This window comes from Hyperolius riggenbachi, chromosome 5, assembly GCF_040937935.1.
Source record: "Hyperolius riggenbachi isolate aHypRig1 chromosome 5, aHypRig1.pri, whole genome shotgun sequence".
NCBI classification, from domain to species: Eukaryota; Metazoa; Chordata; class Amphibia; order Anura; family Hyperoliidae; genus Hyperolius; species Hyperolius riggenbachi.
Window position 1 is genome coordinate 233,022,644 of NC_090650.1, and position 144,179 is coordinate 233,166,822.

A 144,179-nucleotide genomic window follows, 5' to 3' on the forward strand; every position below is an offset into this window, starting at 1 on the left:
ATTTTGCGCTTTTGTTCAATAAGCTGTATAATGCATATTTCTGGGCCTCAGGGATGGTTGCTACAGACTGTATTGGTAAATATATGCAATGTGACCACACCCACTTTTGTTATAACTTCACCCACTTTTGTTATGGTCACACCTACTTTTAGCTGCATGTCAGCACAGGGGCCCACAGCTGGCAGTGTCTGCCACTGATATAGTTTGAATTAATGCTGGAGACCTATTACATTACACTGGCATAATGTACATATGTGTGGAGCTACTATTTAGCAAACTGACACAAATATAGCAGACCAGTACCAGGGAAATAACATTTAACACCTTCATGAAAGGATGCTGAGGACTGCCAAAACTTGTGAAAATATTCCAAACACCACAGACATACATTTACTGTACCTAAATCCCAAGGCCACATTCTCAGTGAGTGGTTGTGTTCCCTGTATGTCTATAAAAGCAACTGAATGAAGTTACAAAGCATGTTACAGCTGCGTTCAGTCGCAAACAGTCAATGAAAAGTATGCCTTGCTGCACCTGTTAGTGCCTGTTCACACCTAAGGTGTTTTGCGCTTTTTTTGAGTGCTGGCGACTTTGAAAAACGCCCCAAAATACCTTGTGCAGCGAATCCTTATGGGATAGTTCATATCAGCGGGTTTCATCTACTTTCCGTTCACAAAAGCACTGCATGTACCATTTTTAGGGCGATTTTGCTCCTATGGAAGGTATAGGGAAAACGCAAAATGCTCACAAATCGCTTTATCTGGCGTTTGTGTTAACGCTTTTAAGAATACGATACAAGAATACAATACATTGTATTTATTCTTTTCCGTGTCAAATAATTCACTTCCTGACTTGCGTCAGGGAGCGAATTAAAAAAATCACTCTGCAAAAGCGCTTTAAAAAAAACGCTTTAAAAAAAAGCTTTAAAAAATCGCAAAATGCTGACGTTTGCGATTTTGATTTTAGATGTGAATAAAGCCTCAGTGCGTGTTTGCAGTGCGTTAACATACTACAACACGTTATACAGCAACCCTACTGCTGCACTGAGAATGTCACATAGGTGGTGCATTGCAAGCAGTAAACCGCGTTACAAAGCAGCCATTGTGCCTCAACACTGTAATGTCTTCTTGGATATCCTCTCAAACCTTTGCCAGACTACCTGCGATCTGGCCCCTGGCCCCACTAAGTTCATGTTAAAATGCCCTGAACTATTTACACCGGCATTCCACAAAAATAGTCAACGGCTCCTTACAAGAAGGGTGGTTTCCCTCTACTTTGAAAGAAGCAATCGTCTGGCCTCTACTCAAGAAACCAGATGCTCTAAACAGCTACAGACCTGTCTCAAACCTCCCCTTTCTGGGAAAAGTTATTGAAAAGGCTGTCTACCTCCAACTTGAAGCCAGGCTCTCCAGAAACAACATTCTTGACCCTCTTCAATCTGGCTTCAGGAAATATCACAGCTGTGAAACAGCCCTCACCCAGATTTGCAATGATCTGCTCATTGCAAGAGACAATGGTCAATGTTCCATCCTGATTTTGCTCGACCTCTCAGCGGCTTTTGACACAGTCGATCATGAAATCTTGCTCAACAGGCTACAAGAGTACTGTGGCATAGATGGCATTGTTCTCTGGTGGTTCAACGCCTTCCTGGCTGGCAGAACACAAAGGGTAGCCTTAGGGCCCTTCCTCTCCAACCCTGTACCACTAAAATACGGTGTACCTCAGGGCGCAATATTATCCCCTTTACTTTTCACCATATACATGCTGCCACTTGGAAAAACCATACAAAAACATGGCCTGACATATCATTGCTATGCTGATGACACCCAGCAATATTTGTCATTCAAACCTGATGTCACAGACCCTACTCCACAAATAAACGCATGCTTAGCTGAGCTTCAGGAGTGGATGAATAATAATTGGCTAAAACTTAATGCTGACAAAACTGAGGTTCTTGTTATCGAGGGCCAGGGCTCAACAGCAAAGCAGCCCCAGTCTCAACCAACACCGCTAAGGATAGGGAGCTCAGACCTGAACAACTCAGACTGTGTGCGCAGCCTGGGAGTACTGATTGATGGGAAACTAAGCTTCAGGAATCAAATCTCAGCTGTTGTGAAACATTCCTTCTTTCACCTAAGGAATATTGCAAGGATTAAACACCTAATTCCTTCAGAGGATCTTCCAACCCTAGTTCATGTCTTCGTCACATCAAGGTTAGACTACTGCAACGTCCTCTACACAGGCCTGCATAAGAAAGACTTACGCCGCCTGCAATTAGTACAGAATGCCGCCGCAAGGCTGTTAACGAGCCATCCCCGCCATTGCCACATAACACCAACCCTTTGCTCACTCCACTGGCTACCGATAAAATGGAGAATTCTGTTTAAGATTGGCTTACTGACATTCAAATCCTTGCACAATCTGGGCCCTGGATACCTGAAGGACTTGTTGCAACTGCATCACACCCCCCACAATCTTAGATCAAAAGGATGTAACACCTTGGTCACCCCCAGAGTCCACCTCAAAACCTTTGGAGACAGAGCCTTTTGTCATGCTGCCCCTACACTTTGGAACTCCCTGCCACACCCAATCAGAACAGCTCCATCCCTGGAAGCATTTAAGTCTAAACTGAAAACCTACCTCTTCAGTCTGGCATTCATGAACATCTGACTATCTCCTCTGTAACACAACCCATACTGCAAACCTGTTTTAATCTGAGACACAACTATGCGCTTTGAGTCCTGTGGGAGAAAACCGCTTTTCAAATGTTATTGTTATTGTTAATGTGACAAATAGGCCTATGTTTTTTTTTTTAATGACTGAATCTTTTTCGGCTCCGTTTACAGTTGTGTGGTGCTGCATGATGACTGTTTTGTAACATCACCTATGTGAAGATCGGTGAGTGCATTGTGGTATAACAGCATGTGGCGTTATGTGTGGGTGTGTGTTGCCTAGGTACAGGGCCTAGCTGCTACAGCTGCAGCAGCACCAGTGACAGTCTCCCTCCCTAATCCCTAATCACACAAACTAAACTGCCTAAAATACAATCTATCTACAATACAAAGCAATACAGGTGAATATCAAGTGTTGGAGTGTAAAAACGCTAGGTGTTTTGAGCAATAAATGCACTTGCACAGACAAAAAGCACTGGAGCAGTCTCTCAGTACAGTCAGTCAGTAAGTCACAAGCAGGACGAGTGAGGCAACATGGCGCCCGCTATTTATAGAGGGGGGCTTGGCCAGGCTCCCCCTCTGTGATTGGCTGCAGTCAGAGGGCTGGGAGCCCTCTGATTCGCTTGTGAGGACTCGAGGTGACGTCTGAAGTGATGCTATCCGAGCTGATGACGTTATCCGAGCTCGGATAGCTAGGATATCTCCGGATAGCTGATTGCTATCCGAGTGCGCTCGGATAGCACAGCCCGGATAGCTAATACTATTCGAGCTCTAATAGTGAAAAAAGAGCTAGGATATCCAAGTATCTCGGATATCCTAGCTCGGATGAGCATCACTGCTCTGTGTCACAGTTGGAGAACGCGCATGTGTGTGTGTGTGTGTGTGTGTGTGTGCGCGCGTGCGCATGTGCGCATTTCTACAACACAAAAAACAAAGTTTATACATTGGTTCAAAACTGTAGAAGATGGTTTAAACAAGGACTCTAACTTCTTGTGCTGGTACGATGGGTTTTAAATGCCACAATTCTTTTAATTACAATTTTTCTATCTTTTCATTCATTTTGTGTGCCATATGCTGTGTAAGATGTAGAGTGGGGCCGAACCTCCGATTTTAGGTTCGCGAACCGGGTTCGCGAACTAAGGTTCGGTTCGCGTAAAAATTTGCAAACCGCAATAGACTTCAATGGGGATGCGAACTTTGAAAAAAAAAATTATGCTGGCCACAAAAGTGATGGAAAAGATGTTTCAAGGGGTCTAACACCTGGACCCCCAGGTGGAGGAGTGGGATACATGCCAAAAGTCCCCGGGAAAAATCTGGATTTGACGCAAAACAGCGTTTTAAAGAGACACTGTAACATCAAAAAGATCCCCTGGGGGGTACTCACCTCGGGTGGGGGAAGCCTCCGGATCCTAATGAGGCTTCCCACGCCGTCCTCTGTCCCACGGGGGTCTCGCCGCAGCCCTCCGAACAGCCGGCGACTGTGCCGACTGTCAGTTCAATATTTACCTTTGCTGGCTCCAGCGGGGGCGCTGTGGCGACTTTCGGCACGGAAATAGACGGAAATACCCGATCTCCGTCGGGTCCGCTCTACTGCACAGGCGCCGGAAACTTGCGCCTGCGCAGTAGAGCAGACCCGACGGAGATCGGGTATTTCCGCCTACTTCGGCGCCGACAGCCGTCAGAGCGCCTGCGCAGGAGCCAGGAAGGTAAATATTACGTCACCGCTGCACGGAGGGCTACAGCGAGACCCCTGACGGATGGAGGACGGCGTGGGAAGCCTCATTAGGATCCGGAGGCTTCCCCCACCCGAGGTGAGTACCCCCCAGGGGCCGTTTTGTCGTTACAGTTCCTCTTTAAGGGCAGAAATCACATTGAATGCTAAATGACAGGCCTAAAGTGCTTTAAAACATCTTGCATGTGTATACATCAATCAGGTAGTGTAATTAAGGTACTGCTTCACACTGACACACTAAACTCGCCGTGTAACGCACCGCAAACAGCTGTTTGTGTAGTGACGGCCGTGCTGGACTGGTGCGCACCATGGCGAGAACAGGTATGCAGTGGCGGGTTCACTGAACAGAACAGGTATGCAGTGGCGGGTTCACTGAACAGAACAGGTATGCAGTGGCGGGTTCACTGAACAGAACAGGTATACAGTGGCGGGTTCACAGAACAGGTATGCAGTGGCAGGTTCACTGAACAGGTATACAGTGGCGGGTTCACTGAACACAACAGGTATGCAGTGGCGGGTTCACTGAACAGTACAGGTATGCAGTGGCAGGTTCACTGAACAGGTATGCAGTGGTGGGTTCACTGAACAGGTATGCAGTGGTGGGTTCACTGAACAGGTATGCAGTGGTGGGTTCACTGAACAGAACAGGTATACAGTGGCGGGTTCACTGAACAGGTATACAGTGGCGGGTTCACTGAACACAACAGGTATGCAGTGGCGGGTTCACTGAACAGGAATACAGTGGTGGGTTCACTGAACAGAACAGGTATGCAGTGGCGGGTTCACTGAACAGTACAGGTATGCAGTGGCAGGTTCACTGAACAGGTATGCAGTGGCAGGTTCACTGAACAGGTATGCAGTGGTGGGTTCACTGAACAGGTATGCAGTGGTGGGTTCACTGAACAGGTATGCAGTGGTGGGTTCACTGAACAGGTATGCAGTGGTGGGTTCACAGTACAGGTATGCAGTGGTGGGTTCACAGAACAGGTATGCAGTGGTGGGTTCACTGAACAGGTATGCAGTGGTGGGTTCACAGAACAGGTATGCAGTGGTGGGTTCACTGAACAGGTATGCAGTGGTGGGTTCACTGAACAGGTATGCAGTGGTGGGTTCACAGAACAGGTATGCAGTGGTGGGTTCACTGAACAGGTATGCAGTGGTGGGTTCACTGAACAGGTATGCAGTGGTGGGTTCACAGAACAGGTATGCAGTGGTGGGTTCACAGAACAGGTATGCAGTGGTGGGTTCACAGAACAGGTATGCAGTGGTGGGTTCACAGAACAGGTATGCAGTGGTGGGTTCACTGAACAGGTATGCAGTGGCGGGTTCACAGAACAGGTATGCAGTGGTGGGTTCACTGAACAGGTATGCAGTGGTGGGTTCACTGAACACAACAGGTATGCAGTGGCGGGTTCACTGAACAGGAATACAGTGGTGGGTTCACTGAACAGGTATACAGTGGCGGGTTCACTGAACACAACAGGTATGCAGTGGCGGGTTCACTGAACAGGAATACAGTGGTGGGTTCACTGAACAGAACAGGTATGCAGTGGCGGGTTCACTGAACAGTACAGGTATGCAGTGGTGGGTTCACAGAACAAGTATGCAGTGGCGGGTTCACTGAACAGGTATGCAGTGGCGGGTTCACTGAACAGGTATGCAGTGGCGGGTTCACTGAACAGGTATGCAGTGGCGGGTTCACAGTACAGGTATGCAGTGGTGGGTTCACAGTACAGGTATGCAGTGGTGGGTTCACTGAACAGGTATGCAGTGGTGGGTTCACTGAACAGGTATGCAGTGGTGGGTTCACTGAACAGGTATGCAGTGGTGGGTTCACTGAACAGGTATGCAGTGGTGGGTTCACTGAACAGGTATGCAGTGGTGGGTTCACTGAACAGGTATGCAGTGGTGGGTTCACTGAACAGGTATGCAAGGTGGGTTCACAGTACAGGTATGCAGTGGTGCGTTCACAGAACAGGTATGCAGCCATGAACAAGCTAAGCCTAACTAATCTTTCCCTATGAGAGACAGTCTGCAGCAGCTCGCCCTACTCTCACTAACGCAGGCACACGAGTGAGCGTAATGGCCGCCGCTGCCTGCCTTTTATTAGGGGGGGGAGTGGCTATAGGGGCTAGTGTTGCCTAATTGGCTACACTGGGCCTGCTGACTGTGATGTAGAGGGTCAAAGTTGACCCTCATGGTGCATTATGGGGCGAACCGAACTTCCGCAAATGTTCGCCTGCGGGACGCGAACGCGAACCACTGAAGTTCGCATGGAACCGTTCGCAGGCGAACCGTTCGGCCCAACTCTAGTAAGATGGTGTTCACTGTCACTATCTATATATATAATAGAGTAAGTGCCTCAACCTTCAAACAAGAAGAAGTAGCGCCCTGCCCCCAGGGCCGGTCCAAGCAAGAAGAAGGGGCTGGTCCAAGCAAGAAAAAGTAGTGTCATATCAAACCAAGGGCAAAGAGGGATAATATGCATATTCAGTAGCAGTGCATTGTGGGTAACCACAAATGTTCACTTATATCTAAATTATTGCAGATTTGCTTCTGTTATAAGAAGGAAAATTACACCAAGCTTTGCTTTTTTTAGTAGGAGGGCGTTTTGGTCTCTTTTATCCTCCTATACACATTCCGAGTAGTTTGGGTCACCCTGAGCTGCTTGGTTACTCTGTTGTACTGGTCCAAGCCCTATCTCATACAGCCATATCAATCCCGGCTATGTACTGATGAGGACCAAAAGTCTGAACTAGGCTGTCACATGTGGGTTTGATATGACTATGTAAAATGTAAAGCTATAGGGCTTGATTCACAAAGCGGTGCAAACTGTTTAGCACGTGAAGTGCAGTTTGTGGACTTTTATGCGCGCAAAGGGCCTTGATTCGCGCCATTGCGGTCTTTTGCGTGTGCGATTTGTGCGATCACGGACTTTTGCGCGCGCAAAAGACCGTGATCGTGCAAATGGCGGCACTTTGCGCGTGCAAAAGTCTGCAAACGGTACTTCACATGCTAACTGTTTAGCACACCGTGCTTAAAGAGAGTCTGAAGCGAGAATAAATCTCGCTTCAGACCTCATAAATAGCAGGGGCACGTGTGCCCCTGCTAAACCGCCGCTATCCCGCGGCTTAACGGGGGTCCCTGATCCCCCAAATCCCCTCCGTAATGCGGGGGAGCGCTTCCTGGTTGGGGCTGCTAACTGCCGCAGCCCTGCCCCACGCGCGTCTGTCAGCACGTATCTCCGTCTTCCTTCACTGAGAGGGGCGGGGGAGAAGCGGCGATGCGCCGCTGACAGACGCGACTGGAGGCAGGGCTGCAGCCGTTAGCCCTGCCTCCAGGAACGACCAAGTCTGCGACCAAGTGTCGCAGTGGGGGGTTTGGGGGTGAAGGGACCCCCGTTTAGCGGCGGTTTAGCAGGGGCACGCGTGCCCCTGCTAACCATGAGCTCTGAAGCGAGATTTATTCTCGCTTCAGAGTCTCTTTAACAGTTTGCACAGCTTTGTGAATCAGGCCCATAGGCTTGCTTGAATTACCAAGGGTGAAAAGGAATAATTTGCATATTTAGTAGCGGTGCATTGTGGGTAACCACAAATGTTCACTTATAGCTGAATTATTGCAGATTTGCTTCTGTTTTAAGAAGGCAAATTACACCAAGCTTTGCTTTTTTTTAGTAGGAGGGCTTTTTGGTCTCTTTTATCCTCCTATACATTCCAAGTGGTTTGGGTCACCCTGAGCTGCTTGGTTACTCTGTTGTACTGGTCCAAGCCCTATCTCATACAGCCATATCAATCCTTGCCATGTACAGATGAAGACCAAAAGTCTGAAACAGGCTGTCTACATGTGGGTTTGATATGGCTGTGTAAAACTTAAAGCTACATGATTGCTATACAACAGTGGTTCTGGATGCTTGCTTGGGTTACTAAAGGTGAAAAAGAATAATTGGCATATTAAGTAGCAGTGCATTGTGGGTAACCACAAATGTTCACTTATAGCTGAATTATTGCAGATTTCCTTCTGTTTTAAAAAGGCAAATTACACCAATACAGTGGGTGGCATTGCAGGAAGTGACGACAGTGGAATGCACGCTGGAACACGGAAGAGGTGAGGCATCCCCGCCCGCTGCCTTTTACTAAGTGGCGGCTGCTACTGTGCTTAAGCAGGAGGTGGAGCACACATGGGGGACCCAGGTGAGGGGAGGGGGGTTCCTGCTGAGCTTAAGCAGGAGGGGGAGCGCACATGGGGGACCCAGATGAGGGAGGGAGTTCCTGCTGAGCTTAAGCTGGAGGTAGAGCACACATGGGGACCCAGATGAGGGGGGGAGTTCCTGCTGAGCTTAAGCTGGAGGGGGAGCACACATGAGGGACCCAGTTGAGGGGGGGACCGACCCCCCTCCCCGCCGCTGTGCCTAATACCCCCTTCCTGCCCTCTACCCCCTTATGCGGCGTATGCTACGCCGCGGGTCGGCTAGTTCATTTTATTTGCTTTCATGTGCTGATTTTAAATGCCACAATTCTCTTATGACCCATACTCACGGGCTACAATTGTCGCCGCAACACGCAGCGCGCGTGTTGCGGCAACAGGTCACCCGTGAGTATGAGGCGTTGCACGGGCGCGCACCCCGAACCGTCGCTCATCGCTGGTCATTGGCACGGTCAATCGCCTGGCGCCGCCGCAACTGTCACTTGTCCACGTGGGTACGCGGACTGGCGACAGCAACAAGCAGGAAATACATTGAGCTTCCGGCGGGGGGGGGGGAGGTGTGGAACAACAGCGACAGCTTCCGCCGCATCAGTTGCCAGGTCCCTCCGCCATGTGTATGCGGAGGGACCTGGCGACGAGCTGTCGCCGGCCTGTCGCGCACACGCTCCCGTGTGCTAGCGACAGGCCATAAATGTAGCCCGTGAGTATGGGCCATTAAGCTTAGAATTAATGGTGCATGTAACCAGCCCAGTTACAATTTAAACTCGGAATTTACGATGTCTCCCCATCACCAGAATCTGCTTCATGTCATGTTGAGGGAACTGTTGACCTTATCAATTTAGCCAATATGCCTGGGAAAGCCTCCTCAGTAACAGTTGAGGCATCTAATTACATGTATGGTTGCTAAAGAATATTTCTCCTATGTATGTCAGTGTATATAAGCTGTGTTTTTCAGTGTTTGTCAGGAACCAGTCCGACAAAGGCTTTTTATAAGCCGAAAGCTCACTGTTTATCCATCTCTAAAGGTGCGTACACACATGCGACTATAGTCGTTTGAAACGATCGTTCCCCGATCGTTTCAAACGACGATCGTTTAAAAAAAAGCAGCCAACGATCATTAAGTCTAACGACGGACGAGCTAGATTGTTAAAAACGAACGATCTAGCTTGGCGAATTTTTTCCAACGACGATCGTTTGCAAAAGTAGTACATCGTTGGAAACGATCGTTCATACTAGGCTTGACATGCGCATTTCGCTATTTCTCCATGAAACTTCTCATTTTTATGCGCAAGCGCAATAGTTGCTTTACGTAATGTAACGTTCGTTCTAACGATCAGATCGTTACACACATTTAAAAACTAACTTTACTTAGGTCGTTCTTTCATCAATTAAAAGTTCGTTCGTCGTTCTCAACGAACGATCGTTGTCGCATGTGTGTACGTAGCATTAGTGAGCCAATAAATGGTATCATCCTGATTCAAAACTCCTTGCTTTTACTCATGGCTAACAGGGTACAGTACACATTTTTTATTGCCTGTATTCTTTACTGTAACCAATACAATGCACAGGTAACCCTTTGCGTTACCGCTGTTACAGGGAATGCAACAACTCCTCCTGTGAACCTGGCCTTAAAGAGACTCTGTAACGTAAAAAAAAAAAAAAAATCAACCCTCCCCTGTAGCTTCAGGGTTTCCAGCGCTGGCTCTTGCGTATCCTGCCCTGACAAGTTTGCAAAGGCTTGATATTATTTACCTCTCCCGGATCCAGCACAGCCGCAGTAGCAGCTCTTCATTCGGGCTAGGCGGAAATAGTTGACCCCTTCGTATCTGCTCTACTGCGCAGGGACAAAAGTAGAGCGCATCAATCGGGTTCAGCTATTTCCACCTTAACCCAAATGAAGAGCAGCTAGTGCGCTTGCACAGGATCGCGGTAGGCAAATATTTACCGCGCTGCACTTCGGGGGACCCTGGCACTTGGACAGGGGAGGATTGGGAAGCCTTGTCAGGATCCAGTGGCTTCTACCTCCCGAGGTAAGTATCCCCTAGAGGGATTTTTTTTATGACTGGTTTTCTTTAAAATGTCTTTTCTAAAAATCCATAGTGCACCGTTAAAGTGAACCAGAGGTGAAACTAAACGAATGAGATAAACAATTGTATTAATGTCTCTACTCCTACAAATGACTTTATAGATATTCTATGGTTTTATTTTATATTTAAACAGATACAAACTAGATTTAATGTTTTGTTGCCTCTGCTCAGTGCGAGCCTAATAAGTGTCCCAGAGTTAGAAAAAAGTCAATAGTTCATGTATTTTATCTCCCTCTGCTCTCAGAAATTATACTCTGCCAGGAAAACATTTATGGCTGTCATTTGCTTATCAGTAATGTTTACTATGTTCCAACAAGACAGAAGATGTCACTTCCATGTCTAAAAATTAACTCTTTCAGGCAGCAAAATAGAACAAATAAAACAGCCTGGTTATTAATGTTTTGCACTGTACATAAGCATGTTAATCTCATCATGGTCACGTCACCTCTGGTACACTTTATGTTTGCTGTATTTAAGAAGGGGGCAATCTGACTTTTTCTGTGGTGACCATAAGCATCCTAAAAAAGACCATTGACTTCAACTTTGATCGCAAATCGCTTCTTTTGAAATAAATAGGGATGGTCAATGAAATGCAAGTAGTTCCCGAGTTGATGCAAGATTATGCAAATTTTGTATGCAGCTTTAAAATCGCCCAATTAATCCCTGCTCAGGTGGGATTCAGTTGATTTGTTTCAGGCTGCATAAGTTTGCATACAAAATTTTCAAAACTCAGCATCAACTCAGAATGATGTGCATCTTATTGACCAACCTTAGTAATCAGTAATAATTACATTAATATTATGTAGATATATTTATAAAAAATAACTCGGTACTTATCCGTTAGCCGGGCGCATCCTCTACGTGGCGACAAAACTCCACCAGAGTTACATCTTTCCCTACTATCCATGTCGGCCTGGAGGGGGAATAGTAATTAGCGCCACCTGCCGGATGCGCCCGGCTAACGGATAAGTACCAATAACTCTACCAAGTAGTCTGGTATTGCCTAGGAAGGCGAACATTCTCTTGCAAAACACCCTTGTCCACTTTCTAGGATAAGGGGCTTATCCACTGTTTTGGTATCAAGGAGGAAGTGGTGGAATCTGCCTTTGATAATGGGTCAAAAATATGTATCCCCTGCTTGGGAAATAAGTTTTCTACTTCGTACCTATTTGTACAAAGGAGGGGGCAACACTAAATCACTTTTAGGTTTTTTTTTTACACTGCAATTGGAAATTCCGATTTGCAATTTCTCACTGGATGCCAGCAACAGAAGTAGAAAAATGCAGCATGCAGAACTTTTTTGAAATTGCAGCAAAAATAGGAATATGAATCGCATTCAGTGGAAAGGAGCCCTTAAAATATTAAACTTAAAGGGACTCCGAGCAGTGAATAAAAACAAAATCTGAACTTACCTGGGGCTTTCTCCAGCCCACCACAGGTCGGGAGGTCCCTCGGCGTCCTTCTGGCTCCTCTCCTGGTCCCTCCGCAGAAATAACACCAGGCGGCTCCCGGCGACACTGGGACCAAGTGTCGGGCTCCCTCTTCCTGAAAGATGACGTTAGTCGTCATCACGCCAGCCGCCTCGCATCATCACTCAGCGCTCGGCCTGACAGTACTGCACATGCACAGTTTAATCGCGCATGCACAGTACTGTCACGCCGGCCGCCCTGATGACGCGAGGCGGCCGGCGTTATGACAACTAACGTCATCTTTCAGGAAGAGGGAGCTCGACACTCGGTCCCGGTGTCCCCGGGAGCCGCCGGTTGTCATTTCTGTGGAGGGACCGGGAGAGGAGCCAGAAGGACGCCAAGGGAAAGCCGCGCACATTACTGAACCTGGATTCAACCACTGGTGGACTCTGCACAGATGCCCACCAAGCTGGAAATATACACTTTTTAGGTATTAATTAATCATATGCGCTTTTTAGGTATGAATTAATCATATGCGCTTACATATTGTTGCATATACTGTCTGGTAAAATGAGCATGATTGTTTGCAGCTGAAGTAGCATAGGACTAAGTGGTCTGTTTTAATTGATTTTAATCCATTGAAATTCATTAATGTCATTATATTATATATGATTTACTGTATATATTTTTCGAATAAATCGTTATATTCTTGAGTGGTGCTGCTCATATGGGCCTTCTTTTTCTCAGCTGTGCATGTATATAATTTTGGGCTCTTGCACACTCTCATTTATATTGCCAAGTGTTGCGGACATACCTCTTGTTCCTATTTTATTATAAAATATGCATTGGTAGTCTCACTGGAAGGTTGTAAAGTAAGCGGTCTCTCCTTGCAGTGCTGGCTCCTCGGTTTGTATGTTCTCCCTGTGTCTGTGTGGGTTTCCTCTGTGCACTCTGGTTTCTTCCTACATACCAAAAACAAACATATGTGAATTGGCTTCCCCCAAAATTGGCCCTAGACTATGATACATGCACTACATGATACATACATAGACATATGACGATGGTAGGGGCTAAATTGTGATCCCCTCTGAAGGACAGTTGGTGACAGGACAATCTACTCTGTACAGCGCTGCGTAATATGTCTGCGCTATATACTGTAAATACTTAAACACTTCTTTAGATTTGGTTTATTTATTTAAGATCCTTTTTTTTTTTTTTTTTTTTTTTTTTACTTTTGACTAAATTATCACACGCTTGCTTGCTTTTACTACCCGCGATCTGACCCGCTGGCCACAACACGATCAGAATCAAAACAGGTACCCGGACCCGGCCTGCAATTCGGGTAACCTGCGGGTACCCAACCCAATGCAGGCCTCTAAGTACAGTTATCTAGTTCCAGCAGTCTTCTAAGAACAAAACTCTGGTATGAAAAAGTCATCATGCTTTGCCACAATAATGTACTAGAACAAGAACTACTAAGACCCATGTTTTCTATTTCAACCATTTTATTGAATGTAATTGTAACAAAAGTAGACCAGCATAGCATATTATTCCTTTACACACAACAGTCTAAGGCCCCTTTTTAAATTCACATTAGAGCATAATGGAATGAAACAAACTTGAAATGGCAGTGCAGAATATCTAAACTTCAGGTAATAACATGTTCAGTACCAAGTGGTCAGTATGAACAAATGAAATTGCTCAAACCAGTTTCGTGATTTAATAAATAAATAAATAAATAAAAAAATCAGTAGAATGCTCCTATAGTAGCTCAGCCATAGTAAATATCTGACTATAGTAAATTCTGTACCCTGGTCCTGACAATGCGTCTGTGTGTGGCTGTCATTTTCATGCATGGCCACATTTACAGTAGGTAGTAAAATCTGACAGCCAAGGCCAGTTCTAGGCACTACGGGGCCCTGGGTAAAAATCGAATGCCCCATGCAAGTCACCCCCCCGACTAACTTGTACCCTACGGAAACAGCATTGGGTGGACTTTTGTTCTTGACCCGCACCCCCTCCTCAGATAGTATTTGGTTGCTTCCTGGAGCCCCAGGGCTGCCTGGCGGTACCCACCACTTCCCCGTCCCCCCCCCCACCCCACCCCACCTTCCTCGGTTTCCTCACAAGTGACTAGTAGTCTCCAGGGCCTCTGCAAAGTATTTGCAGCAAAGAAAACTCATCTGTCCAGGCAGGGGGCTCATCCATCAGACTGCATGCACCAGGCAGGTAAGTTTGTTCCACTGCCAAGACTCTGCAGAGGGCACCTATTCACTTGCGGGGTGACCGGGGAGGGCCTGCCAGCTGGCTCTGGAGCACTGGGCAATTGCCTGACTTTTTGGACTAGCCAGTCTGATTCCTTTATGCTTTACTAAAGCACTTAATTGAAAAAAATCTTCCAGAGAAAAAAAAGTGTTGTATTTTAGTTCTTTGTTTCTAGCAAGCTAGCATGTGAGCTTACATCCCACTCAGTCGGGGAGCTGTTTTCTGAGTCTTGAACCTCTGGATAGTCCCTGTAGTTCTATACCCATATGTAGTGTGTTAGCAAGGGATACCTGTTAAGAGATTGTCTATAAAGGCAGTGGTAAGATGGTCTAAGCCATCATGTGCAAAGTACAGGGTATACTAGTTAACCACTTGAGGACCACAGTCTTTTCGCCTCTTAAAGCCAATGGGTACCACTGTAAAAATAAAAGTCAGATACTCACCTAAGGAGAGGGAAGGCAAGGTCCTAATGAGCCTTCCCTCTCCTCTCCCGGTGCCCTCGGTGCTGCGCTGGCTCCCCCGTTCGCGTCCGCCGCTGCAGGGACTTCGGAGGTCTTCAGGAGCACTCGGGCTTATACCCGGCAGTATAGGAACCCCACAAGTGACCCCATTTTAGAAAGAAGACACCCCAAGGTATTCTTTTAGGGGTATGGTGAGTTCATAGAAGATTTTATTTTTGTCACAAGTTGGTGGAAAGTGACACTTTGTGAAAAAAACAATAAAAATCAATTTCTGCTAACTTTTGACAAAAAGTAAAATCTTCTATGAATTTGTCATACACCAAACGGAATACCTTGGGGTGTCTTTTTTGCTAAAAGGGGGTCACTTGTGGGGTTCCTATACTGCCCTGGCATTTTAGGGGCCCAAAACCGTGAGGAGTATTATGGAAACCAAATGCCTCAAAATGACTGTTCAGGGGTATAAGCATCTGCAAATTTTGATGACAGGTGGTCTATGAGGGGGCGAATTTTGTGGAACTGGTCATAAGCAGGGTGGCCTCTTAAATGACAGGTTGTATTGGGCCTGATCTGATGGATAGGAGTGCTAGGGGGGTGACAGAAGGTGATTGATGGATGTCTCAGGGTGATTAGAGAGGAAAATAGATGCAATCCGTGCACTGGGGAGGTGATCGGAAGGGGTCTGAGGGGGATCTGAGGGTTTGGCTGAGTGAGTAGGAGCCCACACAGGGCAAATTAGGGCCTGATCTGATGGGTAGGTGTGCTAAGGGGTGACAGGTGGTGACAGGAGGTGATTGATGGGTGTCTCAAGGTGTGATTAGAAGGGGGAATAGATGCAAGCAATGCACTGGCGAGGTGATCAGGGCTGGGGTCTGAGGGCGTTCTGAGGTTGTGGGCGGGTGATTGGGTGCCCTAGGGGCAGATAGGGGTCTGATCTGATGGGTAGCAGTGACAGGGGGTGATTGACAGGTGATTACAGGGGAGGATAGATGTATACAGTACACAGGGGGGGGGGAGGTCTGAGAGTGTGTGGGGGGGTGATCAGGAGCCTCCAGGGGCAGTGTTAGTGGCGGGGTGATTGACGGGTGATTAGTGGGGTGAATAGATGTATACAGTACATGGGGGGGGCTGGGGAGGGGGTCTGCGGAGGATCTGCGAGTGTGGGGGGTGATCAGGAGCCCCCAGGGGGCAGTGTTAGTGACAGGGGGTGATTGACAGGTGATTGATGAGTTATTGACAGGTGATTAGTGGGGAGAATAGATGTATACAGTACACGGGGGGGGGGGGGTCTGGGGAGGATCTGAGAGTGTGGGGGGGTGATCAGTTGCCCCCGGGGCAGTGTTAGTGACACGGGGTGATTGACGGGTGATTGACAGGTGATTAGTGGGGAGAATAAATGTATACAGTACACAGGGGGGGGGGTCTAGGGAGGATCTGAGAGTGTGGGGGGGTGATCAGGATCCCCCGGGGGCAGTGTTAATGACGGGGGGTGATTGATGGGTGATTGACTGGGGATTGACAGGTGATTAGTGGGAAGAATAGATGTATACAATACACAGGGGGTGGGGGGTCTGTGGCGGATCTGAAAGTGTGGGGGGGGGTGACCAGAAGCCCCCAGGGGGCAGTGTTAGTGATGGGTGATTGACAGGTGATTAGTGGGGAGAATAGATGTATACAGTACACGGGGGGGGGGGGGTCTGGGGAGGATCTGAGAGTGGGGGGGGGGGTGATCAGGAGCCCCCAGAGGGCAGATGAATGTCAGTTAAATCATGTGTGTATGAGGATCTGCAGATCTCCTAGACTATCATTGAAATATGCAGGAATGGATTTTTGGCAGGAACAGATCTTTTGCAGATACTGATCTTTTGTGTCTGTACAGCATCTGTGTGTTCAGCATCTTGCAAAGATTTTTTTCTGATGTGGAGTTCAGCTCCATAGAAAAGACTGTGTAGGTATGGCTCTCATACTACATAAAGGGTGGTAAGATTGGAACTGTGATCTTTCATTTTCAAAAGACTATGGTCTGATGTGTGTAAGTGGCCTTAGGCTCTATTCATAAAACCTTACCGCAAGTTTTCCGCTCAAAACAGCGGATTTTCCCGTCCATTTAGCAAAGTGGGCATTCATAAAAGCTGTTCCCGCATGAAAATCTACAATCCCCCAGCAGAGCGAGAAATTTCCGCCCTCTCCAGTGTTTTTCTAGATTTATCTAGAAAAAAGTAACAAAATGGCCATTCATGAAGTTTAGAGGAAGCGGTATGTGGACGGGAAATATCGCTTCCTCTGATTTTGCGGATTACATACAAGTAAATGGGACAGACCTCCCAGAGAGAGCAGCGCACGGTGGGACTCTGCCAGCTGAAGTGTTTCCGCATGCCTTCCGACAGCTTACCGCCAGCTTTCAGCGGGAGATCTCCGCTCTTGCATCGCAGCTGGCAAGATTTTTTTGAATGACCACCCAGAAGTGTAAAATACCGCTGCGGTATTTTCCCTCCAGGAGTTTTCTCACCACAACTTTTTTATGAATAGAGCCCATTGTGGCGCAGTGTAACGGCTGCTTTGTAACACGGCTTACTGCTTTGCAATGCACCACCTATGCAACGTTCTCAATGCAGCAGTAGCATCGTGTTATAATGGTTTGCAGTATGGCAATGCACTGCATGCAGTGTGTCACCGCTAAATGCGTGCAATAACAGGTACAGTGTAGGATACTTTTCATTGACTGCATGCTTTCCTGTATGTGATGCAAACACTGCCATAACGCGCAGGAATACTTTTCTTTTTCCATTGCATTACGTTACTGTTATCCTGTTCCACTGTGAACCTAGCCTTACAGCTAATTGGCCCAAGCCTTGTAAGGGTTTTCCATCTTCCTCTGGATTAATATGTGAGAGTGCAGGCTAGTGCTTTACCATATTTTCTGGTTGTACTTGGCTGGATGCTTGTTGACCTGTCTATGTACAGAAACACCAGCCAATGGCTGAGGTGAGCTCATTCTTCCACCAGCAATATCACCGTTCTTATCCCAATTGAGTGTGTGCTCTCTCATCTTTGTGTTTTAGTGTATATGTTACGGCCAGAACCCGAAGTTTGGCCACTTCTAATTCTGGCCGGCCACTTCGGGTTCTGGCCGGCCAATGCGCGAAGTGGCCGCTGCGCTGCGGCCAATGTTAGAAATTGAATGATTCCTCTGACATTAATGTATCTTCTGGCCGCAGTGCAGCGGCCAAACGTAGAACAACTTAGTTCATTTAATGCAATTCAGCCGGCGGCAATGTAACAATTCAAGCCGCCGGCTTTTTCTCTGCCTCTCTCTCCTCCTCTTATGGGCAGCAGGCGGGGACACGCGTGTCCCCGGGAGTCGTTCGTCGCACCAGGAAAGCAGAGCGGGGAGGCTGCAGACATCGCTTCTGCCAGCACCCGCTCTGCAAGAACGGCAGGATTCCCCTGCCGCCACGAACGACTCCGGGGGGACACTCGTGTCCCCGCCCGGCTGCCCATAGGAGAGAGCGAGAGAGGCAGGCGGGGGGGGGGGAGAAGGGGAGAGAGGCAGAGGAGGAGAGAGAGATGCAGAGAAAAAGCCGGCGGCTTGAATTGTTACATTGCCGCCGGCTGAATTGCATTAAATGAACTAAGTTGTTCTACGTTTGGCCGCTGCGCTGCGGCCAGAAGATACATTAATGTCAGAGGAATCATTCCATTTCTAACATTGGCCGCAGCGCAGCGGCCACTTCGCGCATTGGCCGGCCAGAACCTGAAGTGGCCGGCCAGAACTAGAAGTGGCCAAACTTCGGGTTCTGGCCGTAACATATACATGTCCAATCATTGGTCTTCGGAGCAGCACCTCAAGGTTTACCTTCATCACACGCCATTCTCCAGTTTGGGTCCCACTAGTGTCTTTTAGACTGACCTTATCTGTTGGGTACACAAATGTGTTAGCTTCCTTGAGGCCAGTTTCACACTGCAAACTGGTGATAGCATTGCGCTGCCGCATGCCCGTATCACCAAAAACAGGCCTTCAGGGAACATTGCGTTAGTCCGCGGTGTTCCCTGTCTGGCCACCAGCGAAGCAGGAAGTGACGCACTTGTGGTCACTTCCTGCTTTGGGTATGCGGAATGGTATTGTAAAAATATGCTTCAGCGAATGCGTGCCGCAACTCCAACTATTTAAAATAGCCTTCATCGCCATAGAATAACATGACTTCCAGGCCGACACAGGTCGCTGCGGATCCCGCACAGTAAGGTAGTCCTGCGCTAGCGTTAGATTAGGCACTTCTATCACAACGTGGGGCGTATGAACTTCCCTATAGGGACACATTAGGCTGCGGTAGCAGTGCGGCAATTTGCTGCATCGGGCCAGTGTGAAAGGGCCCTTAATCTATTAGTGATATGATTTACTGTAGATAGTAAAATCCAAAAACATTTTGCAATTTTATGTTCAGGAATATTATTCTTAAATTGTTGCACTATTTTTGAAAGAACTTTTTAACAGTAGTTTATTACCCCTGTTCCAAAAGTTAAAATTTCTTTCTAATGCCTAGCCCACACACTCATCCCACCCCTCGCCCAGTGTACAAGGGAAGCCTCTGGATCCTAACCAGGCTTCCTCCGTCCTCCTCGGTCCTGGCAATCCGGTGCTGCGACCTGCCGAACAGCGGCGAGGTAAATATTTACCTGCTGTGATCTGGCCCAGTAGCAGCACTTTGTTCAGGCTAAGGTGGAAATACCCGAGCCCAATCGTCTCCGCTCTACTTTGCAGGCACAAGTCCTTTGCGCCCGCACAGTAGAGCGGATACAATGGGGCACCTCTATTTCTGCTTTAACCCACACAGAGAGCTGTTACTGCACCTGTGCAGCATTGCGGTAGGTACATATTGCCTGTCTCTTGTCAGCTTTGTTGAGGAGGTTTTGGGGGAGCAAGTGCTAAATTCCCCCAAGCTACAGATGACAGGGAAGCCTCATTGGGACCCTGAGGCTTCACCCTCCCAAGGTAAGTATCCCCCAGAGGGTTTTTTCTTTGTTACAGAGTCTCTTTAACCTAGCATATTATCACAAACTTACCTCGCTGATGTACCTGTGATAAGCTCAGCTCTGCTACCAGCCAGCTCTACAATGCTTGTTCGCATGGCATCACCAAAGGCCATACATGCACCCATTCATATCCTTCTAAGTGAGTGCAGGTGGCCACATTCCTGTCTTATTTCATCCGACAGTGTCAGTAGCTGCTGGAGGAGAGTATTTTATCACGGTTTTTCAGAGTGGCCAATAGGCTGTTGGGACTTGTAGTCCTGCTTGATATATACTTTAACCATGTTCCTGACATATCCCTAATTTTCTGTCTGGCTGTTTGATCATATGTGTTTGACCCCAGACTTGTCTCTGATTTCTGGTTTGCTTGACCCCTGGATTGACAGTCATCTGATTTCTGGTATTGACCTTTTGACTTGTTACTGGGCTTAAAGGAGAACTGAAGTGAGAAGAATATGGAGGCTTCCGTATGTATTTCCTTTAAAACAGAACCAGTTGCCTGGCAGCCCTGCAGATCTTTTTGGCTGCAGTAGTATCTAAACACCACCAAAAACAAGCATGCAGCTAATCTGGTCCGATCTGACAATAATGTCAGAAATGCCTGATCTGTATATGCTCGTTCAGGGTCTATGGCTAAAAGTATTAGAAAATATTAGAGGAAGATGATCAACAGGATAACCAGGCAACTAGTATTGCCTATAAGGAAATAAATATGACATCCTCTATCACTGGCGTATCCAGACGGGGGTTCTGGATGTATGGAACACCCCCCAGAGACTCCTGTACCATTAAAAAAAATTCCCTGAAATCGCTGAAGCAGACAAGCTGGTAAATATACAGAGGCTTGCCTGCAGGGTCTGTGGGAAAAACTCAGCTCTTTCCCTATTGTAAAGACTGCATGTAGACAGCTACATAAGGTATGTCACAGGTTGAAAGTTTTTGACAGTCCCTAAACTCCAGGAGGGCTGCCTGCAGCTTGTGTGAGAGGCTGACCATCCCTTACATTCTCCACACCCCTATGGACAGTATACCTATATCATTCCCCTATTCCCACAATCCTCCCCAGAGTCCCCACCATGTTGTTAATGTTTTGGTTTTTGCTTTGGCAATGCTAAATGTATTTGGTCCTGCCAATAAAGCTTTTTTGGATTTGACTGGCAGGGACAGGAGACACAGTACATGCAAGTAGCCTCTGTGTGATGAGCGGGACTGCAATACAGATACGCTATCTGCTCTATCTCAGTCTATCCACTCCACCTGGGGGGCAATCTCCCACGCCACCTTTCATTCAGTGATTTAGGGCTGGTGTCTGGTGTATTCAGGTTTGTTGTTGTAAGGCAATGCAAAATACAAGGCTAGCTGATAAAACTGCAATTAAAGGGCAGGCAAGCTGGTATATATACACAGCATGATGCAGAGCTTGCCTGGAGGGTCCGTGGGCAAAAATCTGTCTCTCCCCTATGTCATAATGACTGCATCTTGTTAAACAAGGTGAACATTTTTTGACAGTCCCTAGACTCCAGAAGGTCTGCTTTCTGACTTGTGTAAGAGACTGGCAGGGACAGGACTCCTATTACAGGCAAGTAGCCTCTGTGTAATGTGGGACTGCAATACAGATAATGCTCCATCTCAAGCTATTCTCAATTTCTCTCCACTCCTCTTCTCTCTGGGCTAGTGCATGCCAAAATCACAATAGCAATTGCTAGCAATTAGTGAGTGCGATTTTCAGAGCGATTTCTGAATGAATCACTCAAAAAATGCAGCAGCATGCGGTATACCTGCGATCTTGAAAAAATCACAACGCTGCTGTGGGAACACCCACATAGGGTAACATTAGCCAAGCACTTTTCAAATCAATGTTGATTTGAAAAACGCTCAGAAGCCCTCTTGGTGTGCACCAGCCCTCCCTCATTCACCTTTGTTTCCCTCTTCCCCTAGTGCTGGCTGGCTGTGTCTTCTTGTCATACAGGAAAGCTAAATAAAAGTGCAATCCTGGTGAGGCAAATTATTATTATTTAGTATTTATATAGCACCGCCATCTTCCGCAGATGCATATATCCCTGCATCATATGGGTATCGCTTGCGCTATGTGACATGTGACATATTCCATTGAATTGTCCAAACTAAGTCCATCTCCCGTTCCTCTCTCGGGGAGTTGTTCCAGCGCTGTCCCCTGTTCAAATTTGCTGCTTCCAGAAGCCCTCAGAAACACTTGTGTCCTTGAGTACTTCCAAAGATAGGCAGCTCCGTAATACGCCAGCGCACTTTTGTGCATGGGCAGTATGGAGCCACCTGTATTCGGATGCACTCGGGGACATAAGTGCTTCTGAACCTTTCAGGAACCCCCCCCCCCCCCCCTTAAAAATCCTGCGTTTGCCCCTGTCTATATCCCTCTCACTTTAGTTGTCTTTTAAAGTAAACCTGTAAAGAGAAAAAGTCTGTTACTAACCTAAGTAGTGGGAGGCCTCAGGATGCTCTAGATGCTTCTTAGATCTTCCACAAACCCACCTCTGCTGCCCGGGAGCCTCTTCACCTCCATGGTCACCCTCCCATTACTGTAGGCGCAGGCAAAAGTGTGGCTTATGCATGCCCAGCAGCACAAAGGTTCTCGTACACAAAGGGAAAAGCTGTGCAGGTGCTGCTTTCAGCTATTGACCAGCAGGGCCGGATTTGGACTTCCCAGTGCCCTAGGCCCGGTACCACCAACCCCCCCCCCCCCCCCCCCCCCCCCCCCCCCCCCCCCCCCCTCCCCCCCCCCACACACACACACACACACACACACACACACACACACACAACACACACACACACAGTGAATACACACATCAGACCATAGTCTTTGGAAAATGAAAGATCACAGACCAATTTTACCCATCTACTTCCATGTAGTGTGAGAGCCATACTCTACACAGTCTATTCTATGGAGCTGAACTCCCAATCAGACAGAAATGTTTGCAAGATGCTGCACACAAAGATGCTGTACACATTCAAAAGATCAATATCTGCAAAAGCTCTGTTGCTGCAAAAGATCCGTTCCTGCAAAATGCATTCATAGTCTATGAGATCTGCAGATCCTCATACACACCTTGTTAAACGGACATTCATCTGCAGATCAGACAATCATCTGCAGATCTGAAGATCCATCCTGGTGGATCTGATCTGCAGATGAATGTTTGTTAAACAATGTGTGTATGAGGATCTGCAGATATAGACTATGAATGCATTTTGCAGGAACGGATCTTTGGCAGGAACAGATCTTTTGCAGATACTGATCTTTTGAATGTGTACAGCATCTTTATCTGCAAAGGATCTGTCCCTGCCAAAGATCAGACCATAGCCTTTGGCCACATACACATAACACACATCAGACCATAGTCTTTGGCCACATACACATATCAGACCATAGTCTTTTGAAAATGAAAGATCACAGACCAATCTTACCACCCTTCATGTAGTATGAGAGCCATACTCTACACAGTCTTTTCTATGGAGCTGAACTCCACATCAGAAAAAAATCTTTGCAAGATGCTGCACACACAGATGCTGTACAGACACAAAAGATCAGTATCTGCAAAAGATCTGTTCCTGCCAAAGATCCATTCCTGCAAATTGCATTCTTAGGCCACATACAGACATCAGACCATAGTCTTTGGAAACTGAAAGATCACAGTAGATCTTTAGAGTATGGCTCTCATACTACATGAAGGGTGGTAAGATTGGTCTGTGATCTTTCAGTTTCCAAAGACTATAGTCTGATGTCTGTATGTGGCCATAGTCTATGAGATCTGCAGATCATCATACACACCTTGTTTAACTGACATTCATCTGCAGTCTTAGGCCACATACACACATCACACATTTTGAAAATGAAAGATCACAGACCAATCTTACCACCCTTCATGTAGTATGAGATCCATACCTTCACAGTCTATTCTATGGAGCTGAACTCCACAACAGAAAAAAATCTTTGCAAGATGCTTCACACACAGATGCTGTACAGACACAAAAGATCAGTATCTGCAAAAGATCTGTTCCTGCCAAGAATCCATTCCTGCAAATTGCAATGATAGTCTATGAGATCTGCAGATCATCATACACACATGATTTAACTGACATTCATCTGCAGATCAGATCCACCAGGATGGATTTTCAGATCTGCAGATGATTGTCAGTTAAATCATGTGTGTATGATGATCTGCAGATCTCATAGACTATCATTGCAATTTGCAGGAATGGATTTTTGTCAGGAACAGATCTTTTGCAGATACTGATCTTTTGTGTCTGTACAGCATCTGTGTGTGCAGCATCTTGCAAAGATTTTTTTCTGATGTGGAGTTCAGCTCCATAGAATAGACTGTGCAGAGTATGGCTCTTATACTACAGGAAGGGTGGTAAGATTGGTCTGTGATCTTTCATTTTCCAAAGACCATAGTCTGATGTGTGTATGAGCCTTTAGGCCACATACACACATCAGACCATAGTCTTTTGATCACAGACCAATTTTACCCCCTTCCATGTAGTATGAGAGCCATACCTTCTCAGTATTTTCTATGGAGCTGAACTCTCCATCAGAAAAAAATCTTTGCAAGATGCTGCACACAAAGATGCTGTACAGACACAACAGATCAGTATCTGCAAAAGATCTGTTCCTGCCAAAAATCCATTCCTGCAAATTGCAATGATAGTCTATGAGATCTGCAGATCATCATACACACATGATTTAACTGACATTCATCTGCAGATCAGATCCACCAGGATGGAATTTCAGATCTGCGGATCTGCAGATGAATGTCAGTTAAATCATGTGTGTATGATGATCTGCAGATCTCATAGACTATCATTGCAATTTGCAGGAATTGATTTTTGGCAGGAACAGATCTTTTGCAGATACTGATCTTTTGTGTCTGTACAGCATCTGTGTGTGCAGCATCTTGCAAAGATTTTTTTCTGATGTGGAGTTCAGCTCCATAGAAAAGACTGTGTAGAGTATGGCTCTCATACTACATGAAAGGTGGTAAGATTGGTCTGTGATCTTTCAGTTTCCAAAGACTATAGTCTGATGTGTGCATGAGCCTTAACGATCACTTGTTTGCAGGAGGAAATGCCTGTTTTAGTGACTCGTGTATACCTCGTGTTTTCTCTCTGAAAAATGATGAATGATTGTTTTTCCTGTTAGAGCAGTGAGTCCCTAATGTCTGGTACGCACCAGATAGATAGTTTGAATCAATTTTCCGATCACTTATACAAAGTCGATTAGAAAAATGATCAGAAATCAGATTAGATCTGTCAGAAATAATCAATTTGAACCCATCTATCTGTTGGCAAATTGCATGGTGTGTACCAGGCATGAAGTAGCAGAGCGGCGTTCATCTTCCTCTCTGCTCTTCTGTAATCACAGATCTGTTGCATTTATTTTATAGTATTTATTGTGCTGATTCTTTCACATGTGTTTTTTTACTGTTTGCCAACACGGTACAAATTTATATTTTTTTTAATGTTTAGTGCATGTTATTACTTTTGGTATACAAAACAGAATGTAACAATACAAAAGTATACAACAGCACATTTGCAATTATAATTATAGAGAAGTTGTCTATCTCATACTAGACTACTGCTGCCTTTAAAATGAGCCAGCAAGGGGTTAAGATTTAGCTTAGAAGGGGCTGTCATAAATCTCTCTAAGGAAAAACAAACCTTATCTTTCTGTTTAAGATTTACAAAATCTTAAAGCACTAAACTGAAGCCTGTATGTTCAGGAGATAGCACTGTCTCATCACACCAAGAAGTAAGGAAAATACTCAGAGCTCTGGAATTCTGACTGTGTGTGCAGCAAAGCCGGGGTGGCTTCGGAGCAGGAGAAATGATTTATTTTGACATGCAGCCTCTTATCTCTCTCAGGTCCTGCCGCCCTTTTATCCTTCTGATTTTTTTCGCCCTAGGCCGTGGCCTTTGCAGAAATCCGGCCCTGTTGACGAGAACGATCTCTCCCATACCACAACACGAGCATGGCCATGAAAGCATATTCCACACAATATAATTAGAGGGGTCTTGCGTTTGTGCGGTGTGGGCCCCAAGATGAACCAGAAAGCTTCTGAACTACTCAAAGGCTTCCCTCTACTGAAGTATGTATTTAATTTATTTTTAATTTTTCCCTGCTTCAGGGAATGCCCTGAATTCCTAGCTACCTTCAAATTGCCATGGATAGATTTTAATAACAATAAAATACAAAAAGGCATGTAATATTAATATATGCTTATTGGAATTCATGAAATAAAGTAGATTTGCCTTAAAGGTCACCTAAACCGAATAAAAAAAAAAGTTGGACAATATACAGTAATCACTTAGCAAAGGCTATACATTTTTATTGCTATGGTACATTCATATTGGCAAGTTAGTAGCAGTGTGGCGTAGTCCGTCGTAATATTGCAATAAATCATGTTTGTACTTCTCCTGAGTACGGCGATACCAGTACGGCGATAGCGGAAATTGATTTTTATAGTTTTTTTTCTCACAAAGTGTCATTTTCTGCTAACTTGTGACAAAAAATAAAATCTTCTATGAACTCACCATACTCCTAACGGAATACTTTGGGGTGTCTTCTTTCTAAAATGGGGTCACTTGTGGGGTTCCTATACTGCCCTGGCATTTTAAGGGCCCTAAACCGTGAGGAGTAGTCTGGAAACCAAATGCCTCAAAATGACTGTTCAGGGGTATAAGCATCTGCAAATTTTGATGACAGGTGGTCTATGAGGGGCCAAATTTTGTGGAACCGGTCATAAGCAGGGTGGCCTCTTAGATGACAGGTTGTATTGGCACTGAAGTGCAGGAAGAGCAGGATGTTAAAGAGGAACTCCAGTGAAAATAATGTAATTTAAAAAAGTGCTTCATTTTTACAATAATTATGTATAAATGATTTAGTCAGTGTTTGCCCATTGTAAAATATTTTAAATCCCTGATTTATATTCTGACATTTATTACATGGTGACATTTTTACTGCTGGCAAGTGATGTAACTGCTGCTTGCTGTTTTGGCAGTTGGAAACAGCTGTAAACGGCTATTTCCCACATGGTAACAGGGTTCACAGACAGGAAACTGCCATAAGTACCTCGGTATTCAGAGCTTCTTGTGGGAGGGGTTTCACCACAATGTCATTCATACAGCGCCCCCTGATGGTCTGTTTGTGAAAAGTAATAGATTTCTCATGTAAAAGGGGGTATCAGCTACTGATTGGGATAAAGTTCAATTCTTGGTCGGAGTTTCTCTTTAAGTTTGGAAACTTGGAGTGGTTTCCACCGAAAAGGCTGGGCATGGTAGCTTCTCGGATTGGCGGTTGCGTATTGTGTGGCATAATTGTTGGTCTCAGCCACAATTAAGTCGTAGAGATCCACGGTGCAGAACAGATAAGAAAAGTCTAGGGCCAATCCTAGATTATATGTCTCCATCTGGACTCCAGAGTGGATGGTAAAAGGGGGCAGTATGGGTGTGGCGGAACCAGGGGATTGCCAATTGGGATTTGCCAGCACCTCTGGGAGACTATAAGTAGTACGGGCCCATTTTGCTGGTGGCTGCGACGCGGGTCTTAATGTACGTGCCACCGAACCAGTTTCTACTACCATGCTGGTGCTCGCCACTTCACTAGGGCGTACGGTAGTACTGGTGCTAGGTGCAGGAGATTCTACACTGCTAGTGCACGCCTCACCAAGAAAACTCAGATCAGCGCTAGCACCACTCTGCTGCCCTTGAGTCTAATTCTGCGGTCCAGTGACATGGGGTGTGGTACGCCTGGCTCTAGCCAGGAACTCAACCTCGTCATTGCCATCTGTCAGAGAGCCACTGCTGTTGACCAGTTCGTATTCTGACCCGGATGATTAGTTGGATGAGGCTTCCCAATCGCACTCACCCCACTGGGCCAGAATTTCGGCGGCCTCTTCAGCGGAATACCCCTTTTTTGCCATGGTGGACTGCCAAATTTACGGGGTATTTCTCTGAGACTACCCAGGAAAAAGAGCACCTACCTAGCAAAAGGGAGTACTTGTGAAGCAAAAAGCTGTGGTCACTGAGTTTTGATTAAAAAAAAAAAATCAAAACTGATCTTTACAGTACCACAGTTATTGTAAAGTGTTTTTTGCAGTGATCAGGAAAAAATTCTGTCACTGCAGTGGGGCGAGTGAGGGTTTGACCAGGTGATCAGAAGCCCGCAGGGGGTAGATTAGGGCCTGATCTGTTGGGTAGGAGTGCTAGGGGGTGACAGGAGGTGATTGATGGGTGTCTCAGGGGTGATTAGAGGGGAGAATAGATGTAATCAATGCACTGGGGAGGTGATCAGAAGGGGGTTTGAGGGAGATCTGAGGGCTTGGCCGAGTGATCAGGAGCCCACACAGGGCAAATTAGGGCCTGATCTGATGGGTAGGTGTGCTAGGGGGTGACAGGAGGTGATTGATGGGTGTCTCAGGGTGGGATTAGAGGGGGAAATAGATGCAATCAATGCACTGGGGAGGTGATTAGGGGGGGTCTGAGGGCGATCTGAGAGTGTGGGCGAGTGATTGGGTGCCCGCAAGGGGCAGATGAGGGTCTGATCTGATGGGTATGATGGGTAGCAGTGACACGTGGTGACGGGGTTATTGATGGGTGATCAGTGGGTGATTAGAGGGGAGAATAGATGCAATCAATGCACTGGGGAGGTGATCAGGGGGGGACTGAGGGCGATCTGAGGGTGTGGGCGGGTAATTGGGTGCCCGCAAGGGGTAAGACTAGGGTCTGGCCTGATGGGTAGCAGTGACAGGGGGTGATTGATGGGTGATCAGTGGGTGATTAGAGGGAAAAACAGATGTAAACAATGCACTTGGGAGGTGATCTGAGGGTAGGTCTGCGGGTGATCTGAGGGTCTGGGCGGGTGATCAGGTGCCCGCAAGGGGCAGGTTAGGGTCTGATCTGATGGGTGGCAGTGACCGTTGGTGACAGGGAATGATTGATGGGTGATTGACAGGTGATCAGTGGGTGATTACAGGGGAGAATAGATGTATACAGTACATGGGGAGGGGGGGGTCTGGGGAGGATCTGAGGGTGTGGAGGTGATCAGGAGCCCCCAGGGGGCAGTTTAGGAACTAATCTAAAATATAGATAGTGACAGGGGTGATTTATGAGTGATTAGGGGGGTGATTGGGTGCAAACAGTGGTCTGAGGGGGTGATCAGGGGGGGTGCTGTGGGTGATCAGGAGGCAGGGGGGACAGGATCAGTGTGCTTGTGTCATTACTACAAAGGCTGCCTCCTCCCTTGGTGGTCGCTCGATCACTGGGACCACCAGGGGAGGAGGCAGCCTGTATAATACACTTTGTTAGCTTAACAAAGTGCATTATACACTTAGATCGGCGAGATCGGGGTGGTTACAACCCGCCGGCACTGCTAATTGGCCGGCGGGTTGACGTCACAGGTGGGTGGAGCCTAATGCCGGTGGATGCGCCACCTTGCCGATGCCCATAGGTAGTGGGCGGTCGGCAAGTGGTTAACCATAAGAATTATGTCCCTCTGCTCGTCCTGACAGTATGATTATTGTTTTCCCATTACTTATCCAATCTTTAAAAGCATAAGTAAAAATGAGATTCAATATAAGATCGTTAGGAAAAGTTTACTTCTTTGGGACTCTGAGAGAAGCATTAAAGCTTTTCTCCTCATTTTAAAGTGTTACTATTTACTTAGAGAAACAGTAATTATGATATATCTTGCATTGGCTAAATCTACCAGCAGAACGGAACAATTGTTGGCCGCAAGAAACATTCATTTAGAAAATGCTGCGTTCACACCAAGAATAACAATCACCATGCAAAGAATATAATAACAGTAAACTCTGGATTACAATAATAAATTTGTACTGAGAAAATGCCATGCAGGCTACAAAGAAACCATACATAAAATAATTGAAATGCACATACTTTTCAGCGCAGTGAAATAAATCCTAATTTCTGTCTTTGTCACCTGATTCACTCCATATGGCTGCAATTATATATTATGCTGGTTTATCCACTCAGATAGTCAGCTGTTTTTCTAATTTTCTCCCCCCAGAGATAGACAGACATATGGCTAGATAAGAAGAGTGGTTATAATAACGCTGGCTAACGGCGCTGTGCATTCCTTACTACTGTAATTCTCAGTAAAAACTGCTGCTTATATCTTGTGTACATTCACTTTATATACTGCTTTTTAAAGTAGATAATTTCTCTGATGCAAATGCAGTTGTATCTTTTCTCTCCCTGTGCGTCAGTTAACAAGCATATCCTGCAGGATTTTACTTCTAAGGGATTTTCACTAGTTGTACATATACGCTATAGCCTGGATATGAAAAGTATTTGTCTGGCATCTAGTTCAAGGTTCCTTGGCACTTCTGTCCCTCCAGAAACAGAAAAAGGGCCCTGTCTGATCTTAAGCTATGCCGGTGGAGCCAGATGGAAGAGGGCTCCTATGTCCATGTGTGGTGGGAATGTAAGAAGATAAAGATGGATAAAAACAGTGAAAATGGCATTATATGAGGCCGGCATGCATATGTTCCCCTATTTTATACCAAACTGGGATACAAGCCTTTAACAATGGGGAGGGGTTAGCTCACAAAGATGGGTATCCACTGTGTAAGCTAACTTGTCCAAATGGTGAGGACAAGGAACTTCTCTGTTTCTGATGTTCAGAAATATTGGTGGTATTCTTGACATTTTTGGTGGTTCACGTGCTTCCTTACTGGTTTTTAGAATGTTTCCTTGATTTATTTGTTTGTAAGATTGTTTATGCATGGTGGTCACTTGCTTTTTATGGTCTACTTAGAGGTTTTCACACTACTTCACTTTCTTTATTGTCTGTCCTCACTGTTTTGTCTTTTTGCATACTATTTTCTCCCTTGCTAGTGCCATTTACTTGTCATCTTACTGCTGTGATTGATTTTTTCACAAACGGAGTACTTTATGCACAAAGCTTCATTATTATGCCAATACATTCTGACTTGAAATGGGGGGGGGGGGGGGGGGCAATATTAACTAGTTAGCACATGTTTACATGCATCCTTGTACAAATACATTTTGTGTATTTTTAGCTTCTAGTAGTGCCATGCACAACTCATTCTACAAGTTATGGATCAGCAACCATACACCTGATAAGGTGAATATATACTGTACATGACTCCTAAATAAACTTTTCACAACTGAAATTGCAACACAATAAAGAAATGCATGTAGCCATATGCAAATCCCAGTATCGGATACAGAGGGTCATGTACAAATGATTACGTTTTCATGCATATTGGATCATGTGACACCCAATATTGGGTGATAAAGACCAGAAGACAGTTTGTTCAGTAAATGCTATTAGCCACAATTTGAAGCAGCCACATTTTTGAAAACATGTAGAAGCAATGCCTTGAAGAAGACAGCAAGCTGTATACCAGTATGTTACCTGTATATCAGCAGGTAATGGATGGGTAATGAGACTTTATCCTTAAGCTGTGGGACCTAAATTTGTCAATGTGTGCAATTGCCATGTGTGTTGGGAATGACACAATGACCATGCAGGGATGTGTGACACGATGGACGCTGGGACATGAGAGAACATGCTGAAGAGGGATTGGATTGAACAAGAGGCACAACAGAGTGCACAGACCAGCAGATTCACTGAATGGTTGTTGATCTCCCCAGAAGCACATAGTTGCGATACGCTTAAGCAGGCGCGGCAGTCGGTACGCGGAGTGTGACTTGGCTGATTCCTGGGTAAGTGACCATTTAGGTCCACTGCAATATTTGCTTCTATTATTACACACCCCTGTTTTTCAGTTGCACTGCAGCACTTTGTTGGCTGTTTAAAGGGAAGGTTATTTATACTTGGACTACAGTGTTTTTGTGGTTTCACTTGCTATCAGGCTACCAGCCAGTATTATTGACTCATGTGTATTTTCTACCAGCCAGTATTATTGACTCATGTGTATTTGCTACTTGTCACACTTGCGTGCTTACTGTCACCCCTATTTTTAATTGTTTTTAATATAACATATGTCTCTAAATAAAGAATGGTTGCATTATACAAGGATTTTCTTTGCATAGTGGTGCTGTTTTTTGGTTTATTTTGGTAGCCATGGATGTCTGGTTGATTTTATGGTGTTGCATCTCTATGGCTATGATTGTTGTTGGTTCATTTGTGCTCATTTGTTTATGTATCACTGAATGGCTCATCAAGACCCATTTGCAGTGGCAAAGTGAACTCTAAAACAGCCTGCCACCATCAACAGTTAATTTCTCCAGCTACAACCTATGGATGCTGACGTGCCGTGGTCACCCCTGGAGTCACAGGGAATCAATGTATAGATTGAAAGGATCCGCACCGTCTAAAAAAAGGGGGTTTTTAGATGGTGCGGCTCCTTTCAACCTAATCATCAACAGGTAAAACATGTGCAACCAAACACAACAGTGTGCATAAAGTACACCTGCTCTCATGGTGGCCAGCCACGGAGGTGCCATTAACCATTTACCGACAAGCATACGTATTAAAATGTCATGTTTTTGCCTATTAACGACAACATGACGTTTTAATACGTCACGCGATCCCGCCGCCGCTCCGCACGTGTGTGCGCCGCTACCGCTGCCGTTTCCGTCGGGATCCCCTGTTTAGTGATTGGGGAAGAGGACCGAGCGGTCCTCTACCCAATCGCAATGCCTGGAGTGAATGGACGTGACTGCGAACAGTGGCCACCTCCATTCACAAAACAGGAAACTGTTACAGTTAAAGTGTAAAAAAAAAAAAAAAGTGATCACTTCCTGTAACCGGAGTGTTCACTAGCGCCATCTTGTGGCCAAAAAGTATATTACACACACAAACACATACATATACAGGTACATACACATTATTAATAAAATTAATAAAATTACACTTCCAACTCTCTCCCCCCCTCCAAAAAAAAAAACACTTAAAAAAAAATAAGCTTAAAATAAATCAATAAATAGTTTCCTTAGGGACTCAGCTTTTTTAATCTGTATTTTATTAAGGAAAATGAATTTTAATTTATTACATAGGGGCTTGTAATTATGGCCAGAACAACAACAAAAAAAAAAAACCTATACTTCAAAATAATATATTGTCGCCGTACATTGTGATAGGGACATAATTTAAACTGTTTAATAATCGGGACAACTGGGTAAATAAAATGTGTTGGTTTTATCCAAAGGAGAATGTTTAATTTTAAACTATAATGGCTGAAAACTGAGAAGAAATGATTTTTTTCCCATTATTTTTGTATTTTTCCCATTAAAACGCATTTAGAATAAAAAAATTCTTAGCAAAATGTACTACCAACAGAAAGCCTAATTGGTGGTAAAAAAAAAATGAGGTATAGATCATTTTCTTGTGATAAGTAGTAATAAAGTTATTAGGGAATAAAAGGGAGGAGCACTGACAGGTGAAAATTGCTCTGGTCCGTTAGGGTAAAAACTGGGGGTGAACTGGATAACCCCTTAAAATAGGAATGCACATCTGGCATGGTGTTGCCAACATCACTACTTGGCCAATGAATGACATTGAGAACTGTTTTCAGATGAAAGTCATCTTTCATCCATAAGCCATACCCCATTATCCCACATTTGAAAACCACACCCATTATTATTATTGTTTTATTATTTAGTTGCAGGAATGTGGGTACTGTGCGAGACAAAGAACTAAACAACACAAAGAACAGAGCAAGAAGAACTGGAATTTATTTTAAAGCTAATTATGTTTATTTTACTAGCTTTGTATTCACAATGTAATCTATTAAGAATAAGATAGGGATCATACTCCTATGAACACTGTTTTCGTGTTGTGTGCTGCAGCACCCTCTGTATTTATATATTTCTTATGGAGATTGGGGTTCTCCAGTGCTGCGTGCATGCTTTGCATAGTACTGCATAAAATTCGGTTTGTGCTGCTCATCCCTTGGCTTATATTATAGATATATATAGATATATATAGATATAGATATATATATATATATAGATACTAGCTGGTCGCCCGGCGTTGCCCGGGTATGTAATTGGCTAGTGTTAGCTCTGCCCACTTTTTCTAATCCTAACACACAATTACTCAAGGATGACCTAGTTTGTGAGCTTTGCTGTCTTTGGCATCAATAATTGGCATTGAAATGAAATAAATCTAATTGGCTGTGGCTCCACTCCTTTGAAAATCAATAGGTGAATTTTGATTAGCTTTTGTAGGCTCCACCCACTTTTCTGAATATTAATCCCAGTCACCCAGTGACCAACTGTGCAAAGTTTAAGAACCCTGCCATTGACAGTGTAAGAAATACAAAAGTTTGCTTTCTTAAAACAGAAAGAATTTGCAATAATTCAGGCTGGAGTGAGCTTAAAATGTTGCCCTGTGCATCTCTGTTGAATATATGTAAATTAACCATTGTTACCCTTAAAAGCTAAACACACCTCCAGAACTGCTGGAATGCAATGATGTGTCAGTTTGTTAATTTGTACAGAGCCATAATAATCCAACATGCATACAGACTGTTTTGGATTGTTTGATCCTCATCAGTGCATGGCATGGATTAATTTGGCTCTATGAAGTAGGGCTTGTAACACCGAGAGGTACAGACTAACCAGCAAGCTCATGGTGACCCAGAACTCATTGGAGTGTGTAAGGGACTACAATGGTCCTAAAAGCCCCCTTACTAAGATGTTAAGAAAAATAAAAGTTTGCTTTCTTAAAACAGAAAGAATTTGCGATAATTCAGGTTGGAGTGAGCTTGAGATGTCTCCCAGGGCATCACTGCTGAATATATGCAAATTAACCATTGTGCCCTTAGAAGCTAAACACACCTCCAGTGTAACAATGTAAGAATGGCTGCAGTTTACATTTTCCAGTGAAATTTGTATTTGTCTCCGCCCTCTTTTTGGTTATGGGAATAAAAAGTATCCTATACTTTATTCCAAGTAATGTACTATGTGTGTGCCAAATTTAAGTTTACATTCTAGCAGTGAAATTTGTATTTTTCTCCACCCACTGATGTCCTAATGTTTCCCGGGTATGTATTTGGCTGCTGTTGGCTGTGGCCACTTTTTCTAACCCTAACACACAATTGTCAATAGTCAATTACCAAGTTTGTGAGATTTGTGGTCTTTGGCATGAATAATTTTCATTGAAATGACACATCTGATTCGCTGTTTGTGGCCCCACCCCTTTTCTAAATATTTAACCCCAGTCACCCAATGATCAACTGTACCAGGTTTGAGGCTTGTGCCATTAACAGTGCAAAAATGACAGCAATTAAATATTTGCCTTGAAAATCAATAGGTGAATTGTGATTGTTTTTTGTAGGCTCCACCCACTTTTCTGAATATTTAATCCCAGTCACCCAGTGACCAACTGTGCAAAGTTTTAGAACCCTACAATTAATAGTGTAAGAATGGCTGCAGTTTACATTTTGTTAGTGAAATTTGTGTTTGTCTCCGCCCACTGATGACTTGGCATTGCCCGATTATGTATTTGGCTGGTGTTGGCTGCGCCCACTTTTCCTAACCCTAACTCTAACACACAATTACTCAATGACTAAGTTTGTGAGCTTTGCGGTCTTTGGCATCAATAACCTGCATTAAAATGAAACAAATCAGATTAGCTGTTTGGGGCTCCACCCCCTTATATAAAACTGTACCAGGTTTGAGTCTTGTGCCATTAACAGTGCAAGAATGGCAGCAATGAAATAGTCCCCTGAAAAATCAATAGGTAATTTTTGATTGTTTTTTGTAGGCTCCACCCACTTTAATGAATATTAATCCCAGTCACCCAGTAACCAACTGTGCAAAGTTTGAGAACCCTACCATTAACAGTGTAAGAATGGCTGCTGTTTACATTTTCCCAGTAAAATTTGTATTTGTCTCCACCCACTTATGACCCTGCGTTGCCCCCTTATGTATTTGGCTGGTGTTGGCTGTGCCCACTTTCCTAACCCTAACACACAATTAATCAATTACTCAATTACCAAGTTTGTGAGCTTTGCGGTGTTTGGCAACAATAATTTGCATCGGAATGAAACAAATCTGATTGTCTATTTGTGGCTCCACCCCCTTTCTGAAATTGAACCCCAGTCACCCAATGATTAACTACACCAGGTTTGAGGCTTGTGCCATTAACAGTGCAAGAATGGCAGGTTTGAGGCTTGTGCCATTAACAGTGCAAGAATGGCAGAAATATTCCCCTTGAAAATCGACCAACTGTGCAAAGTTTGAGAACCCTACCATTAACAGTGTAAGAAAAACAAAAGTTTGCTTTCTTAACACAAAAAGAATTTGCGATAATTCAGGTTGGAGTGAGCTTGAGATGTCTCCCAGTGCATCACTGCTGAATATATGCAAATTAACCATTGTTACCCTTAGAAGCTAAACACACTTCCAGAACCGCTGGAATGCAATGATGTGTCAGCTTGCTAATTTGTACAGTGTTATCTTCCCACGGACACTGCGCTCACAATGGATTCCCAAGTATTCCAATCCTCTGTGCTTTTATGCTCCAATTCGTGAACATAGAAAAAATAAACAAATAAACATAGCGTGACTCTGTAATTAACATATGAATCCACCACGTGTTTTGAAATTCTCATGTGATGCCACCACAAACAGGTATCACAGCTCCTCACCCTCTATAGTGGCTGTCAACCCACAAACAGCTTAAGCGTTTAATTCTCCAGTGATTTTAATGCCTTTCACCTTCCACCGCTTTGTGCTGCATAAACATCACTAAGATCTCCAGCCGCTCACCTTATATAGTTGCTGCCAAACTATAGGTCAGCTATAGCGCTTAATGAGTTCCACTCCCGTTGTTTTCACACCAGTTTCTATCTCCTTTCCAACAGTAATCCATCAAGTTTACACCTATTGACTAAAAGGAGTCTCCATAGCGTAAAACTGTTTCTTTAATTTAAAAAGTTTAAAAACAATTGCACTCACATGCTCCCATAAAGTTATGCGCATATAAGATCCAAGACGAGCTGTAGTCCAGTCCACGTCCTTAAGCTCCGCCCAACGCGTTTCGTATCAAATACTCATCAGGGGCTGGAGACGTTGGACCAATGAATTCTTTTTATATACTCCAACTCCTACTAACTCCCATCTCCACCTTCAGACAGGCACCAATCATCGGCAGCTTCTGTCTGCCTCATAGAGAGCGTGGTGGAACTTCCGCTCGAGGACTTCCGCCCTCTGCGTTCCAGGCACGTCCCATAGTGGCTTGCGTTCCATACGTCCGCACATCAAAGACGTCATACCTCATGCGTCAATGCGGCCCCTCAAGCGTACCATCTCTCTTTACATAGCGGCTTGCGTTCCATGCTACAGTAACACCTCTTACGCGCCATTGCGGCCAATCAGGCGTATATTTCCGCCCCCTTAGCCAGCAATATCCCTCCCCCAACTTCTCTCCTCTCTGTTCCTACGGCTAATCACAAAACCACCACCATACCAGTTTAACACTTACAAGTCCACATCTCCAGACTGACTGATTTAATACCAAACACTTACATGGCTAGCACCATCCTATCTATACATAGACTTCTATCTACTCCCATGTCCCCCCCACCCCCACACCCCACAGGCCCCCACCCCCTCCCCTCTACACACACTCAATCCATGTACGGACCCACACATATATACCCCACCCACACCCACTCTCCATATCAGCCCCAATTTAGGTCCCATTACTAATCATTGGCAATGTAACAGTTAAGATCTATTTCCACATTTAAACCTGCAGGCTGCATAGTCTTTAGTTCAAAAATCCATCTAGTCTCTAACTTCGATATTTCTCTCACCCGGTTACACCCTCTCCATTTTACATTCAGTTTTTCAATCCCACAAAATTTCATATTCATAGGATCCCCTGCATGACAATTAAAGAAGTGTTTTGACAAATTATGTCCCATATTACCCTTTTTTATGTTTCTTACATGTTCCCCAATGCGTTCTTTTAAACGCCTAGTGGTTCTGCCAATATATTGGTACCCACACGGGCACCATGCCATATATACCACATAACTGCTATTGCAAGTAATACAGTCCTTGATTTTATACTCTTTTCCACTCACGAACCCCACAACCTGATCACCTCGAATTGGTTTGGCCTCCCGGCACCCCACACAATCTCTGCAAGGAAAAAAGCCTTTGTTCCCCAAAAAATCCCCTCTTTTGTTTCTAGGGCCATCAATAAAACTAGGAACCAAAATTTGTTGCAGATTTTTTGCTTTTTTATATATAAACTTAGGTCTTATCGGCAGTTTCTTACCCAGAATCCCATCCGCTCTCAGTACATTCCAATGTTTTTCTATTATTCTTTCCATTTCTTTATACTTTATATTATAATCCAGCACCATTGCATATTGATATTCATCACCTCTATTCTTATTCTGCCCACTGAATTGCAGTAGCTCCCCCCTATCCATTCTTCCAATGGCGTCACGCATCTCTCTAAGGGGCCCCCTCTGATATCCCTTCTCCTCAAACCTGTCCATAATCATGTCAGTTTGAGTTTTGAAATCCTCTACTTCAGAGCAATTCCTCCTAATCCGATACATCTGCCCCTTTGGAATATTTTTCAACCATTTCGCATGGTGGCAACTTGAGTGGGGGATATATCCATTTCTATCTGTTTTTTTTAAATGTGTTTTAGTGAGCAACCTATCTTCTTTTTTATATATATCCAGGTCAAGGAAGCAAACCCTGTTCATATCGCACTCAACCGTAAGCCTTATACCCCTCTCATTGTCATTTATCCATTCCATATATGTTTCCAACCCTTCCTCTCCCCCCGTCCATATTATGAACAGATCATCAAGAGGGGAAAAGAGGAATCGAAGAGGCTGCAGGGGAGGGAAAAGAGAAAAGAAGAAGAGTAACAGAGGAAAGGGTATCTTTAACATAAGTGGTGTTAGATTAAAACCAGAAGAAGAGGCAATCCTGGATAAGGGCTTAAAATACGCCCCAAAACAGGGACTGGACAAATTTGGAGCATATATCGATGTTCAAAAATATGTAAGGAAACTAAACATTAAAAAGTACTTTTTGACAAAAGAAGGTCCCACGAGCAGAGCCAATGCCATAAGAGACACAGAGTATGTACACGGAATTGAGGAACAAATCGGTGTTTAATCCTGGAGATAACAGTAAAGGTAATACAGTGGATATTTTCAGGAAACTAGTGACTGGAGATCTTGAAAAGATAACTGATGACCGGAAAAACAGAGAATTGATAACAGCATTTAAACTGGCAGAGCGGAAAGACCTTGTGATAAGACCTGCAGATAAAGGCGAGGGGGTGGTTGTAATGAGGAAAGATCAGTATACTGAGGAATTGGATAGAATAGTAGGAGATACTGAAACATACGAAAGATTAAGGGGAGATCCAACTAAGGCATATAAAGATGAGTTGCGGGGAATACTAAGGAGGGGATTAGATGAGGGGATTTTGAAGGATGGGGAGTTTAGATATTTGCTTATTGATGCACCCAGAATCCCAGTAATTTATCAGAATCCAAAAGTACATAAAAATATGGAGAAACCGCCTGGAAGGCCTATAATCAGTGGAATAGATGGATTAAATCAAAGAATTGGTGAGTACATAGACACATTTTTGCAGCCCATTGTAAAAAAATTGCCATATCTAATAAAGGATACAAAAGAGATGTTGCAGACATTGGAAACATTAAGAGTGGAAGAGGGAGACCTGCTGGCAACAGCAGATGTCTCCTCCCTATATACCATTATTCCGCATGGGATGGGAGTGGGAGCAGTGGAGAGGGCCATGAGGAGGGAGGGCCAGTTGAGAGAGAGGCAGATCCTGTTCATATTGGAATTATTGGAATATGCATTGAGCCATAATTTTTTTTGGTATGCAGGAGATTTCTACCGTCAGAAGACGGGATGTGCGATGGGGGCAAAGTTTGCCCCGAGCCTGGCAAATATATTTATGGACAACTGGGAATGTGAGGTATTAGAGAAAGAGATGAGTATTGGAGTAAAGAAATGGCTACGCTATATTGATGATCTGTTCATAATATGGACGGGGGGAGAGGAAGGGTTGGAAACATATATGGAATGGATAAATGACAATGAGAGGGGTATAAGGCTTACGGTTGAGTGCGATATGAACAGGGTTTGCTTCCTTGACCTGGATATATATAAAAAAGAAGATAGGTTGCTCACTAAAACACATTTAAAAAAAACGGATAGAAATGGATATATCCCCCACTCAAGTTGCCACCATGCGAAATGGTTGAAAAATATTCCAAAGGGGCAAATGTATCGGATTAGGAGGAATTGCTCTGAAGTAGAGGATTTCAAAACTCAAACTGACATGATTATGGACAGGTTTGAGGAGAAGGGATATCAGAGGGGGCCCCTTAGAGAGATGCGTGACGCCATTGGAAGAATGGATAGGGGGGAGCTACTGCAATTCAGTGGGCAGAATAAGAATAGAGGTGATGAATATCAATATGCAATGGTGCTGGATTATAATATAAAGTATAAAGAAATGGAAAGAATAATAGAAAAACATTGGAATGTACTGAGAGCGGATGGGATTCTGGGTAAGAAACTGCCGATAAGACCTAAGTTTATATATAAAAAAGCAAAAAATCTGCAACAAATTTTGGTTCCTAGTTTTATTGATGGCCCTAGAAACAAAAGAGGGGATTTTTTGGGGAACAAAGGCTTTTTTCCATGCAGAGATTGTGTGGGGTGCCGGGAGGCCAAACCAATTCGAGGTGATCAGGTTGTGGGGTTCGTGAGTGGAAAAGAGTATAAAATCAAGGACTGTATTACTTGCAATAGCAGTTATGTGGTATATATGGCATGGTGCCCGTGTGGGTACCAATATATTGGCAGAACCACTAGGCGTTTAAAAGAACGCATTGGGGAACATGTAAGAAACATAAAAAAGGGTAATATGGGACATAATTTGTCAAAACACTTCTTTAATTGTCATGCAGGGGATCCTATGAATATGAAATTTTGTGGGATTGAAAAACTGAATGTAAAATGGAGAGGGTGTAACCGGGTGAGAGAAATATCGAAGTTAGAGACTAGATGGATTTTTGAACTAAAGACTATGCAGCCTGCAGGTTTAAATGTGGAAATAGATCTTAACTGTTACATTGCCAATGATTAGTAATGGGACCTAAATTGGGGCTGATATGGAGAGTGGGTGTGGGTGGGGTATATATGTGTGGGTCCGTACATGGATTGAGTGTGTGTAGAGGGGAGGGGGTGGGGGCCTGTGGGGTGTGGGGGTGGGGGGGACATGGGAGTAGATAGAAGTCTATGTATAGATAGGATGGTGCTAGCCATGTAAGTGTTTGGTATTAAATCAGTCAGTCTGGAGATGTGGACTTGTAAGTGTTAAACTGGTATGGTGGTGGGAGGGGTGGTTTTGTGATTAGCCCGTAGGAACAGAGAGGAGAGAAGTTGGGGGAGGGATATTGCTGGCTAAGGGGGCGGAAATATACGCCTGATTGGCCGCAATGGCGCGTGAGAGGTGTTACTGTAGCATGGAACGCAAGCCGCTATGTAAAGAGAGATGGCACGCTTGAGGGGCCGCATTGACGCATGAGGTATGACGTCTTTGATGTGTGGAAGTATGGAACGCAAGCCACTATGGGACGTGCCTGGAACGCAGAGGGTGGAAGTCCTCGAGCAGAAGTTCCACCACGCTCTCTATGAGGCAGACGGAAGCTGCCGATGATTGGTGCCTGTCTGAAGGTGGAGATGGGAGTTAGTAGGAGTTGGAGTATATAAAAAGAATTCATTGGTCCAACGTCTCCAGCCCCTGATGAGTATTTGATACGAAACGCGTTGGGCGGAGCTTAAGGACGTGGACTGGACTACAGCTCGTCTTGGATCTTATATGCGCATAACTTTATGGGAGCATGTGAGTGCAATTGTTTTTAAACTTTTTAAATTAAAGAAACAGTTTTACGCTATGGAGACTCCTTTTAGTCAATAGGTGTAAACTTGATGGATTACTGTTGGAAAGGAGATAGAAACTGGTGTGAAAACAACGGGAGTGGAACTCATTAAGCGCTATAGCTGACCTATAGTTTGGCAGCAACTATATAAGGTGAGCAGCTGGAGATCTTAGTGATGTTTATGCAGCACAAAGCGGTGGAAGGTGAAAGGCTTTAAAATCACTGGAGAATTAAACGCTTAAGCTGTTTGTGGGTTGACAGCCACTATAGAGGGTGAGGAGCTGTGATACCTGTTTGTGGTGGCATCACATGAGAATTTCAAAACACGTGGTGGATTCATATGTTAATTACAGAGTCACGCTATGTTTATTTGTTTATTTTTTCTATGTTCACGAATTGGAGCATAAAAGCACAGAGGATTGGAATACTTGGGAATCCATTGTGAGCGCAGTGTCCGTGGGAAGATAAGATTGGTACACTTGTATGTTTGGTGCAAGAGGACTGCGATCCAATACAGGATTTTAATGTGGTTTTTTTCACAGGTGGACTTTATATCAGAGAATTTATTTACAGGTGGACATTTGACTGGAGGTGCACAGACACCTTAAGGGGGGTTTTTTGGTAATAGATATGATAAAAGGCCCTTGATTGAATAGAGGGCGGAATCATTGCACTATTGAGCGCACTTTTTTTGATTAGAGTAATTTGTACAGTGCCATAATAATCCAACATGCATACAGACTGTTTTGGATTGTTTGATCCTCATCAGTGCATGGCATGGATTAATTTGGCTCTATGCAGTAGGGCTTCTAACACCGAGAGGTACAGACTAACCAGCAAACTCATGGTGACCCAGAACTCATTAGAGTGTGTAAGGGACTACAATAGTCCTAAAAGCCCCCTTACTAAGATGCTAAGAAAAACAAAAGTTTGCTTTCTTAAAACAGAAAGAATTTGAGATAATTCAGGTTGGAGTGAGCTTGAGATGTCTCCCAGTGCAGCACTGCTGAATATATGCAAATTAACCATTCTACCCTCAGAAGCTAAACACACCTCCAGTGTAACAGTGTAAGAATGTCTGCAGTTTACATTTTCCAGTGAAATTTGTATTTCTCTCTTTTTGGTTATGGGAATAAAAAGTATCCTATACTTTATTCCAGGTAATGTACTATGTGTGTGCCAAATTTCATTCAAATCCGTTCAGCCGTTTTTGCGTGATCGAGTAACAAACATCCAAACATCCGAACTTTCCCATTTATTATATTAGTACGATATAGATATATATATATATATATATATATAGATAGATAGATAGATAGATAGATAGATAGATAGATAGATAGATAGATAGATAGATATACTGTATATAGTGGGATTCGAATGTTTGCGCATCATTATTAATCTTCATGATTTTCCTGTATAAATCGTTGGTTGTCATATATCATACAGGAGACACACACAGTAATATTTGAGAAGTGAAATGAAGTATATGAGATTTACAGAAAGTGCACAATAATTGATTAAAAACAATTAGTCAGGTGCATAAATTTAGGCACCACAAAAAATAAATTACCGTATTTTTCGGAATATAAGACGCACTTTTTCTTCCCCAAAACTAGGGGGGAAAAGTGGGTGCGTCTTATATTCTAAAGGTACGGTATTTGGGCCCCAAAACATACTTACCGGTTCCTGCTGCCGCGATCCTGTCCTCCTCCGTCTGACTGCCGCCATCCAAGGGTCATCCGAGGGTCCCAGCTGTGGTCATCTGAGGGTCCCAGCCATCCCATCCAGAATCCCGGCTCTTCAGTGTCCCAGTCGCCAGATCGTCTTCACTGCAGACAGCAGTCATGCGGTAATAGCGCTTCTGCCTCGCCGACATCCTCCATGGTAACGGCGTCCTCTTTCTAGTTACGGTGCCCCCTTCTGTGTGACGAGCGGCGCATGTGCGCCGGGGTCACGCATGACTTCAGGCGCACGTGCGCCGGGGTCACGCATGATGTCAGGCGCACATGCGCTGCTCGTCACACAGAAGGGGGCACCGTAACTAGGAAGAGGACGCCGTTACCATGGAGGATGTCGGCGAGGCAGCAGCGCGATTACCGCATGACTGCTGTCTGCAGTGAAGATGATCTGGCGACTGGGACACTGAAGAGCCGGGATTCTGGATGGGATGGCTGGGACCCTCAGATGACCACAGCTGGGACCCTCGGATGACCCTTGGAAGGCGGCAGTCAGGCGGAGGAGGACAGGATCGCGGCAGCAGGATCAGGTGAGATGCTGCAGGGGCAAAGTGTAGTGTAGTTTGTGTTGGGTGCAGGATTTAGTTAGTGTAGTGTAGTTTGAGTTGGCTGCAGGGGTTAGTTAGTGAAGTGTAGTGTAGTAGTGTAGTGTAGTTTGGGTTTCTACAGGGGTTACTTAGTGAAGTGTAGTGTAGTTTGGGTTGGCTGCAGGGGTTAGTTCGTGTAGTGTAGTGTAGTTGGTGGGGGCAGCAGGGGTAAGTGAAGTGTAGTGTAGCAGGATTTAGTGTAGATGAGCAGTTCAGCTTAGATAGAGACAGTTTTGGGGGGTTTAAAGGTCCATAAGACACCTCTGCACCATAGACGCACCTAGGTTTCGTTTTTTTTTTTTTCCTGATTTTTGCCTTCTAAATCTAGGTGCGTCTTATATGCCGGAGCGTCTTATATTCCGCAAAATACGGTAAATCTGTATTTAGTAGATCCTCATTTTGCAGAATTTACAGGGCCTAAATGCTTCCCGTACTTTCCAATGAGAGTGTGGATTCTGCTTGAAGGTATTTTGGACCATTCCTCTTTACAAAACATTTTTAGTTCATTCAGGTTTGATGGCTTCTGAGCATGGGCAGCTCTCTTTAACTCACACCACAGATGTTCAGTTATATTTAGGTATGGGGACTGAGATGGCCATTCCAGAATGTACTTGTTCCTCTGCATGAATGCCTTAGTGGATTTTCAGCAGTTTTTAGGGTCGTTGTCATGTTGAAAGATCCAGCCCCTGTGCAGCTTCAGCTTTGTCACTGATTCCTGGACATTGGTCTCCAGAATCTGCCGATACTGAGTGGAATCCATGCGTCCCTCAACTTTTAAAAGATTCCCAGTCCCTGCACTGGCCACACAGCCCCACAGCATGATGGAACCACCACCATATTTTACTGTAAGTAGCAGGTGCTTTTCTTGGAATGCTGTTTTATTTTTCCACCATGCATAATGCCCCTTGTTATGCCCAAATAACTCAATTTTAGTTTCATCAGTCCACAGCACCATATTCCAAAATTAAGCTGGCTTGTCCAAATGTGCTTTAGCATACCTCAAGTGACTCTGTTTGTGCTGTGGGTGGAGAAAAGGCTTCCTCTGCATCAGTCTCGCATACAGAATCTCCTTGTGTAAAGTGTGTCGAATGCTTGAATGATGCACAGTGACTCCATCTTCAGCAAGATGATGTTGTAGGTATGCTGGTCTGTGGGTTGACTCTGACTGTTCTTAACATTCGTCGCTTCTGTTTTCCAAAATTTTTCTTGGTCTGTCACTTCGAGCCTTAACTTGAACTGAGCCTGTGGTCTACCATTTCCTCAATATGTTCCTAAATGTGGAAACAGACAGCTGACATCTCTGAGACATCTTTTTGTTTCCTTACCCTAAACCATGATGGTGAACAATCCTTGTCTTCAGGTCATTTGAGAGTTGTTTAAGACCCCCATGTTGCTACTCTTCAGAGAAAATTAAAAGAGGAGGGAAACTTACAGTTAAGCTCCTTAAATACGCTTTCTCATAATTGGATTCACCTGTGTATGTAGGTCAGGGGTCACTGAGCTTAAAAAGCCAATTTGAGTTCCAATAATTAGTTCTACAGGTTTTGGAATCAATGAAATGACAATAGTGCCCAAATATATACACCTGCCTAATTTCATTTAAACAATTATTGCACACTTTCTGTAAATCCAATAAACTTAATTTCACTTCTCAAATATCACTGTGTGTGTCTCCTATATGATATATTTAACTGACATTTTTTATCGTAACAACCAACGATTTATACAGGAAAATCATGACGATTAACAAGGTTGCCCAAAGTTTCGCACCTCACTGTATACTTTTATATCATATGTCTTTCATTTCTATGATGTTGATACATTTTGTTTATTTCCATATTTGACTGTGAGTTAAGTCTCCCTATGGGTTTATACATAAACTACTATAATTTCCCTGAAGCTAGAGGTCTTAAAGCATTGGTTTTATTTCAATACAAATTATGCACCCAAGAGATTTTGAACCACATTACTAATTAGGTTTAAAACGTGATTATTTAATTAAAAACTCTTGCAATACATTAATGTCTAATTAGGTACCAAAGGAAATTCATGTTGCTTATAAGAATTTTCTATATATTTTTGATGACTACTCATCTTCTACATATTTAATTATTAGGACTCACATGCAAAAGTAATCCGATACTAGAATGTACATTTTGGAATACTTGAAAGAATACAGCTTTCGTTGATTCCAGTTATTTATTGCTCTGTACTTTTTTTTTTTTAAATGTCAGAACAATTTATCAATGTCTAATTTTTTGGCAGTCATATTGTAACGATCGGTGTAACAGAGAGGGTCTGATTACCGGTGAACTGCAGTATCACCGAGAATACAGAATATACCCGATTATTGGTGATCTGCAGTATCACCGATAATCAGATATATATTCTAACCTCTGGACACCTGAGGGATAAGAGTGTTTTTGGTGTAACAGTAATACTTTGAGTGTTGCACCTTAGGAGAAGGTACAGAAGCAGTAGGAGTACTGCACAGAAGGAAGTTCCTTCCGTATGCCTAGACTCTCCCGGGGGAGGAGCTAGGCTTAGGATAGGAAGGACAGAACGTGAGTGACACCAGAGAGAGAAGGTGTCACTAACAGGTCTGGGAACTGCCTCTAACAGTAAGGCCAGTTCTCGAGGTCGGGCAATCCAGGTCGTTAACAGACAGATACGGTACAGATTCAGGAGACAGATACAGAGTCCAATAAACAGGCAGGGTTTGGCAACGGAGTATCAGAATAGCGGGGTACAGAATTGAGAGGCTAATACAGAGTCCAGGAACGAGCAGAGTTTGGCAACAGGATATCAGACATAGCAAGGTTCAGAATCAGAGTTCAGCAGGATAGTCAGGCAGGCAGAAGGTCATAACAAATAATACAGTTCAATATTCCTAACGATAAGGTGTGAGGTCCGTGATCGTCAACACCTTTGGAAACTATGCTAGAACACAGATACAGACAAGACCTGAGTGCTACCACGTAGTGATCACAACGACAGACAATCAGAGAATGACCAGCACCCAGTATATATACACCTGTGCTCTCCAGCACCTCCCTCAAGTGCTGGACCAATGAAAGTTGCTGTGATTGTCAGCTGACCGGCCTGGTCAGCTGACCTTTCTCTGACTGCCATAAAGGTTCTGCCTCTCAGCGCGCACGCGCGTCATTCTGAACCTAGGTGGACTATCAGTCCCAGCCACACCAGTACTGTTTTGCAATGTCTCCGCTGACCCATGCGCGGGGTTGGTCGCACCGCTATCTGCACCGGCGGCTGCCTCCCCGCGCTGGGTCAAAGTGTCAGCAACAGAGCCATGCGTGCTAACCGCTGCGTCAGACGCGGCGGTTTTTCCGCGTTCCGCCATGCTCTCCATGGAAGCAGCCGCCTCACGCTGAGTGGAGGCGGCTGATTTTCCGCGTTTCCTTACACATATATTAAATGTACTGTACTGTATTCATTCAGTGTTCTTAAAGAGACTCCGTAACAAAAATTGCATCCTGTTTTTTATCATCCTACAAGTTCCAAAAGCTATTCTAATGTGTTCTGGCTTACTGCAGCACGTTCTACTATCACCATCTCTGTAATAAATCAACTTATCTCTCTCTTGTCAGACTTGTCAGCCTGTGTCTGGAAGGCTGCCAAGTTCTTCAGTGTTGTGGTTCTGTGATGCATCTCCCCCCTCCAGGCCCCTCTCTGCACACTGCCTGTGTATTATTTAGATTAAGGCAGCTTCTCTCTTCTCTCTTATCTTTTGCAAGCTGGATAAATCCTCCTCTGAGCTGGCTGGGCTTTCACATACTGAGGAATTACATACAGGCAGAGCTGTCTGCACTCTGCAGGAAGAAACAGCCTGACACTTCAGTGGAAGATAGCTGCAGGGGGAAAGAAACACACAAATGATCTCTTGAGATTCAAAAGGAAGGGTGTATACAGCCTGCTTGTGTATGGATGTATTTTCTATGTGTGGACATACTGTACATCAACCTACTTCCTGTTTTAGTGGCCATTTTGTTTGTTTATAAACAAACTTTTTAAAACTGTTTTTAACCACTTTTAATGCGGCGAGGAGCGGCGAAATTGTGACAGAGGGTAATAGGAGATGTCCCCTAACGCACTGGTATGTTTACTTTTGTGCGATTTTAACAATACAGATTCTCTTTAAAGATAAGTAATTACTAGTGATGGTTCCAGTTGCCCACAGTACTGTTACACTAATTTCATTGCAATAACCCCAAATGTTGACACAAATTCACATACAATTGAAATACATTTTTTTGCATTGAATTCTATGGCAGACATCCTGGTCACCCTCTTTGAGTAGATTACAAAGCTCCCAATCCTATTGTCCCAAAAATTAAAGTGTCCCTGAGCTGTGGATACAAATGCAATTTGGACTTACCTGTGGCTTCCTCCAGCCCCCTGTAGCCTACAAGGTCCCCCGGCATCCTCCTGGCTCCTTCTATGATCCTGGTCCGGGCTCCAGTAATAATGCGACTTCGGCTGAAGTCACCCGTACGCGTATGCCGGCCAGCATAAGAGTGCGCAGTTCTCGAAGACTGAGCCTCGCATGCGCAGGACTCTGACGCCGGCATGATGACGTACAAGGTGCGCTGCGGGGCACGCTTAGACTATTTTAACTGAAGTCACCAGAGAGGGGGAGGAGGTCCCATGTAAGTTCAAATTTCATTTCTATTTACAGCTTAGGGTCCCTTTAAGTCAGGAGCACAATTGAAAGTGCTCGTTAAGAAAATAAAAATATTAAACATAGAACAAACCCTTTGAGATCAAATATGGGAGGGGTGAGTCCTGATTGAATACAAATAAATTTGAAAAAATACAAAACTTTGTTTAACACTTGCAAATTTATACATAAAAACATCCATAGCGGTAAACTGCCCACATCCCACCCCACAACACTAGGCCCACCTCCCTCTCTAAACCACCTCACCTACTCTACTTGGACAGAAAAAAATCCCTGTGCACAGGGCTAAAAAGAAAGCTGCACAGCTCAAAAATGTAAGTTTTAAAGTCCACCTTCTATATGCAGGTTGCAGAAAAATGTGTTGTTGATTGTTGTGATATCTGCACCAATAGATAGGATAAGGGGAGGATTCAAAGAGGAAGAAGGACCAGACAAACTCAACTCCCAGCCAGAGAACCCTTGGTACTATGCAGGTTAGTATGTGACCCCAACACAGTTCATAAGCAATAGTGAATTGCGTGTCTGCTGTGACTTGGAAGCTGCAATGTAAATGTAAATTTTGTTGCACCGCCTAAGATGGCGTAGTCAGCTGCTTCAGAGTGTCTTAAAATGACAGTCACAGAGTTGCTCAGAAATTCATCTTCGGATAGCACATACTCAGAGAGAACAGGTTTTAGCAAAAGTCCATGCACACACGTCCAAATCACTTGTTAGCAAGAAACACAATCCTGTGTATATCCATTGTCAATTTAGCAGATCATGCAGTTGCAGCAGACAATATGAGCAATCAAGGCAAGAATTCAGCACATAAATCATCTGTAGCAGATTAGTAGATTCTCTTGTCAGCAGAAAGCAGACATATGTGAGTTCAAGTGATGCAACTGTGGCAGGCAATGTAGGCTTGTAAAGCTGTAACACAGTTGTTGGCATAGAGATCACTTGTATGGCATGATATATGCCCATCGGGCTCTTACTGTTCCCAAACGTCTGTTGGCTTGAAAGAGGAAGGGGTCACGGTGGTCCAGGGGTGGCCCAGTGTTCAGCAGGACGCCGCCATGTGTGAGGACGGCGTCCTCGATCGATTTCACCAGCAACTGTCGGCTTCTTCAGGAGGCGTCAATATTAAAAAACATTTTTTTTCTTAAAGGTAACATTTTCAACCCAGAATTTTTGTGTGGTGGGGGTTGAATTTGAGCATCTGTATCTCATTGGCTTCCCCATACTTAAATCAATAATAAATGTATTTACTTGTGTATGTTGTCTAGTTAGTCAGCCTCTAGTCTAGGCATGTGGCCTGTATGGGAAAAGGTAGGACAAGCCAGTTTAGTGTATCTGGTAGGTCTTAATGTAAATGGTTGCTCCCCCCACCAGAACAGTGGACTGATACTCCCAGTCTTTGCTTTTTTCCTTTATAACCTTCTGCGTTTTAGCTAATCCTGCCCCTAGTCTCCTTGTCCTGTTATACAGAATGGGGGCATCAGTGTTAAGATTAGCTATATGGGAGGTGCTGCAAAAATGTAAACAATTCAAAATAACAGCAAATAAGTCACCTTCTTAGTTATGTCGTCACCACATAGTTCATCTAAATATGAATCTAAGTGGTGTTGAGCAGTTCCACTATTTTTTATTTCATCGTTTTGCTGAATCTAACAGTTTTTCAATGTTCTGTATATGTGCCCCAGTATCAGGATCAACAGTTATATCAGTGATTTACTTTGAAATAATAAAACTGTGAAACTCTTAACTCATCAGTTTTATAGGCCATCCATTTCCGGTGCTTACACAAATGTGCAGAGTTCTACCTTAAGATCTGTAGGTGCTAAATCACATGTGATCTGCAGATGACACAAAGTCACATGGGGAGATAGCTAACTGAATACAATTGTAAAACACAGATCTCACTCACACCATTTGGTAAGAGTTAATAAACAATAGGATGTTACAGAGTTTTAATTTGCTATAAAATGTTTTCACATCCATCTCTAACAGTCCCCACCCTATCCCCACCTAGTTATTGATGTGACGTTCTACCCATCTATCTCTTGTTTTTATCCTTACTTTCTCCCATTAACCAAAAAAATAAGGCAAGTGGGTTGAAGCTACAATTCACTAACTAATTAGCTTAGCAGAGCAGGGATTGAAAGAGTTGATAAATAGGTGGGAAAATTAGGGGGGGAAAACAGTCAATTTCTTAGTGAACGTTTGGAACTTTTTTCTATTTAGGACAAGATCTTTGAGATGGAAAAGCCGGTAGGGGAACGTGGGTGGAAACCAAAAGCCAATATTGTGCAGTAAGTTTAAGACGCATGGGCCCATATGCAATTAACTTTTTCACCTGAGTTTTCTCCTAGGTGAGAATTTTAAACTTGTCAATAAAATGCCTTTTAAGCCACCGGAAAGCAAGAACATACTGAAAATAAATTTGATAGTACTTTTTTACCTACTTTTTGGTACTTTTTAAATTGAAAAGTGCTGGAAAGTTATTTTAAATTGAAGATGAAAAATGATCTCCTAGGAGAAAACTCAGGTGAAAAAGTGAATTGCATATGGCCCATGAACATAAACGATGTGAATAATTAGACTTAAGTTTGTGTGCCACAGGAGTAGCACGATAGAAGGCAGGTGGGGAGAGCAAATTTGACCCCACTCGGGTTAAAAAGTTGCTCTCTGCAGTTATGGACAAAACAACAAAAGGATATATCCTCTACACTTGGTGGTATGATTTTGTATGTGGTTCAGAAGTGCCAAAGCTAAATAAAATGTATAAAAACAGTTGAAAAATAGAGGCGATAAAGGTAAACCTACCTCCTATTACGAGGGAAAAAAAAAATTGGTAGGTTAACAAACTATAATTTTATTGATCCAAATAAACACATCTCTCATAGATTGCATAGAGTTTTGTTTATGTGGATCAGTAAAACCACAGTTCTTAACCTCACTATTAAATGTATTTCCTTAAGAGGAGGTAAGTTTACCTTTGCAACCTCTATTTTTATACTGCTTTAATAATTTTATTTTACTTTTTTGTGCCTCTAAATAGTGATACCCGAACTGTTCTGCCGGTGAATAGTTTGCAGTGAAAAAAGTGTGTTCGCATTCCCCTTGTACATTATAATGGAGCCAAACTTTGACCCCTCACTCCCAGAGTCAGCAGACACATGACAGCCAATCAGCTATCCCTCCCACCTGGACCGTACCCCCACCTATCAGAAAGCCAACACCGCAGCCATTTTGCAGTCTGTGTTTGACTTCTGTGCTAGGCAGATCAGGGAGAGTGTGCTGCAGATAGAGAAAGCGTTAGGCCTGTGTTCTGTGTCCCCAGTGGAGTTTCTTGCTGCTACAATACCAGCCCACCATCTGCATAACCCCTTAAGCCTCTAAAGGCTCTGTTTTGATCTTGTGATGTTGATGTTCAGTGTGTCCACACAGTGCACTTTAGCTGTTGCAGACCGGTGCAGTCAGTGCTTAGTGCTACACTAATTTACCCTTCTAAAGTCTGTTTTTCTTTTTATTGCTATTGTTATTGTGATAAAAGCGAAAAAGCCGCCATGTGTACTGGCGGCAAGGCGGCTGATTACGCGTCCGGCGCGGCGGTTTTCATGCAGCAGCGTGCGTCTGGTGTGGCTGGGCCTGTTAGTTCATACAGGCTGAGGAATACGCGCGCGCTGTGAGGCAGAACCTTTATGACAAACAAGGAGGGATCAGCTGACCAGGTCGGTCAGCTGACCTCAAAGCAAGTGGCTATTGGTTGATCGCGGATGGGGGCGCTGGAGAGCCCCGCGCTATATATAGTCACTGCTGGTCAGTCTCAAGTTGTCTGCCGTTGCCAACACTACGTGGAAGCTCTCAGACCTTAGTCAGATCCTACAGTGTGTTAGAACCAGGAGGACCTGGGAATTCACACTGAGCCAGATTACTTCTGTGTATTATTGTGTTATCATTCTGTTATACTTCAGACTATTTCCAGGGTGTCGAGACCACAGACCTCACACCCAAGATTAGGGACTCTGTGTTATCATTTTGTTATTCTCCAGACTAGTTCCAGGGTGTCGAGACCACGGACCACACACCCAAGTCTAGGCATTGTTGATATCTGTTATGACCTATTGCATTCCTGACTATCCCTCTGCTTTCTGATTCGGTACCTACGCATATCTGATTACCTGTTGCCAACCCTGCCTGCCTTTGGATACCGAATCAGCCTTCTGTCTATGTACCTTGTCTGTCTGTGTGTTGCCGACCCGGCTTGCCCGACCTTGACAGCTATCTCTCTCCTTAACCACCTTAGCGGTATGGACGAGCTCGGCTCGTCCATTACCGCCAGAGGGTGCCGCTCAGGCCCTGCTGGGCCGATTTTGATCAAATAAAGAGCAGCACACGCAGCCGGCACTTTGCCAGCCGCGTGTGCTGCCCGATCGCCGCCGCGAGCAGCGGCGAAAGAGGGTCCCCCCAGCCGCCTGAGCCCTGCGCAGCCGGAACAAATAGTTCCGGCCAGCGCTAAGGGCTGGATCGGAGGCGGCAGACGTCAGGACGTCGGCTGACGTCCATGACGTCACTCCGCTCGTCGCCATGGCGACGTAGTAAACAAAACACGGAAGGCCGCTCATTGCGGCCTTCCGTGTTACTTTTGGCCGCCGGAGGCGATCAGAAGAACGCCTCCGGAGCGCCATCTAGTGGGCTTTCATGCAGCCAACTTTCAGTTGGCTGCATGAAATAGTTTTTTTTTAATTTAAAAAAAACCCTCATGCAGCTGCCCTGGCGATCTTAATAGAACGCCAGGGTGGTTAAGAGATAGTCTCCAGACCTGCTAGTGACATCCACCTTTCAGGTGTCACTCACCCACAGGTTCTTCCTACCTTCAGCCTGGGACTCCACCCCTTTGGAGGTCTCAGGCTGTTGGACGGTTTTTGCACTTATCAAAGGCAGTATCGCCCATACTGCCTGAGACCACCTGCTCCTCGGGTGGTCTTACTCAAAGTCATTACTGTTGCACCAAACACTCACATTATAAAGGTGTCCAGAGGTTAGTTATACTTAGATTATCGGTGGTTCTGCAGATCATCAATAATCAGGTATAATCTGTATTCTTGGTGATACTGCAGATTAGTGTTGGGCGAACAGTGTTCGCCACTGTTCGGGTTCTGCAGAACATCACCCTGTTCGGGTGATGTTCGAGTTCGACCGAACACCTAATGGTGTTCGGCCAAACCGTTCGGCCATATGGCCGAACTGCGAGCGCATGGCCGAACGGTCCCCCGAACATTTGGCTAGCGCTGTGATTGGCCGAACGGGTCACGTGGTTCGGCCCGAACGCGCTCTGATTGGCCGAACGGGTCACGTGGGTCGGGTAAATAAATACCCGATCCGCGTCATTTCCCCGTCCTTTGTCTGTGGGATTAGCTTTGGGTAGGCAGGCGGGTTAGATAGAGTCTCTTTTGCTCTCCAGCCAGGCTAGCCAGGGTCCCCCCCAGTCAGTGTGTGTGTGCTGCTGCGTTCAGTAGTATACCGGCGCTCAGTCACCCCATTACTATTTAGCATTCTGTACTCTGCCAATCAGTGTATATATAGCTGGGATCTGTAGTACACCAACGCTCAGTCACCCCATTGCTATTTAGCATTCTGTACTCTGCCAATCAGTGTATATATAGCTGGGATCTGTAGTGCACCAACGCTCAGTCACTCCATTACTATATAAAGCATTGTGTACGCTGCCAATCAGTGTATATATATTACTGGGATCTGTAGTGCACCAACGCTCAGTCACTCCATTACTATATAAAGCATTGTGTACGCTGCCAATCAGTGTATATATATTACTGGGATCTGTAGTGCACCAACGCTCAGTCACTCCATTACTATATAAAGCATTGTGTACGCTGCCAATCAGTGTATATATATTACTGGGATCTGTAGTGCACCAACGCTCAGTCACTCCATTACTATATAAAGCATTGTGTACGCTGCCAATCAGTGTATATATATTACCGGGATCTGTAGTGCACCAACGCTCAGTCACTCCATTACTATATAAAGCATTGTGTACGCTGCCAATCAGTGTATATATATATATATTACTGGGATCTGTAGTACTTCACTCACCGTCAACCACTATATAGCATTGCGTACTCTGCCAGTCAGTGTGTATATTGCTGGGATCAGTAATACTACACTCACCATCAAAAACTATATGAGCTCACCATGAGTTCCTCAGAGACCTCCGCTGTGAGCAGCACTCCCAACAACAGCAACAGCCAACGCCCCACGCAAGCTATAACATCCACCCCAGCAGCCAGTGGTCAGCAGCAGCCCTCCCCGGAGGAGAACGTTGTGTCCATCGGTCCGGCGCCAGAGCGATTATTGAGGGCTGCCATTGAGGAGATGATGGGGCCTGATGTGGAGGAGGAGGTCGGGCTCAGGCCAGCATCCCAAGTTAATGTTGAGGACGATGAGGGATCTGTGTCTGGGGATGTTGGGGTGGCAGAGGTGGTGGGTGGGTCAGACTCAGGAGAAGAGTTGTATGATGAGGATGATGATTGGGACCATCTGTATGTGCCTCAGAGTCCGACCCCGGAAAACATGTTGTATCGTGTGTTTAGGTACTAAAATCTGCGTTCCCAGTACTGCCCGGGTCCACGGATCCATATACTGTAATTTTTTGGGCAGCACTATCAAACTGTGGTACTATGAGTGAGTTGCCATGGTCCTTCTGTGCTGTCACACTCACCGTCTGTCTGCAGATGGATTGTTCAACACAGCTACGCCATCTGACATGTAGTCCTTGACCATCTTCTCCAGGCGATCGGTGTTGGAGGACGTGGAACTGCCCGATTGCTGTTCTGTGTGCTGCTGCATGGGTGTCAGAAAATGTTCCCACTCCAAGGACACTGCCAATACCATTCCCTTTTGGGCACTAGCAGCAGCTTGTGTTCTTTGCTGCCCTCCTGGTCCTCCTGGGTTTGCTGAAGTCAGTCTGTCAGCGTACAACTGGCTAGAGAACGAGGAGGATGTCAATCTCCTCTCTAAAGTCTCCATCCTCAAGGGCCTGCTGGAATTGTTCCATTTTTGACCTGTCTGACACTTTCTTCAATCAGTTTTTTAACATTGTGTTTGTATAAACTGGGTATAAACCCAGTAATTGGTGTTGTCCAGAATAATGAATAATAATGAATAGTGAATAATGCGCGGGCCGCGTTCAATGCAGTCTAGCATGAATTGAGCCATGTGTGCCACGCAAGCAGAGGATCTTCAGGAACCCTCAAGGCTTCGAGCAAGCTGAGGAGGATCAGCAGTCCCGAAGAGACCTCTCCTCATATGTGACTGTTTGCAGTGGAGTAGAGCTCCCCAGAACAACCTCTCACTTGTCTCTTTGTCACTGGTCACTTTGTCACTTTGTCACTGGTCACTTTGTCATTTTGTCACTTTGTCAGTCACTGTGGTCACTTTGTCAGTTTGTCACTTGGTCACTTGGTCACTTTGTCATTTTGTCACTTTGTCAGTCACTGTGGTCACTTTGTCAGTCACTTTGTCATTTTGTCACTTTGTCACTGGTCACTTTGTCACTTTTCACTTTGTCACTTGTCACTTGGTCACTTGTCCAGATGATCTCGGTACACCTCCTGCGATTCAAATTCCTACACATATTGCTCTGGGATTTGGGTGTGATGAATGATGCATCTTAACTGGCCACCGGAGGCAATTAAGGCCTTCAAAACATTGAAAGCAGATTTCTGTTCCGCCCCCATTTTGCGTCATGTTGAGTTGTTGACGTCATGTTCATCCTCGGCCTCGCCTTGCATTTCAGTGCGAGGTGCATTTTCCACAGAAAAAGGTTGTGAATCCGGGCACAACATTTGTGGCTGTTCCATTGACCTTTCACAGATAGAAGATTGTGGGAGTGGGAATAGCTCCTCCGAATAGCCCATTGTGTCCTGAAAACTACTCATTGCATTGCTTTGCGCACGCATTTTTTTGTCCTCATGCAAGGCCTAAGTTGCGCCTGAAAGCGTGGCCTTCTCCTCCTGCGCCTCCTCTTCCATCCTGTGTGCTGCTGCTGGGTTAGCGTTGCCGGTCCCTTTTCCTGGAACCTCTCATCTTTATTACATTTATGACTGCATGGCGACAAAATGCATGTTACCTGTGCAAAGAAAACAGACATTTCCCGCATTTAAAAGGCAGTTTTCCCTTTGAAACTTTAAAATCGATTTTCTCAAAAACTATAAGCTCTTTTTGCTAAAAAAAATTTCCCTCTTGTACCCACTCCCAAGGTGCACATACCCTGTAAATTTGGGGTATGTAGCATGTAAGGAGGCTTTACAAAGCACGAAAGGTCGGGTCACCATTGACTTCCATTATGTTCGGAGTTCGGCGCGAACACCCGAACATTGCGGCCATGTTCGGCGAACCTTCGCGAACCCGAACATCCAGGTGTTCGCCCAACACTACTGCAGATCACCAATAATCAGATTCTCTCTGTGTGCTGACACCGATCATTACAGAATGGCAGACCAAAACCAAATGGACGCACTTAACAGCCGTCTTGATGCACTCACCACCTCGGTGGAAAATTTCATCCAAGTGCTGGACAGTCATCAGACCCAGATCAACGCTTTGTCTGGGTCTGCACAAGTCCTACAGACGGCTGTGAATATAATGCGATCTCCTCCAGGTACAGACTTACGTATGCCTGTGCCCGAAAAGTTTTCTAGTCACAGATCTGACTTTCAGAACTTTAGAAATCGAGTGTTATCGTACTTTGGGTTGAGACCTAATTCGTCGGGAACCGTGGCACAGAGAATTATGTTCATTAAGACTCTGCTGTCAGGGGATTCCCAGACCTGGGCATATAGTCTCCATACGGGGAATGAGGCCCTAGCATGGGTTGAGGAATCTTTTAAAGCTATGGCTATAATTTATGATGATCCGGACATCGCCTCTACCGCTGAGCGGAAGCTCAAGACTTTGCGGCAGGGCAGGGATCCGGTTGAAGTTTACGCAGCTGAGTTCAGAAAGTGGGCAGTTTCAGCTAGATGGGGGTCATTTGCACTTCTGGACTGTTTCTTGTCAGGGTTATCAGACGCAGTATCTTATCTAATGCTGGGTCATCCTGAGCCGAAATCTATTGATGAGGCCATTTCATTGGCAGTCAGGGTTGACCGTCTACGTTATCAGAAACAGACTCGGAGTAGGAACAATGTGAGATATGTTTCCTATGCCCTCTCAAAGTCACCCCCACCGGAACCAATGCAGATTGGTCGGTCGAAATTGTCTCGGGTGGAGCAGAATCACAGAAAAACAGCTCTGTTTATACTGTGCAGAGGAGGGTCACAGAGTGCAGAATTGTCCCAAGAAGTCGGGAAATGCTGCCACCTAGGTGTAGTCGGAGGTAATACCCTAGGTGCACAGTCTTTACCTGTAGACGATAAACGTTTGCTTCTCCCTTGTTCTATATCTTGGGGAGATCAAACAGTGGCCACTGAGGCCTTCCTAGATTCCTAGGTTCTGGCTCAGCAGCCAATTTTATGGATTACAAATTTGCTAAGAAATTGGGGGTTCCTATTTCTCCTTTGAATCAACTGATTCTGGTCACGGCTGTGGACGACTCTCCTCTGCAGAGTAACTACCCCCTGTCTCAGACCACAGAGTTAAGGGTTACAGTGGGGGTGTTGCACAAAGAGAGTCTACAGTTTTTGGTTTTGCCAATGACAACTTCCACGGTCATTCTTGGCATGCCATGGTTACAACTTCCCTCTCCTCAGATCAATTGGGCTTCAGGTCAGCTAACGAGCTGGTCTACCCATTGTCATCATCATTGTTTAGCGAAGGTAACCTTGGGTAACACCAAGATTCGGGTGGAAGGTTTGCCAAGCCAGTATTCAGAATTTGCGGACGTGTTTAGTCCCAAATCAGCATTGATCTCAGGTCTGGTTGTATGCCCCCCAGAGGACATCTCTATAATCTGTCTGGGCCAGAGAAATTGGCTATGCAAGAGTACATCCACGAAAATTTAGCAAAAGGTTTTATTCGCCCCTCTCAGTCACCAGCAGGGGCAGGGTTCTTTTTCGTAAAAAAAAAAGATGGAGGCCTCCGTCCATGCATCGGTTATCGGGGCCTAAATAAGATTACAGTAAAAAATCGTTATTCTTTGCCTCTAATTGACGATTTGTTTACCCAGGTCACCAATGCTAAGATTTTTCTCAAAGCTGGATTGGGGGGGGGGTGCATACAACCTTGTGCATATCAGAGACGGTGATGAATGGAAGACGGCCTTTAACACACCCGACGGGCATTAGGAGTACCTAGTGATGCCCTTTGGTTTGTGTAACGCCGCGGCCGTCTTCAAAGAGCTGATTAATGAGGTGTTTAGAGAGGTGTTGGTCAAATTCGATTGGTATACTTAGACGATATACTGATTTTCTCTTCCAACATCTCAGAACACAGGAAACATGTTGGGTTTGTGCTACGAAAGTTGAGACAGAATATGCTGTATGCTAAACTGGAAAAATGCATTTTCGAAGTGACTTCTGTTGCCTTTCTGGGGTACATAATTTCGACCTCTGGCCTCTCTATGGACCCTGGAAAGGTTTCTGCTGTCTTGGAGTGGCCTCAGCCTGTAGGGTTGAAGGCACTCCAGAGATTCCTGGGGTTCACCAACTACTACAGGAGATTCATAAAGGGGTACTCTACGGTGATCTCACCTCTCACCAGCCAAGAAAGGGGCAGATACTCACCACTGGTCCCCAGAGGCCCATGCTGCTTTCTCCACTCTGAAGAAATTGTTCTGTTCTGCACCCATATTGAGACATGTAGATGTCACCTTCCCCTTTATCGTGGAGGTAGATGCCTCAGAGGTAGGGGTAGGGGCTGTGCTGTCTCAGCGTTCCGGTTTACAGGGAAAACTGCATCCTTGTGCCTATTTTTCCAGTAGGTTTTCACCCGCAGAGAAAAACTACGATATAGGCAATCTGGGAACTTCTAGCCATCAAGTTGGCTTTTGAGGAATGGCGACATTGGCTAGAAGGGACAGAACACACCATTACTGTGTACACTGACCACAAAAATTTGGAGTACATTGAGGGCGCTAAAAGACTTAGCCCCCGACAGGCCCGGTGGTCGTTATTTTTCTCAAGATTCAGATTTGTAATCACGTATACCCCTGGTAGTAAGAACATCAAGGCTGATGCCTTATCCAGGTGTTTTGAGCCCGAGACAGCACAGCCCTCAGACCCTGAGACCATTATACCTCAGAAGGTGGTCCTGGCAGCCATTGAGACCTGGAAAGACTGGACTGTCACTCTGAGTCCATTTCAACAGGATGTTCCAGAAGGGAAGCCTGAGGGGGTCATGTTTGTACCATTGCCTTTTCGCCTACAACTGTTGCAGCTGTTTCATTCCCACAAGAATGCTGGGCATCCAGGGGCCACCAGAAATCAGGATCTAATTGCTAGATGTGCTTGGTGGCCATCATTGGCAACAGACTGTAAGGAGTATGTAAGAGAGTGTGCAGTGTGTGCTAGGAGCAAACCTTCCCGTCAGGCACCTGTTGGAACATTGCAGCCTTTACCAGTTCCGAGTGAACCTTGGACCCATTTGTCCATGGATTTTGTGGGCGAACTCCCCAGGTCTGAGGGCATGACGGTCATTTGGGTGGTAGTCGATCGATTCAGTAATATGGATCATTTTGTCCCCCTGAAAGGACTCCCCTCGGCCCAGGAATTGGCTGATCTCTTCATCCAGCACATTTTCCGGCTGCATGGCATTCCGGAAAATATAGTGTCAGATCGGGGAGTCCAATTTGTATCTAAGTTTTGGAGGGCATTCTGCCATCAGTTAGACATGGATCTTTCTTTCTCATCAGGTTACCACCCACAGACCAATGGCCAGACCGAAAGAGTCAATCAGTCCCTGGAACAGTTTCTGAGATGTTATGTTGCAGATGCACAAACCGACTGGGTAAAATTCTTGCCGTTTGCAGAATTTGCACACAAAAATCTGAAAAGTTCCTCTTCAGGATTTTCCCCATTTCAGGTAGTGACTGGAAAGTCACCCAAGTTTGCCCCATTGCCAGTGGCTTCTACTCCGTTCCCAGCCCTGGAGAATTGGCAGAGGTCCTTAAAGCAAATTTGGGGAATAGTGAAAAGAAATTTGGGGAAGGCTTTTCAGAACCAGAAGAAACAGGCTGACAAGAGACGTTCCATTGAATGGGAATTTTCTCCAGGGGACTTTGTCTGGGTGTCCACACGACATTTGGCTCTAAAGCAACTGTCGCCCAAGTTAGGCCCTAGATTTGTGGGTCCCTTTCCAGTGGCCAGAAAGATTAATAATGTCACTTATGCCATTGATCTCCCTACCAGCATGTGAGGTGTGAGATCTTTCCATGTGTCCTTACTCAAGCCGGCGGTGCACGTGGATTCCGCTCCCCCCCCCCCCCCCCCTGTGTTGATTGATGACCAACCTGAGTATGAGATTGAAAAGATTCTGGACTCACGGCTTGTGCAGAACTCCGTGCAGTATCTGGTTCACTGGAAGGGAAATGGCATAGAGGAGAGAACTTGGGTGCCAGACTGTCGTATGCATGCAGAGGAATTGAAGAAAGAATTCCATGACTTGCACCCTGGAAAGCCTGGTGGGAAGTGTCTGGAGTCCACTCCTCGAGGGGGGTACTGTGATAAAACACGGAAAAGCTGCCGCGTGTACCGCCGGCAAGGCGGCTGATTCTGCGTCCAGCGCGGCGGTTTGCACGCAGCAGCGTGCGTCTGGTGTGGCTGGGCCTGTTAGTTCACACAGGCTGAGGAATACGCACGCGCGCGTTGAGAGGCAGAACCTTTATGACAAACAAGGAGGGATCAGCTGACCAGGTTGGTCAGCTGACCTCAAAGCAAGTGGCTATTGGTTGATCGCGGATGGGTGGCGGTGGCGCTGGAGAGCGCCGCGCTATATATAGTCACTGCTGGTCAGTCTCAAGTTGTCTGCCGTAGCGAACACTAGGTGGAAGCACTCAGACCTTAGTCAGATCCTACAGTGTGTTAGAACCAGGAGGACCTGGGAATTCACACTGAGCCAGATTACTTCTGTGTATTATTGTGTTATCATTCTGTTATTCTCCAGACTAGTTCCAGGGTGTCGAGACCACGGACCTCACACCCAAGTCTAGGCATTGTTGATATCTGTTATGACCTATTGCATTCCTGACTATCCCTCTGCTTTCTGATTCGGTACCTACGCATATCTGATTACCTGTTGCCAACCCTGCCTGCCTTTGGATACCAAATCAGCCTTCTGTCTATGTACCTTGTCTGTCTGTGTGTTGCCGACCTGGCTTGCCCGACCTTGGGAGCTATCTGTCTCCTTAAGAGATAGTCTCCAGACCTGCTAGTGACATCCACCTTTCAGGTGTCACTCACCCACAGGTTCTTCCTACCTTCAGCCTGGGACTCCACCCCTTTGGAGGTCTCAGGCTGTTGGACGTTTTTTGCACTTCTCAAAGGCAGTATCGCACATACTGCCTGTGACCACCTGCTCCTCGGGTGCTCTTACTCAAAGTCATTACTGTTGCACCAAACACTCACATTATAAAGGTGTCCAGAGGTTAGTTATACTTAGATTATCGGTGGTTCTGCAGATCATCAATAATCAAGTATAATCTGTATTCTTGGTGATACTGCAGATCACCAATAATAAGATTCTCTCTGTGTGCTGACACCGATCGTTACAATTATATTTCAATCCTGTATGTCCAGTGCACACGTTAGCTGTTGGAGACAGGTCTGCTGGTCCTAGTAGTGCACTGACCATAACCCAATAATGCTTCACCACCACTACTGGGATCTAGTATCCATTATTGCCCCCTGTATAAGGCCTCAGTGCAGAATCAGTGTTTTTTTTTGGTCACTTAACTGTCACTGAACTACCTCAGCCAGATAGTAGGGGCTGAAAAAACGTGATCGACTGCACTCCCGCGATTGTGCGCACAAGCACGGCAGCCACTACACACCACTACACAAAGACTGCCGCAGAGAGGACTAACATTTATGTCCTAGAGGTGTCAACTAGTAAAAACAATGATTTGCTCACCTGACGTTATCACTAAAGCTTTTTGCGGTTGTTTGCATTGCGTTAAACATGGCATTTCATCTGTCAGTGTGAACCGGGCATAACCCTTACATTTCCTTATCGCTTTGCACGCACGCCGGACGTTTTAAAGCACTTAATCCACACATTTAAGGTGGCCTTACACTGGTCGATTTACCATCAGATCGACCAACAGATAGATCCCTCTCTGATAAGAGAGGGATCGTATGGCTGCCGATTTGACCCCCTTAGACTTTTATCTTTGGGGGTCATCTGAAGGCAATTGTCTATGCTGTGAAGATACGAGATGTGCAGCACCTGAAACTACGGATACTGGAAGCCTGTGCTAGCATTTCTCCTGCGGTGTTGCTATCAGTGTGTGAAGAGTGGGAGAAGAGGGTTGCATTGACAATCCAACACAATGGGCAGCACATTGAACACATTTTATAAGTGGTCAGAAGCTTGTAAATAACTCATGAAAGAATAAAGTTACGTTAAAACCAAGCACACCATTGTTTTTCTTGTGAAATTCCCAATGAGTTTGATGTGTCACATGACCCTCTTCCTATTGAAAAAACAAAAGTTGGATTCAAAATGGCCAACTTCAAAATGGCTGCCATGGTCACCACCCATCTTGAGAAGTGTCCCCCCCTAACATATACTAATGTGCCACAAGCAGGATGTTAATATCACCAACCATTCCCATTTTATTAAGGTGTATCCATATAAATGGCCCACCCTGTACATTATGGAGTTCATTTGTGAGGTGTCTTACTGTCTTTATGTTTTACCGCTATCCTTGAAAAAATACACTACCTATTTTTTTTATCTATAGTCCTTCCTGTGTTGATAGTTGGTTGTGATGATCCGCTCAGCTGGCTGCACAGGCAGACAGCTGTTTGTCCATTCCTCTAGTCTGTGGGCTGCAGGTCTCTGGAACAGAGACCTGTCTTTCCATTGCAAGTTTCTGTTCTGTTCTCTTGCTGGGGAATTTGCATGCATTCGTTATGCAAATCCCCTACCTGCCTTCTTTGATGACTGGCACTATAAGAGCTTTATGTTTCCCAGAAGGCTTTGCTGGTCATTTCCTTTCCATGGTCTGTTCCTGATGGACACTGCTGGAGTGTCAGCCATTGCTATCTAGTATAGTTAATTCCTGGGGGTTGCTTTAGGCTCCCCTTCTAGCCCAGTCAGGTTGTATTATCTGTATTGCCTGTTCTGTCTTGTCTTGCCTGTTGCCATTGTCCAGTCCCAAAGGTGGTCGACAGGAAATGGTTCTGATCTCTGTTCTTGGAGTATAGCTGGTGCAGCGGTTGCTACCAGCTATCTCTTTTGTTCTGTCTCCTGGGATCGCACTAGCTACTTTTCGCTAGCGCTGGGGATCCTTCTGTTCTGTCTTCTGGGATCGCGCTAGCTACTTTTCGCTAGCGCTGGGGATCCTTCTGTTCTGCTACTCTGTACCTGGATCGCGCTAGCCACTTTTCGCTAGTGCTGTGGATCCTATCTCTCGCTTGTCCCTGTTTTCGTGTGTCTGTCTTGTCTGCTACGCTTGCTGGAGGCTCGGTGAGGTAACCGTTAAGCAAGCGCTCGCGTCCTCTGTTGCATGTTTGTCTGTCGATGGTTAGTTAGGCGTGCTTGTCTCTATTGTGCTTATCACGTGGAGACCGCGCATAACCGCGTGCACTGTTGCGAATGAGTGCGGTGTTCGCGGTTAGCTAGCGTTTGTTATTTTCCGTATCTCCTTATTGTATTATTTGCTGTGCCTTTGCTACCCTCGTATTCTATTCTGATCTGCCTTGTGTCACGTCTGGCGATCGCACCTCTCGCGATCGCGTTCCTATTTCATATCTGCTGTTGTGTGTGCGTGGTCGCGGGGTGGCGACTGGATTGGCGCACACACATACAACCTGTCCCTTTGCTCAATCTCATTCGCAATCGCCTCTCTTGCGATTGCGTTCTGCGCTTCGTACAATTCCTGTCTGGCACTTGTGGAGGTACAGAGGATTGGTTCCTCTGCACTCCCCAGCACCATCTGCCGACAGGAATTTCCCTCTACAGGTGCGTAGCACCTTTTGCTGGGTGCCTGCAAATATACGCTTGTGGAGGATTTCCGCCGTGTCAGCGCACGCGTTGTGCGCTGATCACGGAGAAAGTTCCACAATCAGTACAATGGTATTTTTACCTACTGTATCTCTCTTTTTTTCTTTCTAACTGTTAAGGAAATGAACATTTCCCTAATATTAACTGTATGGTTATTCCAATGGGTGCATTTATTTGTTTAAAAGGTAATTGAAACATATTTTTTTTTCTCATTTTAATTTGGTGAGCTGGGTTTAGTTCATCAGACAGTAATTTACTTCATTTTTAAAGAGGCTTAAAGTTAGTATTTTCTAGGTATGGTTGGAAATGCCAATTTCCAATTCCGCGGAAATTCCTATTCCCACCAGTGCCGTTTTATGATTCTGCAGATGTGCGATTTTCAGATTTCTGATGAGTCTTTTTTTTTTGTTGCCATTTTTGGCATTCCCTGATAGGCCAAATGTTTCTTCGTTGACTCGTAAGTATTTGACAAATCAGAGAATACAAAATTGTACTGCGGTAATCCGAATACCTTAGAAAGTTTAGGCCATACACAGTACTCATGAATACTTGGTAGTATCTGAGCCTTGTGTTTAGTCTAAAATCAACGTAGCAATCCGATTTTAGCTGAAAAATTCTACATTCTCAGATTGGTCCAGTGCTTCCGAGTTTTGTGATTTGGCTAAAATTACCAAGTTTGGTAAATTATATTTCCATGAAATCTGATTTCCAATTTCCATTTTCAGATAAAAAAATGCAGATTTCAGATGAGAAATGTGGAAATTTCAATTCTGCAGAATCCAAATGAGGATCCCTAGTATTTCCCCCCTGATCTCTACTTATATAGGGGCATGATTGGACCAAGTTATAATTCCAGCCTCTGCTTTAGTCACAAATGAAAATTGTTTCTAGTTAAAAAAAAATATAAGGTCACTGCACAAATATATACTTTGTGCACTGGAATAAAAAAAGTTATGGAGTTCTGCTGCCTTCATGCAACTTAATGTATTGTAAAGATCGCCTCCATATGAGTAAGGTTTTAATGGAACACCGCGGTTGTATCGGGTGATTTATCTATAATCGCATTGAAGTGAACCTTAAGCCTCGAAAAAGTTTTACTCACCTGGGGCTTCCCTCAGCCCCCTGCAGCCGATCGGTGCCCCTCGCCGTGTCTCGCTGATCCTCCCATCTCCGCCGGCGACCACTTCCAGTTTCGTCGTCAGGACCCGACAGGCATGGGAACGCGAGTGATTCTTCGCGTTCCCAGCCGAGATATCGCCCCCTATGCTGCTATTGCGGCCACCTGGCCGCATAGGGGCGATATTTTAAAGTCTCTTAGTATCGTAATGCTTCCCTGGACTTGCCAAGTTAGAAAAATACTTTAAAAAGATATATATATATATATATATATGTATATATATATATATATATATAGATAGATAGATAGATAGATAGATAGATAGATAGATAGATAGATAGATAGATAGATATATAGATACATATAGAGATATAGATATATATATAGATAACGCAGTAAGGCTGCAAAACATTGCCACACATGTGGTATTGCCGTACTCAGGAGAAGTATTATTTGTTTTGGGGTGCATTTTTACACATACCCATGCTGGGTGGGAGAAATATCTCTGTAAATGACAATTTTTTTATTTTTTTTTTACACACAATTGTCCATTTACAGAGATATTTCTCCCACTCAGCATGGGTATGTGTAAAAAATACACCACAAAACACATTATACTACTTCTCCTGAGTACGGCGATACCACATGTGTGCCACTTTTTTGCACCCTAACTGCGCTAAGGGGCCCAAAGTCCAATGAGTACCTTTAGGATTTCACAGGTCATTTTGAGACATTTGGTTTCAAGACTGCTCCTCACGGTTTAGGGCCCCTAAAATGCCAGGGCAGTATAGGAACCCCACAAACACTAGTCCACATGACAGCCCAGGGGCCCCAGGTCTCTCTCACTCACTGGGGCCCCCAAACCACCATGCAACACCTAGAGGGAAGTGCGGGCAAGCCCTGGACCTCTCACCTCCAGGGAACTCACCCCACCACCTCTAAACTGAATGCCAACTGCAACAAACACAATTGCTAACTTCCAGCCAGAGCAATATCCTGCCTCTATCTGGCCAGCAGACGCCAGTCAGCCAATCAGGTGCACTGTCATACACCCTTTGCCTGCTGTACCATACCTAGCAGGAATGACATAGATTAGCATTCAGGTGGGAGGCTTCAGTTGGACGCAATCGTGAATTGCGTCGTTTACAGGGACGCCCCGTGTGGGCACATCTCCCACACGGTCCCCTCCCTAACCACTCACCTGTCAACCGCATCCTAGAAGCTGCAAAAAATAAATTTAAAATCACAAACACTGGTCCACATGACAGCCCAGGGGCCCCAGGTCTCTCTCACTCACTGGGGCCCCCAAACCACCATGCGACACCTAGAGGGAAGTGCGGGCAAGCCCTGGACCTCTCACCTCCAGGGAACTCACCCCACCACCTCTAAACTGAATGCCAACTGCAACAAACACAATTGCTAACTTCCAGCCAGAGCAATATCCTGCCTCTATCTGGCCAGCAGACACCAGTCAGCCAATCAGGTGCACTGTCATACACCCTTTGCCTGCTGTACCATACCTAGCAGGAATTACATAGATTAGCATTCAGGTGGGAGGCTTCGGTTGGACGCAATCGTGAATTGCGTCGTTTACAGGGACGCCCCGTGTAGGCACATCTCCCACACGGTCCCCTCCCTAACCACTCACCTGTCAACCGCATCCTAGAAGCTGCAAAAAATAAATTTAAAATCACAAACACTGGTCCACATGACAGCCCAGGGGTCCCAGGTCTCTCTCACTCACTGGAGCCCCCAAACCACCATGCGACACCTAGAGGGAAGTGCGGGCAAGCCCTGGACCTCTCACCTCCAGGGAACTCACCCCACCACCTCTAAACTAAATGCCAACTGCAACAAACACAATTGCTAACTTCCAGCCAGAGCAATATCCTGCCTCTATCTGGCCAGCAGACGCCAGTCAGCCAATCAGGTGCACCGTCATACACCCTTTGCCTGCTGTACCATACCTAGCAGGAATTACATAGATTAGCATTCAGGTGGGAGGCTTCGGTTGGACGCAATCGTGAATTGCGTCGTTTACAGGGACGCCCCGTGCAGGCACATCGGCCCAAAGTCCAATGAATACCTTTAGGATTTCACATATCATTTTGCGACATTTGGTTTCAAGACTACTCCTCATGGTTTAGGGCCCCTAAAATGCCAGAGCCGTATAGGAACACCACAAATGACCCCATTTTAGAAAGAAGACACCCCAAGGTATTCCGTTAGTAGTATGGTGAGTTCATAGAAGATTTTATTTTTTGTCACAAGTTAGCGGAAATTGATTTTTATTGTTTTTTTTTCACAAAGTGTCATTTTCCGCTAACTTGTGACAAAAAATAAAATCTTCTATGAACTCACCATACTCCTAACGGAATACCTTTGGGTGTCTTCTTTCTAAAATGAGGTCATTTGTGGGGTTCCTATACTGCTCTGGCATTTTAGGGGCCCTAAACCATGAGGAGTAGTCTTGAAACCAAATGTCGCAAAATGACCTGTGAAATCCTAAAGGTATTCATTGGACTTTGGGCCGATTAGCGCACTTAGGGTACAAAAAAGTGCCACACATATGGCACTGCCGTACTCAGGAGAAGTAGTATAATGTGTTTTGGGGTGTATTTTTACACATACCCATGCTGGGTGGGAGAAATATCTCTATAAATGACAATTGTTTGATTTTTTTTACACACAATTGTCCATTTACAGAGATATTTCTCCCACTCAGCATGGGTATGTGTAAAAATACATCGCAAAACACATTATACTACTTCTCCTGAGTACGGTGATACCACATGTGTGCCACTTTTTTGCACCCTAACTGTGCTAAGGGGCCCAAAGTCCAATGAGTACCTTTAGGATTTCACAGGTCATTTTGAGACATTTGGTTTCAAGACTACTCCTCACGGTTTAGGGCCCCTAAAATGCCAGGGCAGTATAGGAACCCCACAAATGACCCCATTTTAGAAAGAAGACACCCCAAGGTAGTCCGTTAGAAGTATGGTGAGTTCATAGAAGATTTTATTTTGTGTCACAAGTTAGCGGAAATTGATTTTTATTGTTTTTTTTCACAAAGTGTCATTTTCCGCTAACTTGTGACAAAAAATAAAATCTTCTATAAACTCACCATGCTCCTAACGGAATACCTTTGGGTGTCTTCTTTCTAAAATGAGGTCATTTGTGGGGTTCCTATAATGCTCTGGCATTTTAGGGGCCCTAAACCATGAGGAGTAGTCTTGAAACCAAATGTCGCAAAATGACCTGTGAAATCCTAAAGGTATTCATTGGACTTTGGGCCGATTAGCGCACTTAGTGTACAAAAAAGTGCCACACATATGGTACTGCCGTACTCAGGAGAAGTAGTATAATGTGTTTTGGGGTGTATTTTTACATATACCCATGCTGGGTGGGAGAAATATCTCTGTAAATGACAATTTTTTGATTTTTTTTTTCACACAGTTGTCCATTTACAGAGAGATTTCTCCAACCCAGCATGGGTATGTGTAAAAATACACCCTAAAAAACATTATACTACTTCTCCTGAGTACGGCGATATCATCGTGTGACACTTTTTTGCAGCCTAGGTGCGCTAAGGGGTCCAACGTCTTATTCACAGGTCATTTTGAGGCATTTGTTTTCTAGACTACTACTCACGGTTTAGGGCCCCTAATGTGCCAGGGCAGTATAGGAACCCTACAAGTGACCCCATTTTAGAAAGACACCCCAAGGTATTCCATTAGGTGTATGGTGAGTTCATAGAAGATTTTATTTTTTGTCACAAGTTAGTGGAAAATGACACTTTTTGAAAAATAAAAATAAATCAATTTCCGCTAACTTTTGACAAAAAATTAAACTTTTTATGAACTCTTTATACACCTAACAGAATACCTTGGGGTGTCTTTTTTCTAAAATAGGGTAACTTGTGGGGTTCCTATACTGCTCTGGCATTTTAGGGGCCCAAAACCATGAGTAGTCTGGAAACCAAATGTCTCAAAATGACAGTTCAGGGGTATAAGCATCTGCAAATTTTGATGACCGGTGGTCTATGAGGGGGCAAATTTTGTGGAACCGGTCATAAGCAGGGTGGCTTCTTAGATGACAGGTTGTATTGGGCCTGATCTGATGGATAGGAGTGCTAGGGGGGTGACAGGAGGTGATTGATGGGTGGTTAGAGGGGAAAATAAATGCAATCAATGCACTGGGGAGGTGATTGGAAGGGGGTCTGAGGGGGATCTGAGGGTTTGGCCGAGTGATCAGGAGCCCACACGGGGCAAATTAGGGCCTGATCTGATGGGTAGGTGTGCTAGGGGGTGACAGGAGGTGATTGATGGGTGTCTCAAGGTGTGATTAGATGGGGGAATAGATGCAAGCAATGCATTGGCGAGGTGATCAGTGCTGGGGTCTGAGGGTGTGGGTGGGTGATTGGGTGCCCTAGGGGCTGATGGGTAGCAGTGACAGGTGGTGTCAGGGGGTGAGTGATGGGTGATCAGTGGGTGATTAGATGGAAGAACAGATGTAAACAATGCACTTTGGAGGTGATCTGAGGGTAGGTCTGCGGGCGATCTGATGGTGTGGGAGGGTGATCAGATGCCCGTAAGAGGCAGGTTAGGGTCTGATCTGATGGGAGGCAGTGACAGGTGGTGACGGGGTGATTGATGGGTGACTGACAGGTGATTACAGGGGAGAATAGATGTATACAGTACACGGGGAGGTCTGGGGGGGTCTGAGGTCGTTCTGAGGGTGTGGGCGGGTGATTGGGTGTCCTAGGGGCAGATAGGGGTCTGATCTGATTGGTAGCAGTGACAGGTGGTGACAGGGGGTGATTGATCGGTGATCAGTGGGTGATTAGATGGAAGAACAGATGTAAACAATGCACTTTGGAGGTGATCTGAGGGTAGGTCTGTGGGCGATCTGATGGTGTGGAAGGGTGATCAGATGCCCGTAAGAGGCAGGTTAGGGTCTTATCTGATTGGAGGCAGTGACAGGTGGTGATGGGGTGATTGACGGGTGATTGACAGGTGATTGCAGGGGAGAATAGATGTATACAGTACACAGGGGGGGGGGGGGGGGTCTGAGGTCGTTCGGAGGGTATGGGCGGGTGATTGGGTGCCCTAGGGGCAGATAGGGGTCTGATCTCATTGGTAGCGGTGACAGGGTGATTGATGGGTGATCAGTGGGTGATTAGATGGCAGAACAGATGTAAACAATGCACTTTGGAAGTGATCTGAAGGTAGGTCTGCGGGCGATCTGATGGTGTGGGAGGGTGATCAGATGCCCGTAAGAGGCAGGTTAAGGTCTGATCTGATAGGTGGCAGTGACAGGTGGTGATTGACGGGTGAATGACAGGTGATTGACAGGTGATTGCAGGGGAGGATAGATGTATACAGTACACCCCCGGGGGGGGGGGGGGGGTCTGGGGAGGATCTGAGAGTGTGTGTGTGTGTGGGGGGGGGGGATCAGGAGCCCCCAGGGGCAGTTTAGCGACCAATCTAAAAAATAGTGTTGACAGATAGTGACAGGGAGTGATTGATTGGTGATTAGGGGGGTGATTGGGTGCAAACAGGGGTCTGAGGGATGGGCGGGGGGGGGGGGGGGTTTGAGGGGTGCTGTAGGCGATCAGAGGGGAGGGGCAGATCAGTGTGCTTGGGTGCTTATCTTGATGGCTGCAGCCTGCCCTGGTGGTCCCTCGGACACTGGGACCACCAGGGCAGGAGGCAGCCTGTATAATACGCTTTGTATACATTACAAAGCATATTATACGCTTTGCATGCGGCGATCTCGAAGCTAGTAACCCGCCGGCGCTTTCGAACGGCCGGCGGGTTACTGCGCAAGGGGGGGGCGGAGCCTGTCGCCGGCGCTTGATCACGTCACGCGTGACGTGATCGGCACATAACCACGCCCGCCGCCGCTGATGGGCGTATTGCGGCCGTTTGGGCCCAGCCCATCGACTGTGGGCGGTCGGCAAGTGGTTAATTTCTTTTCTCCCATGTAGTTGACCATTGGGCTTTTGGTAGGGTTCCCACTAGAACGCTGATAAAAACTAGCATTTTTGCCTGGTTAGAGTAGGAGTCACCAGATTAGTGACACTTTGGCGCAGTTGGTGAGCTTAAATACATTAAAGCGTAACCAATAGCCCCTGTCACTGTTTTCCTTTTGTGTGCTGCAACCCCTCTGTATTTATATATTTCTTATGGGGACTGGGGATCTCCAGGCTGCGTGCATGCTTTGCATAGTATTTCATATAATTTGGTTTGTGCTGGCTGCTCATCCCTTGGTATATATATATATATATATATATATATATATATATATATATATATATATATATATATACATACACACACACACACACACACACACACACACACACACACACACACACACACACACACACACACACACACACACACACACACACACACACACACACACACACACACACACACACACACACACACACACACACACACACACACACACACACACACACACACACACACATATATATATATATATATATATATATATATATATATATATGCACACATATATATATATATATATATATGCACACATATATATATATATATATATATATATATATATATATATCGATAGATAGATAGATATAGAGAGATATATATATATATAGATATAGATATAGATAGATAGATAGATAGATAGATAGATAGATAGATAGATAGATAGATAGATAGATAGATAGATAGATAGATAGATAGATAGATAGATAGATAGATATACAGTGGAGGACATAATTATTTGACCCCTCACTGATTTTGTAAGTTTGTCCAATGACAAAGAAATGAAAAGTCTCAGAACAGTATCATTTCAATGGTAGGTTCATTTTAACAGTGGCAGATAGCACATCCAAAGGAAAATCGAAAAAATAAACTTAAATAAAAGATAGCAACTGATTTGCATTTCATTGAGTGAAATAAGTTTTTGAACCCCTACCAACCATTAAGAGTTCTAGCTCCCACAGAGTGGTTAGACACTTCTACTCAATTAGTCACCCTCATTAAGGACACCTGTCTTAACTAGTCACCTATATAAAAGACACCTGTCCACAGAATCAATCAATCAAGCAGACTCCAAACTCTCCAACATGGGAAAGACCAAAGAGCTGTCCAAGGATGTCAGAGACAAAATTGTAGACCTGCACAAAGCTGGAATGGGCTACAAAACCATTAGCAAGAAGCTAGGAGAGAAGGTGACAACTGTTGGTGCGATTGTTCAAAAATGGAAGGAGTACAAAATGACCATCAATCGACCTCGCTCTGGGGCTCCACGCAAGATCTCACCTCGTGGGGTGTCAATGGTTCTGAGAAAGGTGAAAAGGCATCCTAGAACTACACGGGAGGAGTTAGTGAATGACCTCAAATTAGTAGGGACCACAGTCACCAAGAAAACCATTGGAAACACATTACACTGCAATGGATTAAAATCCTGCAGGGCTCGCAAGGTCCCCCTGCTCAAGAAGGCACATGTGCAGGCCCGTCTGAAGTTTGCCAATGAACACCTGAATGATTCTGTGAGTGACTGGGAGAAGGTGCTGTGGTCTGATGAGACCAAAATAGAGCTCTTTGGCATTAACTCAACTCGCTGTGTTTGGAGGAAGAAAAATGCTGGCTATGACCCCCAAAACACCGTCCCCACCGTCAAGCATGGGGGTGGAAACATTTTGCTTTGGGGGTGTTTTTCTGCTAAGGGCACAGGACAACTAAATTGCATTAACATGAAAATGGACGAAACCATGTATCGTGAAATCCTGAACGACAACCTCCTTCCCTCTGCCAGGAAACTGAAAATGGGTCGGGGATGGGTGTTCCAGCACGACAATGACCCAAAACAAACAGCAAAGGCAACAAAGGAGTGGCTCAAGAAGAAGCACATTAAGGTCATGGAGTGGCCTAGTCAGTCTCCGGACCTTAATCCAATAGAAAACCTATGGAGGGAGCTCAAGCTCAGAGTTGCACAGAGACAGCCTCGAAACCTTAGGGATTTAGAGATGATCTGCAAAGAGGAGTGGACCAACATTCCTCCTAAAATGTGTGCATACTTGGTCATCAAGAAACGTTTGACCTCTGTGCTTGCAAACAAGGGTTTTTCCACTAAGTATTAAGTCTTTTATTGGTAGAGGGTTCAAAAACTTATTTCACTCAATGAAATGCAAATCAGTTGCTATCTTTTATTTAAGGTTATTTTTTCGATTTTCCTTTGGATGTGCTATCTGCCACTGTTAAAATAAACCTACCATTGAAATGATACTGTTCTGAGACTTTTCATTTCTTTGTCATTGGACAAACTTACAAAATCAGTGAGGGATCAAATAATTATTTCCTCCACTGTATATACAGGATCTTCTCAAAAAATTAGCATATTGTGATAAAGTTCATTATTTTCTGTAATGTACTGATAAACATTAGACTTTCATATATTTTAGATTCAAATACACACAACTGAAGTAGTTCAAGCCTTTTATTGTTTTAATATTGATGATTTTGGCATACAGCTCATGAAAACCCAAATTTCCTATCTCAAAAAATTAGCATATTTCATCCGACCAATAAAAGAAAAGTGTTTTTAAAACAAAAAAAGTCAACCTTCAAATAATTATGTTTAGTTATGCACTCAATACTTGGTCGGGAATCCTTTTGCAGAAATGACTGCTTCAATGTGGCGAGGCATGGAGGCAATCAGCCTGTGGCACTGCTCAGGTATTATGGAGGCCCAGGATGCTTCGATAGCAGCCTTAAGCTCATCCAGAGTGTTGGGTCTTGTGTCTCTCAACTCTCTCTTCACAATATCCCACAGATTCTCTATGGGGTTCAGGTCAGGAGAGTTGGCAGGCCAATTGAGCACAGTAATACCATGGTCAGTAAACCATTTACCAGTGGTTTTGGCACTGTGAGCAGGTGCCAGGTTGTGCTGAAAAATGAAATCTTCATCTCCATAAAGCTTTTCAGCAGATGGAAGCATGTACCCACTTTTGAACCAGAAACAGCAGCAGAAGCGCCTGACCTGGGCTACAGAGAAGCAGCACTGGACTGTTGCTCAGTGGTCCAAAGTACTTTTTTCGGATTAAAGCAACTTTTACATGTCATTTGGAAATCAAGGTGCCAGAGTCTGGAGGAAGACTGGGGAGAGGGAAATGCCAAAATGCCTGAAGTCCAGTGTCAAGTACCCACAGTCAGTGATAGTCTGGGGTGCCATGTCAGCTGCTGGTGTTGGTCCACGGTGTTTTATCAAGGGTAGGGTCAATGCAGCTAGCTATCATGAGATTTTGGAGCACTTCATGCTTCCATCTGCTGAAAAGCTTTATGGAGATTTAGATTTCATTTTTCAGCACGACCTGGCATCTGCGCACAGTACCAAAACCACTGGTAAATGGTCTACTGACCACGGTATTACTGTGCTCCATTGGCCTGCTAACTCTCCTGACCTGAACCCCATAGAGAATCTGTGGGATATTGTGAAGAGAAAGTTGAGAGACACAAGACCCAACACTCTGGATGAGCTTAAGGCCGCTATCGAAGCATCCTGGGCCTCCATAACACCTGAGCAGTGCCACGGGCTGATTGCCTCCATGCTACGCGCATTGAAGCAGTCATTTCTGCAAAAGGATTCCCGACCAAGTATTGAGTGCATAACTGAACATAATTATTTGAAGGTTGACCTTTTTTGTTTTAAAAACACTTTTCTTTTATTGGTCGGATGAAATATGCTAATTTTTTGAGATAGGAAATTTGGGTTTTCATGAGCTGTATGCCAAAATCATCAATATTAAAACAATAAAAGACTTGAACTACTTCAGTTGTGTGTATTTGAATCTAAAATATATGAAAGTCTAATGTTTATCAGTACATTACAGAAAATAATGAACTTTATCACAATATGCTAATTTTTTGAGAAGATCCTGTATATAGATATATATATAGATATAGATAGATATATATATACAGTATATAGATATATATAGATATATATAGATATAGATAGATAGAGAGATAGATAGCTAGATATAGATATAGATAGAGAGAGATATACAGTATATATATATATATATATATATAGAGAGAGAGAGAGAGAGAGAGAGAGAGAGAGAGAGAGAGAGAGATACAGTATATGTATATATATATAGAGAGATATAGAGATATATATATATATATATATAGAGAGAGAGAGAGAGAGAGAGAGAGAGAGAGAGAGATAGATAGATAGATAGATAGATAGATAGATAGATAGATAGAGAGAGATATACAGTATATATATATATATATATATAGAGAGAGAGAGAGAGAGAGATACAGTATATATATATATAGATATAGAGAGATATATATATATATATATATATATATAGAGAGAGAGAGAGAGAGAGAGAGAGAGAGAGAGAGAAGAGAGAGAGAGAGAGAGAGAGAGAGAGAGAGAGATACACACACACACATGCACACACACACGCACACACACACACACACACACACACACATATATATATATACACACATATATATATATATATATATATATATATATATATATATATATATATATATATATACACAGTACATACCAAACGTTTGGACACACCTTCTCATTCAAAGCGTTTTGTTTTATTTTCATGACTATGGGAACACACTTGTCTTTCAGTTTTCTGCGCACGTTTTCCTGCATACTTTTTCTGCACACCAAGTGTGTCTCTATGCATGAAAACGCGCGCGGTTTTTCATAAGAGCTGATGTAATTGATACAAAAAACTGACAAAATGTCAGAATCAGGATGCAGAATAGAAAAGAAAACAGGAGCGCACCTCTGGTGCAATAAATCCTTTTACTTCAATAAGCACGCAATAAAAGTTACACTCACGGTGTGTGGTGGTACAAATGCGCCTGTCAGGCCTGCCGGCAAACGTCTCCTTACACCCACGCTTGGCCAGAGCAGCGGGGAGCGTGATGGTTGGCGTGGGAGTCGGAAGCGGTGGGCGGAGCTAATTAGGGTATCACTCCAGTTCCCCCTTTCCCTTTATTGTTTTTATTATTATTATTATTACTACTCAATAGTTGGTACATTGTAGCAATTGCTGCATAGGGCTCAAACACGTACACCCCATTACCCTTGCCCAGTTTTCTTACATAGGAACTATGGCCACGCCCGCAATAAGGGCATCTGCAGTGAAGCTCTGTCCTTCCACCTTAGCCTAATAGGACTGTAATGTCCTTTAGACTCTCCGCAGTGCTTCCCATAGTAGCGGTGGTCATGACCAGGATTCGGGCATTTGCTGTATAGCTCTGACCTTATACCCAAGTCCCACTGGGCTCTAACGGACATTCCGTTAGCCCTCCCGCAGTTTCTCCCACAGGTACGATCGTCATGCCCGTGATTTAGGCTTCCTTAGTAGTGTTTCGATCTCTCACCTAAGTCCAATAGTTTGTATATCTAGAGTTAGATCATACGTTTTTAATAATTGCGTTGCTTCCTAGAATAGTGCTAAACTTAGGACTAACAGGCGAGTTAACACTCGCTTGTGGGCAAGTAGCCGCGCACCTTTTAACACTATGTTCCAATCAGAACTAAGTGTATGCTTTTTATTTTTTCTTTTCTTTTTATTTTTAATATATTTTTTATATTTGTAGTATCAATGTGTATATGTTTACAGTTTTAATGCCTTCCACAGAGTTCTTATTGCATTTCTCTAATTAGATTGGTTTTATACCCAGAAGCAGTTTTAGCCGCTATGTAGCGGTTATTGCGCGATTTAGCAGCTGGTACCTTTCCAGCAAAACCACACCCCCTGTATCCACCCTCCACCCATTATGGTGGAGTTAAATGTCCGCCGTCCCCGCCGTCACGTCACCTGACGAAGGCGTGGTTAACGCCAAAACGCGTCGTGACGTCAGACGGCATCCCAGCGACCTGGCTCCGCCCACCGCTTCCGACTCCCACGCCAACCATCACGCTCCCCGCTGCTCTGGCCAAGCGCGGGTGTAAGGAGACGTTTGCCGGCAAGCCTGACAGGCGCATTTCTACCACCACACACCGTGAGTGTAACTTTTATTGCGTGTTTATTGAAGTAAAAGGATTTATTGCACCAGAGGTGCGCTCCTGTTTTCTTTTCTATTCTTTGCACAGATACGCTGGCGCCACCCAGCATTTGGAGCAGCACCTTTGAAGGCAAATCAGCCATTGGTTGAAGAGTGCACAGGGTTGTTCTTCTGTGTTCCTTCAGGATGCAGAATGTCAGTTTTTTTTCTGTGTGCGAACAACATATTAAGTGTGGACTAGCCCATTGATTAATATGAGTTCTCAGTTTTTCTGTGCAGAAAACGCGCACGAAAACAGTCAAGTGTATTCCCTGTCTGAACATTCTAGATTCACACTGAAGGCATCCAAACTATGAATTAACACATGTGGAAGTATAGTACATAACCAAAAAGTGTGAAACAACTGAAAATATGTCATATTCTAGGTTCTTCAAAGTAGCCACCTTTTGCTTTGATTACTGCTTTGCACACTCTTGGCATTCTCTTGATGAGCTTCAAGAGGTTGTCACCTGAAATGGTTTTAACTTCACAGGTGTGCCCTGTCAGGTTTAATAAGTGGGATTTCTTGCCTTATAAATGGGGTTGGGACCATCAGTTGCGTTGTGAAGTCAGGTGGATACACAGCTGATAGTCCTACTGAATAGACTACTAATGTTAGAATTTGTATTATGGCAAGAAAAAAGCAGCCAAGTAAGAAAAACGAGTGGCCATCATTACTTTAAGAAATGAAGGTCAGTCAGTCCGAAAAATTGGGAAAACTTTGATGGTTTTTGAGACTGCACTTGGGGACACTTTCAAACACTACAAAGAAACTGACTCGCATGCGGACCGCGCCAGGAAAGGAAGACCAAGAGTCACCTCTGCTGCGGAGGATAAGTTCATCCGAGTCACCAGCCTCAGAAATCGCAGGTTAACAGCGGCTCAGATTAGAGACCAGGTCAATACCACACAGAGTTCTAGCAGCAGACACATCTCTAGAACAACTGTTAAGAGAAGACTGTGTGAATCAGACATTCATGGTAGAATATCTGCTAGGAAACCACTGCTAAGGACAGGCAACAAGCAGAAGAGACTTGTTTGGGCTAAAGAACACAAAGAATGGACATTAGACCAGTGGAAATCTGTGCTTTGGTCTGATGAGTCCAATTTGAGATTTCTGGTTCCAACCACCGTATCTTTGTGCGACGCAGAAAAGGTGAACAGATGGTCTCTACATGCCTGGTTCCCACCGTGAAGCATGGAGGAGGAGGTGTGATGGTGTGGGAGTGCTTTGCTGGGGAATTATTCAAAATTGAAGGCATACTGAACCAGCATGGCTACCACAGCATCTTGCAGCGGCATGCTATTCCATCCGGTTTCCGTTTAGTTGGACCATCATTTATTTTTCAACAGGACAATGACCCCAAACACACTTCCAGGCTGCTTAAGGACTATTTGACCAGGAAGGTGAGTGATGGGGTGCTGCGCCAGATGACCTGGCCTCCACAGTCACCAGACCTGAACCCAATCGAGATGGTTTGGGGTAAGCTGGACTGCAGAGTGAAGGCAAAAGGGCCAACAAGTGCTAAGCATCTCTGGGAACTCCTTCAAAACTGTTGGAAGACCATTTCAGGTGACTACCTCTTGAAGCTCATCAAGAGAATGCCAAGGGTGTGCAAAGCAGTAATCAAAGCAAAAGGTGGCTACTTTGAAGAACCTAGAATATGACATATTTTCAGTTGTTGTCGCACTTTTTGATTATGTACTATACTTCCACATGTGTTAATTCATAGTTTGGATGCCTTCAGTGTGAATCTACAATGTTCATAGTCATGAAAATAAAGAAAACTCTTTGAATGAGAAGGTGTGTCCAAACTTTTGGTCTGTACTGTATATATACCATGTGTTAGGTGTAACAAGACATAATTTATGACTCATAATCACAAGTTGTAATTATACACTGCAATATCAAATCGGAACTTGGAATCACCCGTTATTGTGTCATCACAGAAGGGACGTGTCACAGTACCTCCTGGAGCAAAACATGACCGGCACAACTACACTCCAAGTGCTAAAGTGAAATGTGGGGTAAAGCGCTCAAGGCGCTCAAAGTGCTCAAGGCAGGAGGCATTTCTTTTTGGAGGTGATGTGCCTGGATTAACAAGAGCCCAGCTGACTTTGCCGTGGTGGCTGAGGGGTGGCCAATACCCCTGACACGCTGACGGGCCTGCTTGGACAGCTGATCCAGTGAGTCATTTCACAATGGGGGGAGCTTTGTGCACACACTCCCCCATATTTAAAGTGTAAGCTGAAGATCATGAATATAGAAGAGACTGAACTTTGAGCGCTTTACCCCACATTTCACTTTGTCTCAGCTTACCACAAAAAGCAGGGAGCGCTCCACTTGTAATACACTGGTGTATTTGCTCAGTCTTTTATTTCTTTACACGCCTATTGTTATATGATGTACATGACTTTTGACTTGTGAGCGCTATTTTATGATATTGTTTATTGTTACACTCCACGTGCTGACTTCTGCAAAGTGGGGGCAGATGCCTGGTATTGGCTTCATTCCAGCAGGGAACCAACTGGATTAGCCGGGGGTATACCTCTGTCTGCAGCTGGCTCCCAATGATTTTTTTTGCTGGACAGATGAAATCTGCTTGACTAGAGAGAGGCTGCCCTGGAAGAGCTGGATCAAGTGAGGGCTCAGGGAGGCTGCAGACACTCTCTGAGTGGGGGAGATTCAGGGGGGAGAGGATGTAATGGAGGTGACTGACCTTGCTGAGGATGAGAGGGAGCATTCGAGAGCAGCAGCAGTTGTCCGGTGTTGGGAAAATCCAGAGAGTCAATGGCATCAGCAGAAGGAAGAGGATGAGAAGGTGTTGTCTGGCCATGATGGTGTGTTTTTGCAGACCCACCAAGCCTCGCATGTCCAATAACATGTCTGTAGAAAGCTATAGGCATGAAATTCCTGTAAAAGGTTGTGAAAATGCATTGCATCACAATGTCATCTACTGCTTGTCCTTATATGTTCACTTTTACTAGGGTTCATTGTTTACAGGTGCTCCCATTTATACCTTGATGACAAGGTCAAGTGAAGCCACAGTGAATAACTACAGTTTATCATTATCCTGTGCTACCAATTTTGCTACAAGAAGATAAATATATGCACACTACAATTAATGAGTACAGGACATGTGCTGGCACACACCTCTGCTTGTTACTCTCCTGGGATCCTAACTATGGAAGCCCTCCATGGAGTCTGATTCCTCTCCCCCTCTTCCACAGAGATCAACTGCTGGAATCAATGCTGAGGTAAATATGAACTCACCTCTCCCCTGCTCCACCGACAATCACCTCTGTCCTCTGCCAAAGAATGCAAACAACCTTCTACAGCTGCAAATACTGGGTCCGATACATGCAGCATTATGAGGCTGGCTGGAATGCTGACATGGTAGAATTGCTTGTCAATAAACATGGCCGAACACTGATTTTAGGTTCGCAAATGTTCGGGAATAGATGCCGCAATAATTTGCAAATGGGAAGCTCATGGCAGGCACCATTGACTTAATGGCAGGAGAACATTAAACATCTCCAGGGCATCTCTGCAGTCTTAATTTAATTAAAGAAGGTGTACAAAGTATACAAAAACCAGACTGTGGCATGGCAGAGGGGGATCAAGTGTATGCACCAGGGCAGGGGTGTTGCTAGCTCCAAAGATCAGTGGCACATGCCCCGGATCTATTCTGGGGTGCCCTGGATGTCCTCCAGGCAGATTCAGCTGTGGTGCCTCAATTGGGGGGGGGGGGGAGGTTGGGGCTTGCTGGGAGCTGTGGTGCATCAATTGGGTGTATGCTGGGTGCTGTGTTGCCTCTATGTGGGCATATTGTGTGCTGTTACGCCTTTATGGGGGCATTCAGGGAACTGTGGTTCTTCTGTGGAGGAATGCTAAGAGTTGTGGTGCCTCAATGGGAGGCCCGTGGAGGCATGTGGAGAAGGTCCACAAAGTGGTCAAGGAATATTATTGGGGAACTGCCAGATAACCTAGTGGCTGGTCAGCCCACCTAGCAGAAAGCCAGACTAGCCAGAACAGAAGCCAGGTAACTCTGGCTAGTTATGTTTAAGTGCCTACTTATGTAATATTCTACAATTTTTTTCTTTGTATTAATGAAGAGGGGGCTTCATCCAACATTTTGCTGGGCAGGCCTACTTAGACCGCTGTTAAGTTCATGTAAATGTGGCTCCACCCATAACCAGACCCACATTCTGGTGCATGGCCACACCCGCTTTCCGGCTGGATTGCCCAGAAGTGTCCCTGATCTAGTTGATTCTAGCAACGCCCCTGCACTAGGGTAATATATATATATATTACCAAATTACATACTGGGAGGCCATGGTGGACATGAGGCCTGAAGTAACTGGCATGCACCAGGGTAATAATATTAATAATTTTGGGGGTAAAGTCAATTGAAGTAAGACAAAATGACATACTGGTAGTGTTGCTCGGATACCTCATTATCCTATTCGAGTTTGGTCGAATTCGGATAGTAAACTATCCGAATTCACTCGAAGTTCAATATTAGAGTTAATCGAATATCCGATTCGACCTCGGATATCCGACGTCACTATCCGAGTCTGTATTCGAGTAAAATATTCGAGCTGGCCTCAAATAGCTTTTAAAACTTGTATTTTGCATAAAACCACCTTTTTTATGAAGAAAAACATCAAGTGATTATGCGGTGATGTAGTAGTTATAAAAAAAGGTATCAAAAATAGTAAATTAACTTCATGAAAAGCAGGGGCGCCTCTAGCCTTCTTGTCACTCCAGGCAAGAAATCCTGTGGCGCCCCCCCCCCCCCCATAAAAAATAAAACAAAAATCATATACATTATAGAACACTTCACACATGATATAAGCCATCAGAGAGGGATAACTATGAAATGAGGCCCTAGGCAAGATAACACTTTGCCCTCCACTGATGGTCACCTGGCTTATTTAGTTAGATTTGGTGGGGGCTAGCAACCACCAGGCCCCTAAACTCTCTCTAGACCCTAGGCAGCTGCCTAAGTTTGCCTTGTGGATGATCAGCATTGTATGCCATACAGCACATGCTGCCAGTATGCACCTCAAATACAGCATCCACACTACAAGTTCCAATGGCAGTCACATTGCAGGATTAGATTATCAAGCAAGACATTCTTACTTTCAAAATAATTTTTTACAAACATTATGAGATATACAAATATGTTACCACCTGTTAGGGTAGGACTAGAGTGGGTATATCATGACATTGAAGGGCTGATATGGTAAGGTGGTTTAAGGCCCAGTGCACACCGAGCGGTTTTAGTAGCGATCCGCCAACCGCATTTGTCTGTGAAAACGCTTGGCTAATGTATTTCCATGGGATGGTGCACACCAGCGGTTTGAGGTTTTTAGCAAACTGCAAACGTGCCTCCTGCTGCACATTTGCGGTTTGCAGAAGCGATTCTGCCTCAATGTAAAGTATAGGAAAAATGCAAACCGCTCTGAAAAACGCTAGATCAGAGCAGTTTTCCAGGCGTATTTGTTACAGAAGCTCTTCAGTAACAGCTTTTACTGTAACAATATTTGTAATCTGCTTCACAAAAACTCGGCATGTTTAGAAAATGTCTCTAAACATGCCTAGAATCGCTCTGAAATCTGCTCCAAAACCGCTAGCGTTTTGAGGATCTGCTAGCGGTTTTGGTGTGCACTGGGCCTAATAGTTTGATTCATAATCCATTCTGGAGATAAGCACAGTGTGTTTGTAGTGTAAGTGATACAAGAGAAGAGAAGTAGAATGGAGGGAGGAAGGGTAGTAGAGGGTCAGAATTGATGACATGGATGAGCAGATATCTATGAGTAGAATAGAGGCTGAGTGGGTAGCACTACTGCATTTTAGTGCTGAGTCCTAGGCTTGAACATTGGCCAGGGCAAAATCTGCATGGAGTTTCTGTCTTCAGACACTTAAGACATTTCCTGCATCCTAAAAAACATACTAATAAGTCAACTGGTTTACCCCAAAACAATCCTATATTGAAAATATTAGACTATAACTATGGTAGAGATTAGACTGTGAGCTCCTCTGAGGACAGTCAGTGACATGACTATGTACTCTACAAAGTGCTTCAGGAGATGTCAGTGCTATATAAATAAACAATAATAATATGGTAGGACATTATACTATGACTATGGTAGGGTTAGATTGTGAGCTCCTCTGAGGACAGTCAGTGACATGACTATGTACTCTGTAAAGTGCTTCAGGAGATGTCAGTGCTATATAAATAAATAATAATAATATGGCAGGACATTATACTATGACTATGGTAGGGTTAGATTGTGAGCTCCTCTGAGGACAGTCAGTGACATCACTATGTACACTCTACAGTGCTGCAGAAGATGTCAGTCCTATATAAATACATAATAATAATATGGTAGGACATTAGACTATGACTATGGTAGGATTAGATTGTGAGCTCCTCTGAGGACAGTCAGTGACATGACTATGTACTCTGTAAAGTACTGCAGAAGATGTCAGTGCTATATAAAGTACTGCAGAAGATGTCAGTGCTATATAAATACATGATAATAATATGGTCGGACATTACAGTTTGACTATGGTAGGGATGAAATTGTAAGCTCCAGTGAGCAGTCAGTGACATGACTATGTACTCTGTAAAGTGCTGAAGATGTCAGTGCTACATAAATACACAATAATAGTTCCAAATGCTACTGGCTCCCCTGAAGAGTGCTCAGACTAGTGTACATAGTTGTGCACATTGTTCCCCAAGTAGCAGTTGTTTGGTCAGGGAGACAGTGGGAGAGGGAGCATGAGCAGAGGGTGAGGGCAAGCAAAGTTAAGCTCCACACTCACCACAGTGACTGCAACAACACAGGAAGATGGATCCAGCGAGGTGTCCCTCATGACAAGCGTCCAGCGATTCATCTTCCTGCCAGCGAGTATGTGAGATGTCACGTGACATTACAGGACGGGCGCGAACGAGAAGTCAAGCGACCTCAGTACTTTACTTGATCCTCAGTGACGGTCATTTTTCACCACACAACGCTAAGCGATGTCATGACATCGTGTAAATGACTACTTGTCGCTCAAAAAAAAAATTGATGAACATCAGGAAAATCGTTGGAAAAATCGTGAGGTGGTACATAGCATTAGAGAGAGGGCAAACAGACAGCATTAATGGAAATACATTATTATGCCATCTTCAATTATAATTAGTGATGGATGTAATTACACACATTGCTTACATGTCCATTATCATTGTTTGAGCTTTAGATGCTGCCCTCCTATTCACTCACGCACAATGAAAGACTAAACCTGCAACCCCCACTGTGTCCATTACACACTTCAAACACTGTCCTGTTGAATTCAGGGAGAAGTGCAGGCTGTGTAGGGGAGAGGATCAGATGATCCTACCGCTACATAACTAGTCATGCCGATTGTCCTGACATCTAGACATGCAGACATTCTAGCAGAGCACACAGCTGTCTGCAGAGTTTACTGTTTGTTTGTTTGTTTGTCTCACTCCCTCTGCAGACTCAGTAACATTTGGGGGTAGGGCGCTGTCGCTGTCTCCTCTGTGGAGGGGCAGAGAACAGCTATAAGCCAGACACCTTCTTCTTAGGGAGTATCTATAATTCTGAACTCTGAATGATTATTTAGTGACTTAGCAGAAGGCTATTTGTGAAAAGAGCAGAGTAACCAAGCAGCTCAGGGTGACCCAAGCTACTAGGAATGTATAGGGGGATAAAAGGAACCAAATGCCCTCCTACTAAAAAAGCAAAGCTTGGTGTAATTTGCCTTCTTAAAACAGAAGGAAATCTTTTTCTCTCCAGTCCCTTACAACGGTCTTTCAGGACAGGAATTTTTATTTCCCCTTGGACTGACAGTAATTTATTGCGCCTTCCCCATCAAAGCCGCTCCAAGCCGCTGCCTGGGTGGTCAGTAGGTAAAGGCGCCCCTGATGAAAAGTGTTTGAATGAGAAGGTGTGTCCAAAATGGTTGTAAGTTGGAAGTCTTAATTTACGTCGTCTTCATCTTCTTCTTCTATCTTCTTCTATCTTCTTCTTCTTCTTCTATATCTTCTTCTTTTTCTTCTTCTTCTAGATCTTCTTCTACTCGAATCTTCTTCATCTTCTACTTCTTGTATCTTCTTCAATAATCTTTTTCTTCTTCTATATCTTCTTCTTCTTCCTCTTCTTCTTCTTCTATATCTTCTTCTTCCTCTTCTTCTTTTTCTATATCTTCTTCTTCTTCTATACCTTCTTCTATATCTTCTTCTCCTTCTCCTTCTTCTTCTTCTTATTCTTATATATGCTTAGAAACAAGAAAAGAATCGAGAGCCCAATATGGCGCAGTATTGTCTGGTAAAATGAAGAGTTCAATACAATTTTATGTATATATATATATATATACTCACAAACACGGGTTACCCATAGGCAACCATTTTAAATGCAGGTGGGGAGCATTAGGACCTGACCCCACTCAGGTTAAGAAGTCGCTCTCTGTAGATAGTAGATGGGGATGCACCCCTCCACCCAGGGTGGACTAGAAGATCAGCAAAAACTCGGTATACAGAGGCGCCAGAGTAGAGTAAAACATTTAAAAAAACGCTCAAACCTATTGCTTGACCCACTGAGTTGTGCTCCCATTTTTGCCTGAGGAAGCGGGGTCACGCCCGTCGAAACGCGTTGCATTTGTGGAGTTGAATAAATTATTTGACAATTCTGTTTTATTGAGACTCAAGTGAGTTTTCTTTTTTTGTAAGAGGGAGGTGAGTCCACCTTAACCACTTCCCGACCGCCGTATATACAATTGGCGGCCGGGAAGTGCACCCCGCAAGGACCGCCGTATAGACAAATGGCGGCGGTCCTTGTAGGGGCATGGGCGGAGCGATCGCGTCATCCGTGACGTGATCCTCCGCCTCCGCCTGGCGCCGCTCACCCGCCACAACATCCCGCCGGCCATACGGAAGCGCCGGCGGGATGTTAACCCGACGATCGCCGCATACAAAGTGTATAATACACTTTGTAATGTTTACAAAGTGTATTATACAGGCTGCCTCCTGCCCTGGTGGTCCCAGTGTCCGAGGGACCACCAGGGCAGGCTGCAGCCACCCTAGTCTGCACCAAGCACACTGATTTTCCCCCCCCCCCGCCCCAGATCGCCCACAGCACCCATCAGACCCCCCCCTGCCCACCCCCCAGACCCCTGTTTGCACCCAATCACCCCCCTAATCACCCATCAATCACTCCCTGTCACTATCTGTCAACGCTATTTTTTTTATCCCCCCCCCCCGCCCCCTGCTCCCTCCTGATCACCCCCCCACCCCTCAGATTCTCCCCAGACCCCCCCCCCATGTACTGTATGCATCTATCCCCCCTGATCACCTGTCAATCACCTGTCAATCACCCATCAATCACCCCCTGTCACTGCCACCCATCAATCAGCCCCTAACCTGCCCCTTGCGGGCAATCTGATCACCCACCCACACCATTAGATCACCCGCAAACCCGCCGTCAGATTACCTCCCAAATGTATTGTTTACATCTGTTATCTTCTCTAAACACCCACTAATTACCCATCAATCACCCATCAATCACCCCCTATCACCACCTGTCACTGTTACCTATCAGATCAGACCCTAATCTGCCCCTTGCGGGCACCCAATCACCCGCCCACACGCTCAGATTGCCCTCAGACCCCCCCCCCCCCTTATCAATTCGCCAGTGCATTAATTACATCTGTCCTTCCGTGTAATAACCCAATGATCACCTGTCAATCACCTGTCAATCACCCATCAATCACCCCCTGTCACTGCCACCCATCAATCACCCCCTGTCACTGCCACCCATCAATCAGCCCCTAACCTGCCCCTTGCGGGCAAACTGATCACCCACCCACACCAATAGATCGCCCGCAGATCCGACATCAGATCACCACCCAAGCGCAGTGTTTACATCTATTCTCTCCTCTAAACACCCACTAATTACCCATCAATCACCCATCAATCACCCCCTATCACCATCTGTCACTGTTACCCATCAGATCAGACCCTAATCTGCCCCTTGCGGGCACCCAATCACCCGCCTACACGCTTAGATTGCCCTCAGACCCCCCCTTATCAATTCGCCAGTGCAATATTTACATCTGTTCTCCCCTGTAATAACCCACTGATTACCTGTCAATCACCTATCAATCACCCATCAATCACCCCCTGTCACTGCCACCCATCAATCACCCCCTGTCACTGCCACCCATCAATCACCCGCTGTCACTGCCACCCATCAATCAGCCCCTAACCTGCCCCTTGCGGGCAATCTGATCACCCACCCACACCAATAGATCGCCCGCAGATCCGACGTCCGATCACCTCCCAAGTGCAGTGTTTACATCTGTTCTCTACCCTAAACACCCACTAATTACCCATCAATCACCCCCTGTCACTGCTACCTATCAGATTAGACCCCTATCTGCCCCTAGGGCACTCAATCACCCGCCCACACCCTCAGAATGCCCTCAGACCCCAGCCCTGATCACCTCGCCAGTGCATTGCTTGCATCTATTCCCCCTCTAATCACACCTTGAGACACCCATCAATCACCTCCTGTCACCCCCCTAGCACTCCTATCCATCAGATCAGGCCCAATACAACCTGTCATCTAAAAGGCCACCCTGCTTATGACCGGTTCCACAAAATTCGCCCCCTCATAGACCACCTGTCATCAAAATGCAGATGCTTATACCCCTGAACAGTCATTTTGAGACATTTGGTTTCCAGACTACTCACGGTTTGGGGCCCGTAAAATGCCAGGGCGGTATAGGAACCCCACAAGTGACCCCATTTTAGAAAAAAAGACACCCCAAGGTATTCTGTTAAGTGTATGACGAGTTCATAGAAGATTTTATTTTTTGTCAAAAGTTAGCGGAAATTGATTTTTATTGTTTTTTTTTTCAAAGTGTCATTTTTCACTAACTTGTGACAAAAAATAAAATCTTCTATGAACTCGCCATACACCTAACGGAATACCTTGGGGTGTCTTCTTTCTAAAATGGGGTCACTTGTGGAGTTCCTATACTGCCCTGGCATTTTAGGGGCCCTAAACCGCGAGGAGTAGTCTAGAAAACAAATGCCTCAAAATGACCTGTGAATAGGACGTTGGGCCCCTTAGCGCACCTAGGCTGCAAAAAAGTGTCACACATGTTGTACCGCCGTACTCAGGAAAAGTAGTATAATGTGTTTTGGGGTGTATTTTTACACATACCCATGCTGGGTGGGAGAAATTTCTATGTAAATGTACAATTGTGTGTAAAAAAAAATCAAACAATTGTCATTTACAGAGATATTTCTCCCACTTAGCATGGGTATGTGTAAAAATACACCCCAAAACGCATTATACTACTTCTCCTGAGTACGGCGGTACCACATGTGTGGCACTTTTTTACACCCTAAGTACGCTAAGGGGCCCAAAGTCCAATGAGTACCTTTAGGATTTCACAGGTCATTTTGCGACATTTGGTTTCAAGACTACTCCTCACGGTTTAGGGCCCCTAAAATGCCAGGGCAGTATAGGAACCCCACAAATGACCCCATTCTAGAAAGAAGACACCCAAAGGTATTCCGTACGGAGTATGGTGAGTTCATAGAAGATTTTATTTTTTGTCACAAGTTAGCGGAAAATGACACTTTGTGAAAAAAAAACAATTAAAATCAATTTCCGCTAACTTGTGACAAAAAAATAAAAACTTCTATGAACTCACCATACTCCTAACGGAATACCTTGGGGTGTCTTCTTTCTAAAATGCGGTCATTAGTGGGGTTCCTATACTGCCCTGGCATTTTAGGGGCCCTAAACCGTGAGGAGTAGTCTTGAAACAAAAATGACCTGTGAAATCCTAAAGGTACTCATTGGACTTTGGGCCCCTTAGTGCAGTTAGGGTGCAAAAAAGTGCCACACATGTGGTATTGCCGTACTCAGGAGAAGTAGTATAATGTGTTTTGGGGTGTATTTTTACACATACCCATGCTGGGTGGGAGAAATGCCTCTGTAAATGACAATCTTTTGATTTTTTTTACACACAATTGTCCATTTACAGAGGTATTTCTCCCACCCAGCATGGGTATGTGTAAAAATACACCCCAAAACACATTGTACTACTTCTCCCGAGTACGGCGATGCCACATGTGTGGCACTTTTTTGCACCCTAACTGCGCTAAAGGGTCCAAAGTCCAATGAGTACCTTTAGGATTTCACAGGTCATTTTGAGAAATTTCGTTTCAAGACTACTCCTCACGGTTTAGGGCCCCTAAAATGCCAGGGCAGTATATGAACCCCACAAATGACCCCATTTTAGAAAGAAGACACCCCAAGGTATTCCGTTTTGTCACAAGTTAGCGGAAATTGATTTTAATTGTGTTTTTTCACAAAGTGTCATTTTCCGCTAACTTGTGACAAAAAATAAAATCTTTTATGAACTCACCATACTCCTAACGGAATACCTTGGGGTGTCTTCTTTCTAAAATGGGGTCATTTGTGGGGTTCCTATACTGCCCTGGCATTTTAGGGGCCCTAAACCGTGAGGAGTAGTCTTGAAACGAAATTTCTCAAAATGACCTGTGAAATCCTAAAGGTACTCATTGGACTTTGGACCCTTTAGCGCAGTTAGGGTGCAAAAAAGTGCCACACATGTGGTATCGCCGTACTCAGGAGAAGTAGTATAATGTGTTTTGGGGTGTATTTTTACACATACCCATGCTGAGTAGGAGTAAGATCTCTGTAAATGGACAATTGTGTGTAAAAAAAATTAAAAAAATTGTCATTTACAGAGATATTTCTCCCACCCAGCATGGGTATGTGTAAAAATACACCCCAAAACACATTATACTACTTCTCCTGAGTATGGCAATACCACATGTGTGGCACTTTTTTGCAGCCTAACTGCGCTAAGGGGTCCAAAGTCCAATGAGCACCTTTAGGCTTTACAGGGGAGCTTACAATTTAGCACCCCCCAACATGTCAGGACAGTAAACACACCCCACAAATGACCCATTTTGTAAAGTAGACCCTTCAAGGTATTCAGAGAGGGGCATGGTGAGTCCGTGGCAGATTTCATTTTTTTTTTGTCGCAAGTTAGAAGAAATGGAAACTTTTTTTTTTTTTTTTGTCACAAAGTGTCATTTTCCGCTTACTTGTGACAAAAAATAATATCTTCTATGAACTCATTATGCCTCTCAGTGAATACTTTGGGATGTCTTCTTTCCAAAATGGGGTCATTTGGGGGGTATTTATACTATCCTGGAATTCTAGCCCCTCATGAAACATGACAGGGGGTCAGAAAAGTCATAGATGCTTGAAAATGGGAAAATTCACTTTTTGCACCATAGTTTGTAAACGCTATAACTTTTACCCAAACCAATAAATATACACTGAATGGGTTTTTTTTTATCCAAAACATGTTTGTCCACATTTTTCGCGCTGCATGTATACAGAAATTTTACTTTATTTGAAAAATGTCAGCACAGAAAGTTAAAAAAAATCATTTTTTTGCCAAAATTCATGTCTTTTTTGATGAATATAATAAAAAGTAAAAATTGCAGGAGCAATCAAATAGCACCAAAAGAAAGCTTTATTAGTGACAAGAAAAGGAGCCAAAATTCATTTAGGTGGTAAATTGTATGAGCGAGCAATAAACCGTGAAAGTTGCAGTGGTCTGAATGGAAAAAAAGTGGCCGGTCCTTAAGGGGTAGAAAGCCCTAGGTCCTCAAGTGGTTAACATTCCCCTCTCCTTTTAAGCGGTTTTTAAAACGTTTTACTCTACTCTGGCGCCTCTGTATACCGAGTTTTTGCTGTTCTTCTTATATATCTTCTTCTTCTTCTTCTTCTTCTTCTTCTTCTTCTTCTTCTTCTTCCTCTTCCTCTTCCTCTTCCTCTTCCTCTTCCTCTTCCTCCTCTTCCTCTTCCTCTTCCTCTTCCTCTTCCTCTTCTTCTTCTTCTTCTTCTTCTTCTTCTTCTTCCTCTTCTTCCTCTTCTTCTTCTTCATGTTTTTCTTCTATATCTTCTTCTTCTTCATCATGTTTTTCTTCTATATCTTCTTCTTCTTCCTCCTCTTTTTCTTCTATATCTTCTTCTTCTTCCTCCTCTTTTTCTTCTATATCTTCTTCTTCTTCTTCCTCTTCTTCTATATGTTTTTCTTCTATATCTTCTTCTTCTTCTTCCTCTTCTTCTCTATAATTATATTATGTGTCTTGGTTTTTCTTTCTTTTGTAATATATTTTTTTTACTTCATTTGTGGAAATATTTTATTTTAATTACACCATAGTTATATTTGTGTTGATGGCATAATAGGTAGGTAGTGGCACATTGCAAGCCACAGCGCCTTTTTCTGTGTACCCTGGCGGTGGTAAAACACAGACATCAGCAGGAGGAAGAAGTAGTTGCAGGCTTGCAGCTATTGTAGTGTGGTAATAGCTGTCGGTAGGAGAGTGGGTGAGTAGGTGGCAGCAGAAAATAGTTCTTCTTCTGTTCTCCCTGGCAGTGGTAGCAGCACACAGACAGCAGAAGCTCAATGCAGCTACAGGAGGAGGAGTAGTGTGTGTCAGGCAGTGTGATGTGACTGACATAATAGGCCCTGGTTCCTAGCGGTGGTACCAGGGCTGTAAATAAACATCATGAGGTTCCAGACAGCGGTCGTGAAGGCCACATTGTGTCCAATACACAATTGGGACAGCACAGTTTTCAACCCGGACACCTCTAAAATATTTTTTTTTTTAAATAATGCAGGGCAGGCAGCTATTTTTGAGCATAATAGCTGGTGGCGCATGGGCAGCAGCACCTTGTAATGTGTTCCCTGGCAGTGGAGACACAGACAGCAGGAAGAAATACAGCAGCAGCAGCAGGTGTAATGTGTGTGCGTCACTTCATGTCCCCCTCTCGCCGACAACAGGGGCCAGGAATTCACCTTCCACCCAAGCCTGGTTCATTTTGAGAAACGTCAGTCTGTCCACAGACTTGTGAGACAGACGAGATCGCTTCTCAGTGATGACTCCACCGGCTGCACTGAAGCAACGCTCTGACAGTACGCTGGAAGGGGGGCAGGAGAGCACTTCCAGGGCGTACTGCGCAAGCTCGCTCCAGATTGGCAGGTGCTTGACCCAATACTCCATGGGATCAACAAGGGCCACGTTGTCAAGCCCGCTGAAGGACCCCATGTAGTCAGCCACCATGCAGGTCAAGTGCTGCCTGTGACTGGAGAAGGATGCTGCTGCAAGCACCTTCTCTCTAGTCCTTGGCAGCTCTACACTCATGTAGAGCTCTTGGGTCAGAGACAGCAGGTCTGTGGTGCGCGTGCGCTTGCTGCTGGTGGATGCAGGCACCTGCTGCTGCCTCTGTGCATGCTGGACAGTGGGGGTGAATGTCTGAGGGAAGGCTTCCTCCAAGCGCTCAACAAGGGACAGCTGCAAATCCCTCACTTGTTGCGCACGGTCTCCTCCTGCAGGCAGGAACTGGCTGAGCTTCCCCTTCAGACGTGGGTCCAGCATCATGCAGATCCAGATGTCCTCCCTCTGCTTCATCTGGATCACCCTTGGGTCCTTGCGCAGGCACCTCAGCATGTGCGCTGCCATTGGGAAGAGTCTGGCCACGTCTGTTGGCACATCATCGGCAGCCCCAGAGCTGACAGTGCTGTCCTCTTCCTCTGCCTCCTCCACCTCATCCTCTCTCCACCCCCACCCCACTCCAGCTGCGCTCTGCTGCTCCTCCCCTTCATCAGCAGCAAGGTCAGGGACCTCCACCAACTCCAAGCCCTCCTCCTCAGAGGTGGCCTGTGAAGCTGCCTGCAATTCCTGCTGGTCCAAGGCTGCCGCTCCCTCTTCCAGCAGTGCATACAGGGCCCTGTCCAGCACACACACCAATGGTGCCAACTCGCACACCATTGCATGGTCCCTGCTTACCATGTTGGTGGCCTGCAGGAAGGGTGCCAGGACTGAGCACAACTGCTGCATGTGCCCCCAGTCCTCCGTGGAGATGATGGACGGGAGGTTGGTGGTGGCACGCCCAGTTGCAGTGATGGAAGCAACTGTTGCTCGTGCAAGGTACTGGATGACAGCCTGCCTCTGTTCAACTAGATGCTCCAAAATCACCAGGGTGGAGTTCCAGTGAGTTGGAACATCGATCATGAGCCGGTGCTGTGGCAGGTGCAGCTCCTTCTGCATCTCTTCCAGGCTCGCTACGGCTGCAGGCGAGAGCCGGAAATGACGCACAACCTTCCTTGCCGCCTCAAGGAGTCGGTCCATCCCCTGGTAGGTCCGCAGGAACTTTTGGACTACCAGGTTTAGGACCTGTGCCAAGCAGGGGATGTGGGTCAGGTCTCCCCTGCTGATTGCAGCAACCAGGTTTGCCCCATTGTCAGACACCACCTCTCTGACTCTGAGGCCTCTGGGGGTCAGTCAATTCCTCTCCTGCTCTCGGAGTTTGGCCAGGACATGGTTCGCCGTCAGTTTGGTCTTCCCCAGGCTGACCAATTCCAACAGCGCTTGGCAGTGGCGGGGCTTCACGCTGCTGCTGAGGCGGGGGGTTTGGGCTGGTGTGCCGGAGGATGGAAGCGGATCAGAGGAACCTGCTGCAATTCCGCTGACCCTGCATGGTGGCACCACCCACTGCGTTGTTGGTGCTGCTGCTGCTCTGACAGTGCCCGATGCTGCTCCCCCATCCTCACCCCCTTCCACCAAGCTGACCCAATGCGCGGTGAAGGACAGATAGCAGCCTGTCACAAACCGGCTGCTTCACGAGTCCATGGTGACGTGGACCCGTTGACCCACCGCATGCTCCATCCCTCTCTCGACATTGGCCATCACAGAGCGGTGAAGTGCAGGGATGGCCGTGCGTGTGAAAAAATGTCGGCTGGGGGTTGGCCAATCGGGGGCTGCACACAGCAGGAGCGCACGCATGTCGCTCTCCCCCTGCACAAGGGAATAAGGCAGGAGTTGGGAGCACATGGCCCGTGCCAGCAAGCCGTTCAGCTGACGCACGTGATGGCTGCTGGGAGGCAGAACCCTGACCACCCCCTGGAAGGTGTCGCTGAGCAGGGTCTGGTGATGCCTATTGCTGTCACGGGAATCACTGGAGGGAGCAGAGGAGGCCACTGAGGACTGGCTTCCAGAACAGGCTTCAGTGTCGGCGGCAGGAGTTGCAGAGGGAGGAGGAGCAGTGCGTTGCTGACGCACTCCTGCTGGTGCTGCTGGAGGAGGTGGAGGAGGGCAGGTGGCTGCTGCCGACAGCTTCGCAGTGGTGGCGGGTCTGCCACTGCCAGCTTCCTTCAACTTCACGAACTCCTCATGCTCATGAAAGTGTTTCCCTGCAAGATGGTTGACCAGAGAGGTGGTGCCAAACGCAGAGGGCTCCTTCCCTCTGCTGAGCTGCTTGCAGCACTGGTTGCAGGTAGCATACTTGCACTCCACATATGGCAGGGTGAAAAAAATCCATATTGGGAAGGTGAAGTTGCCCCTTCGGCTGGAAGGTGCTGCTGCCGCTGGTCTCCCTATGGTGGTTGGTGGGGGGTTCTTGGTGCGGCTGGTGGTGGCACTGGCAGAACTCATCTCCGGATCAGCACGCTGTGTGGCCTGCATACCACGCCCACTTGTGATCCTGCCCATGCCTGCGATGCTGATCCTTCTAGCAAGGCCCACAGACGCATCCTCCTCCTCCTCAGAGCTGATGACATCCCCACTCCCAGGACCTGGCACCCAGTCTCTGTCCTTCACCCTGTCATCATCATCCTCCCCCTCCGCAAACATGTCCTGCTGGGATCCCACAAACTCTCCTTCTGCATGCATGGGCAGATGGACAGTCACCACTGTCTGACTGTCCAAAGCATCATCCCCCAAAGTGCCCATGAGCATTCCTTCCTCCTCAAATTCTGCTGCAACAGCATTCCATAACCCCACTGCGCTTGGGGATAAGAAGGTGCTGAGTGACAGGGTGCTGGTGTTGCCCGCTGGGGCTGGAGAACTGCACTCCTCCTCCTCCCCAGGCAGTGCTGGTTGGCTGCTGCTGCTCTTGCGAACAGGAGTGGTGGCGGGGGTGGAGGACCCAGTTCCAGAGCTAATGGTGGCCTGCTCATCCACCATCAGTTCCACCACAGAGTCTGCGTCCTTCTCCTCAATAGGACGGCTACGACCTGGCGGTCGAAGTAACATCTGCGCCACACGCTGCTGCTGCTGCTGCTGCTGTGTCTCTGCAGCGTGACTCCCAGCTGTTGGGTGGCCAAGGCGTCCACGGCCAGTGGCTAATGGCGGAATAGCCACTGGTGCAGAAGCAGAACTGCGCATGGTGGTGGTGGTGCGGCTGCCACGCCCCAAGACCTCCTCTGTTGGCAATGCCCTTGCTGCCCTTGCCCAAACTGCGGCTGCCAGTGCCAGACATCGTATATTTTTAATATTATACAAATGAAAAAAAACAACTTATGTATGTAAAGGCGGGTGGGACAAGTGGGGTACTTTAATGGGGTGGGACTGGTGGTGGTGGGTGTGTGAGGTGACGGACAGGTGTACTCTACAGCAGAGATCGGTGTAGCGCTAACGAGAGAATGCGCAGTGCGCACACAAAGACCCTAGCTGACGCTGACTGACGGTGTCCCTATACACAGACTACAGTACAAGTCAGCAAATACACAATAGAAGTAATAGATACAAATAGGACGGGTGTAGCACTAACGAGAGGGTGCGGACAGCGCAGACGTGCACTGCGCACACAAAGACCCTAGCTGACGCTGACTGACGGTGTCCCTATACACAGACTACAGTACAAGTCAGCAAATGCACAATAGAAGTAATATAAAAAAATAGGATGGGTGTAGCACTAACGAGAGGGTGCGGACAGCGCAGATGTGCACTGCGCACACAAAGACCCTAGGTAACGCAGTGACGGACGGTCCCTATACACAGACTAGAGTACACTACAGTACTACTAACTAAACAATAGAACAGGTGTGACTAGATTACAGAGAGCAGATACAGGACGGGTATAGCAGTAAAGCTGGGCCTTGCTAACTACAAAATAGTACAGATCTATCTAACAAAGAAGTAGTAGTACAGTAGAGTAGGACAGGTGAGAGCACAGGTAACTAGAGACTAGAGCACAGAGCAGGGCAGGCTGCCTTGCCTAGGCACAGGGCCTAGCTGCAGCTGCAGCAGGCAGCTGCAGCAGTGACAGTCTCCCTCCCTAGTCCCTAAGCACACAAACGAAATTGCCTAAAATACAATGTATCTACAATACAAAGCAATACAGTTGAATATCAAGTGTTGGAGTGTAAAAACGCTTGGTTTAGAACAATATAAATGCACTTGCACACAGACAAAAAGCACTGGAGCAGTCTCTCAGTACAGTTAGTCAGTAAGTCGCAAGCAGGACGAGTGAGGCAAGATGGCGTCCGCTATTTATAGAGGGGGGCTTGGCCAGGCTCCCCCTCTGTTATTGGCTGCAGTCAGAGGGCTGGGAGCCCTCTGATTCGCTTGTGAGGACTCGAGGTGACGTCAGACGTGACGCTATCCGAGCTCGTGGCGCTATCCGAGCTCGGATAGCTATAGGATATCTCCGGATATCTGCTTGCTATCCGAGTGCGCTCGGATCGCACAGCCCGGATAGCTAATACTATTCGAGCTCGGTATTCGGCCCCCCGGCCTCATGTCCACCACTGCTGCCCAGCCTGGGTGGCCCCAGGCCCCACGTCCACCACTGCTGTCCAACACTGCTGCCTAGCAAAGGTGCCCCCATCAACCAGCCATGCGGACCCTGGAAATAGGAGCGATTCTCCTCGAGCAACCTGGCTCAAGTGATCCCTGCTGGCCGCCTCCATCACGATCCCCCCCCCCAGCATCCTCTCTACTTTCCGCGGACAATCGGAGCACCTGTCTAGTTGGGAGCGCGTCGCTGTGTAGCGTCCAGTGCCGAAAATGGCAGCGCTCATATCAGCTCTCAGGCTGCTCCTCCAGTCCCACTCTTTTTCTGTTCCCGCTATCAGTGTATGTCTTGCTATGCTATGTGTGTATTATGTAAATTGTACGTGTATGCTGTAACGCTTGGTTTGTATTATGTTACTGTACGTGTATGCTGTAATGCTCTGTTTTTGCTTTTGTTTATACGTATGTACCTATGCTTAATTGTATACGACGCTCTGCTTAAATGTACGCACAAACTGTAATGTTGCCCTATGTATGCTTGTCCCACGTCTACGTATGTACCATGCTATTTTCTGTTTTTCACCAACGACCCTGTATGCGCCAAAACCAATTCCGGGTACAATTCACCGTTGTACTTGGCGAAATAAATTCTGATTCTGATTCTGATTCTGAATAGTGAAAAAAGAGCTAGGATATCCGAGTACCTCGGATATCCTAGCTCAGATGAGCACCACTGCATACTGGGTGGTGGTGCAGGATAGCTGTATCTGTGGCTAGGGTGGACAAGAGGCTGAAATACAACTGGAATACTGAGTGAAATTCCAATTACAGTAGCATCATATTACAAGTCCGACCATGCTGTAACCCTCTGATATCTACACCTTTTTCATTTTTTTATAAATGTTAAGTAATTGATACTGCTGTGTACTAGGTGAGTTTGCTTGTCTTTCACGATCCCTCCAGCTGCACTGAACGTCCTTTCCAGTGGCATAGCAATAGGGGATGCAGAGGTTGCGACTGCAATGGGCTCCTGGACCGGGGGGCATCAGGGGCCCTCCTTAATCCATCTTATTAGCGTTTAACCTGTGTTATGCTGGTAATGAACACCTCTATATGTGCATTGAATAGTAGTAATCATTAAAGCGGACCTGAACTCAGAACATCCTCTCTGCTCTAAAAGATATGCAATTGCATAATAACTTATAAATAAAAACATTTATTTGTTACAGCTGATGCAGATCCTAAAATAAATCTCCAGTGTTTCTACTTCCTGCTTTTATGGAAGCAGACATACAAGCTTTCAAATGAACTTATCTGCCATGGCAGTCAGTTGACACAGGTGAAAGATCAAATTGCAACTTGTAATTAGACACAGATGAGGGGGGATTAGACAGTCTAAACTCTCTAGATACATACAGGGTGCATTTCTCTATGTTTTCCTTCTGTCCTGTGCAAGAGTTCAGGTCCACTTAAACTACAATTTCCTTATGCTGATTACGCCTCTGTGACACAGAAATTGTCCTTGGTAAGTTTTGGACTTCATATCAATAGTGAGGCTCCCTTTGCTATTGGTTCTTGCTAATCAGCACTGTGATTGGCCTGAGGAAGCAGGCTAGGACCGCGAAACGCTTTGCCAGTGCTGAATAAAATTATTTGTTTTATACAAGGATTTCGTTATTGAGGTAAGCCACCTCACTTTTCCGATTTTAAACTGATTTTAATCTAATTTATACACACTCTTTCCCTTCAGTTGTGCTGAGTTTACCCCCAACACCCCCTGTTGCAGGGGTTGAGACAGAGCACGTGTGGTTCTTCAACACGGAGTGTTGCTGCCATCAATCTTTCAAAAGAGAGGGACCACATCGAGGTCCGGCTGGATCACTCCGAGTGGAGTCAGGTTTATTGTCTCCACCTGCTTCCTGTGGTTGTCCCCTTGCAACCTACCTTTGTGAGTAGTAATTTGTATTGCTTTCATTTCACATCATTTATCCTAACATACTACATCAGTTGGGCTCCCGCTTTCTGTCTCCTGTATTTTTGCCTAGGGTGCTGTGACACCCCTCCCACTTTGTATATCAATAGAGTGCTTGGGGCCCCACTGGTCCTTTCTGACAGAACACTTGGAGGCCTGATCCAAATTAAGCATCTCAGAGGCATGTTGTATTGCTGCTGAATGTCAGCACGGTGAGCCATGGCTGTGTACGATCTTTGGAAATGGCCAGACACTTTGCTGGCCTGCTTCAATATGTCCTGAAATATTGGATGCTTGTCCAGGAAACCTTGCACAATCAGGTTCAATACATGTTCCATGCAAGGCACATTAGTCAGTTTGCCCAATTTACGTGCAGACACCAGATTAGTACCTTTGTCACAGATGATTTTTACAACAGTACGGTTGTGGGGGTCAGCCATGTCAGGCTTGTCTGGTCAATGACTATAGGTCAGGCTGTATGCCCATATGACTGACCTATAGCCCAGCCCGTAACACCTGAACAAAACTCCTATCTAACACAGAGCTACAATAACCCTGCAGGTAGATGTAGCATACAGACTGACAGATAGTATCCACCAAACAGAACCAATAGTAATAATACAAGACACAGTTTTCACAAGTATAATAGTCACCTGAGGCCTGGAGGATGAGGCAATCTAGATAAGAGTCAGATGACTGCAAGCAGGTAGAATGGTTATGCAGTTCAGGCACTTAAAGTGAACCTCCGGACTAAAAATCTTCTCAGCAGCACTGGAAAGGCCTGGTGTTTCTTTACCAGTTTCACAGCATCAGAACTTTGTTTCTCTTATACAAGCCTCATTTTTAGCTGCACAGAAGAAAACTGCCCGGGCTTTTTTCCCCTGATGCTGTGCAAAGCATGATGGGATTTCTGATGTTGTTGTTCTTGTTCTGCTGTTTTGGTGCAATTTTTTTTTTTTTACATTTTGAATTTGACATTTGAAGCCTAGCGTGTGCAGCTGGAAGGGGTAATCAGGACACAGGACAGTTGGAACTGTGTCTCCTGCTCCTTGTCACCTCTTTTAACCAAAAAGATGGCTGCCCCCATGACAAAGATGGCAGCCCCCATGAATCACAAACATTTGCCTGTTCTTTTAAAACAGGGTGGGTAAGAGATTATATTACCTATCTATTCTAATTAACATAACTAATGTAACTTGATGACAGTATATTTGTTTAGGCTGAAGTTCCCCTTTAAGAGATAGCGTGATCAGTACTAGCCAGATGACAGTCCAGGCAGCGTTCATTCATGTCCTTATCTAGGAAGATGTCGATCCAGGCAGCAGACAGGCAAAGTCTAGGTACAATAGCAGAGTCGGCAACGGGTAATCCAATAGAGCGTGGTCAGGATTAGTGTTGGGCGAACAGTGTTCGCCACTGTTCGGGTTCTGCAGAACATCACCCTGTTCGGGTGATGTTCGGGTTCGGCCGAACACCTGATGGTGTTCGGCCAAACTGTTCGGCCATATGGCCGAACTAAGAGCGCATGGCCGAACGTTACCCGAACGTTCGGCTAGCGCTGTGATTGGCCGAACGGGTCACGTGTAGTGTTTGGCGAACATCTAGATGTTCGGGTTCGGGCCGAACATGGCCGAACTCCGAACAGAATGGAAGTCAATGGGGACCCAAACTTTCGTGCTTTGTAAAGCCTCCTTACATGCTACATACCCCAAATTTACAGGGTATGTGCACCTTGGGAGTGGGTACAAGAGGGAAAAAAAATTAGCAAAAAGAGCTTATAGTTTTTGAGAAAATCGATTTTAAAGTTTCAAAGGGAAAACTGTCTTTTAAATGCGGGAAATGTCTGTTTTCTTTGCACAGGTAACATGCTTTTTGTCGGCATGCAGTCATAAATGTAATACATATAAGAGGTTCCAGGAAAAGGGACCGGTAACGCTAACCCAGCAGCAGCACACGTGATGGAACAAGAGGAGGGTGGCGCAGGAGGAGAAGGCCACGCTTTGAGACACAACAACCCAGGCCTTGCATGAGGACAAGAAGCGTGCGGATAGCAATTTGCATTTTGTCGCCATGCAGTCATAAATGTAATACAGATGAGAGGTTCAATAAACAGGGACCGGAAACGCTAACCCATCACAGATGTTCATTGTTCATGTTACTTGGTTGGGGTCCGGGAGTGTTGCGTAGTCGTTTCCAATCCAGGATTGATTCATTTTAATTTGAGTCAGACGGTCTGCATTTTCTGTGGAGAGGCGGATACGCCGCCGATCTGTGACGATGCCTCCGGCAGCACTGAAACAGCGTTCCGACATAACGCTGGCTGCCGGGCAAGCCAGCACCTCTATTGCGTACATTGCCAGTTTGTGCCAGGTGTCTAGCTTCGATACCCAATAGTTGAAGGGTGCAGATGGATTGTTCAACACAGCTACGCCATCTGACATGTAGTCCTTGACCATCTTCTCCAGGCGATCGGTGTTGGAGGTGGATCTGCACGCTTGCTGTTCTGTGTGCTGCTGCATGGGTGTCAGAAAATTTTCCCACTCCAAGGACACTGCCGATACCATTCCCTTTTGGGCACTAGCTGCGGCTTGTGTTGTTTGCTGCCCTCCTGGTCGTCCTGGGTTTGCGGAAGTCAGTCTGTCGGCGTACAACTGGCTAGAGGAGGGGGAGGATGTCAATCTCCTCTCTAAAGTCTCCACAAGGGCCTGCTGGTATTCTTCCATTTTGACCTGTCTGGCTCTTTCTTCAAGCAGTTTTGGAACATTGTGTTTGTACCGTGGATCCAGAAGGGTATAAACCCAGTAATTGGTGTTGTCCAGAATGCGCACAATGCGTGGGTCGCGTTCAATGCAGTCCTAGGCCGAAGAGGTCATAGCCTAGGGTCACGAAACCTGTTTATTGGGCAATTTCAATGGTGGCGAGTCTGACGTACATAAATCGCAGCAATGGCCGTTAGCAACGTCTGAATCTCACGAAATGTCTCATGCATGTAGAAGACATATTGTTAGACTTGGATTCCAAAGATGGGTTCCCTACATCTCTGCAAACCAGAGTTACAGGGCTCCAAATTTGGTAAAATCCCCCATAGGCTTTCATTGGGCCTCCTATTTACAGTTCCAAAATCTCACATCTTTTCAAAGGGCAATTACTCAGCAGTGGCAAATTTTCTAGCATTGTAGGGACTCTTAGGGGGAACATGACTGGTGAGTTTCGGGCCCCTAGGCCGAAGAGGTCATAGCCTAGGGTCACAAAAACCTGTTTATTGGGGCTATTTCAATGGTAGTGATGGTGACGTACATAAATCGCAGCAATGGCCGTTAGCAAAGTCTGAATCTCACGAAATGTCTCATGCAGGTAGAAGACATATTGTTAGACTTGGATTCCAAAGATGGGGTCCCTACATCTCTGCAAACCAGAGTTACAGGGGTCCAAAATTGGTAAAATCCCCCATAGGATTTCATTGGCTCCCTATTTCACTTTCCAAAATCTCACATCTTTTCAAAGGGCAATGGCTCAGCAGTACCAAATTTTCTAGCATTGTAGGGACCCTTAGGGGGAACATGACTGGTGAGTTTCGGGCCCCTAGGCCGAAGAGGTCATAGCCTAGGGTCACAAAAACCTGTTTATTGGGGCTATTTCAATGGTAGTGATGGTGACGTACATAAATCGCAGCAATGGCCGTTAGCAAAGTCTGAATCTCACGAAATGTCTCATGCATGTAGAAGACATATTGTTAGACTTGGATTCCAAAGATGGGGTCCCTACATCTCTGCAAACCAGAGTTACAGGGGTCCAAAATTGGTAAAATCCCCCATAGGATTTCATTGGCTCCCTATTTCACTTTCCAAAATCTCACATCTTTTCAAAGGGCAATGGCTCAGCAGTACCAAATTTTCTAGCATTGTAGGGACCCTTAGGGGGATCATGACTGGTGAGTTTTGCCACTGCTGAGCCATTGCCCTTTGAAATGGTGTGAGATTTTGGAACGGTAAATAGGAGGCCCAATGAAAGCCTATGGGGGATTTTACCAATTTTGGACCCCTGTAACTCTGGTTTGCAGAGATGTAGGGACCCCATCTTTGGAATCTAAGTCTAACAATATGTCTTCTACCTGCATGAGACATTTTGTGAGATTCAGACGTTGCTAACGGCCATTGCTGCGATTTATGTACGTCACCATCACTACCATTGAAATAGCCCCAATAAACAGGTTTTTGTGACCCTAGGCTATGACCTCTTCGGCCTAGGGGCCCGAAACTCACCAGTCATGTTCCCCCTAAGGGTCCCTACAATGCTAGAAAATTTGGTACTGCTGAGCCATTGCCCTTTGAAAAGATGTGAGATTTTGGAAAGTGAAATAGGGAGGCAATGAAATCCTATGGGGGATTTTACCAATTTTGGACCCCTGTAACTCTAGTTTGCAGAGATGTAGGGACCCCATCTTTGGAATCCAAGTCTAACAATATGTCTTCTACCTGCATGAGACATTTCGTGAGATTCAGACTTTGCTAACGGCCATTGCTGCGATTTATGTACGTCACCATCACTACCATTGAAATAGCCCCAATAAACAGGTTTTTGTGACCCTAGGCTATGACCTCTTCGGCCTAGGGGCCCGAAACTCACCAGTCATGTTCCCCCTAAGGGTCCCTACAATGCTAGAAAATTTGGTACTGCTGAGCCATTGCCCTTTGAAAAGATGTGAGATTTTGGAAAGTGAAATAGGGAGCCAATGAAATCCTATGGGGGATTTTACCAATTTTGGACCCCTGTAACTCTGGTTTGCAGAGATGTAGGGACCCCATCTTTGGAATCCAAGTCTAACAATATGTCTTCTACCTGCATGAGACATTTCGTGAGATTCAGACTTTGCTAACGGCCATTGCTGCGATTTATGTACGTCACCATCACTACCATTGAAATAGCCCCAATAAACAGGTTTTTGTGACCCTAGGCTATGACCTCTTTGGCCTAGGGGCCCGAAACTCACCAGTCATGTTCCCCCTAAGGGTCCCTACAATGCTAGAAAATTTGGTACTGCTGAGCCATTGCCCTTTGAAAAGATGTGAGATTTTGGAAAGTGAAATAGGGAGCCAATGAAATCCTATGGGGGATTTTACCAATTTTGGACCCCTGTAACTCTGGTTTGCAGAGATGTAGGGACCCCATCTTTGGAATCCAAGTCTAACAATATGTCTTCTACCTGCATGAGACATTTCGTGAGATTCAGACTTTGCTAACGGCCATTGCTGCGATTTATGTACGTCACCATCACTACCATTGAAATAGCCCCAATAAACAGGTTTTTGTGACCCTAGGCTATGACCTCTTCGGCCTAGGGGCCCGAAACTCACCAGTCATGTTCCCCCTAAGGGTCCCTACAATGCTAGAAAATTTGGTACTGCTGAGCCATTGCCCTTTGAAAAGATGTGAGATTTTGGAAAGTGAAATAGGGAGCCAATGAAATCCTATGGGGGATTTTACCAATTTTGGACCCCTGTAACTCTGGTTTGCAGAGATGTAGGGATCCCATCTTTGGAATCCAAGTCTAACAATATGTCTTCTACCTGCATGAGACATTTCGTGAGATTCAGACTTTGCTAACGGCCATTGCTGCGATTTATGTACGTCACCATCACTACCATTGAAATAGCCCCAATAAACAGGTTTTTGTGACCCTAGGCTATGACCTCTTCAGCCTAGGGGCCCGAAACTCACCAGTCATGTTCCCCCTAAGGGTCCCTACAATGCTAGAAAATTTGGTACTGCTGAACCATTGCCCTTTGAAAAGATGTGAGATTTTGGAAAGTGAAATAGGGAGCCAATGAAATCCTATGGGGGATTTTACCAATTTTGGACCCCTGTAACTCTGGTTTGCAGAGATGTAGGGACCCCATCTTTGGAATCCAAGTCTAACAATATGTCTTCTACCTGCATGAGACATTTCGTGAGATTCAGACTTTGCTAACGGCCATTGCTGCGATTTATGTACGTCACCATCACTACCATTGAAATAGCCCCAATAAACAGGTTTTTGTGACCCTAGGCTATGACCTCTTTGGCCTAGGGGCCCGAAACTCACCAGTCATGTTCCCCCTAAGGGTCCCTACAATGCTAGAAAATTTGGTACTGCTGAGCCATTGCCCTTTGAAAAGATGTGAGATTTTGGAAAGTAAAATAGGGAGCCAATGAAATCCTATGGGGGATTTTACCAATTTTGGACCCCTGTAACTCTGGTTTGCAGAGATGTAGGGACCCCATCTTTGGAATCCAAGTCTAACAATAGGTCTTCTACCTGCATGAGACATTTCGTGAGATTCAGACTTTGCTAACGGCCATTGCTGCGATTTATGTACGTCACCATCACTACCATTGAAATAGCCCCAATAAACAGGTTTTTGTGACCCTAGGCTATGACCTCTTTGGCCTAGGGGCCCGAAACTCACCAGTCATGTTCCCCCTAAGGGTCCCTACAATGCTAGAAAATGTGCCACTGCTGAGTAATTGCCCTTTGAAAAGATGTGAGATTTTGGAACTGTAAATAGGAGGCCCAATGAAAGCCTATGGGGGATTTTACCAAATTTGGAGCCCTGTAACTCTGGTTTGCAGAGATGTAGGGAACCCATCTTTGGAGCCCAAGTCTAACAATATGTCTTCTACCTGCATGAGACATTTCGTGAGATTCAGACGTTACTAACGGCCATTGCTGCGATTTATGTACGTCAGACTCGCCACCATTGAAATTGCCCAATAAACAGGTTTTGTGACCCTAGGCTATGACCTCTTCGGCCTAGGACTGCATTGAACGCGACCCACGCATTGTGCGCAGTCTGGACAACACCAATTACTGGGTTTATACCCTTCTGGATCCACGGTACAAACACAATGTTCCAAAACTGCTTGAAGAAAGAGCCAGACAGGTCAAAATGGAAGAATACCAGCAGGCCCTTGTGGAGACTTTAGAGAGGAGATTGACATCCTCCCCCTCCTCTAGCCAGTTGTACGCCGACAGACTGACTTCCGCAAACCCAGGACGACCAGGAGGGCAGCAAACAACACAAGCCGCAGCTAGTGCCCAAAAGGGAATGGTATCGGCAGTGTCCTTGGAGTGGGAAAATTTTCTGACACCCATGCAGCAGCACACAGAACAGCAAGCGTGCAGATCCACCTCCAACACCGATCGCCTGGAGAAGATGGTCAAGGACTACATGTCAGATGGCGTAGCTGTGTTGAACAATCCATCTGCACCCTTCAACTATTGGGTATCGAAGCTAGACACCTGGCACAAACTGGCAATGTACGCAATAGAGGTGCTGGCTTGCCCGGCAGCCAGCGTTAGGTCGGAACGCTGTTTCAGTGCTGCCGGAGGCATCGTCACAGATCGGCGGCGTATCCGCCTCTCCACAGAAAATGCAGACCGTCTGACTCAAATTAAAATGAATCAATCCTGGATTGGAAACGACTACGCAACACTCCCGGACCCCAACCAAGTAACATGAACAATGAACATCTGTGATGGGTTAGCGTTTACGGTCCCTGTTTATTGAACCTCTCATCTGTATTACATTTATGACTGCATGGCGACAAAATGCAAATTGCTATCCGCACGCTTCTTGTCCTCATGCAAGGCCTGGGTTGTTGTGTCTCAAAGCGTGGCCTTCTCCTCCTGCGCCACCCTCCTCTTGTTCCATCACGTGTGCTGCTGCTGGGTTAGCGTTACCGGTCCCTTTTCCTGGAACCTCTTATATGTATTACATTTATGACTGCATGCCGACAAAAAGCATGTTACCTGTGCAAAGAAAACAGACATTTCCCGCATTTAAAAGACAGTTTTCCCTTTGAAACTTTAAAATCGATTTTCTCAAAAACTATAAGCTCTTTTTGCTAAAAAAATTTTCCCTCTTGTACCCACTCCCAAGGTGCACATACCCTGTAAATTTGGGGTATGTAGCATGTAAGGAGGCTTTACAAAGCACGAAAGTTTGGGTCCCCATTGACTTCCATTCTGTTCGGAGTTCGGGTCGAACACCCGAACATCGCGGCCATGTTCGGCCTGTTCGGCCCGAACCCGAACATCTAGATGTTCGCCCAACACTAGTCAGGATGCAAAGCAGAGTCGATAACCGATAATCCAATAGAGCGTGGTCAGGATACAAGGCAGAGTCGGCAACAGGGAATCAATCTAGAATCAAGCGTGGTCAAAAAGTCTGCAACAGAAATCAAATAATTTGTGAGCGCATAAACAGCAACAAGCCAAAAGCTTAATGCTATCACGGGCGATAACTGGGGGCACTCACCTGAGTTGAATACAGGGACTAACCAATCAGAAAGCAAAAGAATCAAAAGTAACCAATGGCATACCAGCATGTCAGCAGGTCAGCTGACACGCAACACACACACATGGCTAATGTTTACAGCGGTGGCTCGCATACTGAGAGCAGGTCCGTTGCCTATCCAATGGGAGTTGAGCGCCAGGCTGCGCTCCAGTGACCTCAGCAGCCTGCCGTGACTCGGAGGCTTGCGCCTCAGCACGGGTCTCGGCGCTCCACCGCCATGAGTGCCCAGATGATCTTACAAGCCACTCATTGGCCTCTGCCCACAGATTGGACAGCAGTGCAGGTCTGTGGGTTTTTACTTCCAGGCACAACACCCACAACACAGCATGAGAATGTCATACCTGCATGGTGTAATAGACTCTTGGGAGCTTGGTGGACACAGCAGAAGAGGAGGACGCAGTGGAAGAGGACGACTCCGCAGAGGAAGAGACTGGTCAGCAGTGCAGGTCTGCTGTGGCTTTTTGCTTCCAAGCACAACACAGCATGAGAATGTCATACCTTCATGGTGTAATAGACTCTTTGGAGAGGAAGAGACTGCAAAGGAAGGAAGAGGAGTAGGAGCAGAAGAGGCTGGCCTGCATGAAAGCCATGGTGGTGCCACTGACTCCACTCTACAACCATGTATTACTTCTTTCCCTACCCTTTACCACCATGTTTAGGGCAGTGAAGGTCATGTTCCTTCCCTGCCCATGTTTGGAAGACCACGGGTCTGTAGTCAGATGGACCTTATCCTTAACACTGTGTGCCAGAGATTCGGTCACCTGCCTCTGCACATGACGGTACAGGTGTGGGATGCCCGTCTGAGTAAAATACTTTCTTCCCGGCTACAAACAAGTCAGCAGTCATACGTAGGGCAAGGGGGTTACATGGTGACAGCACTTTTTTCCACTCATACATCTGCAGGATGGAAGGCCGACTCTGGGTAGATGACCATGGGGTGGACAGGCTGAAAGTCAGAGTGGACGTCACCTTGGAACTAGGGAGAGGAGGAGGGAGGAGGCAGAAGGTGGAACACAAGGAGGCTGGCTTCTGCTTTGAGGGATTCTGTCTGTAACTGCTTCCTTCCACAGGGCTTTGTGATGGGACTCTATGGGCCTGATTCACAAAGTGGTGCAAAATGTTTGCACGCCAGTGAAAAGCCCTTTATCACGCCTAAACTCAGTTTAGGCATGATAAGAAGATACTCGCGTTAATTTTCCGCGCGCACGGAAATGGGCGATGCGCGCGGAGTTGCTTGATTGCGCGCGCAAGACTTTGCGCACAGGCCTTTGCGCGCGATAAAGAGCACAAAGCGGTGCTAACTCAGCGGTGCAAAGGTTATCACGCCTAAAGTCTTTTAGGCGTGATAACTGAGTTATCACCGCTTTGTGAATCAGGCCCTATATGCCTTCTCATTGAAGTTGTTCCTTCCTATGTGGGTATTTGTCTTCCCACCACTAACGCACTGCTACAAAGGTTGCAGATGGCTTTGGTACTTTCAGAGACATCTGTCTTTCCCTCTGAACTTTCCTCCTCCTGTCCCTCTCTTGTGGGCACCCATGAGATATCCATCACCATGTCATCATCACCTTCATTGTTTACATTTTCCAGTTCATAGTAGGCCACAGCAGAAGAGCCATTACACCTTGTGGTGACCTGAATCAGAATCAGAAATATTTATTTCGCCAAGTACAACAAGGGTTGTACAAAGAATTATTTTTGGCACATACCGGGTCGGTGATGGTACAGTAATAAAATACAGTGTAAGTTACATAAAGTAGGCAAAAAAAAAAACAAGCATAGCGGAGAAGGACTTAAGGGGGCAACCGAGTGCTATGTTGAGCAGAGCGTCCACATTCCATTGTGGTGCTCAACGACTCTGCAGCAGTTCAGATGCCCCGCAGTCTGTCTTTGGAAGAGGATAGTGCAGAAAGGAGAGAGCAGGATAGTGAGTAAGCAGGAGTGAGCAAATGAGGAAGGAAAGAATTGAGTAAAAGAGAGAGAGAGAGCACAAGAATCCCCTGGGGGTTTGCGGTGGTGGCTGGCTGCCTGGCTCAGTGGCTTGGATGACTGTTTTTGCTGGAAAGATTCCCCAGTCCCCAGGCTTGCGGCCTAGTTGTCCCGAAGAGTCTAAAAGGTCCGGGCAGTGGCTGCAGGCATTCCCAAATGCCTGCTGAGCTGCAAGGCAGGAGAATGTTGTGGGGCTGAGGCCCCAGACCAGAGGTGCAGGGTGCACCAGCAGCGTAGGTCACCCCTTCCCTAGCCGCAGCGATGGAGCGGCTTGCAAGCAGAGTACCAGTGGTGTCGGCATCACAGTCCTTGTGTAAGGGATCCAGATGGTGGTGCTTTGGCAGGCGGAGTACCTGCAGGTCCCAGCGGTAAAGTGGCCTCATTAGCAGCTGGAGCAGTAGCGGCGATCAGCTTTCCCTAGTCGCGGTGATGGTGCGGCATGCATGCAGCGTCATGGTGGTGACTGCACTACCTGGCAGCAGCAGGGATGTAGTCTCCGTACTGGCAATCCAGGAGCGTGGATGGAGGACCGGGTTCTGCCAGCGGAGCTCTCGCGGATGATGGTGAAGTGGGTTCCTATGGCTCGATCCCAGAAACAGGTGGCGTCTCGGCCTCCATGGGCAGTGATGGTGCAGCAGCGGCTCAGTGGTCAGAGATTGGGCCTGCAGCTCCTGGAACGCGGCGGTGCAATGGCCCACGTGCAGCCCATGTGCTGCTGGAGGAGGTTGCCGGCAATGACTCAGCGTCCCCACAAGTGGAGGGAGCTCAGCACTGTCCTTCTCAGGTAGGAGTAATCGAGGAGAAGTTAGATATTGATAGATTTGTGTACTGTGATTTACTAATTTCCACCTCACTTCTTTCATCCGATAGCAGGGGCGATTGTGCATCACTTTGACCTAGCATTGCATGGGGGAAAAGCTCTTATGATGAATCCAATTCATTTGGAAGGGCTGTGGTCCAGAGCAGAGAAGAATGAGGAGGGGGCAGGAAAATTAGTAGCAGAAGAGGTAGAAGAAGCAGAATGTGGAATGAGCCAGTCATCCACCTCTTCTGCATTCTGGGAACGAATACGTCACCTCTGTGCTTTGGCCTGCCTCTTTCTGTCATGTTTGTAATATAAGTGACCTGCAATGGGTTTGTCACAAATGTCAGCAGTGGCTTTTTTTTTAATGTAAAATAACAGAAAAAAACTATCACACTGTAAGGTCACATCGGTGATGATGATGTGACACTGCATGTTAAACACAGTGATCTTGCTGCAAATGGATTGTCAAAAATTGTCGGCAGCAGTGGCCATTTTTTAATGTAAACACTGAAAAACACAAACGAACACACTGTAAGATCACATGGGTGATGTTGATGTGACCCTGTACTTTAACATAGTGATCTGGCTGCAAAGGGTTTTTCTCAGTTGTCAGCAGTGGCCTTTTTTATGTAAAATAACACTGAAACATTCAATGACATTCAATAACTTTTGAGCAGTGACGGGCTATAACAGTGACGCATCCACACACTAAATTGTATATGGGTGGTGTTGTGCATATAAGCTACCACACAACAAACAGCAACAACAGAAATATCACAGTACGATCAATATCAATGTGGTCAGTATCAGTTTTGGGGTCACAATCAGTCCTAATGGTGGCCATACATGGTACAATAAAAACGTTCTAAATGATGGAATCGAATGAAAGTTGAAAATCTCTTTTTTTTCGATCAAGAAATTCGAAAGATTATCCCGTTTTTTGAAGAAAAATCAGATCAGACATGCTGGAAAATCTTTATATTCGATCTAATGGAATAATCGAACTAAATTATCTAATCGAAAAAAATGAAAAATTGTACCATGTATGGCCACCCTTAGAAAGACTTTTGTGGTAAATAGATGGTGAGCTGCTGGGACGCATAATAATGCCATTGCAAACACCTAAGACAGCCTATCTGTTTCTCTCAATCTGAGTAAACAGCCTGCAGCACCTCTCCCTACATTGACTACAGGCAGAATGAAAAAGGCCACCAGACTACCAGGGAAAGTATGTAATCTGGAGAAGGGCTACTAGACCTCCAGGGAAATGTACATGGGGGGGAGGGGATCACTAGACTACCAAGGACATATATATAAACTACCAAGGAAATATATATAAAAGGGGGACATTCTGGCCACCTAGGAAATGTATATAAGGTGGAAGGTAGACTACTAGAAGACCACGGAAATAGGTAATGAAGGGGAAAAGGCCACTTGACTACCACTGAAATCAGTGTAATGCAGGCCATTAGACTACCAGGGAAATCTATAAGGAATAAGGGGTCCAACAGGGAAAACTATAAAAGGGAAACTAGACTACCAGGAAATACAGTAAGAAGTACCAAAATAAGACAGGGCAGTACCCACTAGCCAGTATAGAGGAACACAGGGGTCACAGTGCAGGGACCAATATATTAGGATGCAACAAAGGGACCACTATAGGGTGTCACAACAGAGTGATTATCATAAGAGAAGAACAGCATAGAGGCACACAGCACAGGAACCACTATTCGGATGCATTATGTATAATAACACTTTAGGGGGTCTTTAAAAAGGGCAGACACTTTGGGAAAAAACAACGGAAACACTGCAATGAGCATATATGATGGCACCATAAAAGTGGAAAGGCAATAGGAGCTAGCGCAATAAAAATACTGTTTAGCAATGCCCACTTTTTAGACCTTCTTTCTTTATAATAACATAGCCAAGTACTTGCCCAGTACACCTCTTCCTCTCACAAGCCCTGCATTACAATTGTTGCCAGTATAGTTACACTGCAATATGACATCAGCAACACCTTTGTAACAAAATACTGCCCAATGAAATAACATTTTGTTTTGAGAAAAACTAAATAGATAGATAGATAGATAGATAGATAGATAGATAGATAGAGTAGCAGTGAAAAGTATGTGAACCCTTTGGAATGATATGGATTTCGGCACAGATTGGTCATAAAATGTGATCTGATCTTTATCTAAGTCACAACAATAGATAATCATGGTCTGCTTAAACTAATACCACATAAATAATTAAATATTTCTGTGTTTCTATTGAACACAACATGTAAATATTCACAGTGCTAGTGGAAAAAGTATGGGAACCCCTAAACTAATGACATCTCCAAGAGCTAATGTAATTAAAATGAGGTGTTAGCCAGCTGGAGTCCAATCAATGAGATAAGATTGGAGGTGCTGGCTACAGCTGCCCTGCCCTATAAAAACACACACCAGTTTTGGGTTTGCTTCTCCCTAGAAGCATTGCCTGACGTAAATGATCGCACAAAAGAGCTCTCCGAAGACCTACGATTAAGAATTGTTGACTTGCATAAAGCTGGAAAGGGTTATAAATGTATCTCAAAAGCCTTTCTGTTCATGATTCCATGGTAATATAAATTGTCTATAAATAGAGAAAGTTCAGCACTGCTGCTACTCTCCCTAGGAGTCACCGTCCTGTAAAGATGACTGCAAGAGTACAGTGCAGAGAATGTACAATGAGTTGAAGAATCCTAGAGTGTCAGCTAAAGACTTAGAAAAGTCTTTGGCATATGCTAACATCCCTGTTAGTGAATCTATGATATGTAAAACACTAAACAATAATGGAATTCATTGGAGGACCACAGAGGAAGCCACTGCTGTCCTAAAAAAAAAAACATTGCTGCACATTTAAAGTTTGCAAAAGAGCACCTGGATGTTCCACAGCAATACTGGCAAAATATTCTGTGGACAGATGAAACCAAAGTTGAGTTGTTTGGAAGAAACACGCAACACTATTGGCTTGATTCACTAAGACAAATAACATGCTTTATGAAAGTTAACACGCCTTATCAGAGTAGCCTACGAACCCACAGGGCAAGTGGAGCTCTAATCACTGCCAATTAGCAGGCATAACTTTTTTTGCGCTTGCTATGCTACTCGGATAAGGCATGCTAACTTTGATAAGGCATGCTATTTGTTTGAGTGAATCAAGCCCTGTGTGGAGAAAATGAGGCACAGCACACCAACATCAAACTCTCATCTCAACTAAGAAGTATGGTGGTGGGGGCATCATGATTTGGGGCTGCTTTGCTGAGTCAGGGCCTAGATCAGCGGTTCCCAACCGGTGTGCCTCGACACACTTATGTGCCGCAGCAGCACCGGCTATGTGTCGCCACTCTGCTTGCCGCTCATCTCCCCCGCTCTATCTCCTCCCCGCTAATTGCCCTTCTCCTCCTATTAGTGCAGGACTACAAGAAAATGGCTGCAGTTGCAGACATCGGCGGCCATTTTCTTGTAGTCTTTACTAACTACGAGTCAGAGGGTGGAGGCGGAGCATTGAGGACGGAGCCAAAGTCTGGATGCTTGGAGGGAAGGAGGATAAGGGGCAAAGGGGTGGCCATGGAGCGGTGAGTTAGGGAAGTTTCTTCATGTGGCACTGTGTGAGCAGCAGTACACTGTCCCTGTACCAATCATATAGAATACTGTCCCTCAAGCTATTCTGCGCCAGCAGCAGCATTAGCAGCAAATTATTCCTGCAGCCCAATGTTTATTGTGCAGCAGCATTGCGTCCCTCTAACCACCTCCCCCCCACATTGTGTCAGCAGCAGTATATTGCAGCAGCATCAGCAGATTGTCCCTGCAGCCCCCATTGCACCAGCAGCATCAGAAGATTGTTCCTGAGCCCCCCATTGCACCAGCAGCAGATTGTCCCTGCAGCCCCCATTGCACCAGCAGATTGTTTCTGAGCCCCCCCAATGTTTCAGCAACATCAGCAGATTGTCCTTGCAGCCCCCATTGTACCAGCATCAGCAGATTGTCCCTGCACCACCAGCAGATTGTCCCTGCAGTCCCCATTGCACCAGCAGCATCAGAAGATTTTCTGAGCCCCCCATTGTTCCAGCAGCAGAAGCAGACTGTCGATGCAGCCCTTAATCATATACATGAAAAGCTCTAGCCCTCATTTTCAAGTGTGTTCTGAAAAATGCACTCTATTGATTTTCAAATTATTATCCTTATTTTTCTATCATACGTGACACGTCACGTATATCTGAATGTTTGGCGTGATGTGACGTGTCACGGATATCTGAATGTTTGGCGTGATGTGTCACGACCTGGAAAAGGTTGGGAACCACTGGCCTAGATGGATTGCTATCATCAAAGGAAAAATGAATTCCCAAGTTTATCAAGACATTGCACTGTGAATGTTTACATGGTGTGTGTTCAGTAAAGACATGGAAACATTAATTATTTGTGTAATATTAGTTTAAGCAGACTGATTGTCTATTGTTGTGACTTAGATGAAGATCAGATCACAATTTGTGCAGAAATCCATATAATTACAAAGGGTTCACATATTTTTATTGCTACTCTGTGTGTGTGTGTGTGTGTGTGTGTGTGTGTGTGTGTGTGTGTGTGTGTGTGTGTGTGTGTGTGTGTGTGTGTGTCATGAGTAGCAATTATGTTACTGTTGGTATATAAGTACTAAGCTAAATGTCTGAACTGCTAGTTTAGAAATTTTGGGTGGTTTTCATGTCATGTTAATGCAGCAAACAAGCAATCTGTATATTTTAAATGCAAAGTTACATTTTTTAAAGTTAATTTTTATTTAGCAATGTATTACATAGAGCTCTGTTAACATGTTGGGATGTTTCAAACACATTGACAATCCATGCTGTATGCGATTTTTCTGCTAGTTAGTGTCAGAAAATTTGGTGGCATTCTTGTTGCCATGGGCAAAATAACAATCACATGCATATGTTCAGTTTTTAGACATGTGAAAAAGGTAGAATAGGTTTAATAGGTATAATAGAAAAGGTTTACTTTATAGTCATAGGTTTTCTTTATAGGTTTTGCTTTATAGACACTAAAGCAAATAGGTTTGCTTTGCTTTACGCACACACACATAGGTTAATATCCCCCTTCACAAAAAAGGGCCTTAGACTACAATTGCTACATAAGACAATGACTATTGACAATGACTTTGGTAGAGGTTAATGTCCATACACACATATGAGAACTGTCGGAAGGCTGTACAGATGTGTCACTGGCCTCCAGGCTAGCAACATATTCTGTTACTGTGGGCTGTATGCACTAAACTGCATTAAAGAGAGTCTGAAGCGATAAAAAACTATTTTTTACTATTTTGTCCTCTTCAGCAATATGATCAGAGCTGAAACGCTGCATTCCTACAGCAGAACGATTTATTTATACCCCCAAAATCTCTGGGGCGAAATTCGGGGTTCCTTCCGGGTAGAGGCAGGTCTTCTTTATAGCACATGTGTTGAACTCCAGGCCTGGAGGGCCAGATCCATGCCAGTGTTTAGGATGGACTGAGAAAGAAAGGAATGTGTTCTACCTGATGGAACACACCTTTCCTGATTCAGACCCATCAATTCATTTAAGCTGTATCAAAGATGTGTAAGGATCTCAGCCATCGTCGGACCGGTTTGACATACCTGCTTTATAGGTTTTGCTTTATAGACACTAAAGCAAATAGGTTTGCTTTGCTTTACGCACACACACAGGTTAATATCCCCCTTCACAAAAAAGGGCCTTAGACTACAATAGCTACATAAGAAAGACAATGGCCTCAATTCACTAAGATCATGCTAGAGATAATAAGGCAAGAGAAAACTTACCTCCACACGTGAGAGAGTTATCTTACCTCTTCATTCCTTAAGTTACCTCTCCTGTAGTTAATTTACCTCCTCTGTAGTTAATTTACCTCCTCTGTAGTTATTTTCACATGCAGCTAATTAACAGCTTGTCTTTAACTCTGGAGTTAATTTAAGGATTGGAGAATTAATTTAAAGACAGAAGAGTTAACTTTAGGCTTGCCTGAGGTAAAATGTTTCCTGAATACTACATGCCTTATCACCATGGTAACAACTCTAGAAACGTTATTAAAGACAGGAAATAAGTTTAGTGAATTGAGGCCATTGACTATTGACAATGACTTTGGTAGAGGTAAATGTCCATATACACATATGAGAACTGTCGGAAGGATGTACAGATGTGTCACTGGCCTCCAGGCTAGCAACATATTCTGTTACTGTGGGTTGTATGCACTAAACTGCATTAACCACTTGAGGACCGTGGGCTTTACCCCCCTTAAAGTGACTCTGTAACAAAAATTACAACGTTTTTTTCTACCATGCTACAAGTTCCTAAACCTTTTCTAATCTGTTCTGGCTCACTGTAGCACTTTGTACTATCAAGGTCTATGTAATAAATCAATGTATCTTTCCTCTGTCAGACTTGTCGGCCTGTGTCTGGAAGGCTGCCAACTCTTCCGTGCTGGTCTGTTCCTCTATGCACACTCCAGTGTGTGTTTTATTTACATAAGCCAGCAGCTTCTCTGCTATCTTATCAGTGATAGAAGAGAGCTGGATAAAAATCCTCCTCTGTTAGGCTGTGAAAGTAGCTGGCTGACACATACTGAGGAATTACAAACACAGGCACAGGCAGAGCTGTCTGCAGGAAGCCTGTAATGTTCAGTGCATGAGAGAAGAAGGTACCAGAAGGTAAACACACAAATGATCTTTTGAGATTCAAAAGGAAAGCTGTATACAGCCTGCTTGTGTATGGATGTATTTTCTATGTGTGGACATACTGTACATCAATCTACTTCCTGTTTTGGTGGCCATTTTGTTTGTTTATAAACAAACTTTTTAAAACTGTTTTTGACTACTTTTTTTTTTTTAACAGGTAAGTTTTTTATTGTTTTCTTTTTTCAGTACAACAGTACAACATAACTGTGGTTACAACTTACAAACATATTACCCAAAACAGTAAGCTGTGGTAAGTCAGAGTCCCAAGAAGACAGTGAAGAAAATATGAAGAGAAGAGTAAAAGAGATGAAAGGGAGAAGAAAGAAAAGACATCTTAAGTAATGTTGCTTATAATATGTTATTCAAGTAAAGAGAAGACATATTAATAGAGTCTAATTAACAATATGTCACATATGACGGTATTCCATATTACATATAGAGAAGTGTCTCTGAACGTTCTATGGCCGGAGTAAGGAGATACATTTTATTACTCAATTGTCTGTAAAGATGCTACACTCACTTTTATCGGTGAATAAATACATTGTGTCTCACGTATAATGTTCAATAAAACATATATTCAGATATCTGTTTGAAGACTCCTACAGTGTTTATCACACCACCTAGACCATATGTTCTCGAACTTATTTGGGCAGTTTCTGCTTTTGTATGTCATTTTGCACAGGGGGAGCATATGATTAACTGTTGAAATCCATTCAGTCTTAGAGGGCTCTACCGGCTGGTTCCAGTGAATTAGAATGATTTTCCTAGCAACATGGCAAAGTGTGAATATCATAGCTTGTTTATATCTATTGTGGCTAGTTTTTGCAAATATTCCCAGCATTGCCATTCTTATGTCAAGTTTGAACGGAAGATCTAGTACCTTCCCAATAGTTTTTTCAACCTGTTCCCAAAACCTTTTGAGTTTTGGACATGTCCAGAACATATGTAGGTAGGCTCCTACTAGTGTACCACATCTAGTGCATATATTAGAGTGGGCTTGATTGATTCTATGCAGCCTATGTGGAGTGAAGTACACTCTATGAAGATATTTTAGATGCATTAGTCTGTCCCTGGACGAGATCAGGACCCCAGCTCCCCTTCCCACCACTTCCTCCCACTCCTCATTCTCTATTTCCCCTATGTCACCTGCCCATTGCGTACGTAGTTTATCAGTATTGTGGCCCATTTGGATTAGCAGGTCTGTATATATGGCTGATAGGGGTTTTCCTAAATTTTCCTGTATAAGGAGAGATTCCAGTGGGTCGGACCCCAGTTGCACCCCCCCCCTTCCAAATTGGGCAATGAATGCATGTGAGAGTTGTAGATACCTGAAATACATTTGTCGAGGGATATTATATAATTGTCTAAGTTCTGTGAAGGGCATTAGTGTTCCCGTATTAGTAATATCTTTCAATATTTTGATCCCATGTTTCGCCCATAGTGCCGGGTCTGGTATAGAAGAGAAGTGAGGTATATTAGGGTTGCCCCAAAGGGGGGTGTATGGGGATTGTCTCGCGGACACTGCAAATTTCTTTTGTAGATATTGCCACGCACGAATCGTGGTTTTCATGACTATAGTTATATGTGGGGATGAGTTTGATCCTCTAAAAGGGAGATTTAAAAGGGCCTCATATGATCCCATGATTGCCGCTTCTGCTACTATTGCGGGGTTAAGCTCGTTTCTGGAGAACCACCAACGGACTGTGACTAGTTGCGCTGCAAGGAAGTAATAGAAGAAATTAGGCATGGATAGCCCACCCTCGGAGGTCGGAAGCATTAATGTTTGAAGAGACATTCGGGGGAGTTTATTGGACCATATGAATGGAATTAGTATTTTATTTATTTCGTTAAAGTGTTTTTTGGGGATCCATACTGGGGAATTGCGGAAAATATATGTGAATTTAGGTAATAGCATCATCTTGACTGCATTGACTCTTCCTATTAACGTTAGAGGTAGGTCCTGCCAGGTATTACATTTATCCTTAACCTGTTGTATAATAGGGAAAAAATTATTCGTCAGGAATAGCTTAGTGTCTTTCTGTATTATAATGTTTTTGACTACTTTTAATGCGGCGGGGAGCGGCGAAATTGTGACAGAGGGTAATAGGAGATGTCCCCTAACACACTGGTATGTTTACTTTTGTGCGATTTTAACAATACAGATTCTCTTTAAAGAGACTCCGTAACAAAAATTGCATCCTGTTTTTTATCATCCTACAAGTTCCAAAAGCTATTGTAATGTGTTCTGGCTTACTGCAGCACGTTCTACTATCACCATCTCTGTAATAAATCAACTTATCTCTCTCTTGTCAGACTTGTCAGCCTGTGTCTGGAAGGCTGCCAAGTTCTTCAGTGTTGTGGTTCTGTGATGCATCTCTCCCCTACAGGCCCCTCTCTGCACACTGCCTGTGTATTATTTAGATTAGGACAGCTTCTCTCTTATCTTTTACAAGCTGGATAAATCGTCCTCTGAGCTGACTGGGCTTTCACATACTGAGGAATTACATACAGGCAGAGCTGTCTGCACTCTGCAGGAAGAAACAGCCTGACACTTCAGTGGATGATAGCTGCAGAGGGAAAGAAACACACAAGTGATCTCTTGAAATTCAAAAGGAATGCTGTATACAGCCTGCTTGTGTATGAATGTATTTTCTATGTGTGGACATACTGTACATCAACCTACTTCCTGTTTTGGTGGCCATTTTGTTTGTTTATAAACAAACTTTTTAAAACTGTTTCTAACCACTTTTAAAGGGGCACTATGGCAAAAAATTATGTTTTATAGCCACTGTACTATGCCTAGCTGTTTGTAGAGCATAGTGGCTTACATGTAGTGAGGCACAGGGGCTTTTTTTTTTAAACACTGACATCACCTTGTATACATTATCAGTCATGTCGGCAGAAGTACCTTTCCGACGCCACTTAGCCTGTTCCATGTAGTTGTAGGGAGGCAACTTTCCCTGTTGCTGTAACTGACGTTACAGTTTTCCCCTCTCTGCAGCGCTGGAAGGTTTGTTCTAAATTTCAACTGCACGATCGTGCAGTTATAGTGATCCCCCATGAGCCGTAAAGAGTAGCAGCTTATGTGCTGTGAGGGGAGTGGAACGCACCCTCCCTCTTACGTGAGATGCAACTGCATGTGAGGAGGACTGTGGAGGAACGCATCATCATTACTGATGACGCTGCCCGGCAAGGACCCCTGTAGCTGAAGCTGGCATGTGCTGCGCAGACAGAGCGGCAGCTTGCAGAGCAGACACAAGCGCTGTAGCTGTGTCCTGCTAATTGTACAGTAGTTGTGATTGTTGTTTTTTTTTGTGGTGAATTTTTTTTTTTACCCAATCCTTTTTTCAGTATTTTTTTTCTAAAGCAAATTGCAGGTAGTTATTCATTTTTTTTATTACTCTGGCTGAATAACTACCTGCAATTTGCTTTAGAAAAAAAATACTGAAAAAACGATTGGGTAAAAAAAAAAATTCACCACAAAAAAAACAACAATCACAACTACTGTACAATTAGCAGGACACAGCTACAGCGCTTGTGTCTGCTCTGCAAGCTGCCGCTCTGTCTGCGCAGCACATGCCAGCTTCAGCTACAGGGGTCCTTGCTGGGCAGCGTCATCAGTAATGATGATGAGTTCCTCCACAGTCCTCCTCACATGCAGTTGCGTCTCACTCCCCTCACAGCACATAAGCTGCTACTCTTTACGGCTCATGGGGGATCACTATAACTGCAGTTGAAATTTAGAACAAACCTTCCAGCGCTGCAGAGAGGGGAAAACTGTAACGTCAGTTACAGCAACAGGGAAAGTAGCGTCGGAAAGGTACTTCTGCCGACGTGACTGATAATGTATACAAGGTGATGTCAGTGTTTAAAAAAAAAGCCCCTGTGCCTCACTACATGTAAGCTACTATGCTCTACAAACAGCTAGGCATAGTACAGTGGCTATAAAACATAATTTTTCGCCATAGTGCCCCTTTAATGAGGCGAGGAGCGGTGAAATTGTGACAGAGGGTAATAGGAGATGTCCCCTAACGCACTGGTATGTTTACTTTTGTGCGATTTTAACAATACAGATTCTCTTTAAGGACCAGACCCTTTTTTTCCATTCAGACCACTGCAGCTTTCACGGTTTATTGCTCGCTCATACAACCTACCACCTAAATGAATTTTGGCTCCTTTTCTTGTCACTAATAAAGCTTTCTTTTAGTGCTATTTGATTGCTGCTGCGATTTTTACTTTTTATTATATTCATCAAAAAAGACATGGATTTTGTCAAAAAAATGATTTTTTTTTTTAACTTTCTGTGCTGACATTTTTCAAATAAGGTAAAATTTCTGTATACATGCAGCACGAAAAATGTGAACAAACATGTTTTTAATAAAAAAACCCCATTCAGCCTATATTGATTGGTTTGGGTAAAAGTTATAGCGTTTACAAACTATGGTGCAAAAAGTGATTTTTCCCATTTTGAAGCATCTATGACTTTTCTGACCACCTGTCATGTTTCATGAGGGACTAGAATTCCAGGATAGTATAAATACCTCCCAAATTACCCCATTTTGGAAAGAAGACATCCCAAAGTATTCACTGAGAGGCATGGTGAGTTCATAGAAGATTTTATTTTTTGTCACTAGTTAGCGGAAAATGACACTTTGTGACAAAAAAGAAAAAAAAAAAGTTTCCATTTCTGCTAACTTGCGACAGAAAAAAATGAAATCTGCCACAAACTCACTATGCTCCTCTCTGAATACCTTGAAGTGTCTACTTTCCAAAATGGGGTAATTTGTGGGGTGTGCTTACTGTCCTGGCATTTTGGGGGTGCCTAATTGTAAGCACCCCTGTAAAGCCTAAAGGTGCTCATTGGACTTTGGGCCCCTTAGTGCAGTTAGGCTGCAAAAAAGTGCCACACATGTGGTATTGCCGTACTCAGGAGAAGTAGTATAATGTGTTTTGGGGTGTATTTTTACACATACCCATGCTGGGTTGGAGAAATATCTCTGTATATGACAATTGTTTGATTTTTTTTTACACACAATTGTCCATTTACAGAGATTTCTCCCACCCAGCATGGGTATGTGTAAAAATACACCCCAAAACACATTATACTACTTTTCCTGAGTACGGCGGTACCACATGTGTGACACTTTTTTGCAGCCTAGGTGCGCTAAGGGGCCCAACGTCCTATTCACAGGTAATTTTGAGCCATTTGTTTTCTAGACTACTCCTCACGGTTTAGGGCCCCTAAAATGCCAGGGCAGTATAGGAACCCCACAAGTGACCCCATTTTAGAAAGAAGACACCCCAAGGTATTCCATTAGGTGTATGGCGAGTTCATAGAAGATTTTATTTTTTGTCACGAATGATGCGATCGCCCCGCCCATGCCCGTACAAGAACCGCCGCCATTTGTACATGCGGCGGTCCTTGCGGGGTCCACTTCCCGGCCGCCATTTGTACATGTGGTGGTCGGGAAGTGGTTAAAGAGAGTCTAAAGCGATAAAAAACTATTTTTTACTGTTCAGTCCTCTGCAGCAATATGATCAGAGCTGAAACGCTGCATTTCCGCAGCAGAACGATCTATTTATACCCCCGAAATCCCCAGGGCGAAATTTGTGGTTCCTTCCGGGTAGAGGCAGAGCTTTGTACAGTAGCTCTACCTCTGCTCTTCTTTCACTGAGAGGGGCGGGGAGAGACAGAGATTGGTGAAGATTCACTGGAAGTGAAGGCAGAGCTACAGCGCAAAGCTCTGCCTCCGCCGATCAGCAAAATCCACGACCTGGAAAGCCATGGAATTTTGGGGGTATAAATAGATCATTATGCTGTGGGGATGCGGCATTTCAGCTATGGTCTTATTGCTGAAGGGGACTGGACAGTTTTTTTTTATTGCTTCAGACTCTCTTTAAGCAGAATTACATGCATAACATCTTACGCACAATGAGCAGAGCGTAAGGTATTGCATGTAATATATTGCTTTCTGCGCCACTCATTGGGCTTGATTCATTAACTATTTCAGCCCGTGGGTTGTTTTCACCTTATGGATGAAAGGAATCTTCACATTTCAGCGCTTCTCAGATTCATTCCCCAATAACTTTATCACTATTTACCACAACAAAATGATCTATACCTTGTTTTTTTGCCACCAATTAGGCTTTCTTTGGGTGGTATATTATGCTAAGTATCATTTGATTCTAAATGCATTTTTATGGGAAAAATAAGAAAAAAATGAAAAAAAAAATCATTATTTCTCCGTTTTCGGCCATTATAGTTTTAAAATAAAACTTAAAACTGTGGATAAAAGCCACACATTTTATTTGCCCATTTATTACTGGGCATTGCAACATTTAAATTATATCTCTTGTATAATGTATGGTGACAATATTTTATTTGGAAATAAAGGTGCATTTTTTAAGTTTTACATCCATCACTAATTAGAAGCCTATAATTTAATAATAATATACCCCCTTGACATACATATTAATTTTACTATTTGGCCACAAGATGTCTTCACGCATTATTTCCTATTGCGTGCAATAAGTACGCTAAATAGGAAGTAATGCGTGCCTGTGTTACTTCGGAAGTGACGCAGGCATTTCATTGATATTGTTGATCACGTGAACCTAGAGGGAAAATTATTGAATCTGAACTTTGTCCCATTCATGTATCTAATGATCAGCAGCAGGACTGGTGGGATTGAGCAAGCGGGAGGGAGCGCGGTGGCACCATTTGAGAATGATCACTGTTTTTGAACAAAAACAATGATCATTCTTTCCGGACAAGTACTGTTTGGCTCAGGGGACTTCCGCACACATGATCGCACACACAGACTGCACAATTGTGAGCCTCATGCCCCTGCAGCTACAGCAACACCAGCCGCAAACATGAAACTCACGTCTGTGCAGCTGAAGTGGTTAACCATTTCAGCCCACGGGTATTTTTCACCTTACAGACGAGAAGAATTTTCCCATTTCAGCGCTCCTCCCTTTCATTCCCCAATAACTTTATCACTACTTATCGCAAAGAAACGAGCTATACCTTATACACCAATTAGGCTTTTTTTGGGTGGTACATTATGGTAAGAATTATTTTATTCTAAATGCATTTTAACAGGAATAATTAATACAAAGAAATGAAAAAAAAAATCATTATTTATCAGTTTTCGGCCATTATAGTTTTAAAATACTACATGCTACCATAATTAAAATACACACATTTTATTTGTCCCGGTTAGTGCAATGTTAAATTATATCCCTAGTATAATGTACGGTGACAATATTTTATTTAGAAATAAAGGTACATTTTTTCAGTTTTACATCCGTCACTAGGAAAGTGACGCACGCTTCAATGGAAGCCTGCATCACAGGTGTCCAGCGGGAAGATTAATGAATGAATCTTAAATCCAACGATAATCGGCGTGAACAGTGGAAATCATCGGAGGAAGGAAGCACGTGGCGGCCCTATTTAAGAATGAACACTGTTTTTGAACAATAACAGTGAACAGGGGACTTTTGTCCCGCGCAGCCAATCGCCCCTGTTTGCGGCAACATTGCGATCGCGGGCATCTGCCCGCATGATTGCCTGCACAGCCTCCCAAACTGCAGGGACGTGACTAGCGCATCCCTGTGGCTATAGCAGCTCCTGCTACGGACGTGAAGCTCACGTCTGCGTGACATTAGTAGTTAAGCTGTGCTGCTAAAGCTAATGAATCAAGCCCAATGTGCGATAAGACTTTACACACATAATGAGCATTGATATTATAAACACACAGAACCCTGTGTTCATACTACTGGAGCAATACAAACATATTGAAGCCAATATAATGTCAGTTTCACAAAACTGATTAGGCAAATTTTCTCAGCATAGTCAGAAGTTTGATGAAAATTTTGCAAGCATATCAGCAACTAAATTACTAATCCCTAGTTAATAGATTACACCAACAAACCCTTTGATTGAATCAGAAAAAATGGGAGTGTTGTATTGATTGAAGTAGATAGCAGGACATTAAAAAATATATTTTTTCAATAATAAATATATATATATTTTTGTATTAATGTGTTGACGTGCTTATTACCCTTTTATTTATTTCACTAAAAAGGAGAGGACATCTAGGAGCCTTATCATTATAAAAGAGGACTTTCATATTACACTGAAAGTCCTGACCATACTATTAGTGGTGGTAAGAACCATGTGGGCTGGTATTACATAGGTAGTGGTATCCAGTGCTTGCAAGATCAGACTTCCCAACTTAAGCCAAGCTTACTTTAAAGGACAACTATCAAAGTAAACTAAAATTCTAAATGCCACATATATTTCAATTAATTACTAGCAAATAGAATACACAGGCATTTTTTTCATCTTTTCATGTTTTATGTGAAGAAAATATGACATTTACATAAAATAGGTTTCACTGTGTGCATTACTATGGAGAGCTGTGTCCAGAACATCCAGCATACAGAAAAAATCTTCACTGGCTGTTATACTGACTGTATCTAAAATCCCTCAGCTGTTCTCATGTGATATGTGAGTGAGAAAGCAGTGTGTGTGTGTGTGTGTGTGTGTGTGTGTGTGTGTGTGTGTGTGTGTGTGTGTGTGTGTGTGTGTGTGTGTGTGTGTGTGTGTGTGTGTGTGTGTGTGTGTGTGTGTGTGTGTGTGTGTGTGTGTGTGTGTGTGTGTGTGTGTGTGTGTGTGTGTGTGTAAGCAGGGCAGAAACAAACAGTAAATCATTCCTCTGTGAATAATGACAGAAAAGTGTAACCTAGCAACATGGTAGTGCTCTAGCATTGACTTTGACTTTTTTTTCACACAGGCCGTGCTGAGAGACCTCTGAAAAGCTTTCTAGTGTTGCTGGCTAAAAAGCTTTAAAGGTATGTGGGGTTTACAGAAGAACAGTTTCTTTGATAGTAGTTCTTTACATAGTGTACCACCGTTTTATTTCTAAGGTGTCCCTAGCTGACTTTCCAATTAACTGTATAGGATTAAAGCATAATTGATAATGATCTGTAGCAAAAGAATAAAAGGGAAGGCTTTAGGACAACTAACATGTCACTTGCCCACCCACTTGATCTATAGTCAGTTGTATGAATGAGGCATGGATAGTCACAGACACTGAACAAGCATACAGGTCCAATGCCCTAACTAGATTAGTTGCATATTTGTTCAGATGTGTGCTTCAGACACTACTACAGGCAAAAAGATTAGCTGGACAGCCAGGCAACTGGTGTTTTTGAAAAGGAAATAAATGTCAGTCACCATAACATTGTCACTTTAGGTTCCTTTCAAGTCTGGGGGCACATGAAATGTAAATTCCAAAGGTAATATAGTTACACTAACAAACTTAATTTTCTTCAGAATTTGATTTGTTGCTTAGACTGGTTTAGGAATTAAGAGGAATCTGGAATCCTTTTTACTGGTCAAATCAAAGGCTGCAAATGACCATTATTTAATGGCTCGCATAATTCAGGCTAGTTTAACCATTTAGGCCATGCGGACGTGAGCTTCACGTCCGCAGCGGCAGCTGCTACAGCCGCAGGAATGCTCTAGTCACATCCTTGCAGTTTGGGGGGGGGGTATGTCCGTGATCGTGAAATTGCCGGCAACAGGGGGGATTGGCTGCAGAGGACAAAAGTCCCCTGTGCCAATCTGTTCTTTTTCTCTGAGAATAAACACAGTTTTTGTTGAAAAAAAGTGTTCATTCGTAAATAGAGCGCTTCCTCCCGCCGACGATATCCGCTACTTTCCGCCACCCGATCGTTAGATTTATTTAATCTCCCCGCAGGACACTCGTGATGCAGGCTTCCATTGAAGCCAGCGTCACTTCTCTAATAACAATGTAGCAACAAATTGTTTCCTATGTAGTGTACTTGTACGCTACATAGGATTTTGGTCAGCGGGGACAAGTAAAATTAGATCTACAGACTTTAGGGAATAAAAAATAATATTTATGTCAAGAGGGCATATTATTATAAATGTATGGGCTAAAAATTAGCAATGGATGTAAAACTGAAAAAATGTACCTTTATTTCCAAATAAAATATTGTCACCATACATTATTGTAATGATCCGCTCAGCTGGCTGCACAGGCAGACAGCTGTTTGACCATTCCTCTAGTCTGTGGGCTGCAGGTCTCTGGAAGAGAGACCTGTCTTTTCTTTGCAAGTTCCAGACCTGTTCTGCTGCTGAGGGATTTGCATACATTGGTTATGCAAATCACCTAGCTGCCTCCTTTGTAGGCTGGCAGTATAAAAAGCTATGTTTTCACAGAGTCCTTTGCTGGTCATCCCTTCAGGGTTTGTTGAAACACTCCTACAGTGTCAGCCATGCTATTTCTTGTCAAAGTTATCTTAGAGTAATTATTGGGACTGCACTAGGCAGCTTCCCTAGTGCAGGTAGATTATCTGTTTTGTCTGTATTGCCTCTCTGTTGCGATTGTCCTGTCGCCAACGGTGGTCATCAGGAAATCTTTCTGTCTGTCTGGGGGTGCTAACCAGAGCAGCGGTTGCTACTGGTAGCCCCTTCTGTTCATCTGTCTTGCTTGGATCGCACTAGCCTCTAGCGGTAGTGGCTGTGGATCCTTCTGATCTGCGTTCTTGGAGTATAGCTGGAGCAGCGGTTGCTACCTGCTATCTCATCTGTCTGTCTTGCTTGGATCGCACTAGCCCCTAGCGGTAGCGGCTGTGGATCCTTCTGATCTGCTTTCTTGGAGTATAGCTGGAGCAGCGGTTGCTACCTGCTATCTCATCTGTCTGTCTTGCTTGGATCGCACTAGCCCCTAGCGGTAGCTGCTGTGGATCCTTCTGATCTGCCTTCTTGTCCCTGTACTTGGATCGCACTCACTCTGGCGGAAAGAGCAGTGGATCCTGCTAAGCTCTGTTGTCATACTTGGATCGCACTCGCTCTGGCGGAAAGAGCAGTGGATCTTATCTGACCTATACCTGTTTTCTTTTGATCTGTCTGTCTTGTCTGATACGAATGCTTGCTGTAGGCTCGGTGAGGTAACCGTTAAGTAAGCGCTCGCGTTCTCTGTTTTGCGTTTGTCTGTCGGTGGTTAGTTAGGCGTGCTTGTCTCTGTTGCGCTTAACGTGTGGAGATCGTGCTGTAAACGCGTTCGCTGTTGCGAATGAGTGCGGTGTTTGCGTTTAGTTAGCGTTTGTTATTTTCGTTATTTTTTTCATTGTCGTTTGCTGTGCCTTTGCTACTCTTGAGTTCTGTTCTGATCAGTCTTGTGTCACTTCTGGCGATCGCCTTTCTCGCGATCGCGTTCTTGCTTTTGTTTCTGCTGATGTGTGTTCACCGTCACAGCGTCGCGACTAGATTGGTGAACACACATTCATCCTGTATCTGTGCTCTTTCTCTTTAAGGGCTGTTCAGCCCCGTATTGTCTTAGATCTGTACAATTCCCATCTGGCATTTGTGGCTGTGCAGAGACTGTGCTCGTCTGCACTCCACAGCTCCATCTGCCAGTGGGAATTGCCCTCTGCTGGTACATTGCACCTAGCCTGGGTTCACCCAATTATACACTTGTGGAGGGTTTTCGCTGTGTCAGTGCGCGTCTTGTGCACTGACCGCGAAAACTATTCCGCAAACGTTACAGAATGACCAGCCAAACTGAAATTCCCAGGGTAGAGGGAACGTTCGATTTGCTTCAGATGTCATCGCCTAAGACAAAAGCATATGTGGATCCTATTATAGGTAGGATCTTACATTATATTAAAGCAGTTAAAAAATCTGTGCAAGTTCCTGATTCCAACCCAAATGAAGATTACCTTGATACAGGGTTGTTTGAACCGCCATTTGCCTCATGGGAAATAAGGGCTTTGATGGAAGAATTTGACTTTGATTGGAAGGCCTTTTGCGATTTTTACATCGCAAAAAGCGAAGATGTTCTGAATGATTGTCTCGATTCTATGTATGATTTGACTGATTCTAATGAGTGTGACGAGTGTCTTGTGGATTTGGTGATTTGTGTGTGGCAGACTATTTTGGATGAATTGCACACACGTCCAACCAATTACTTCCAATAAAGAGACACCATTGTCACATGATTATTTCTGTCTTCCTGGGGTAATGCAAGTGAGTTTAAGCACTGTGCAACTTGAGATGAATAGGTGTGCCTCGTTTGTGGACACCTGTGTGAATTTTGATAAATTCTCTTCTGTTTGTTTGGAGTTTGAATCTGTGCGATTTGATGCCTGTTTTTCTCATAATCCTGTTATGAAGAAAACTCCTAAACCATGCAGCCTCAAAAGTAACCCTTTTAACACCTTGCAGTCCGCTCCACAGATTGCGGAGGCTTGCGCTTTGGAAGCATCAGTTTCGCAACCTAAAGTGATCGTGGATTCGCAAATTTTGCGTTCTGTCTCCTCAGATTCGACATTGTTAGCTGAGTCTAAGAGTGAGACAGCACTTTGGTTTTGCGAATCTGACACGGAGGCATCCTTGCTGTGTCCAGAGAAGGGTTCTCTGAGTCCACCCTGTACTCTGGATGAGTCACTTTTGCCTTGTATAAAATCTGCCTGCAGTGAAACGAAACTCAGAGAGTCAGAGCTAGTTTCACTAGATATTCCTGTGTCTCTTTGTCCTGATCATGAAATTCAGTCTCAACTTATGGTGGAACCATTCCTGGGACATCTGCCCTGCCTGCAGGAGGTATTTAATGTTCAGCCCTGTAACATGGAAAGTTCAGAATCCTTCATAGAAAACTTGGAAAATGACATTTCTGAGGTCTTGGTTAATGTTTTGGAGGTTTCCAAGTCCCTCCTAAAGGATGCAGAACTTCTAGGAGATGCCTCCTGCCCCCCAGATCCGTCGGAGGTTTTGCCCACTTCGGTAGGCATTGCTCTTGTGCTGACTACCTTTGCAGCTCTTGTGGAGCTTCACTCATGTGTAGTCAATGATGATATTACAGTCACAGAAAATTCTGAAGTTAAGTCCGAGTTTTCTTTTGAAAGACCAGTACCTGTGACCTCTACTAGTGATGGTTTTCTGCCCGGTCCTGGTTTTGGTCTTGTCGTGTCGGACTCTGAGGTTGGCAGTTCCCCGACATGTCCTGAGGTTTCTCCTGTGCTGGTGTACCCCAATGTGCTCTGTGACCCAGAAAGCCCAAGTGTGCCTCGGTTACCAGCATGCTCAGATGTTTCTTCGGTGGAGACATGCTCTGATATAGCCTGCCTGCTTGCATGCCCAGAAGTGGACCCTGAAAGTCCTGATCTTGATGGGTGTCCTGGTGATTCTGAATCCAGAATAATTATAGGTTCCATAGGGGTTCTTGGTAGTTCTCCATGTGAGCCTGGTGAGCGTTCTGGCCTCTTGGGATCTCTGCGGAGCTTCAAAGGGTTCTGGGAGATTCCGTGAGAAATTTTGCTTGGTACCCTGGTTAAGATCAACAGTGGCTTTTGTGTTGAAAGGGACACTTCGAACAGGTATTGTGGCAGGTTTGGTATTTTCGGACGCTCCCTTGAAGGTGGTGGGTATTGTCTGGAGGGTGTCGATGGCTTCTTCTTTGGCGTTCACAGTCCTGATGGGTGTTATGCTGAGACTGGTAGTACTGATGGGCATGTTTCGGTGGCTTCTGTTTCCGATGAGGTCAGTTTCGAGTGGACTGACTCTGGAATTGGGCCTTGTCGGGTTGTCCCGACCTTCATGAGTCTTCAGTTAGAGTTTTGTGGAAATACCAGTTTTGAGAGACGTCTGGAATCCGTCCCTAGTGGGGGGGGGGGGGGGGGGGGTACTGTAATGATCCGCTCAGCTGGCTGCACAGGCAGACAGTTGTTTGTCCATTCCTCTAGTCTGTGGGCTGCAGGTCTCTGGAAGAGAGACCTGTCTTTTCTTTGCAAGTTCCAGACCTGTTCTGCTGCTGAGGCATTTGCATACATTGGATATGCAAATCACCTAGCTGCCTCCTTTGTAGGCTGGCAGTGTAAAAAGCTATGTTTTCCCAGAGTCCTTTGCTGGTCATCCCTTCAGGGTTTGTTGAAACACTCCTAGAGTGTCAGCCATGCTATTTCTTGTCAAAGTTATCTTAGAGTAATTATTGGGACTGCACTAGGCAGCTTCCCTAGTGCAGGTAGATTGTTATCTGTTTTGTCTGTATTGCCTCTCTGTTGCGATTGTCCTGTCGCCAACAGTGGTCATCAGGAAATCGTTCTGTCTGTCTGGGGGTGCTAACCAGAGCAGCGGTTGCTACTGGTAGCCCCTTCTGTTCATCTGTCTTGCTTGGATCGCACTAGCCTCTAGTGGTAGCGGCTGTGGATCTTTCTGATCTGCGTTCTTGGAGTATAGCTGGAGCAGCGGTTGCTACCTGCTATCTCATCTGTCTGTCTTGCTTGGATCGCACTAGCCCCTAGCGGTAGCGGCTGTGGATCCTTCTGATCTGCCTTCTTGTCCCTGTACTTGAATCGCACTCGCTCTGGCGGAAAGAGCAGTGGATCTTATCTGACCTATACCTAAGCAGGTCAGACTGTGTCTGCACATGTATGTGATGGGAGAATAAATACTTCACGTTTATTGCTTCTACGTTTGTGTGCGGACTCCTTCATGAAAATTACTTGCACATTGCCTGGGGGTCCAGCATCAGCCTACCTACCGACGTGTGTGCGATCCTTGTATTGGATAGATTGGTGAACACACATTCATCCTGTATCTGTGCTCTTTCTCTTTAAGTGCTGTTCAGCCCCGCATTGTCTTAGATCTATACAATTCCCATCTGGCATTTGTGGCTGTGCAGAGGCTGTGCTCATCTGCACTCCACAGCGCCATCTGCCGGTGGGAATTGCCCTCTGCTGGTGCATTGCATCTAGCCTGGGTTCACCCAATTATATGCTTGTGGAGGGTTTTCGTTGTGTCAGTGCGCATCTTGTGCGCTGACCGCGAAAACGATCCCGCAAACGTTACAATTATACTATGGATATAATTTTAACGTTGCAATAACAGGGGCAAATGGGCAAATAAAATGTGTGGATTTTAATTATGGTAGCATGTGGTATTTTAAAACTATAATGGCCAAAAACTGAAAAAATAATGATTTTTTTTTTACATTTTTTTCTGAATTATTCTCGTTAAAATGCATTTAGAACAAAATAATTCTAAGCATAATGTACCACCCAAAGAAAGTCTAATTGGTGGCAGAAAAAAAAAGGTGTAGCTCATTTCTTTGTGATAAGTAGTGATACAGTTATTGGGGAATGAAAGGGAGGAGCATTGAAATGGGAAAACTCCTCTCATCCATATGGTGAAAAATACCCCTGGGCTGAAATGGTTAAAGAAATCAAATACAAACTCAAATCAAAAGTGATTTTACATTTTTACATATTTTCAGTTATATGACCCCCATTTTCTCCAGGTACCATCAACTGGAAAAATATTGCATGTTCTCCATATATTGGTAGGAGAGGTAGTAATATAATGCAACACCACCCTCCTATCACTATCCTACAGGCTGTAACATTTATGCTAATCAATTTATACCTCTGTATTCATGATACATAAACATTTTTTTGATTACCTAGTGACAGCAAGTATGTTAATCGACACAACAGCACCAGTTAGATGGTGAAGAGGTCGAACTACTTTGATCCTTGTAGTCAGAGTGGTCCTTTCATGCAGTGTCTTTTTTAAATTACTGAAAAAGGTAAACGTTGGATTAGTGAATGTGCAACTCACCAAAATGTTTCAATGAATTGACATATTTTTTAAAATATCCACGCAGACAGCTGGGCAGAAAATAATGCTCAGTTTTAAGGTTTAACATTTTAGAAACTGTTCTAACATATTTTTTAAAATAAAACATATGATTTACAACATTTGAAATGCTTTAAAATTATGATTTAGAAATGTCAGATGCTGACAAACTCATCACTTAATTGTCACGTTGTTCAGAACTGTCAGTAGACAAATGACATACGATGAATCGTCTTGGTGGATTTGCAAGAAAATAGGATGATAAAGACAAGAATCAGGTCATTTTATTTTTACATTTATGGATAGAAGAACTTAGGAAGACTATATATACTGTATATCTATATCTATCTATCTATACATTATGTAGCATGGTGGCGTAGTGGTTAGCTCTCTCGCCTTGCAGCGCTGGGTCCCTGGTTCGAATCCCAGCCAGGGCACTATCTGCAAAGAGTTTGTATGTTCTCTCCGTGTCTGCGTGGGTTTCCTCCGGGCACTCCGGTTTCCTCCCACATTCCAAAAAACATACGGATAAGTTAATTGGCTCCCCCTAAAATTGGCCCTAGACTACAGTACTTACACTACATAATATAGACATATGGCAATGGTAGGGATTAGATTGTGAGCTCCTTTGAGGGACAGTTAGTGACAAGATATATATATATATATACACTGTACAGCGCTGCGTAATATGTCGGCGCTATATAAATACTAAATAATAATAATAATAATACACACAGTGCTGCCAATAATTATTCAGTTAGTTACTTTTATTCAACCAGCATGTAATTTGTTTGACAGGAAATGACATAGATGTTGTACAAGAAGCATTATTGTGGAAAAAAACAAAACATTTATCAGCTTTTATTTACATTTAAGCCCAAAGTGTCCAGTCCAAAATTATTCATACCCTTCACAAACTGTCACAGTCTTTGGGAAAATCCAAAGTTTTATACCATTCCAAATAGTCCAATTACCCTGCATGACCCTTCCAAAGCATCCTAATTACCCTGAATAATTTGGAACAGCTGTTTTAATCAACTCAACAGGTGAAAAACAGAAGCTCTCTGCAGTTGGCTTGTGGACTGTCATTGCTAAGACAAAGGAGCTCCGTGAGGACCTGCGGCTGTGCATAGTGGCTGCTCACAAGTCACGAAAAGACCACTTCTAAATGTCTTCAAGTTCCAGTGGTTACAGTGCAAAGTATTATTAAAAAGTACAAGATGTTCCACACTGTGGAAAATCTCAGAGGATGTAGTAGGTGAAAAAGGATCACCACCAAGGCCATGCTGGGGAATCTGGGCTCTGCTAGTGGCAATGTCTCAGGGCACACAATCCAACAGGCACTGCACACTGCTGGGTTCCACAGATGCAGACCAAGATAAGGCACACAAAATATTACTTGGCCTTTGCAAATGCTCATCTGGACAAAGAAGAAGACTTCTGGTCTTCTGTGTTATGGTCAGATGAAACAAAAATTGAATTGTTTGGTCACAATGATGTTTCCTTCATTTGGCGTAAAAAAGGAGACACCTTCAACCCAAAGAACATCATCCCCACTGTCAAACATGGTGGTGGGAACCTAATGCTATGGAGGTATTTTTCAGCAAATGGACCAGGGAACCTAATCACAGTTAATGGCTAGAGATGGCCCGAACCTCTGATTTTCGGTTCGCGAACTTCCGCAGAAGGTTCGGTTCGCGCGAAATATCGCGAACCGCAATAGACTTCAATGGGGAGGTGAACTTTGAAAACTAGAAAAAATTATGCTGGCCACAAAAGTGATGGAAAAAATGTTTCAAGGGGTCTAACACCTGGAGGGGGGCATGGCGAGTGGGATACACGTCAAAAGTCCCGGGGAAAAATCTGGATTTGACGCAAAGCAGCGTTTTAAGGGCAGAAATCACATTGAATGCTAAATTGCAGGCCTAAAGTGCTTAAAAACATCTTGCATGTGTATACATCAATCAGGGAGTGTAATTAGAGTACTGCTTCACACTGACACACCAAACTCACTGTGTAACGCACCGCAAACAGCTGTTTGCATAGTGACGGCCGTGCTGGACTGGTGCGCACCATGGCGAGATTGCTCTTCCTCACTCAGTGATGTCAGGTAATGTCTGACTGCCTTATCAACTTTCAATGGTTCTTTCTCTACCATTGTTAAAGCTTACATCTATTTTTTTTAAATACTTGTTCTGCTTGCTGTTCAGTACCTGCAACGAGAATCTTATGGAGGGCAAGTCTGCCATTGCGAGTGACCACAGGTAATGGCCGGGGTATCCTGGTTCGATTCCGGTCCGGAGTGGGAGCCTAAACGGCTGCCACCCCCGCACATCCAAGGAAGGCAGCAGGCATGGCATGCACGTCCCGTGGTAGTGACCAAAAATAACAATACAGGAGGACTTTCTAAAGCCCTGCTGTATATGTGAAATGAATCAACTTTAATGAGAACCTGTACTGAGTAAAATTATTTAAAATAAACACATGAGGTAACTTCAAATGAACATTAAATAGTTATCTTGCCATTAGTTCCTCTCAGAAGCTCACCATTTTATTCTGACAATGATTCCTTCCAGTTCTGACAACATTTTGTCAGAACTGAAATATATCAGTTGCTGTCAGTTATATATCAGTTACTGTCAGTTATAGCTGAGTGGACAACTTATATGCCCGGTAATGTCCATATCTCCCTATGGCTCAAGTGGACGATGTTACAGTTCTACAGTGTGCTGACCAGAAAGCTGTTATGGGGTAATGACCATTTTCAAAATGGAGGACGGAGAATTCCCATGATCACAGTGGACATACAGGACGCAGGAGAGGAGAAAGAGATTAGAAGGAAAAACTACACGGGAGGTAAGTATGACTTGTGTATGCTTATTTTGACTTTCAATTTTCAGTTCAGGTTTTCTTTAAATCCTTTAATGAGAATCTTATAGAGGGCAAGTCTGATGGTGCCTTCACTGCGACTCACCAGGTTGGTCACCTCCTCAAGGAGGCGAGAATCTGTTATGGAGGGCAAGTCTGCCATTGTGAGTGACCACGGGTAATGGCCGGGGAATTCTGGTTCGATTCCGGTCCGGAGTGGGAGCCTAAGAAACGGCTACCACCCCCGCACATCCAAGGAAGGCAGCAGGCATGGCATGCACGTTCCGAGGTAGTGACCAAAAATAACAATACAGGAGGACTTTCGAAGCCCTGCTGTATATGTGAAATGAATCAACTTTAAATCCTTTAATGAGAATCTGTTATGGAGGGCAAGTCTGATGGTACCTTCACCACGACTCACCAGGTTGGTCACCTCACCTCCTCAAGGAGGCGAGAATCTGTTATGGAGGGCAAGTCTGCCATTATGAGTGACCACGGGTAATGGCCGGGGAATCAGGGTTCTATTCCGGTCCAGAGTGGGAGCCTGAGACCCATGCTGTATAAGTAATGTACCTGCCCTGATCGTGCTTTGCAGACCAGGCATCTGTGGTCCCTTGACCCAGTGCAAGACGAACGCAAGTCGAACCAAATCGAAAGCATTTGCCAATAATGTGTTATTATGGAGGGCAAGTCTGCCATTCATTCAAATGTGTGAAACTTTCTATGGTACTTTCTCAGTACCATGGTGACCATGGGTAATGGCCAGGGAATCCTGGTTCGATTCCGGTCCGGAGTTGGAGCCTAAGAAACGGCTACCACCACACATCCAAGGAAGGCAGCAGGCATGGCATGCACGTCCCGAGGTTGTGAGCAAAAATAACAATACAGGAGGACTTTTGAGGCCCTGCTATACAGGGAGTGCAGAATTATTAGGCAAATTAGTATTTTGACCACATCATCCTCTTTATGCATGTTGTCTTACTCCAAGCTGTATAGGCTCGAAGCCTACTACCAATTAAGCATATTAGGTGATGTACATCTCTGTAATGAGAAGGGGTGTGGTCTAATGACATCAACACCCTATATCAGGTGTGCATAATTATTAGGCAACTTCCTTTCCTTTGGCAAAATGGGTCAAAAGAAGGACTTGACAGGCTCAGAAAAGTCAAAAATAGTGAGATATCTTGCAGAGGGATGCAGCACTCTTAAAATTGCAAAGCTTCTGAAGCGTGATCATCGAACAATCAAGCGTTTCATTCAAAATAGTCAACAGGATCACAAGAAGCGTGTGGAAAAACCAAGGCGCAAAATAACTGCCAATGAACTGAGAAAAGTCAAGTGTGCAGCTGCTAAGATGCCACTTGCCACCAGTTTGGCCATATTTCAGAGCTGCAACATCACTGGAGTGCCCAAAAGCACAAGGTGTGCAATACTCAGAGACATGGCCAAGGTAAGAAAGGCTGAAAGATGACCCCCACCGAACAAGACACACAAGCTGAAACGTCAAGACTGGGCCAAGAAATATCTCAAGACTGATTTTTCTAAGGTTTTATGGGCTGATGAAATGAGTGAGTCTTGATGGGCCAGATGGATGGGCCCGTGGCTGGATTGATAAAGGGCAGAGAGCTCCAGTCCGACTCAGACGCCAGCAAGGTGGAGGTGGAGTACTGGTTTGTCTGGTATCATCAAAGATGAGCTTGTGGGGCCTTTTCGGGTTGAGGATGGAGTCAAGCTCAACTCTCAGTCCTACTGCCAGTTTCTGGAAGACACCTTCTTCAAGCAGTGGTACAGGAAGAAGTCTGCAACCTTCAAGAAAAACATGATTTTCATGCAGGACAATGATCCATCACACGCGTCCAAGTACTCCACAGCGTGGCTGGCAAGAAAGGGTATAAAAGAAGAAAAACTAATGACATGGCCTCCTTGTTCACCAGATCTGAACCCCATTGAGAACCTGTGGTCCATCATAAAATGTGAGATTTACAAGGAGTGTCTGAACAGTGTCTGGGAGGCTGTGGTTGCTGCTGCACGCAATGTTGATGGTGAACAGATCAAAACACTGACAGAATCCATGGATGGCAGGTTTTTGAGTGTCCTTGCAAAAAAAGGTGGCTATATTGGTCACTGATTTGTTTTTGTTTTGTTTCTGAATGTCAGACATGTATATTTGTGAATGTTGAGATCTTATATTGGTTTCACTGGTAAAAAGAAATAATTGAAATGGGTATATATTTGTTTTTTGTTAAGTTGCCTAATAATTATGCACAGTAATAGTCACCTGCACACACAGATATCCCCCTAAAATAGCTAAAACTAAAAACAAACTAAAAACTACTTTCAAAAATATTCAGCTTTGATATTAATGAGTTTTTTGGGTTCATTGAGAACATGGTTGTTCAATAATACATTTATTCCTCAAAAATACAACTTGCCTAATAATTCTGCACTCCCTGTATACAGTATGTGTAATGAATCAACTTTAAATCCTTTAACGAGAATCTGTTATGGAGGGCAAGTCTGATGGTGCCTTCACTGCGACTCACCAGGTTGGTCACCTCCTCAAACGGCCGCATAAGCCTGCATGCATTTTGCATCAGTGTACAGTTGTTGGGCCACAACATCCCGCATCTCCCCAGATTGTGTCCTTCTACTGTAATTGTACAGGTACTGGGTGACGGCTTTCGCCTGTTCTAGCAGGCGAGAGAAAATGACCAGGGTCGAATTCCAGCGAGTCGGGCTATCACATATCAAGCATCTCACCGGCAAGTTGTTTCTCCACTGAATGTCCGCAAAGCATGCCACTGAACATAACAGGTAGGTATATGCAGTGATGAGGTGGGTGCACTGAACACAACAGGTAGGTATATGCAGTGATGAGGTGGGTGCACTGAACACAACAAGTAGGTATATGCAGTACTGGGTATTTCAATGTGCACCTGTCACACACACAGGTAGTCACTGAATGTGCTGGGCCTGGCTGGCAGTGGCACACACACAGTATGAATTAGCAAAGCTGTCTATGCAACACAAGTGTCAGTGGGACACACAGAAAAAAAATAGATCACAAGAACAAGATTAGCTCTCCAAAGATCTGTTTTGGGGTGCAATTTTAGCAATAAGAATCAGCAAGGAGCAAGCTAACAAGCCTACAACAGCCTAACTAATCTCTCCCTATGAGAGAGTCTGATGCAGTTGTCCCTTCTCTAATTAATGCAGGCACACGAGTGAGTATAATGGCCGGCGGAGCCTGCCTTTTATAAGGGGGGGGGGGAGTGGCTCCACGAGGGAGTGTAGCCTGATTGGCTACAATGTGCATGCTAACTGTGATGTAGAGGGTCAAAGTTGACCCTAATGGTGCACTATGGGGGCGAACCGAACTTCCGGGAAAGTTTGCCTTACATGGCAAATGCGAACCACCGAAAGTTCGCCTAGAACCGTTTGCGGCGAACCGTTCGGGCCATCTCTATTACTGGCGCCATGAAAAAAGAGCAATACATGAGGATTCTCAACGACAACATCAGGAAGTCTGCAGAGAAACTTGGCCTTGGGCACCAGTGGACATTTCAGCATGACAATGACCCAAAACACACAGCAAAAGTAGTGAAGAAAAGGGTTAGTAGACAACAACATTAATGTTTTGGAGTGGCCCAGTCAGAGTCCTAACTTGAATCCAATTGATAATCTGTGGAGGGAGCTAAAGACCAGGGTGGTGGCAAGAAGACCCTCCAATCTGAAAGATTTGGAGCTCATTGCTAAAGATGAATGGGCAAAAATACCTGTGGAGACATGCAAAAAGCTGATCTGTAGTTATAGGAAGCGTTTTATTGCTGTAATAGGCTTTTCTATTTATTATTAAGAAGGGTATGAATAATTTTGGACTGGACACTTTTTGCTCAGATGTAAATAAAAGATAAGATTTTTTTCTCTGCAATAATGCCTTTCGTACATCGTCTTATTATTTTTTGGGAGACATCTATGCCATTTCCCATCAAAAATGCTGGTTGAATAGAAGTAACTTTAAATCAAAATTTGCCAGGGGTATGAATAATAATGGGCAGCACTGTACATTGTACTTTCTTCTATTTAAATACATTTAAATAGAAAATATATCATTGTACCTGACTCATGTCCACCAAACGTTCTATAACTCAACTACCTAAGGACCGTGTCACGCCGATGAGCGTGACCGCGGTGGCAGCCCAAGGACCGCCTAACAGTCCTGGGGCTTGCTTTTGCTGTGCACACATCTCCTGCTTGGTAGGCGGAGCCTTCAGTCTCCAAGTGGCAAACGTGCACAGAGATTGTTAGACGGCGAAAGCGCCGTCTTATTTCTCGTACAGCGCTGCGATCTAAAGCCTATGACAGCTGATCACACTGATTGGCTGGCGGGGGGAGGAAGGGTTTAGTGTAAAAGAAAAAAAAATAAGGACATTTAAAAATAAATAAAACAAATTTACAAAAAAAAAACAAAACGGGGAAGCGATCAGACCCCACCAACAGAGAGCTCTGTTGGTGGGCAGAAAAGGGAGGGGGGCGTCACCTGTGTGCTGTGTTGTGAGGCCCTGCAGCTTGGCTTTAAAGCTGCAGTGGCCTATTTGACAAAAAAATTGTCTGGTCTTTAGGGGGGGATAAAGCCTGTGGTCCTCAAGTGGTTATGCTGCTATACATAATATGCTAATAGTAAATTAAGCTTAGTGTGTTTTCTTCCAGGAGCTTGTGGATGATGATCCCGCTTTATTACAAAATAGTTTTTTTGTTGTTGTTTTTTACCAGACCTTAATAACATTTAATCGTATGCATGTTGCATTATTAATTTTGTGAGAAATAAACATACACAACTGCCTGTGGATTGCACAGCTCAGAGAGAAACCATGTGATCTGTAGAGTTGGGCCGAACGGTTCGCCTGCGAACGGTTCCATGCGAACTTCAGTGGTTCGCGTTCGGGTCCCGCAGGTGAAGTTTTGCGGAAGTTCGGTTCGCCCCATAATGCACCATAAGGGTCAACTTTGACCCTCTACATCACAGTCAGCAGGCCCAGTGTAGCCAATTAGGCTACACTAGCCCCTGGAGCCACTCCCCCCCTAATAAAAGGCAGGCAGCGGCGGCCATTACGCTCACTCGTGTGCCTGCGTTAGTGAGAGTAGGGCGAGCTGCTGCAGACTGTCTCTCATAGGGAAAGATTAGTTAGGCTTAGCTTGTTCCTGGCTGCATACCTGTTCTGTTCAGTGAGCCCACCATACCTGTTCTGTTCAGTGAGCCCACTGGATACCTGCATACCTGTTCAGTGAACCTGCCACTGCATACCTGTTCTGTGAACCCACCACTGCATACCTGTACTGTGAACCCACCACTGCATACCTGTTCAGTGAACCCACCACTGCATACCTGTTCAGTGAACCCACCACTGCATACCTGTACTGTGAACCCACCACTGCATACCTGTTCAGTGAACCCACCACTGCATACCTGTTCAGTGAACCTGCCACTCCATACCTGTTCTGTAAACCCACCACTGCATACCTGTACTGTGAACCCACCACTGCATACCTGTTCAGTGAACCCACCACTGCATACCTGTTCAGTGAACCCACCACTGCATACCTGTTCTGTGAACCCACCACTGCATACCTGTACTGTGAACCCACCACTGCATACCTGTTCTGTGAACCCACCACTGCATACCTGTACTGTGAACCCACCACTGCATACCTGTTCAGTGAACCCACCACTGCATACCTGTTCAGTGAACCTGCCACTGCATACCTGTTCTGTGAACCCACCACTGCATACCTGTACTGTGAACCCACCACTGCATACCTGTACTGTGAACCCACCACTGCATACCTGTACTGTGAACCCACCACTGCATACCTGTACTGTGAACCCACCACTGCATACCTGTTCTGTGAACCCGCCACTGTATTCCTGTTCTGTTCAGTGAACCCGCCACTGCATACCTGTTCTGTTCAGTGAACCCGCCACTGTATACCTGTACAGTTAACCCGCCACTGCATACCTGTTGTGTTCAGTGAACCCGCCACTGTATACCTGTTCTGTTCAGTGAACCTGCCACTGCATACCTGTTCAGTGAACCCACCACTGCATACCTGTTCAGTGAACCTGCCACTGCATACCTGTTCTGTGAACCCACCACTGCATACCTGTTGTGTTCAGTGAACCCGCCACTGTATACCTGTTCAGTGAACCTGCCACTGTGTACCTGTTCTGTGAACCCGCCACTGCATACCTGTACTGTTCAGTGAACCCGCCACTGCATACCTGTTCTGTTCAGTGAAATGTCTAGGAATAAAAAAAGGCCTCTATGGATGAATAGAAAGGTTAGGGATAAAATGAAGAGGAAAAAGAATGCCTATAAGGTCCTAAAACAGGAGGGGACTGAGGCTGCACTAAGCAATTATAAGGAGTGCAATAAAAATTGTAAAAAAGAAATTAGGCTGGCAAAGATCGAAGCTAAAAATCAAATCGCTAGGGATATCAAATCTAACCCAAAAAAGTTTTACAAGTACATCAACTCTAAAAAAAGAAAGGTTGACTGTATAGGAATCCTAAAGGATGAGGGTGGGAACTCAATGGTGGATGACCAAGGTAAGGCAGAGTTATTAAATGCTTTCTTTGCTTCTGTCTTCACAAAGGAAACAGCACTGTTGCAAATTACAGAGGCAGAAGAGTCTCAATCTTCTAACTGTAATATTAAATACTTAACGCAGGAAGAAGTAAAAGCAAGACTAAATAAATTAAAAATAGACAAGGCACCTGGCCCGGATGGCATGCATCCTCGGGTCCTAAGAGAATTAAGTTCAGTTATAGCTAAGCCCCTTTATCTTATCTTTTGTGACTCTCTTGCAACTAGCAGAGTCCCAGTGGATTGGCGTACAGCCCACATTTTCCCATTATTTAAGAAGGGCAAAAAATCTGATCCAGGAAATTATAGACCTGTAAGCTTAAAATCAGTTGTATGCAAATTATTTGAGGGGTTACTAAGAGATACTATACATAACTTCATAGTAGAAAATAATCTTATTTCTCAGCATCAACATGGGTTTACTAAAGACAGGTCCTGTTTGACTAACATGCTCAGCTTTTATGAGGTAGTGAATGCTAATATGGATATTGGGAATGCTGTAGATGTGATATACTTGGACTTTGCAAAGGCCTTCGACACTGTTCCCCACAGAAGTCTGGTGCAAAAGTTGAGGATGCAAGGACTGGGGAAGAGTTTGTGTGCATGGATAGGGAACTGGCTAATGGACAGAAAACAAAGAGTTGTGGTCAATGGATCGTACTCAAAATGGGAGACTGTTAGCAGTGGGGTCCCACAGGGGTCTGTACTGGGTCCAGTGCTCTTCAATTTATTTATTAATGACCTAGTAGATGCAGTAGTGAGCAATGTTGCTATTTTTGCAGATGATACAAAATTGTGCAGAATCATCAACTCTCAGGAAGATAGTGTCATATTGCAACAGGATCTGGATAGGATGGCTATATGGGCACATACATGGCAGATGAAATTCAATGTTGACAAATGTAAAGTCATGCATTTTGGTCGTACCAATAGTCTAGCACCATACAAAATAAATGGGATACAGTTGGGAACATCAAACTTGGAGAAGGACTTAGGAGTACTCATCGACAACAAGTTAAATAATCGTACTCAATGCCAAGCCGCTGCAGCTAAAGCGAACAAAATTTTGGGATGCATTAAAAGGGAAATAAAAACTCGAGATGCTAGCATAATATTGCCCCTGTTTAACTCTCTAGTAAGGCCACATCTGGAATATGGAATTCAGTTCTGGGCACCACATTACAAAAAAGATATTGCCGTTTTAGAGCAGGTGCAGAGACGAGCTACAAAATTGATACGTGGGATGGAAGGTCTCGCTTACCAAGAAAGGTTAGATAA